The sequence below is a fragment of the Melanotaenia boesemani genome, chromosome 7 (assembly GCF_017639745.1).
Source record: "Melanotaenia boesemani isolate fMelBoe1 chromosome 7, fMelBoe1.pri, whole genome shotgun sequence".
NCBI lineage: Eukaryota > Metazoa > Chordata > Actinopteri > Atheriniformes > Melanotaeniidae > Melanotaenia > Melanotaenia boesemani.
Window position 1 is genome coordinate 31,105,749 of NC_055688.1, and position 111,255 is coordinate 31,217,003.

At 40.6% G+C, this 111,255-nt stretch overlaps 2 protein-coding genes across 5 annotated transcripts; both read right to left on the bottom strand.

Annotated features, from left to right (window-relative positions):
- Nucleotides 1–22,971: 22,971 nt before the first annotated feature.
- Nucleotides 22,972–77,593, bottom strand: ebf1a (EBF transcription factor 1a). Of its 4 annotated transcripts, none has more exons than XM_041990798.1 (17): nucleotides 76,744–77,593; nucleotides 75,756–75,912; nucleotides 74,564–74,627; nucleotides 73,933–73,988; nucleotides 72,570–72,643; nucleotides 71,075–71,143; nucleotides 48,120–48,201; nucleotides 46,286–46,427; nucleotides 43,852–43,982; nucleotides 41,996–42,122; nucleotides 35,016–35,104; nucleotides 31,738–31,803; nucleotides 30,959–31,121; nucleotides 29,659–29,838; nucleotides 27,446–27,643; nucleotides 27,109–27,177; nucleotides 22,972–25,892 (listed from the first exon to the last, which is right to left on the bottom strand). In XM_041990798.1, exons 1-16 carry the CDS (start codon nucleotides 76,875–76,877, stop codon nucleotides 27,110–27,112), a joined length of 1,800 nt encoding a protein of 599 aa, XP_041846732.1. In that variant the 5' UTR covers nucleotides 76,878–77,593; the 3' UTR covers nucleotides 22,972–25,892; nucleotide 27,109. The 4 variants fall into 4 exon arrangements, with proteins under 4 accessions (XP_041846732.1, XP_041846733.1, XP_041846735.1 ...); XM_041990799.1 differs by having other exon boundaries at nucleotides 22,972–25,895; XM_041990801.1 differs by lacking the exon at nucleotides 27,109–27,177.
- A 9,177-nt stretch (nucleotides 77,594–86,770) lies between these two features.
- On the bottom strand, nucleotides 86,771–89,363 carry il12ba (interleukin 12Ba). The gene is made up of 8 exons (XM_041990561.1): nucleotides 89,286–89,363; nucleotides 88,849–88,936; nucleotides 88,467–88,754; nucleotides 88,264–88,369; nucleotides 87,783–88,024; nucleotides 87,519–87,691; nucleotides 87,295–87,410; nucleotides 86,771–87,025 (listed from the first exon to the last, which is right to left on the bottom strand). Exons 1-8 carry the CDS (start codon nucleotides 89,358–89,360, stop codon nucleotides 86,989–86,991), a joined length of 1,125 nt encoding a protein of 374 aa, XP_041846495.1. The 5' UTR covers nucleotides 89,361–89,363; the 3' UTR covers nucleotides 86,771–86,988.
- Nucleotides 89,364–111,255: the final 21,892 nt, after the last annotated feature.

Here is a 111,255-nt window from a genome sequence, read left to right on the forward strand (position 1 = left end):
ATTCTCAGTCTGTTTATAGATCAAGGATGGTTTAAGCGTATGTATGTGATGTGACTGGAATTTTTACCATGACTAATACTAATACTGTAAATATTCATATTTTCTTACACATCAACAGTGGTGTCAATCAAAATCAAATCTGTTGTGGTGCACTACGAACACACTGAAAGCCTATAACTGTTAATGATTGTAGGTCCTGGAAACCCATTGTCATTGGTACTAGAAGGATGTTAGAAACTGCAAAAAGAATTTTGGACAAAGAAAAAGAAATATATATATATATATGTATATATATATATATATATATATATATATATATTCAAAACAAATAAATTAAATAAATAGATTCCTTGGTCTATGTAGAAAGAGAAGGACATTCGTTTGGTTATAAAAGAAAGCAGCATGTTTGTAGGTTAGGTCTGGTGTGTGCATGTGCACAATTTGTGTTTCAAAAAGAGACATAGGACTGTATAGAGGCATTAACAACAGTGTGAAGGCTATTGCAACCTAGATATGTCATGCCTAATTTAGTGGCTAAGAGTACAAGAGAAAAAGGGGGGAAAAAAAACTACAAATTACTGTGAATTTCATGATTTATCTGCAAGCATGAGTACATCTCACTGTCTGCTTTAACATATAAGAAAACTGAGAAGGAAAGAGAGCTTTAGCAACATAAGAAGATAATGAGAGAGGCAAACAGACGGAGCATCAGGTGACAGCAGCTGTTATCAGACCTCACCTCTGATTGCTGTCTATTATAATGAAACAATAGTTTCCTGTGGGTCATGCTAACAACCTGTATGTGTCAGTAACAGGGGAAATTAACCCAAGCTGTACTGTGTTTGCTCTATTCCAGAAGGAAATTTAACAAAAGGAAAGGAAGAGAAAGAAAAATCGTTTACACACCTGTTATTTGATGACATACAACTACCATATGTCCATACCTGCACTGAAAGGGAAATTGTTGTTGAGTTACAGCCACCAACAGAGGGCAGCAGAGGGCTTCAGAGTTGTAATATTCCTCAGAGGTGAGGCCCAGAAGTTCTGCCACAGACTCACAGGATATTACACTGGCTAAATCTCCATATTCCCTAAAAATGTCTGAGCAGCACTCATGTTATGATTAATATAAGTCCATTTAGGTGGTTGCAGTATTTGCAAATAAAATAATAATTACTTTCATTTAAGCTGTCATAGTCAGACACTTGTTTGTGTTTGTCAACTTTTCCCATTTTTTCCAGCTGAAACAAGGTGCGAGTGATGTTTGAACTGCAGGGCACCGGTAATGGCATAGCGAGTGTTCTACAGCACGTCTCAGCAAGAAACTAGCTCGATCTATTCACACTACATGCAGAGCCGTGGCCTCCAGGCTTGAGTTCCTGCTTCAGTAATGACTCTGTTCCCCTGTGGAATGTAGAACATTGTCTTTCCTCAAATGAGGGAAGCACACAATCTCTCTCACACAAACACACATACAAGCATGCACTTCAGTACGCATGAAACACATAAAGTTGTAAACATAAACATATAAAATAGTGCACGCTTGCATGTAATACACCCATACCCACACACACATACACTCTCACCAGTATGTCCCCAGTCTCAGACACATTGATTGGGCCTCTCTCTCAGGTTTGCTTGCCTGTTCCCTGATCAATCAGCGAGTTTATAGACCACAATGTGTGGCAGCCTGCATTGCTCTTTCTCTCTCTTCATTACCGATCAGAGAAAATCCCACTCTAAGCAAGTGCAATGCACATTCATACAATTTTAATGACTCTTAAATTAACCATCATATTTTTTGCTCCACTCCTTCACTGACTAAATCACTTAATATGCATCAGCACTGGCCTCACTTGTGGGTTTCAGTGTGACATTTTTATAATTCCTGTGCATAGGCATTGTGTTTATTTATGAGTATGTAGGCTTTTTTGGCTGATAAATGGCACAATTAAACAGTGCTCAGACACTTGAGCATGCGATTCAGGCTGCCGACAGATTTTTAGTCCTCTTCCTTGGCTAACGATGAAAGTAAATAATGTCTTAACGAGGTTGCTGGAGCAGTTGTTTGAGGATTCATTTTATCTTTTGCTACTACTTTGAGCTGCGGTGGTTACACAGAGCACAAATGCAAAGTTCACAGCCTAGATTTCACACTTTGAGCATAATTTAGCAGCTTATTAACAAATTCCTTTATGATTATTACCAAGGTTGCAAGTGAAAACTGAAATATGTTTGGAAATTTTGTGATTTTGTTTACAGTGAACAGACTAATTATGGAAAACATTTTCCTGAAGATGCAAATGCCGCCTGTGTTGTATTATTAGATTTCTCCTTAACCACTTCTTTCTATTCTTTTTTTTCTGTAATATGACATTAATGCTATTTCAAATGAGACAGAGAACAACAGTGTGTAGCTGGAACATGCATCATGTCACAGAAGTTGGATCCTCCGACTTCCTGGATGCATTATTCAATGGCCCCTATTGGCTGCTGTGAGTTTAGTGATGAAAGCAGCCTGACGCAATACTCAGCAACAGTGTTTTACAGTATTGTTTTACAAACTATTGTAAGGGATGGGTAGAACAAGGAAGAGTATTAGCCAGGCCTTGGGAGGAGGGTAGCTTTATGAGTCCTCTGAGGCTGGCTAGGGAGCGCCTGGGCTCCTGTGCAGTTAAGCAGTCGGCTACGGAGCTACAAGCTGCCCCTACATTTACAGAATGCCCTTGGACGGAGGATGTGTGTGTGTGTGTGTGTGTGTGTGTGTGTGGAAGAAAGTGTGGGGCTTGCATGCTCATGGGCTAATGAGTGCATGTGTTAATGCCTGTGTGTGTTTTTGTGCGTACATGTGAGTGTGCATGGATGAGATGTTGTTGGGTTGAGTCAGTCTCCAGAGGGAAGGAGAAGGACAAATGCTCCTTAAAAATAGCCCCTGGGCAGCTGGTGTACACAGTCTATCAGCAGTCCGTCCCTGGGGCCAAGGAGGGAGGGAGGGGGAGATGGAGAGAAAGACGGGGAGCGAGAAAGAGACAGTGGATGGATATAAGAAAAAGAAATGTGGTAAAAGAGGGTAGAATATGAGTGGAATGCAAAGCAAGAAAGGCGATGGGGCTTGGGGGGGGGGGGGGGGGGGGGGGGGGGGGGGGGGGGGGGGGGGGGGGGGGGGGGGGGGTGATATATCGATGGATAAAAAAAGATAACCCTCCATCCAAGAAAGAGAGAAGATAGTTAAAAAAAATAAAGTCATGATCCAACAGTCAAAAAGAGAAGGAGAACAAACTAGTCAGCAAAAGGGAGAAGATGGAGAGTGCCTCCCAGTCCCAGTTGTGAATGCTCCAGAGGTCACAGCAGAGGGATAGGGTTTTAGAGAGAGCAGATTTGTCCCCAGACGTCTTCAGTTACTAATATACCAGAGTGTGCTTCGCTAAATCGCTCCCAGTCGGCAGGAGTAGAGATCCTTAAGACCCACTGAGACCCTTTATGGAAATAACTCTACCCCATTTGCTCTCAATAACTCGCTGCAACAGTGTGTATCTGTTCTGGGGGGCGGGTGGGTGTCTTGTATATTTGTACTGAAGGTGCTCATTGAGCATTTGTGTGCGTAATTTTAATGGACATGCACATAATGCATAGATGGTTTTTACAACTGCTCAATCTGTTGGGAGCAACAAAGTTATCAAGCTATTAGATATTTATGGTGCTGGAATAGATTTTTAGGGCTGCAGCGTGTGCTTTTTGTGATCCAGGAATGAGCTCAGGTATGGCATTTCCATATAACAAAAAAATTAAATTAAGTCAAAAACATAAGGAAAAAAAAGACTTGCAGAGGGAAGATGTAGAATAGAGCATGTGGTATGCAAGTGGGAGGCTTTGTGGGTGTACTTCAACTTTAAATGAGAAATAAAGAGCTGGAAGTCAAGCTATGGTTGCCTGAAGGATCCCACTCGCTTGCAGCATCATCAACACACCAATTAGAGCCACAGACTGGGAAAGGATCAATGCGTTAGTGAGTGTGTATGTGTGTGGGTGGCGTGTGTGCGCATAGATAGATGTGTTTCGTTAGTTCCTCCACCAAGCTAATTGAGCTGTTTCCCCTCAACAGTTGGGAGCTCTTAGGCTGCGGACAGATGCCCTTGGGCACAAGGTGTGTGTGTGTGTTTGTGAGTTTGTGTGCATTTGTGAATTTGCAGCATTGAGCATGTGTTCAACTCCAACGCTGTGTTTGTGAAAGTTTTTTGGTGCATGCCAAAATCAAAACCTGTTTGTGATCTGTATGTGTGTGAGTATGGCATGCAGGCTGTTGGTCTGTCAGTGGCGTATTTAGTGGTCACCAGGCGTCATTAGTGGTCTGACTGTCACATCGGGCAGTCTGAGTTGAGCTCTTTATAAAGCTTTGTTTAGAATACTCCGGCCACATGTGCGCCACTGCGACTGATGAGCCCTGAGCGGGTGCTGATGGAGTGTGTGCGTGTGTGTGCGTGGAAGTGGGGTGGTGATGGAGCAGAGCCGTCCTGACAGAGATGTTACCCAGCAGCAGGATCCTGTGCCCTACCCCCTTCTTATACACAAACACGCACACAGGCCCACACACTACTATTACCTACTCACAGCCTGGCTCTCAATGTCATCATTGGGGTCATGTTTAACTTGAGAGGTGAGGATATACTTTGTTTATTCCAGGAAAAGAATAGCTGACACTTCCTCGCATACAGGAAATGCAATGTGAATGCATACTGTATGAGACAACAATGGTCACATTACACTGTAGCAAAGTAACTGGAACATTTATGCAAGTATGATGCTCATGTATATTTTGACTTATAAGAACTTTTCATTAGTATTTGAATTTTATATAACTGCCATTTTTATATCTAACTACAAAATAGTGACCATTCTCTGTCAATGCTTTTTTCAGATTGCATATCTAAACAATTAAACAATTGTTTGATTGAGTTAAAGCTCCTGTATGTACGTAAACAGGTACATCCATTTCAAGTGTTATCATACATCCCCCTCCTCATAATTCCATGCATCTTTTACATTGCCATGGTTGTTAAGTCAATTTGTACGCCAGTGGGGAGTGCTGAGTTCAGAGTTCACTCCCTCGATCTGACGTCAGTTTCAGACACCGGCTGTTGGCGGTAATACAGTGCTATAAAGCTGTGTCTAACTGCCCAACATGCCCCAAACACTTGCATATAGCCTTTCTTCAGAAGTTTATGCAAGTTTTACAGTTGTTGTCCTCGTCTTCATTCTTCTGCTTTCTTTTCTTCTTTTTGTTTCTCTTCTTCTTCTCTGGTTTGCTTTTTTTCACTGGTCACATGTCAGCTATCCTGCTCATCACTGCCCCCGTGATTTCTGGTGTTATTACTCCGTTTTCTGCGTCAAGTGATGGATGGTTAAGCTTTGTGAGAACAGACCAAATAATGCAAGTAACCGACACAGGAGATGGATGAAAATGTCCATCCATCTGTGAATATATATTGTGCGTTGAGCATAAATTGGCTTTTAACTGAATTTCTCAAAGGTTTGAATTTCTTTCTCTCTCTCTCTCTCTCTCTCTTTCTCGTGATCTTTTTTTATTTTTTGGCTTCAACACAGTAAAAACAACAAAGACACAAAAACTCCTGTTTTTGAATGTGGTTATTAAACCAGCACTACTGCACTTTGGCATATTTTTGCACTTTGGTAAAGCCCCCTAAAAAAAAAGCTGATTTAACATCCATTTAGCCTCTCATTTACCGTCTCTTCTCTGAGCTCTCTCCAGCCAGTAAAAGTCAGTTCGATGTTGACTCTTATGGGCTCGACACATGGGGGCCGACCAATGAAAAACATTACCACTGTGGTGAAACCCAACACACAGGACACGACAAACAGCAGCAACAGCAGCAGCGTTGAGCATTGTGCTCTCAGATCGCTTGTCTCCAAGAAATTCGATTGGTTATCATATTGGAGAGAATTCTGACATTTTCAAAGCAGCTCATGACAGACAAGGTATGAAGGAAGAAGAGTCAGAAGATTTTGCTTGAATTAACAGAAATCTTTCTGTTGACTTAAAAAGAAAAAGATAAACCTGGGTTCATTATATTTTACAAACAAAGAAACCACATGGTGACTCATCATTTTATGGCGGACCTCAAGGCTGATAAATCCAGGTCCTAAGTTTAGATAAATTCAGACTGGTGCCACTTGACTGTCTTTTATTTTATTTACATTTCAATGATCTTTGCGTGAAGTGTGAGAAAGTCAGACACAGCTAAAATTATATATGTATATATATATATATATATATATATATATATGAATATAATAACAGCTGATGGTAATGATGATGGTCCAGGCTAAGAAAAAAAACTGTGAGGTGCGGTTTCTCCATGCAGCCTTGGAATGCTGTAGGGCAACAATGGCTTCAGGAAGGTCAGAAACTTATGTAGTCTGGCTTTAAATCAGATAGTTTGGCTTTATGTTTTGGAGGCCAATACACTGCATGCTTTTTTCTGTGTCAAGCAGATTGGACTCTTAATTTTGGTATTGGTCTACAGTTTTCTTAAGCTTGTTTACATAGTCTGTGAAAAGCAAGAAGTTTGTTCTTGTTCTCGAGGCCACAAGAACAAGAAAAAAGACTAGGTGTCATTGTTACTTATTTAGCCTTTAACAAGAAACTTTTTAACTTGGCAGGGCCGGGTTGTGCATGCGGTGGCGTCTTTGTCTTGAAATTCCACAAATGTTGTATAAGCTTACATACTTTCTCACCACCTCAATCAGCTATTCATTCAAGCTATCTGTTCAACTTGCATCAGCAGAAATCTGCTTTTCCGCATTACCAATGCCGACCTGAAATGTCCGACCAATCACACAATACTTCTCGGAGGTCCACGAGAGGAAAGTTCTGCTTGACCAATGTATTGAGAACTGTCCTCATTCACACCTGCAAGAGCAAAATGATGTCATTTTCAGGCAACGCCATGACAGCCTTAGGTTCTGTATACGGGGCACTCACCAGATGGGGAGTTTTAGTACTGGACCAAACATTTCTGCTGTACTGAGAACCTTTTACAAATACTTTGTTTTTACCTGTATTTTTACTTGCAAGTTTTTTTTAAAGACAGCGAACCCTTTGACTGACAGATGTAACAGACAGGTCAAATGTGTGAAACATAAAGAGGAGCTGCAATAGTTAGCTGGTGAAATTGTGGGATTCTTGGATACTTTTTAAAGACTTTTCTTATGCCTGTCTGTTTTTGCATTCACTGGAAATCACTTGGTCAATATTTGGTGAGGTGTCCTAAGTACATGCAATTATTTTTCGTAGTTACACTTCACAATTCATCAGTTATAGAGATCCTTTTCAGAAAGTTTAAATTGTTAAAATGTCAACAAACTAATTTTTTGTCATTAATTTTAAAGTAAATCCTATCATTTCAAATAGAATTTCTCCAAATATGCTAAAAAAAAAATTAAAAAAGCAACAAAAAAACAACAACCACAACAAAACATTTTTGTGGGATGCACAGTGATTTTCTAGAGACCTCATTTTGGGCTGCAGGTAGGTGCACTGTATGTGGTACTAGCTCAAAATAAACCTCTGTCTCCATGTTCTTGATAATAAAGAAATATGTCACCCTCTACAACAGCTTTTCTTTTGTGTGTTGTTGATGGTTTTTCACACATCAGTGGAACACTATGGGAAAAAGGAACTAAATTCAGGTGTTATTTTCACAGATCTATGTTTACACTGCAACTTATTATTATTGTTTTTTTAATCAATAAATTACATTACAAGGAAAATATAGGACAGTTAGCCATATTTGAAGCTTCTTACATTGCAACTCTGGAGAATCCATAATAAGTACTTTATTATTGTATTACATACAAACACCCCTGTACTTTCACCTACACATTTTAAATGCAAGACGTGAAGGGGATTCAAAATTGTATTATTGCTTTTAAGTAAAGGATCCGCATTCTTCTGATACTAATAAAATATGCAACAGACATAAGCAGCCATGGAATCAACAAGTAGTCTTCGCTATTTTCAAGAAAACTTCTTGCTGCATCTAGCTGGTGTTAGTTGTCTATCCTCACCACGGCAGCTGCCTGTGATGGTTATCTCTCATTCATTTTCAAATACGCACACACATCTACACACACAAACACACTCACGCACATTTGCACATCCAGTCCTGTAACTCACACACTCCCCCATTTGCACAGTTGTACATGTTCACACACTTGTTCTTTACCCCTCTATCTTTTTTTGCAAATACAACTTCCAGCTTAACTTCTAGCAGAAGTGCACCTATCTCAGCCTTCAGCACAAGTCGATATACTTTGAGCTACTCTGGAATACAGTCTAACTTTCTAGTACAAGACTAGTCATTGAGTTTTTCTCCAGGGACCCCTGCTATATAACTTATACTCACTTTACAGGACGACCATATCAGTGGAAGGCATCTCTCTGAAAGCACTGAGCTAGGAGTTGGGATAAAGCTATTTGATGCTTTGTAGCAAACGCATCTGAGGTAATGGATACTGTGTGAAAGGGTACGGCAACGGGAGCGAAGTGACAAAGTTAGTTTGGGCCTTACAGATCTTTAAATCCCCCCGGATCAGTCAAACTGCCCCCTTCTACACTCACCGCTCCACTGATTGTGTGCGTTTATGTGCATGTGTCAGATGATTGGTACCTGGGCTAACACACAGGAGTCCCTCAGGTCCTTCTGTGGAGGTTCTCGGGTCTGGTCAGTTAACCTCCATCTTTCTCTTTGATCGCTGTGGCTCAGACAACCCTCAGGGAAAACACAGCACACTCAAACCTCGATCAGACCTCTTTCTGCAGATGCATGCACACATATCCATGCTTGTCCACAGCAGACAAATAGAATGAAATGAAAAACACTTTATTTATCCCAAAGGGGATGTTGTAGTATTTTTTTTAATAAAAGCAATAATAATAATTAATTAAAAGAATTTAGTGCTTTGTTCCAGAGAGAGATGGCTGCTGGCAGAAATGATCTCTGGTACCTTTCTGTCTTGTGTTTGACATGATGAAGCCTCGCACTGAACACCTTCTGTTGTTTCTTCAATGTCTTGTTTCTTCACTTTGTTGTGTAGAGGATGTGAAGAATTGCCCATTTTATACAGCAGCTTGTACAGCATTATTTTCTTTTCTGGGCAATCCACTCCAGCAGCTCCAGTGATATCCCCAGCACAGAACCACACTTTTTGATCAGTTTTAGTTTTGTTTTTGTTGTTGTTTTTTAAGCATCTGGCTCTGATGCTGCTGCCCCAACAGATGGCTGAAAAGCTGATTGCACTTTCCACAACCGATTTATAGTAGATACGCAACATCTTGGTGCAGACATTGAATGATCTTAGCTTCTTTAAGAAGTGCTCTGTTCAGTATTGTAGATGCTTTCATGCTGCAATTCCAATCTAGTCTTTTGTTTCGCTGAACTCCAAGGTACTTGTATTCCTTCACCACCTCCACCTCTTCTCCCAGGATCTAAACAGTGCTTTGTTTACCCTTGTTCTTCCTTAAGTCAACAATCATCTCTTTCGTTTGTGTTCAAGATGAGGTGATTGTCTCCTCAACATTTCACACATTTACTGATCAGTTCTCTGTACTCAGCTTCTTGTCCATCACTGATACACTCCACAACTGCAGAGTAATCAGAATATTTCTGCAGATGACAGGATTTAGAGTTGCACTGGAAGTCTGAGGTGTACAGTGGGAAGAGAAATGGTGACAGTACAGTCTCGTGTGGTGCTCCAGTGCTGACCACCATTTTGATGGTTGCTGCTGAACTTTAGGTCTGCAGGTGGAGGTGGGAAGGAACAGATTATGGTCTGATCTTCATAGAGGAGGCAGGGCAGAGGAGCTGTATGCATTTTTAACATTTGTAGAAAATAGTCCAATGTCTTATATTCTTTGGTGGAGCAGTTGACAAAATGATGTCTCTAGAGATCGGAATGAATGAATGAATAAATGGCTGAAAAAGTAAAAAACTTGCAGAACTTGCAAACCCTTTCATCACCCCCCCCCCCCCCCCCCCCCCCCCCCCCCCCCCCCCCCCCCCCCCCCCCCCCCCCACACACACACACACACACACGCACTTTGCCACACAAGGGGTAATGCTATACAGCCAGTGTCAGTGAGAGCAGGGTACTTAAGGTGCTATTACACTCCCATTACCTCTACTCTCATGTGCAATCAGTGAGAGGTGATGGCCTGTATTCTGGCAACACACACCCTGTTTCCCCTTCTGACAGCACTGTGGACAGAAGCCTGAGGCACCGGGCTCCAGGATAGTTAGGTAGCTGAGGTGATAAGATTTAATCTGAAAGGTATGTGTCATACCGTTAAAGTAGATGAGAGGGATAACACAAGTAGGGCTAACATGGATGAAGCTCATCTTCCTGTTTGCAGATGATAATGATGATGGATATGCAGAGTTTCATATGTTTGCGGAGCTATTGTAATGAAAAGCATGAAAAGAAAACATCTTCACCCCCCCCAGCCCCCATTTTCTACCTGTTTTTTGTGCCCTCTCTTTCACACACACACATGCACACACACTTTCTTACTCTCTCAGCTGGCCCCAGATAGTTTTGCTCTTCCCCCAGCTCCTCTGGGACCCCTTCTCTGTGTCGTTAATCAGAGCTCCTCAGCTCAGCTTCTCTTTCTCTCCCCCTTTTTCTTTCTTTCCTACAAACACACACTTGCCCGTGCGCACACACACGCACATAGGCAGCCTTAGAGTCTCTCTCTTTTTCCTCCTCCCCCATGCATCCTCAGCCCCATCCATCATAAAACAGCAGTGGGAAGGTGGGGTTTTGCGTGTGTGTAAGTGCAAGTGTGTAAAAGTATGGTTCTTGTATGTGTGCATATGTGTGTGTATGTGCATGCACATCTATGTGTGTCTGCTCATGTATGTGCGTATATCACATGCACACATCTCTGTGTCTCCTCAGCAAAAATGAATTGAGACTTTACAAGAAGAAAAGCAATTAGGCCAGGGCTTTGCCCTATCATTCACTGGCTAATGTATCAGAGGCAAAGTGAATATTATTAACGGATGGGGAGGGTGAAGCTCTGTGGGTTTAACAGCCAGAAGGTAGGACAAGAAAAGACGAATGATTGTGATGAAGTAACCTGGAGTTGAAGGGTTTTAATCACTTGTAGGCTTTGTGGCTTCACAGTTGACATGCTCTTTATGATAACTGCATAGCTTCCAGCTCTCAGGCTCTGCCATCTACTGAACACCAGTGGGGAAAGAATCAAATGAGCCATTATAGAACATGGTCAAGGATGGCTGAGTACAATGCAACAAGATTACTCATTCATCAGGATGTGAGTGAGAGCCATGGGGCTGAGGGAGCAAAGACAAAATAAATCGGGAGTCAGAAAAAACGGAAAGTACAACCAACAGAGGACAAAGAGACAAATTATGGGAGACGAGGAAGTGAAAGAGGGCACAGAGACAAAAATGCAAAGAGAGAGAGAGGTGCCTGAGGTGGAGCATTGATGGACAGAGTCAAGAGGGAGTGGTTAAAGGAGAAAGGAGGTGAAGGAGCAACGATGGGTCAGTGATGCACAGAGACAAACCATTTGCACCTCAGCAACAACCAAGCAGAGTGCTCTTGACTTCTGCGTGTGCGTGTGAGATGGAGTTTGTGTGTTTGTTACACGGTTCAGATCTACAGCGGGTCACACTGTGATGGTGTTTTTTTTTTAACAGCATTTTTGTTTCACATCTCTACCAGCACTCTGAAATGTCATGCATTTTAAAAAAAGTCGAGACTCTGCAGGTCATACTGACATTGATGTGTGTGCTTTGCTCAAACAGTAACCTTCCTCTTTATGATTTAAAGCAGTGTTTTGTGATCTTCAGTTACATTTGTTGACATCTCTCAGTGCTTAACAGCAAATGTGATATGATAACTCAATCAGTCAAGACGCTAAATATTGAGATAAGCCCTTTGTAACCCTGAAGAAAAATAAAAGGCTAATCGGTTCCAGCCCGTTTCTGTCTTGCACTCACAATTACTGGAGATTACAGCCAAATCACTTCCACATGGGTGCAATGAAAACTTTACAATCTCTCTCACAATACAAGATGAGGTGACTTTGTTTGGCCTAAAACCAAGAGAGGAGAGAGGAATGGAGTAGAAGGAAGTGAAGGGAAGAGAGACTTAAAGCAATGGGGGAAAAGGGAGATTTACACCTTCAAAATCCTGAGATTTTTAAGGTGTAGGTAAGAAAAGAGCTTATTTTTTATCCATCATGCAACCATCGGTTTCTTTGCTAAGAATTCCTTTTCCAAATCTTCCAAATTAAAAACAAATGTTGTGGGTGAGACCGCATGAGAATAGAAAACATTCCTGTTGTTTCCCAATCCACCACCAGAAAAGAGCTGGCTCAGAAGAGAAATAAAAGAATGAGCAAGCAAAGACCAAAATTGAAATCAGCTTCAACATCACAGAAAGAAGAGCAAATGCTCCATGACAGACCTTTGAAGATATATTTGTATTGAGAGAAAAGAGTTTTAATAGGATAGGGTACAAAAATTATAATGGAGGAGGAAACCTTCCAGACATGTGGAAAGTTACATTTTCTCTTTGATGAGGGGGGAGGGTACCATACCTTTTTGGGAAGGTAACATAGAAAATTGTTTTGTGTATATTTGACTATATGCACAGTAAACTTAATAATCTTTTATCAGATAATGTGATTATTTAGTTTAATAAAAGGTCTTTCACTATACTCCTATAACATTTTTAGTGGAAATGGTGTTCTGTCTTGTGTTGAATATTTAGGACTTAGAAGTTTTCCAATCAAAGTCTGGTTTGTTTGGAAAAGTATGAATGCACAAATGAAATCTGATTCAGATCAAAGTGGAAACTCTGGTCTGCCAAAAAATGCAGGCCTCGTTTCAAAACCAGATGCAGGAAGCGGACTACAACCCAAAGGGCATTGTGGGTTCAGCGCAGGGCATTGTGGGTAAACACCACCAAAACATATGTATATGTAGGATGATAGGCGGCTGTGGTTTAGAAATATGGTCAACCCAAGACTGCCAGAATTTAATGCAGCTCCATGTTTTGGTCTTATATGGTGGAAACAGAAGTTTCCCTGCATTAATCAACATATTTTGTTTCTTTGTCACTGCTTGTCCTATCCTGATGCAGCACCACATCAGGAACATGTTATTCACAAGGTCTGAATCCATCCATCCATCCATCCATCCATCCATCCATCCATCCATCCATCCATCCATCCATCCATCCATCCATCCATCCATTATCTTGACCCCTTATTCCATATGGGTCGTGGGTGAGCTGGAGCCTATCCCAGCATTTTAACAGGTGAGAGGCAGGGTACACCCCGGACAGGTCACCAGTCTGTTGCAGGGCCAGGTCTGAATCTTTTTGAAAAATTGCAGAGTTCTCTTAGCAGAGTAAAAGTTCTTATAGAAGAAAAACAGAGTTTTCTTTCTTCAGAAGACCAACTTCCATATATATGTATTACTTATTGTTGTAGGGCAAGACAATTTCAATTAAATTGGCTCTCTCACAGAATCAACCATATTTTTAAAAACAACTTTAGTCCCTAAATATATTAACTGCATAAAAAAGGGGACATGCAGCAACCATTGTGGCTTCGCTTCTTTAAAATTGGCTGAACATTTTGGCCATTTTTGAAAGTTGATAAGGAACCCTATGATTTCCGTGATACAGAAAACACAGATGCCAGATATAAACAATATATATATATCTATATATATAATTTAATCTTTTGTGAAACACTAACAACCTCTAATGCTGAATCTACATTGATGTCTGACATGAAACCAAATTGACAGCACCTGCTATGATGTTGAATAAACTTTGAATGCTCAGCCACAATTATCAGTTTTTCAATATTCATTCAACAATCATCTAAAATGTAATTCTGAGAGTAATTTTAGTTGATTTAATATTTAAATTATATTGGGAATGCCATATTAATTCAGATATAATCTGAAAGACATTTTATCAGTTTTTTTTTAACCCAAATTGAAAATGTTATTTTCAATTACAGTTATTAAGACATATTTCTGTTAACAATAATTAGTTAAAGATGTGTCCAAAGAACCACTTTTAATTTTAAAAGAACATAAAAAAAAACAAACCAAAAAAAACAAAAAAAAACAAACAAACATGGATTTAACACTTGGATTTTTTGGAAATGCAGAAACAGCTAAATTGACAGTGATCTTTTATTACTGATGTTATTATACCATGGAACCAAACACCACCACTTGTTTTTTCTTTTTTTTTATATAAAACGTGCATTCACACTTGGCTGTTTGGTTGGCTTTAAACAAACCCTGGTCCACTTCCATGGGTAGTACAGTTGGTTTGGAGAAGTGAGAAAACAAACAGACCATCCAGTGAACTAAAGAGAAGAAGGGATGCAGAGAGCATCATAGCGTAAAATGCTGGATGGCTCACCACCTCTCCTGCTGCTCATATTGGACACTTTCATATGAGAATCGTAATAGGTCCTAACACCAAAGTAATATCAGAAACCCCAAGACTGCATAAATTTATTGTTATTCCATTGTTTATTTGTAGTGAACGAGCCGGCTAAAGGGGAAGGATTTCCATTTTTGGTCCTGGCCATTTTGTGAGCTGGATTTTTGTTCAGACCAATGTCAGACAATGTCAGACCAAACTGTCCGACATTGTCGAGTCAGTTTGGTGCGCTTAAGTAAAGTGCAGTGTGAAAGTAAACAAAACCAAAGGGAATTAGAGCCGAGTCCCCTAGACCAGGGTTACTCAATCAGATCCCACAAGGTCTGCAGTCCTACAGGTTTTCAATGGGTCCCTGCTCCAACACACCTGAGTCAAATTAAATGGATCCAACAGCCTATGAAATTTTACACAGTGACTCATTAATGTGAGTCAGGCCCTTGTAGGGCTTAATTGAGTAGCCCTTCCCTAGACTATCCTGGTGTGAATGCACCCTAAGTGTTTCTTTGTAAGCCAGGGTAAGCCATTACATTCAATGCTGGGCTACAACTGAAAAAGGCAGGACATAAAGAACATAACAAACAACCATTAAGGTTGGAATTACGAAGACAATAATATACTTATCTGCAAAAAAGGCTCAACTTGAACTGGCACACCTATGTAAGGATAAATATTCATTTATTTGTTTATTTTACCCATTTAACTTCTAATCTTTTTTCAAAGTGGCAATGTATAACAGGTAATTACAGAATATATAATACTTCACAAGCTTAGCTGCTTAGCTCAGGGCACATTTTGCTTTATCTCATGAAGTCATGTTAAAAGAAAATAAAGTGCAAATGGTAGTGACATCAAGTCAGTATTTCTCCTTACTCTTAACTTAATTTAGCTTCTATCACTCAGCGACAATTTGAAGTTGTTCTGGAAAGCTACTAATCCTGTCAAAGTAATTGTATAACACAATTTCTTTTCAAGTTAGGCATTTTCTCACATGAACAGCATATTTAAAAGTAATATAAAATTACTAGTATAACTAACCCTTTTTCTTAGCGACAGCAAGGTGAAGAGTGGTGACCTGATGAGATCATTAATTAATAGTTAGCAGTCTCAATCCAAAAGCACTACAAGGCATTATGTATTATATACACTCATGATAAAAGAATTTGTAAACAGTGTTATATCATGATCCATTGTTGGCAGCGCCAGACAGTTAATGTACCGTTTATAAGAACCTCACCCTTTCATGGTCTCACCTAGTTGAGCAGTTGCATGTACAGCTACACACCTATCAAAACAGTGAGCCTGTTTACATAACAATAAAAATCCAATAATTAGGTGGAATCAAATCATTTTAAGAATCAAATGAAAAGCAAAAACAAAACAGACAAAAACATACTTTTTGATTTGTTGTCATCGAATTTCCTTCAGAGTACGTATACGCAGAAGAGTCAAACTTCCTGTTATTTTAAAACATCTGGTTTTGTTGAAGCAACACCTACAGTTTTAGATTTAGCTGCCTTAATGTGGGAGCTAATAGGCCTGCAAAATAGGCTACATGCTGCAGCTGTCCTTCCTTTATGAGGAGAAAATGACAGTTGGCTTTCATCCGGTAAGCATCTGCCCATGATTTTTTTTTTTTTTTTAAATTGTTAAAACACATTAATGGATGTAAAAGAATGAAATAAATCAGATTTACTGGTATACAGATGAAAGAGTATTAGGGAGACATATAGTTGTGTTGAGCTGATATCTCATAATCAGATAGCTGTCGTCTGATAAAGTTAATCCCATTATGCTGTTTACATGAATAAAGAAATTAAATAAAGATCAGACTTTTTGGTGTGCATGTAAATGGGTTCAGTGGTGATTAAATATTTCAATAATCAAACCTAACAACACTGTTGATTCAAGGATGTGTTTTTAACAATTTACCCGTTTCAACCAGGAATCAAATATTTGGAACTTAACTAATTTAATTTAGAATAAAATAATAAGTACATAAATGAAGAAGTCTTACAAAGAAAGTCTGGGTAAAAGAAATCTGTTCTTCAACCTGAAGGTAAGTAAGAAAAAACTAATACTGAACATCATAACACACACTGTCTGCCTTTGTTGTCTGATATTGTTGTACATTCAAAAATATGATGTTAAATTACGTAAATCCTATTTACACAGCGGTTCAGAGTTTTTTTTTTTTCATTTAAGTTTTTTAAGCAGGTTTGATTTTCTGCCTTGTTTTCATCAACCAAATTCTTTATGAAAACTGTTTGACCCATCAGAACCAAACTGATTCACTTCGTTTCCCTGCCCCAGCACCGTTTGACAATCAATGTGAAGAAAACTGGGTTAATTGGATCACAGAAACTGGTCTTCTTTTTAATATGTGATTCCAGTCTTGCCAGCAGAGTATCATCTGGACAACTGACATACTAAAATACTCCTGGAAATGATCAGGATAATTCTGCAGCTCTTTTATCAGCTTGTGAAACTATCCCCTTCCTCTTGACTCCCTGTTTTTCCTTTTCTTTTTAAAGTGTAAAAGTGAGACTGTATTCTGATTTGCTATGGATTGATTAATAAAGCAAGCAGACTCAGTGGGCAAGCTTTATGTTTAACAATATTTGTCAGACGATGGATTGCAAAGTATGTAATCAATCAGTGTATAAAAAACAGTGTGTGTGTGTGTGTGGGAGGGTGAACGGACCTTTTGAGAGAAAAATTCTGGGCTGAATCCTAAAGTAACCTTTTATTTTGGTTTAATTTTTCTGATCAATATTTTTCTCACTTGCTATGTGTGGCTAACAATGCCAGGTTTTGAAAAAGAATCAAACTTCTCAAAACCTGCATTGTACAATTTAACTGCTGACTGCTCAGCCTGATATTCAACTACAGTAAGCTAGTAGCGGCTAATGTAGCTTGAAGTTGCTAGCTAACCTGTGATCTTTAGCTGATGTTCTCATGTTTTCTGTCAGCTTTCTTTGAAACTACATGTCTCTTTTAGCACAAATGTGCAGCACTTCAAGTCATTTATCCACATTACAATGAGTAAAATCAGTTGAGTTGCCATTTAGCATATTAAGATATTGATTCTGAGACACATTTGTGATTACTGGAAAAAAAGGGGTTATGCCAGTTAGGTAGGAATGATGGGAATAACTTGATATATTTTGCTAAGAAAGTCAAAAAGAAAAATCTAGGAGCAACAAGGGTGGGCCTTGATTTTTTTATAATGTGAAACATAAAGATCACCCCCCTCCTGACTCCGATAATTTCTGAATGGTCCCTAAATCAGTGAAAGGAAAGGGGCAATTGTTATTTCTCATTTCTACTTTTTTCCCTTTTCCTCCATAAAGTGATCTTGTTGAAATGTCCTCTTTGTCCACAGCAGCTCCTTGGTAAAACAATCCACAGTAAAGTCAAAGCATGCGGTCGTTAACTCGGGCTGGCATACCAGGCTTGCTTTTATAGGTGGCAAAAGCTACTAATCCTTCAGTCCAATATTTACTTAGTCCAAGTTATGCTTTCCTGGACCGTAGTTATGCATCTCTCCTGCTTGCTGGTTATGTATTCTTGGCCCTATATGTATTCTTGGCGCAGGAAACAACTTTTAGTGCCCCGCAAGGGCTGAGTGAGAATTGACAGTGTGTGCCAGAGTGAGCGCAAGAGGTAGGGGGCCTGTTTTAGTTCCACTGTGTTTGTAAGGTCACTCAGAGTACATCTGTATGGAGTGGGAACTCGCTCGCTTTCACTGTCACAACCACTCACAACAGCCATCTGTAATGCTGTTATGTGGAGCACTGTGTCCCTTTGTCCCTTACACGCACGCACACACACTATTAAGCCACTCACACCCTCACACGCACAAGTACACACCACCGTGCATGTAGACATGCATTTTGGCGGCGTAACCTTTCACACGACAACAAATGAACCAGCGCAAACACACATTAACATAATGCTAGGTTCTAATTGCAAGAGCATGTGTTTCTAATGAAAAAGTTGTTTTAGGGTTTTATTCCGCTCAGCTGTCAAACAATTCAGCTGTATTTTGAAATATAATTGTGGGGACTGTAAGAGTTTCGAAACCAAACCAAAACATTGCCGCGATCCTGGTTTCTAATGTTTCTAATTTGTTAAAATATGCTGAGTGAATGACAAAAGTAGAAGTCTGACCTGCCAAGAAAAACATATCAGTGGCAGAGCCATGTGGAAATATAGAGACTCTTTTAGAAACATGATCAATGTAACCTTTGTTACAGGAAGGAGGAGAGGCAGCGAGAGGGGAGGGGGAGGAGAGTGGGAGACAACATACAGAGACAGTAGGTTCATGTTTGTGTACATGTTTATTTACCACTGTATCCACAGTGCAGCGCACACAGTAGGTGCAAAGATTAGAAATTTAAGTGGACTTGTGGATGTTTTTTGTGCCTATATATATACCACATACTAATGAACAGGCATTGCTGTGGTGAGTGGATAATTCTCTATCTGCAGAGCAAATGTGTTAGAGGTTCATTTTCACAAACTGTTAAATACCGAGAGGAAGAAAAGAATTTAATTGTTTATAGATGGAAACTATATCTCTTACCTCTCTCTCAGAAAGGACTGAGGAGGATGTGTAACACCCCCCACTACACCCTCATCCCCCACTTCTAACCCAAAACTAACACAGCCTGGAAGTGGGCTGAGGAGTATATGCATAAATGTGTGTGTGTTAGTGAAGGGGGGAAGGCAAAATTCATATGGCTGCAGAGCATTCCCCCCTGCTCCCTACTTCTCTTTCTCTCTGTCTCGCCTTCCCTCCCCACATATCTGTTCCTCCGAAGAATAACATACAAACCCTCTGTGAAAGGATTCATGGTTTATTAAACCAGAGGTCCTTTTCCTGTTTCAACACTGAGAAGAAAAAATAAATACCACAGTTTGTTTTCTCTCCCTCTAGCTTAGTCCTCTATCTATCTCTCTATCTATTTTCATAATGTTTTTTAGCATTTCTTCTCTTTTTCTGCTTCTATCATCCTGCCTCCATCTTTAAACTTTGCATTTAGGATATTTTACTCCAAACTTTTTTTTTTTTACTCTAAAATAATGTCTACTTTGTGTTCGAGGCATTTTCTTTTCAAATCTCTTGGACAACAACCAGCCCATTAAAGCTGAGTGTGTGACCGCTGAATGGGTCCCACTAGTTTACACCCCGTGTCTGTTCAGTCAGTGTGTGTGTTACAATGAGGGCAGGCTAGGATAACTCAGGGTAATGTATTGTCCTGAGCGCGCACCCTGACAGTTCCTTCTGCCGGTGCCTGGTCATTCATTACTACTAATTTGACATGTTTACGGACCCCCTCCTAACATTACATACTTAAGGCAATTGACTGACCTTAAATGGAAACACCTACAGCCATGCGGCATGTCAATACCAGTTGAGGATGTTTGTGTCTGTGTGCTGTGTGTGTGTATGTGTACGTGTTCTCTCATGTGTACCTGCGAATCGGTGCATCAATACCAAGTTAGTGGTTAATCTGGAGGAGCAGGTGAGTTATGTCTGCAGACACGACTTCAGGCGTTATCTGAGTAAGTGTATGTAATGTACCTAAGAGGTGAACAATTCAAGAGATAAAGCAGGAGGTGTGTGTTAGAGAGAGAAAGATTAGACTTTAAAAAGACAAAATCTGTTGTGATTCCAATCACTTAAATTTTCCTCTTCTGTTTGTATTTTTCCATATTCAGCACTTAAATACAGTGTTGTGTCATTAAACGGCCAATCTTGCGTTGTCTCTCACTGATACACAACATTAATCACCAATTAGCTTGTCCTGTGACTGGCCACCTCTGTCATTAGAATATGATAGAATATAATGGTACTTAATGATGCTTAGGAAACATAATTAAATGACTGAGCTGTAGAACATGTGGAAGAGCTGCGGTGCATCAATCAAAGACGACCCTGTCAATCCAGTGCTCATAGAGAGTGTGCAGAGGTGTGTGTGTGCGTATGAAAACAGAGGTGTGTGGGCATGCTGGAACCACTGGCCTCTATTGTGACCTCATTAGGGAGAAATGAAGGGTGGACGTGTCCCCATCACAAGATACCGTTGGTGCTTCAAAGTGTGAATGACATTAATATGTGACTGTCTGTGCTGCTGTGTGACTGTCGGTTGGTCTATCTGGCTGCAGATGAGGAAAAAAAAGGCCATCTCTCTGAGGTATCTGCTTCTAGCTCTAATTAGCAGGTGAATAAATGGAATAAATAATCTATATTATTTATGGATTTGCTTTTATCGTTAATCAACATAACAAAAAGCTTGTCTAATGTGCTCGCTGCAGTCACCACTGTACCATCAGCTGAGGGAAGGATGGAATGGGAGAAAAAGGGAGAGGGAAAGTAGGAGGAGGGTGAGGCTGGGGTGGGGGGCAAATAGCTTATCTTTTTTTGTGTTGTTTTTCATTTTAGTAGAACAATAAAGATAAGTGTTCTACATGCTTGCTTAACACACACAGTTCGCCGACCTCCTCCCCTCTTCCCTCTCTCTGCAGGCAGTGGTGAAATGCATCTCCCTGTCTCTATCTCTCTAACATCCATTACATACGCCAGCCCCTCACTTCCCTACTCATTAGGCCAACGCACAGTAAATTAGCAGCAGCAATTACAGGGAATATAAAGCACAGGCTCTGCTGGGCTCCCTCTGACAGGTACCACACAGATCATAGACAGACACCCACAGTCACTGGGATAATTACTGTGGGAAACGACCACACAAGCGAGAGCGCAAACCTGAATGTTAGTGCATACTCATCCTTGGTATGCCTGTTCTCAGATATGCTCTGTCTTACTGGCAGGCATTTTTGTGCATACAAAGATGCAGAAAGGTGACTTGTGTGCATCTTCTAATGTGCATGAGTGCGGGAAGTAAGGCCAAGTATGCAACCTGCTTCGCATTGCTTGTCTACATCTCTCTATGATGTCCATTGTGACTACTTTCCAACACTGAACATTATTAATATTCATTTCTTCACTTCTTGTGTTTTGCTCACTGTCTAAGTCTGTTTTCATTCTGGATCCCCCCTCCCCTTCTCCCCCCATCATTTCTCCTTTCCATTTCTTTCCTTTCCCTTTTTTTATCCGGGATCCCCATGGGGACTCCTGTTTTTCTTTCAAATATGCCTCTCTGCTCTTCCTCTCCTCATGTGTCCATGCAGGGAGGAGAACGAAAAAAGGAGGTGGAGTAGGAGAGTGAGGAATGTGTGCATTAATATATTTCATTAGGATACCAGCAGCACAGAAGCTCCTTAACAGCCCCCCTCTTGATCTGTGAAGGCTCGGCCGACTGTATCCAGTGTTCTCCAGGAATAGCGCCTTTAATGTTGGGTCTCCAGAGGGCTGAGGTCTGCTGGCTCCATGCTGCCCTCGGCCTCCCACTCCTATTGTCCTCCTCCCACACTGACCAGTCTATCCGGGCCTGAAAACCAGCTGGAAGTAAAGAGCAAAATGGGTTCACCTTTTGTCTCTGTGCATTTATGATTTATGAGTGTGTGCACGTTTAAATGTGTGTGTTGCACTGCAAGTCTGCATTTTGGGAGTCCCTGAAGCAACCTGGTGCAACTCAGCGTTGGTTGGCTAGGCTCACTAATCAAAAACATTAGGCCTTAGGACTCATTTTCCTCAGGACTAAGTGTGCAGCCATAATTCAATAACCCAGCTCTTACTGCTAAACCGTGCACACTACCTCCCACTTTACTGTTTGTCAGCAAACTATCAACTCTGTTATTAGATATAGCGGAAAAAAGCCCTGTGCAGCTACAAAGCTTCAGGCAATTAAGAAGGCAAACACACACACTCACACATGCACGCACAGTGTTTACGAGTCCTTATTTCATCAGTACTTCCAGGTTGTCTCCCTCTCCCCCCATGGCGTTACGGAAGTCTCCAGTTACCGTGGAGACCCTGGAATACTTAGAGGTCAGCAGAATCCTGGGATCTGCTATTTTCACAAGCTAATCCAATCGCAGCTTTCTAAATTAGATATGCAAAAAATAAAAAAGAAATTAATTTTCTGCTGATGACCGGGTATGCAAATGATGACTCAATTATGGTGGGCTGGTGCCTTCGCAATTAATAACCTTGGAATCATCATTAACTAATATGTTTAGGAGGAAACTTGTCAGGCTAACCATGTTCACCATGCCATCAGTAATGCATTAATGAATTAGATTCATTAGAGAAAGGAGCCCAGTGGGGGAGGGGATGCAGGCCTCTTCCTGACCTGTGGAATTACTCGTCTTCTGTTCATGGTTGACTGCCTGTCAGCTGAATAGTCAAGACAATTTCTGTATGAAAATGGAAGAAAATTATTAATCTTAGTGCTCCATGGGTCAAACCAGTCTTGTTTCTGTGTGCTGATCACATTAAATAAATTAGAATGAGACATGTATAAAAAAAACTGACACCTGACAAAGTCACAGACAAGAGGTAACTTTAATTAACATTGTGAGAGTCCAAAAGTTATCGTACAGCTCAATTTTCATCAAAAACAATAACAATCTATACAGTAGAATTTTTTTATTCATTTATATCATAGAGCTGTTCAGTGTATTTGCAGTCAAAGACAAACAGAGGAAAAAATAGACACCAGCTATTTGGTTTGCAACTTTTGTTGTTGTTTTTGTTTGTTACCTAAATACAAAACTTTATCACCCATTACTGATATTCATATTCAGGATGGAACTTTGCTCACAAAGATGCCATTGTATGACAACAGACCTCTGTAGTTCATTTGAAACAGATATGTTGTGGCCCCTCCTGCCCCAGCTCGGACTGGCTCAGGCAGACAAGTGCCTGAAAAACATTTGCCTGTCAGCAGGCGCCTCTGTTAAAACGCTCCTTTTTACCCACTTAACAAAACCAGGCTCTAGAAAAGAAAAGCAGAGAGAAAAGCCCTATTCTCTGTCCAGCAACAGCTTGAAGACACACGGCAGACACAAAGAAAAGACTACAGAAATGGCTGATGGGCCAGGGAGCTTCCCTTTCATGCTTCCTGACATATTCTTGTCCTATTTAGCTTGTAATGAAGCTGCATTGTCCAACAGCTTTTACAGGGAGAGGAATACTGGGGGGATCGACTGTCAGATACTGGAGTCAGACTGATGACTCCATGTGCGAGATTAAAATTGTGCTGTGACAATGTTTGTCTTCACTGTGCGCCCCTCTGTACTACAATTTAAACAGCTTTGTGTTGTCATACTATTGTGATCCTGTGGTTAATAAAAAATGTTACCAGCATGTAGTTGAAATTATTTCATTAATTGAAAAAAGGCTACATAATTGCTAAAAAAAAGTGTTTATGTAAACACTAATGTGCTGTAAGCACAGTGGAGTGAGGCTGCTCTGACTGCCTTTCAAAGCATGCCATTGCTGTAGCATTATAGTACATTGGGGTGTGAGTGTTTGTTGAATTATGGCTCTTTGTATTCTAGTCTGGCTTCAGCACCAAACAGAGTGGGTTTGTGCTTTGTCCCCAAGTTCTCATGAATTCCTCTGTGGCAATAGACAATTGTGGTGAGGGTAGAAAACTGTACACGTGATTGAATGAAGAATGGGTTTGCATTGTTAAGGCATCTAGACTGCTGGTAAAAATTACAGTGATAAAAAAAAGAGTATATAGATACAGCATGTAAGCAGGCATAAATAACACAAGAAAGAAACAGAGAAAGAACAGAGGTGAAAAAGAGGAACACAAAGAAAGAAAAACAGAGCATTTTCTTAGTTCTCTTGGTTTCCACACACACAAAGAAAGAGTCACTCAAGAGAAGAACCCATGCATATTATCAGTTCAGGAACAGTATCATTCTGAAAGCCTCAAAAGGTTCAAACAAAAAGTTATAGATTTACAGTATATATTAATGTGTGTTTATACTCTTAAAAAATCTACTTCAAACCAAATACTCTGAATAAGATGCTACTTTTTGCCATACAATAAACATTTTCATAAGAAAAAAATTTTTTTTTATTAACTTACAAATAATACAAAAATAGACAATGGTATGTTTTGAATCAACAAATGAAAGCATGGCATACCAATGCAAATAAAACAAACAACATAGAAAGAAAAAAAGATTTTAAAAGTCACATTTAAATAGTGAGAGACAACAGTACATAAAACAAAAAAACACCGTGAGATATGTTCACTTACTGTATTAAACGTACACAACACAACAAAACAAGGGTGAGAGTCAATGTACAAATACAAGGGATAAATACATTATTTATAGGATATTTTACAGGAATCCCCTTTTTTGTATCCAAATCCATGTTTCTCATGTTTAGCAGATGAGATATTGACACACAGTAAATCTATCGTCTGTACTGAGAAGCTGCCTTAAGACGTTTAATGTTTACATTTCAAACTATAGCTATTGAATAAAGAAAAGAGATGTCAAATGAAAAATCAACATTTTTTATATACAAAAATATATCACATATATCACGCATTTTACTCTAATTTGATATTTGCTAGGCTCCTTCAGTAACAGTGCTGGCTGGACGCACACATCCTCTGGCTTTTCAAGTCTTCACTAAAATTTCAGACAAAAAAGTCAATTTTGGCTATTCTTTTTTCCTTCACATGACAAGCAGAAAATAATATTGCAAGCAGCTCAATCCTCACAGTTTTGTTCAAATTCAAACAAAGAAACCCAATGATTAAAACAAAGAAAAGAAATGCATGGTTTCTGATGCTGAAAGAGTACAGGGTGATTTTTAAGGGATTGGTTTTAGATCTATGGGATTATTAGCAGCAAAGATTGAGGGTTGTTTTAGTTCTTTTCTTCACATTTTTGTGTTGTTGACCTAAGATGTCTGGCCAGTGTGCTGTTATATGGTTTTATTTTAGTGAACCGGTTATGTTAAGGAGGGAAGTTATTTAAACTTCATGTTCAAACCGACACTTCACTGCTGTTTGTGTGAGTCACGGTTGCAAGACGGCGTGGGGGGCCTCCAGTAATTAAACCTTACAGGCATAAACATAAAGATAAATAAATGCTCTTCTCATGAGGTCAGTGTCACACTGTGGGCAAACGATCAGTCTCTATACACTCCATCCAACGCGACGTCAGAGAAGCTACACTAATTCAACCAAGAGGGAACTAACATCACAAAGGTTCAAACTGTCCGATTCTCCCATATCCCTCCAGATGAAATCCCACTGGAAAGGCCTGAGTTTAACAGAGTCCTGTGCCTTATCTTGACTTCCTTCAGTACAGCTTCGGAGCATAACAGAGACTCGCCAGACTCCTTTACTGTGTATTTTTCGTCTTAACATTCCCAAATCTCCAGCTATCCTCGATCCTCTACATGGGTGGAACGATCATCCCGGGGATCGCTGCTTTGTGGGAAAAGAGCGGGAGGAAGGGGGAAGTACATGGGAGATTGGGGGGTAAGGAAAGACGTGTAGAGAGAGATAGAGAGATGGAGAGAGAGAGAGAGCGAGAGAGAGAGAGAGGGAGAAAGAGAGAGATAGGTCAGTCATGTGATTGCTGGGTTTCATCTGTCATCACAACACTCACATAAGAGAAATGTGCTCCAGCATCTGGCGAACAAAGACGACTCTCCCTCATTATCTCTTCATTCCGAGGCCCCAGAATCAAAACATTTTTCTCTGCTGTGCTGCTAACTTGGCGTACGGTGACAACATTGTTCAACTTTTCACAGGCCTTTTGAGCAGCCTCATGCGAGAGCTGCCTCTGTTAATTGTTAGCAGTTACAGCTTGTAAGCCAAATGTACATCATGGAGCATAATTCAAACACAAAAGTAACGTGGGATGACAGAGGTGATGAAATTAGGCTCAATAGTCAAACATGGTAGTGAAAACTTTAAGTCAGACAACTTTTTCACATTTTTACCCTCTTATATCATTCTTCTGCCTCTTCACCTCATAACAAGCCCCCTCCCCCCATCACCCCTTTCCCATTTCCCGTGTTTTATGCAGAAGCCATCACAGGGAGAAATTTTTCATATAACATATTGGCTCCCTATTGATTTCCTTCCTTCTTTAATCCACTGATTCCCTGGTTATTTCCTAAGTGTCTCCAGCTTGTTGGGATTAACAGAATGTTCTATATATGTGTGTGCATGTCTGTGTGTTCTGTTCTCAGTGGGTATTGGCCCATGGGTCATTGTGGTCAGTGCTCATCAACGCTGCCAGAGGAAGTGAGGAAGTGCTTAGCTTGGGGCTCTGATAAAGATTCCCATCCATCATCTCTCTCTCTTTCAGGATCTCAACACCATATGACATCCTGCCGAGACAGACCCTGTGCTGCATTCGATGGAAATGGGAGAATAGAATGACCCGCAGTGGCATTACAACCCCCCTCTTTCTCTAACTACAGACAGTCACTGGGGCATGGGCAGGAAGCAGGAAGTGAAAACAGGAAATAGAACACATATGGTGTTTCATGCCGTCTCTCTGACAAGTCAAGAGTGACAAATAAAAACAGAAAAGAGAAGGAAGGGTAGGGCAGGATGGTGCAAATGAGTGGTCTGGGATAGTGTGGAGTGCAAAGAAAACATACAGAGAGAAAATGAAAGGATAACGTACTTCAGGAGAAGGCCAGACCCTGCAGAGAGCTGGCTGATGAGTACTTGCTAGAGTCCACAAAAGACTGATCTACAGTGAGGAAGGATAGTGGAAAGGTTCAAGGAGGGAAAGAAAGGAAAATCAGGGGGTGAAGAAGGGAAGAAAAGGAAAATTGGAGGAAGAAGTGGGAGTAAAATTGACAAGTTGTTATAAGAGATGCAGAAGAGCAGGATAAAGTCTTGAGGATGAACAACTCTGTATAAATAGTTATTTTTCAACTGTGACTTTAAATTTGCACCTGAGCTGCAGTTGCAGCAACTTAAACAGATGACAAGTAACTAGATGATTAGCTGCATACCTTGCAGACTGTTAGCGTTAGCGCTGGTGCATGTGGGAGGAGGGGAGTTCTGGGGTCGGACAACGGGGGCAAAGGCGCTCTTCTGCTTGACAGCGGCGGACACCATGTTGGCTGGAGAGAATGAGAATATGCCTGAGGAGCTGCTGCAGTTGGAGGGCAAGCTGGTCGACGACGCCATGGTCGGACTGGACGGGACAACTGAGAGAAGAGAAAAGGGCAGGAAGGGGGGGGGGGGGGGGGGTTTAAGGGTGGATAGCAGGGTGAATGTAAGGGATGAGGGACAGGAAAAAGACATGATAAAGAAAGAGGGTTAGAGAGAGGGCCGAGGACAGAGGACGGGCAGACGGGATGAACAGAAAGGGACTGGTCAATGGATGATGGCAGGAGGGATAACATTTTGGACTCAGATCATCTGGCTCAGACTTAATTGAAAGCCTCTTGGGTTAACGTACAGTAACTTTGCAATTAGATATTCCATAGCTAAGACAAAAATGTTTGTTGAAAACTTTCACCAAAAACAGCCCAAAGCAATTTATCCCTCTGATCAGTCTGTTTTGATGATTCATCTTATGCTGCAGGGGTGCAGTCAGTAGGTAGACATCCCATCATCTACTCAAGATGCTGAACCCATAATTTGTTTTCAGGGCAACTTTCCTGTATCATCCCAACCTGAGATAATCAGGCAAGATATTTCAATGAATAGCCAGAACTGATGTTTTTGGTAAGTTAAAACAAACAAGCTGATGATATCTGCATGACAATATGCATTTCTTTAGTGGTTCTTAATATTTTTACTACCCCAAAAGCATTTTATCAACTTAAATATGCTTTTAATAGATGTGCATAATTTCTACACATCTTTATTTGTTGTCCTTATTGCAGGACTTTATCCTATTATGTAATAACAAACAAATGCAGCCATGGATGAGTCATGTGCATGTGTGTGATCAGGTACTAACTGTCCATTTATTTGTTTTTACATTAAAAGACATCCTCAGGAATGTCTCCTATTTACAGTGGCCCTGACGTGCAAATAACAATGACAAATTAAAAAACACAACGACAACTTAAAATTTACTCCAACTTCACCAGCTTATTACTTTTAATATAAGTCTGACTTATCAAAGATGCAAAGATCAATAGTGTACTTTAGCAATAGCTCAGATTCCTAGGTTAAAGTTTAACAGACTTAAACACTGATCCATTATGTCTGTTATAATTATGTTGTATGAGATTAATTTTGACATGAAATTATCCTGTTTTTAAATGGAGCCAAAGGTCTGTTTCTCAACATCTTATTGCACATCAGTAGAGCTCCAGATTCTGTGAGGATTTCAAATCCAACACAGCACTACAGTATTTTAAAACAAAGCTCCAGTGAACTTGTATGAAATATTCCTGAGATTAAATTGAAGGCTTTTTACACAGCAGCTGTTAGCTGGATTTACTGTGGTTACTATAATCATGACCGCCATACCAAATCAAAATTGAACAGACGGTTATCTTCCCAAGCAAAATCCTGTCTTCCTCTGACATCATTCCATCCATCCATTTTTTTTCGGGTTTGTCTTTTGTCTGCTAATACACTAAGAGCATTTTCCCCCTCAGTGATTTTACAATCAACTGAGTCGTATTTCACCTGCCCTCTGATATCTGCGTCTGCCTTTATTGTTGTTATTATCCAACACTTAGCTTTTATAGCTCTTCCTGACAAATCCTTGCAATAAAGTCATAATCCATTTATGAAGGGGCCTAACTAATCAATTAATGAAAATTGGACCTACAAAGGCAGGCAGAGGGGCCATTGATTGAAAGTGTCTGTGTGGGGCCGATGAGCCTGTTAAAATACTTGTTAACACCCAGGAATCAAAGCGCTGAAATGGAATTGCTTCTCTAGCAATTAGTTTATTGATTTAATCAAGGGTCTTTAATGTAGAGGTTGAATGCGAGCGTGCTGAGGTGGTGGGGTGTGTGTGTTTCCAAGGGGGTGCTAGGTGATCTGCTCCCTTGGCCAATAAAGTGGGGATTTGTGTTTAACTCTGCTCTTGGAGAAACAGATGAGCCAGCTGAACTGCAATACATGTGCATCAATTCTTGATTCCTCTCAGAAACTTATTTTTGGTAGGTACAAAATATCCCGATTTTGCACTCAGTATCTTGATATTATCACTTTTTTTTTGGTTTCAGTTTTAAGATGTGGTGTATTTACTCACTAGCATAGGGCGAGTTGCCTGCAGATCCATTGAGGAAGTTGGGCGAGGTGCCCAGGGTTGCCATGCCAGAGTTAGCATAGCCATTCATGCTAGTGGAGACAGAGCTGTAGCTACTCTGCTGTGGGGTGGAGCTGGGGACATAACCATGAGGGGACACACTGCTTGTACTCCTACTGAAACCTATTGACAGGGAGAGAAACAGAAAAGAAGAGAGATTTGTGTTAAGAGATACAGCAGATGGGAGATAAAACAAAATGAGAAAGCCTACATGCAGCACTGCCAAGTACTCTGTTCCTAACAAGTCTAATGGATGTAGTATTATAAGCCAGAAGAAATTTTTGAAAAATCTTAGATAACATATGGCAAAGCGAGAAAGCAATGAAGGAGGAAGAATGATATTAGAGGGATCCAACTACTGAAACAAGAGGCCTTTTAACCCTCCTGGCTCCTCTCCAAATCTAGATACATTGATAAGGCAATTAACACTAAAAGACCTCTGCAGCTCTATTATAATTTATAAGGAATGAATCTAGTTCCTCTGACAGGAGTTATCCCTCGCTTATAGAAGAGTTGAACACTAGGCGGATAATATGGGAAAAGAAGACGACAAATGTACTCCTCAGGTCCAACATGCTGACGCTGGAGGAAAAGCAGCTGGAACTGAACATCAGAAATTCCAACTCTCTGGTGCAACAAGGACTGCCGTTTTTATCGTCATTTTTCTTCTCCCAATTCTTGTCTTCGGTGAACTGGAAACAACTTATGTGTTACAAGATAAGCAGCTGATCTGTCTGTTTTCCTCACATCTGCAGATGTTTCTAGATGAAGATGAAGGGCAGAGGAAGCTCATCGGAATTATTGAGACACATCCAGAGGCCGGTCCATCCACTCTCCTCTCGTTCCCCTGATACATGTGATGAATCACCACTGACTGCACCCACATCTCTCTCTGTCAGACAGGGGCCGACCCCAGTCTGATATACGCACCCCGAGGACCCACTCATATTTCTCCATCGTACTCCATCCATGGCTCGCTTTTTGTCCATTCTTCACTCTTTCACAGGCGCGCTTTCCTGCTTTCAGGTTTCCCCTGGTTTTTCTTCCCTCTCACCTCCTCCTATCCTCCTTTTTTCAGTTACTCATTTGTCCCGCGCTCTTAAATCAACCCCTCTGAATTTCCCACATGAAAAATAAAATCTCTATCACACTACTCATCTTTGCTATCATTCCGAAAAGAAAAAGTCACTGTCACTTTTCCCATGATAACGGACTTTAATCTCTCTTTGTTGCATTTGCTCACCCTGATTGGCTGTTTGCGCCACCTCTGATCCAGTGAAGGAGTTTACAGCCATCATACCAGCGTGGACTGAGCTGCTGCCGAGACTGGCTAGCTGGTTGTGCCCTCTTGGCACTGTTGTGTAGAGGGCCTCTGCGATATCTGCTGCTCGTTTTAGAATCATCTCCTAACAGAGAAGAAGAACATAACAGCTGTGGTTACCAACAGAAAAGGATGTATTAGTATATATGATTCCCTCCTCAACGCAGGCTTTATCGCCTCACAAGAATGCTAGATCTCCACTTGAGATATTGCATATGTAAAACCAAGAGCGCTGAGTGGATTTTATCAGCGGTCACTGGGAGCAGTGGGATTAGTTCCAGTAAATGGAGGGAAGGCTCATTAACAGACACATCACATCTTTTTCCTGCCTCTTCCCTCCCTGTGTTGTGCTTTTAGTGTTCTCCACCTTCAAAGTCAAGCCTTAATCCCACTTCTCCTCCTTTTCACCATCTACCTCTGCACCTTTCCCTATTCCTCTTTCTACCTCTACAGTTAGCTTTTATTGTAATTCTTTTTCCCTTTCTCTTATGAGCTGATAAAAGCACTGACATATTCCCTTGCGAATGCTCATGAGTCACAGATCTTGGGAAAACACAGCAGGGTGCTGCAGGGCCGGCGGAGACACTGCCTTTGATGCTGGCAGTGGTCTGAGCCACAAACATAATTTTATCTATGAAGAGATGTGGATGTTAGTGTAAAAATATGTGTAAACACTTGTGCTTTTGTGTGTGTATGTTTACCTGGTTATTGTGAGGCATCCCGTACAAGGCCTCTACCAGGTCTGCTGCTCTCTTTAAAATCACCTCCTACAATCCAGCACAGAGAGAGGAAAGGGATTGATCATGATTGTGACGGCTCAAAGAGTTCAGTCACTTTTATTACGTTTCACTTCTTACATTATGCTGTGAATGCAGAACAGAGAGTGTGAGAGAGGAAGGAGGCAGACAGAGGAAGGGAGAAGAAGAGAAATGGGCCTATCCCAGCACTTTGTTACTAGCTGGGCAGTTTGGGAGTAGCAGAAGGAAGATACTGTTATCTGTGAATAAAACATGAGCCTATATCTCTCTATCAGTCAACCAATCTTCTACATCTTCTCCCTCCCTTATGCCACTGATGGATCATGAATCTACGGCACATGATCAGACATCAATCTCATTTAACACAACATATCATCAGGTTGACGGCTATACAACTCGCCTCGTCAGTTGGAATACACCCGTCTCCTGGCCTGTATTAACCCCGGTAATGATCCGAGTGAATGGCCCTGCATCCACTTTGTGTGATAAATGTAGAACATCATTGCTCAGGTGAAAACTGCCGAGTGGAATTTCCCACATCAAACATTTATCCTAACGCAGTGTTACCGCTTCTCCGCGCTCATTTTCCTCCCTTTTTGTGTCTCTATTCTTTTTTACCTCCCTGAGTGTATGAGTGTGTGACTCCAGGCAGTCGTTATATATGTGCGTGTGTGTGATGTAGACACCTACAGCCCTACGAAACCCTTTTTAAAAGTTAATGTGCCGGGGCCAGGATATATGCTGGAGGCGCGACAACCAGAAAATTGCAGCCCCCCCCCCCCAACCTTCTCGTTTCTTTCTCTCCCTCTTTCTCCTCAAACCGGCGCACACACACGCTGTGCGTTATACTCTCCTGAGTGTATCCCTCGCTGCGAACAAGCCCTGGAGCATGTGTGCTCTCTGTTCCGTGACACACCGCCTTTCAATCAGACCTCATATCTCACACACACACGCACACAAGCACAACCGCACACACAGCCACGCACATGTGGAGGCTGTCGAGCACACCCAAGACATGACGAGAGGGTCAGCAAAGCAATAAAGATTGTAGAGCGCTGTCCGAGGTGCTAAATTCACTCAATAATGGGAGCGCTGCCTCTGTGTTAACCTCCCATTACTAGCACTATCTGGGGGAGGCAGAGAGGGAGGCACAAGGAGGAGGGGAAGAGAGGGGAGAACGGAGAGGAGGCCTGCTTGAGGTGATTGAGAGATGTAGCGGCCCTAGGAAGGTAAGTGGTTCTTTAGTATGTATGCGCCGCTTCTCGCTTCCTTCTCTCTGCTTTTCTTCGACGCTGCATGCCTCCCAGGGATTGCTAGATAGGTAGATGGATGGATGAAGGGAAGGAGGAGATGACGGGGAGGAGGAGAAGGGGAAATGAGGAGAGTGTGAGGCATTAGGACACAAACAGATCTGCAGCTGGAGTGTAACGGTGTTCCGAGAGGACACGTAAAAGCTCCTTCACTTACTGTTTGCCTCTCACCAGCCCTTCAGCCCCTTCTCCTGCCTGTTCATCTCCTCTTCTAACATTTCCCCTCTCCTCACCTGTGTCTGGAAAATACTTTCTTTTGTCTCCCTCTTTTTCTTCTCTCAATTAATCATTTTTCTTGTGGTCCTGTGCCCTGTCTGTACCTATCAGCCTCTCGTTAGCGTAGGGATCTGTCCAGTGGCTAAACACGATTAGGCAGCGCTCCAGAGTCATTCTGATAAACAGATAAATGTAGTTAGTGCTGTGCTGCCTCCCTAGCTCTGCTGCTGTAAGGGGAGACCATTTCCTGGGTGCAGGGTCTTTTCCAGTAAAGTCAGGCCCACAGAGACGTCAACAGGAAGAGGAACCTGATCCAGAGCAGAGCCTGGCCTCGTCTGGAAAGTCGGTCACTCATTAGCTGCACACAGACCCCCAGCCACACCACAACCTTTGCTAAACACCCTGCAGTCTAGCTGCACACCACTCCCTTGTCACTCTGAATGGCTGTCTATTAGTTCCAGCACAGTATGAGGGGTTGTTTTCAACTCCCCTATACAGTATTCAGGGATTGAAGATCCATTGGCAAAAGTCCCCCTTTTTTCCTCTTCAGTATGTGTGTGTGGATTTGTTAAGAATCCTAGTCATAAAGGGTGCCATTAGAGTGGAATACATTAAGATCCCAGTCAGTTTCACCTTGTTTTAAAATCGACTGAAGAACAACCACAAAGAAGTTTTTGCCAAAGTAGCAGTGAATGGACATTTGCAGCTCAAGGCATTGCCAGTGTGTGCCCTCCCTCTAATGATTGAGGCCAACAGTTGGGAGAAGTGTGGTCAACAAAGTGTTATTACCTCAATAAAGGCACAAATCAATAGAGCTGAAATGAACAACCGGGCCTGCCAGCTACCACTGTTCATTTAGAGGAGAAAGAGACACCACCAAGCAAGGGAGAATGAGGAGGAGAGGAAAAGAGATGGATGGACACAGGGATATTTAGAGAGATATAGGGGGGTTGATAGGCTAAAGACCAGAACTCACCGGGACAAGTCTCACATACACCAGACATGCAGTGAGGACAAGTGATTTCTCTATCCTTCTTCTGCATCTTCCTGGGCTCTTTATCTCTACCTCATGGTGACTTCTCTCCACCGAGTGTATATGCGTGTGCAACCATGCAGAAGTGTGTGTGCATTTCTACGAGTGTGTACTGCTTTGTGGATGTGTGCTGGAAGTAATAAAGTCCACCCGGGGTTGACTTCGATCCACTGACCCAGCAGGAGGTAAGACTGGACAGCTATGATGGATCACCTAACCTGCTTCTGCCTCTCTCTTCCTCTCTCCCCTCAACCTCCTTTCCTACCTCTATTTCTCTTTTCATCCCTCCATCTATCCCTTTTCTCTCCCACTTTGCCAGTCTTAATGACCTTATACTCAGTGGTAGGATGAATGGAGTAGCCTGTATATTTGTTGCTCAAGTAAAGTGTTTGTTTGAACAGAAAATGACCATGTACACAATTACAAATGTTTATGTGCACACTGGATACTGTCATGTATGGTCTACTGTCTCAGCACTCAGATACCTCTACAATTAAGTAATACTGCCCTTTTCCCACATATAGCTATTAAAGCTATACAACTTAAGAAGTTTTCAATACATCTATGTCTCTTCCAGTGTTACCAGGACAAATCCCCATCAAACAGTTTCCATCTGCAACTAGCAGACGAAGAGACATGTGAGAGGAGCAGAGGCACTGTACCTTCGGTAATCTCTCTTGGTCTCCGGGGTGTCTGGGGATGACCTTCTGTAATCTCTGGAAGCCGTAGTCTATGGTTGGTTCGTTCAGTGCTTAACAGAAAAGGATGGAATGGGCAGACAGAAAAAAACAAAACAAAACAAAACATTTAATTCTTCATTATTAATAATAAAAACAGCTAATGTTCAACTGAGAAATACAGCAGGAGATACTACACAACAAGCTCAGTTTTACATGAATATTTTAACATTGAACCAAAGCAGCTGAAAATGTGGGTGTTCTTTGTTAAGCCTGGTGTGTGTCTTTGTTTGCCTGTGATGTAATGAATCTCTCTCTGTCTCCTGCTTTGGTGGTTAATAAAAAGACTGTCAGGAATCAGGGGGAGTGAATGCGTTTGTGTGTGTGTCCTGTGGTCTTGCGTTGATCAGCGACTAATATAAGCAATTACAGAGCTTGGTTCCAATATAACAAAGGCTTGATCGCTCCAGGGGAAGAGCTAAACACACATGTGTGACAACGCACTTGCATACTCTGACGTGCACACGCAAAAACACACATACAGAGAGTCAGATCATCCTGGCAGCAGGGAGGAAGCACTCTCTCTGCATGCTGTGGTCGCGCTACAGTAATTGAATATGAGAAGATTTACCATGAATATTTAAACATTAGAATAAATACAATGAAGATCTGAGGCTTACAGTGCAAACACTTCAGAGAAGGATTGTTGGATAAGTGCTCTCTCCACATAATTCATTCCTAATGTACTGTCTCTGCCTCTCTGTCTCCTCTGACTTTAACCCTCCTACCTCGGGCACCCTGGGGAGTCAACGTGCAGTCTTGACTACTTTTCTGGGCTACAGCCTTTAAGGTGCTGCTTCTGCACATAGTTTGCAGCCATGTGTGGCTTAAATGTGTTAAAAGAGAAAAGAAAAGGAACCATTATGTGTGAGAATCGTCTGTGTGTGTTTGTGCTGTCCGTCTGTTTCCCCTGTGGGTCGCAGCTTGGATGCTTCCTGAGGGTTGATGCCCCACTCGCCTCACATCTGAGCAGCCAGGCTGACTAGGCGGCCCCCAGAAAAAAGGCCCCTAGAGGCTATGAGTACAAGCTGTCCTGCTGGACCTCTAGTGACTTCACCACGGCTCCTCTTGGGCTGCCCTCTCTCACACACAAACACATGAACCAAAGAGAGAGCACAGAAGCAAGAATAGGTAATGCTGTGTTTTGGCAACACAAACTGGACAGCTCTCCCAGTGGACTGCTCCCAGTAATCCATAAGGGTGAATGAAAGGAAAGGTGAATAGCTGGGAGCAAAGACAGTACAGGAGGGAAAAGTAGGAAACTGGGGTGCTAGAGGCAGGTTCAGCTTCCAAATAATGGAACACATCACAGGCCAGTTGATTCACTAGTGAAATAAAACATAACAATGAAATGATCACATGCAACAAATAAAGTGTAAATTATTGCTGAGGACAAATATTTGACATTACTTCCCTGTTTTCTGATCTCTAAAGCCTAAAGGAGGATTTGCCCTGGATTAGGCCTGCAGTCTGAGGAAGGGATTGTTCCGGCAACATCCTCTGTTTCGTCTCAAAGGCTTTTGTTTTTATGATGAATTTTTTATCAGTTCTGCTCAATGTGCTAAATGAGCCTCGAGTGAACAATAGCATAAAAACCCTAAGACACACAGAGATACCCCTATTACAAATAAAGAGACAATTTTGGTAATTGAGAGAGGAACTGATGTTGTCTCTGCTCGTTTTCAAGGACCATAAACCATAGAAAAAGTATGTGGGGGACAATGCACAGCACTAACCACCTGCCTGTATCTCTTTGGGGATTATCTTGGCTTTTTATGCTCTTATATCCATGTTCAATATCTTATATTTCACACCGGGAATTAGTGCTGGACAAAAATAAATAGATAAATAAATAAATAAAAAACTCCTCTGCCTCAAAAGAGGAATGGTTGGCTACAACACTCCAGGATTCAAAGCACATTCTCCTATACAGGTATATTTATAATCCTTAGCTGTCGCTCTCCAGAAGAGCAAATCAAAGCCAGTAAAACATAACTGCCATAAATAAATGAATAGATGAGCAACAGCCCTGGACTGGAGGGATTCACCTAGCAATCACCCACATCAGATCAGATCAATGCTCATGGAAATTTCATGAAGCCTAGAGTCCACATCGCTTCATATTTCACTATAATAACCCACAGAGCCGCAGGGGGAGTGTGTCTGAATGGGTGAAGGGGTAGGAGAAGGAGGAGAGAAGGCCTGGGTATAGGGGGAGTAAAATGGGGTAGATGTATGGGGTTCAAAGATGAAGAAGGGTGGTGGGAGGGGCTGACGAATAATTGAAAGGTCAGAATAGTGGACTTCTTCTAGAAACAGAAAGGTAGATGGAGAGATGGATAGAGGAGAAGGAAAAGGAGGATAGGAAACTACACTCAATGTCCAGTTGTCCTGTCTCCTTCTCCTCTTGTGTCACAACACTCTGCACGCGAGTGTAGTTGCAGGGTTAGGTAATTGGCTTTGAAGCTTGATGTTAACACCTTAACAGCCCCTCAGACAGCCGGTAAGGAGCTGATCATATCACAACCTTCTGTTTCTCTCTCTTTCTCACCCCCGCCCACCACCACCACCACCACCCCCTGTGCCGTCCTTCCCTCCCCTCTGCAGTCTCCAGTGCTCAGGTGTGATCTCATAAGCGCTGCCTGGCGATCGATGCCGCCAGTGGCAGGGGGTTCAATAGCCCTGAATTACGGCTTCATTTCTGCCTCCCCTCCTCCCTCCTTCTCTCTCCTCACACAGATGAGAGCGGCCCACCTCCACACACACTCACACTCTCACAACACCCCTACCAACTACTCACAATCCAGATCAATACCTTACAATCTAATTTTTATCCATTTTTCCATAAACCCTGAGATTGCGTTTATTTGCAGAATCCGACAAGCTAAATAAAGCATCGCTTGAACATGTCAGGGAGACTAATGCATGGCTGGAAATTCATACAGAGAAAACAGATGAGTAGAGCTTTCTGCTCCTAAAGCAAGGAAGAGGCTGAGCCTGAGAGAGGGGGAAAAGGAGGGAAAGATGGAGGCTCTACAAATCAATGGAGGTAAGGATGCTACTAGGAGGTAAGCTCTAGTTATGTACCGCAAAAAGTGCATGTCACCAGTTAACAATACCTGACAGCACAGATCCTCATGGGTAGAATGTAAATTTGGGAAAAATATTCTAGTTGGAAAGTTTGCGCTTGAATTAAGACACAAGAAAATACAAGAAACCATCCCCTCTAGTGCACACTGCTTATTCAGATGGGTATGAAATAATCTACATTCGAAATTCATTTACATCATCATCATGGAGCAGATGCTCCTGTAATAAGAAGGGAACATGCTAAAGAGGGAAGACAAGCCACATGGTGCAGAAAATTAATCTCAATTTTAGAAAAAAAAGAGCTGTGAATTTCCTTGCAGTTCAGATTGTGCACAGTAAATGTGAATATATGCAGCTACCTCAGCTGGCCTTGTCTCCAGCTGTAGACCAGCCGTTTTAATCAACAGCAGGCACCCACCCAAGCTCAATAAAAGGCGGCATTCACAAAATAGGAGCAAGACAAGTAATTGACCAGCTCGTGGCTGAACCCCATTTTATTGCCAGATGACTCTATGCTGCATTTGTGTGATGTGCAAATGTGCTCATGCATGAATGTAAGTGCATCTCCTGTGTATATATAAATGTATACACCTGCAAGTTTGAGTAAACTTTATGTATGTGTAAAACAAGATCTTGCATACAAGCAATATATTATATATTTAAAAGTGCTGATCCCATCTTTCTCAGTGTGTCATTATAATGCGGAATCTCTCAATCAGAACTTGCACATATCAAAAGTGTATACCACCTTTATGATTACTTAGGTGTCATCTGTGCTTCTCTCCTGTGTGTGCACTGTATAAAATGACAATTGACAGTCCTTCCTCCACTCTTAAAACTAATTTGGAGCACAGAGACAGCTGCACAGACAGAGAGAGATGTCAGCAGCAGCTGGTTTAAATTCTGTTCTTGACTTTTGTCTTTTCCCTCGCTGTCCCCGCTCCTGCTGGCTGCAACTGACTGATGTTTCCTACACACCTAATCTGCACTCATTGCTGAAAAACTACCCCTAATGTTTGTGCGCGTGCGTGTGCGGAAGCGTGTCGGTGCCAGCTTTAATGTGAGCCAGCAGAGGCTTTTAATATCAGCAGAAGCTGTGGTGGAAGCACTAAGCAGACAAGGGTGCATACTGAGGAGGGACAGGGGGGATTGCCTTTTGAACGACATTGGTGATTCATCAACTCCCCCAATCTATGGCCAGTATCCCTGTGTCTCACACACACAAACACAAGCACACACGAAGATGTATACACATGCACCCTGCTGGTGGAGCATTATCACTTTGTGTTACATGGAGAAAAGAAAGGAAGAGCTTCTCTGATGAATGTTGCAACGACCGCAATCCAGTAAAAGGTGATACACAACCAAACATGAAGATGCATTTGTACTGCAGGGAGGAGGGCAGGCAATGACCTGATAATGAGAGAGGGATAGAGAGGAGGAGAGGGAGATTAGGGAGAGCTCTCAGCCCCAGAGGTGGGTAAGGCAAAGGGCAGAGAGTGGAACAGAAGAGGGATAAGGGGATAAAAAGACGGGAAGAGAAGGGGATGAAAAACACATTCTTTTATTCTTATCAGTGGATAGCTTAATTGCCTTTGATGAGTCTAATTGGAGCTTTCTGAAGTCTAATGGCAGAGGAGTCCTCAGAGACAGCAGAAGGTACACTACTGTAATAGCTTCTCAGTGAATCTCATCTGCACCAAAAGTCCCCTACTTTTCTCCTCTGTCCAAAGTTACAGCTGAATTTTTGCCAACGTGGTGGCGGCTGGGTCTGGAATATCAATAATAACGCAGCCTATGGTGTGGGGAATAAACCTACAGACAGGGATATGAGGGTACGTGTGTGTGTGTGTGTGTGTGTGTGTGTGTGTGTGTGTGTGTGTGTGTGTGTGTGTGTGTGTGTGTGTCTTTTGGGTATGTTTGCAAAGCAGCAGTAGCAGCAGTATTGGGTATGTGTTGACTTAATTAGGTCTGTGAGCTGCTCGCTTTCCTCTCCTCAGCAGAAGTTGATTAGCAATGCCAGCTGTCCCCAATGTAATTCAGAGTGTGCATGTGCGTGTGTGATTGCGCATGCACATGTAAAATATGAGTATATGCATGTCTGATAGTGTGGGGTTGTGTTGATGTGTGCTAGCTGCCAGCTGCCACACAGTGCTGCCAATCCTCTATGATTAGTACCCACTGGCAACTGGGCTCAAACTGGTGCCAAACAGACCCAGGAGGGCAACATGGCCCATGGTAATCCTCCATCCCTCTCTCCTCTTTCTCATCCTCCCCTCTTTGTCGTCATTCACATCAGCTGCCTTTTTGCTCCAAATGCTGTGTTCTTTCTTTGCCGTCATCCTCCGCCCCTCATTCAATAGAATGAGGTTCCTCCTCTCTGGTATGGAGGTGAATGATGTGAATGTGAGAGGTACAAATACCTGCTAAGGGTTCATAGTAGTGGCTGAGGTATAGTGTGAGACAAGTAGAGTTCGGATGTCTGCCTCACCACAGCTGACTGCGTAGCTGTGAAGATGCCAGCACTTGGCAAGCGGCATCAGAGAGTATATGCTTAGCAGCAGCAGATAACCTCTTGCTATCTCTCACCTGTTGAGACTTTTCTTATATGTGCCTCTAAGACACAAAGAGAAAATGTAAAAGAGGAGGATGAAATTATTCAAAGGAGCAAGTTTTGAGTAAGTGAATGTGACAAGGTGAAAGGGTAGAGGGTTGGGAAGCGATGAGGTGATTATGTGCACAGTTCCTACATGTCTGGCACATTAAAGGCTGCATACGCACCTGCACACCCCACACGCACACAGTTCCATGAGTTTGGCAGACTGTGGTTTGTTGGAAAGCTCTAGTGTGACCCATCTTCCCTCTATTTTATTGATGCTGTTACTAGTCAACATGCATGTGCGTGCTTGGACTACATTCACACATATGTACAAACAAACAGAAGCATACTTTTGCTGTCTTTTCCATAAGTCCACAAACTGACTCATGGATGGATTTTGTACTTGTACTGTAATAAGGACACACACACAAGAAGCAGAAAAATGCGTGCTGGCGATGTGACTCACATGCACTCTCACAATTGTGATTTTGTCAAATGTTGGCAATTCCAGCCACGGCTTACTGCCTAAGTCTATCAGTGGTTGAGATTACAGACAGATTTATGTGATTCACAATCTCCCAGAGGAACTGTGGCCTCGCATTGGTTAATCACTGCTTCACATTCACTCTCTCTACCATTCTTTCACCGCACGGCTATAACTCTGATGTAACGCTCAAGCTATTCACATCCCTGAACTTGCTGTCAAAAGCTACAGTCACAGCGCAGAACTCTTCCTCTCTGAATCACACCTCAGACGGGGTTAATTCTCAATAATCCCAGTAATCAAAAGGTTAAACCTCCCCCTGACCTTCACCTGCACCATAAAAGAGGGCAAATACTTTTCCCCCTGCTGATCAGCAGGCTTTTACACTGAATTATTGAGTCATGTTATTGAATTCTAAATTGTTTAGCATGCACGTTTTTTTCCAGAAGCAGTGCAGGGTGATGACAGCATATAAAATGTTCGCCTCATCACTTTCAGCAGATATAGCACAAAAAGTGAGACTGAAAAAAGCAGTGTAAAGAATTTTTTATTGATTATAATGTGTTTTCTCCCAATGCTACACTTATGTGTTTTTTTCTTTTATGAAAATGAAAGAATCTGAGATAATATTGTATAAGAAAGGCCAAGCGATTGGTGGATTAAGGCTGCAGTTTCTCCTTAGATTGCACTGCAAATCTATGTTATTAGAAAAGGTTAGTTTTTAGGTTGTACCTGTGTAGATGAAACGTCCAGGTGTGCCTTTGCAGAACTGTTTAGATTTGTAGGACAGCGTGACTTCAACCACCCCAGGGATGTGTCTGGGCGGGGTCTGCACACGGATGGCATGAGGGGTGATCAACTGCAGAGGAGCAGAGGGCAGGCAGATTAATGCAATGAAACTTCATATCTTATCATGTGCCCAGGGGACTTCTCTTGGCTTGTCTCAACCCTCTCTGCCGCAGCTTTGACTTTCTTTCTTTGTATAATACGCCTGAAAATGATTTGTTAGTGCCAAAGCCCTCAGGTGGCCTCATAGCCCAAGGCAATGTCACTGTGAGGCTCAGGATGGTTATCAGTGCTGACACTGAGTCCGTAAAAGGGGTTCAAAAGCAGTTATCTGTTTATGAATAAAACACACTTTTCTCTGCATACATCTATTGAACGCAATAAGTAAATGTATGCTATGCTTGCCTTGGCTGTCCCTTTCTTTGTCTGTCAGCTGAAACTGTCTAGCTGCCATTAGCCACATAAAAGCACCACTGAGTCTTAAACAGACCCACTTAAAGTAGCTGATGAGCCCACTTGTATTGTATGTGTGCATATGCTGAAGAGTCTTTGAAGGAAAAATGGTAACATGACAAAACACAGACAAGACCTCGATGAGTGCTCGTTTCCTGCGCATTATAACTGAACTAGTACTCAAAGCTAGCAGCGCTCAAAAGCTATCAATGCTGCTGCTGGCACTTTGTGTATGAGAATGTGTGCGTGTGTGTTGTTCTAACTGTCCCTTTCATTGCTCACTTAGCTAGGCTTTCATTCCACCATTGTCTGGCCCCACTCACCTCTCAGCAAGATAATATAGGAGCTTTTTATAGAATTATTCCTTTACTAAAGAGAAAGCTGTTTAGCTGCGGCACTAGCTGACCTTCAGTTTCACACATACACTGCATTTACATTTTAGTTGTGGCAGATGCTCCTTACAAAGGGATTCATACTGTTCGATGTGCACAAGAAAGCAGATACAGAGGCAGCCTAATAAAAGACAGGCGGTAGGTAAACAGAGATGTGACAGAAATAAGAGCAACAGCAGAGTGAAATGAGATAGCAGGCTGCAGCTCAGGTTGTAAAATATTTCTGACATACAGAGTTACAATTAATCATTGCTTTCCCTAATAACTATTTATTACAATTTCTTTGTTACAGTCTTAGTCTACAAAATATAAATTAAATTATGAGAAAGTCATCAACTTACTTGTTCTTCAAACGGATTCAGATTTTTTTTTTCTGTTCTTAGCAACGATGATCAGCTAATGTGAATGTATGCAGGGTAATCATTGTGGGAAAGTAAAGCACAGATTTATTTGTACAAAAATGTGTTTAAGATGGTAAAAGTGCTTAAAATGTGCCTTGTAGCTGTTTCTACAAATTATAAGATTATCACATGTACTTTAATGCAAAAGCAACATTTTATTATTTTAGCTTTTAACACAACCAACTTCTAACTAAAGCTGCCTGTTATATGTGGTGATATATAATATATATATATATATATATATATATATATATATATATATAAATTTTCCTTCTGAGATTTGATGAATTAGAACATGGTGTTGAAAAGCAAGACCAATGTAAAGCAGAAATAGATCAAATGCGGACTTAAGAACAGTATGTGTGTACATATTTAGCCAAAACCAAGAAAAAATTATTTAAACTAATCTGCATTTATGCCTACAACATCCTTTAGCACATTGAAACATAAAAGAAAAATAAATAAATGGATTGAATAACTTTAAAGTCTTTAACATATTGAAAAAGTGGTTGGGCTGCCCTCATATGTTCGCCTGCATGACTAGATGATGACTGACCTCACTCCACACTAACATGGTTCCGAAAATGACTTGAAGGCCATCAAAGAAGTTGTCCCCAATGATGATGACTGTTGCGCCCCCTGTGGTCCAGCCTTCACTGGGGCTGATGGCTTTGATGCTGGGGGTTGCTGGAAAAAAATCAGACATAATAGATTAGGTGCTAACTAGCCTAATGACAGCCGAGAAAGGTCTTTGCCAATGACACCATGTACTGTCCCTTCTTCTTTCCATCTCTGTCTTTTACACACAGGCAGACACGCATAGATCACCTCTTGCCTCTCTCCCAGGGGTCGGGGGTGGACGTGGAATACTAATCAGAGTGATTATACGCACCCCGTTATTAAACATCACCCATGCCCTATGTGCGAGGGCAGCAGCGGTGAGCTTGTTTTATGACACGTGGCAAAGCGTGCAGGCGTGTAAATGTCAGGTGTGCTCAGTGTCTGATCAAAGGGCACGCAACCGGGGAACAGAACAGAGCCAACAGTAGCTCTGCCCTCTGAATATGGTGCCTTCATTAACCAAACACTTAGCTCTTGCTCAGCTGTCTGTTTCACATATGTGAGGTAGCCATCCCCAGCTACTGACCATGGAGCCCATGTGTACACTGGCTCATTTAGCATCCTGTTGGGAATATTTCTAAAGTGTTCTTTATTCTGTCAATATTTTTTCTTTGATGCATATTCTTTGCATCAAAGTAAAAAGTACAGGGAGTTAATAACAATACGCTCCATTTTCAATAACTGGTCCACAATGTGCTTTTAGACCTTATCAGTTAATGTTATGGACTTGGAGATTACTGGATGTGATTGAAGAAAAAAACAGCATTGGAAAAATACATGTTTATACAAGCTAAATCTCCTCTCCTTAACAGATATGCAGCTTCTCAGACATGCTGTAATTCTGGAAAGCGGCATAATCCACTTTAGACAAGGATGACTCTTTCCCTGCAGCCTTTCCCTGCTCTTTGCCTGACTCCCTGTTCTGTTGATCTTCCCCAACAAGCTGGAATGATATTTAACCCCCTGATACGCCTGCAGAGATCAGCGTTCACCGAGTAGCAATCTGTGGCCGTAATCATGGCCCTAAGATGCCTGCCTTTCACAGCCGCTGATATTATGTGAGCTCAATGTGCATGTGTGTGTTTATATGTGTGTGTGTGGATTAACCAGATGGTGGAACGTGAATCCATGTGATAGGATTATACTTTGGGGTGTTCCTCGGTGCCATCTGTTCAACTCTATGCACAGCTCATCTATTACCGCTTGAAACGAGCCCCAAAGTTGTGTTTCTCACCACAAATGCAGGAAAGGGGAACAACCAAAAGAAACTTCTGTCTTTTTTATGTCACTTTATATTTTCTTTATGACAAATTTCTACCCTTTCTGAACTTCATGCCTATAACTCTCCTTGTCCCCATCTGATTTGTTCGACAATTTTTACTGTTACTACTTTTAACTTACTGTACCAGGAAAACAGAGAATCAGAGATGAGGAAATTCCCAAACAAATCTCTCTGACACAGACAACATCTTTTAGTGTACAGTGTGTAGTTTACTTTCTATGTAAGATCTGACAAGTCCAATATGTCTCATCTTTGTGAACTTTTCTAATAATCAGTGAGACCAGTCACAGGGGCAAGTGGTCCGTTTTGTCCCTGGAGAACAGTCATTAGCAAGACTTAACCATAACATTCAATCTTAATGCAATCTGCTATAGGCCATCATGTAAATCCCTTCTTAGTTTTTTTTTTTCTTCTTTTTTTATCATTATCATCCCTGAGGTTGACTTTCCTCAAAGAAAAAAAAATATGTTTCTCTTATTCAATGTCTGGGAAATCGAAATGAGAAAATAACTGGATTAGGGACTTGGGAATCAGTGCAGGCTCCTAAATCATGTGCACATGTCATTATGAAGTATTAAAGGTTTGGGTTTGATGGTGCGGGGGTGTCTATGCGTGCGTATAGGCTTTTTAGTGCGTGTCTGGGTGTGTTTGAAAACCTGAGGGATGGGGAGTGATGGAGGGCTAGAGGATAAAAGCAAGTCTCCGAGGAAATAAAGCCAGTGTTGGCTTTAAGCAGAACAGACCTCATAAGACACATAGTGCTTATGTGAGGCACAGTAGAAGGCCCAGAAGCACAGACCTGAGGGGATCACGCCACAGGGGAGAGGCAGGAGACTCACTAGCTACCACTCATTCTTTAGCTCGAGTTAGAAACCCTACAAGAGAAGAGAGGGAGAATTCGAGAGGAAACAGGAGAGAGATAAGAAAAGAAAAAAAAAAAGCATGTTTGAGAGGAATACAGTGGAGACAGAGAGAGGGGTTGGGAGTGAAGCCAGACAGGGGGGGAAAGGGGAGGAAGAGGAGGGGAGAGAATAAAAAGACAAAGGAAGCTACATTACAGAGTTTCTTTTTTTCTTGCTTTTGATACCATGTTCCAGGTAGGAGGGCGTCCCTTCCGACGGGTCCAATCTTCGAGCTCGACGGCCATGTTTAGAGTTGTTGTGCACAAACATGTTGTCGGACACGGCCAGGACATGTCCCTCCACGCTTACTGTAGTCGACACTACCACCTGAGAAAGGAAAAGCGGTAGAAACCAAGGTGATGTTTATGAAATGTGCAGAAGTGTATTGCTGTTGGATGTACTGTGAGCAGGGCTAAATTATATAACAATCAAGTGCACAGTTTTACTTTTAAAAAATGTATTTATTCCTATCAGCCAAAAACTTAATAATTCTGTTGAAATGGACAATCAATTTCTATAATGGAATAACTGAGTGCTTTGCCCTTTAGGAAACTAACTGATTTTTTAATGTTTACCATACAGCTATACACACCCTGCAGTCATGGATCACTCTTGTTTTAGCTCTCTTTTGTTCTCTAAGAGAAATGTCAGAAATGTTATTTAAGGGAGTCTATTTATTCATCTGAAGTGTTAACTTGGCCCTTAAACAAAATGTAAAAAAAAAAAAAATAATTAAAAAACTAAATAAATAAAAACTAATTCTACTTATTCACTGTTTATAAATGTGAGATATATAAACATTTTAGTAGTGCATTTTTGTATTATTATTGTACCAGTGAGCAGGAGACAAGTATCAGATTTTGTACATCAGAGTTTTGAGACAAGTTTTTTACCATAAAATGATGCAAAAGGTCTCAAAAACTGTACATATCAAATATGATACATATGGCATTATGGGGTTAATCCTGAAATCATTTGCTGGTTGCAGCTGAAAACAAAACTATAAAGCTGATCCCTGCAAAATATAAGCTGAAGACCCTAAAGGCTCAGACATCGTTCTCCAGCAGATACACATTCACATGTTATAGTGATTTGCTGTCCCTTGGGGGCATTCCCAGAAAAATGTACAATCTGAGCTGTGGGCTGCTCTTCAGTGTATTGGTACTTTAGATCTGCTGTGGAAAAGACAGAAATCAAAGTGGAAAAAGATCCACTTTGATTTGTCATAAAACCACGTTTTCAAAACTAAAGATTGTCCCTTGCAGCTGTTGTCGGAACTTCTCAATCATGCTACTTTGCTGTATATTTTTTGTTTATTGTACACTTCCTTCTCTTTGTTATGAAATTGGTTGATGCCAGACCCTTAAGCCTCGTTTAAACTTTCAGCCATTCAGCATCTAACTAACACATACTCTCATATGTGGGGGGCTGAAAGCATCGCAGATGGATACCTCTGTAAAAGTGAAACAGCCTTAAATCCTTATGTAGAACTGTTACATGAAGTTTTGATTGGATTATCTGTAGAAAAAGAGTAAAGTGAATCAACCTGCATGGTTAGGTACTCAATAAATTTATTTTTTATAAATGAATTTGCCAAGTGGAAGAATTAATTGTGAAGGCATGTGCAGTTAATCAAACCATTTAACCTGCAAATCTAAGAGGCTTTGTGTTGTGGTAAAAAGATAAGTCATGCAAGAACACCTTAGTGTTCTTTGGCTCTCTAAAACTGCAGTTTTTGACTTTATAAATATTTTGTATTGAAACATTTTGGTATTGATTGATTTAAAGACAATACATTGCTCTCTTTGTTAGTACAAACTGTGCTGACTTTTTTTTTTTTTGGAAAAGCACCTTGTGAAATCCTCAATTTATTTTTTAAGGGGAGGGTGGGTATTGCGGTTCCTTCCAGTAAAATACTCAAAGACCCTTTAAAATACCAAAACTGTGCAGTTTTTGTCAATTGTACACTCAGACTGAGGTCCAATACATACTAAATGCATTTGGACATTTATGCGTCACCTGAAAACGCCTCATGTCTCGAGGGTTCCCTGCATTCTTCAGGCAGTTCTGGTTACACTTCAGGAAGAACTTGAGGAAGAACCTGCATTTGAAAAAAAACAGAGGAGAGAGAGAGAGAGTGAGATGTTGAAAGAAAAGCTGTGAGTAGTTAAAAGTTCAGAGTGAGCCGTTTTTTAATAAAGCACAAAAATACAGATAAAAACAAATCCAACTGCAGTGGCATACAAGCTTCATACTCTATCCAGCTTTCATCCATCAGCTGTTTATGACAATGGCAGTTTTCTATGTAAAAACAGCTCCAAGACAGTGAGTAAGGTGCTACCTTGTATATCCATCTCCAAGCTGCTGTCACGGCTTGCCATAAACTCACCGGGGCAGATGTAGCCCCCCCCCCCCCCCCCCCCCTTCCTCCAGCTGCACAGCCGTGTGACGGAGGTTGTGCTGTAGCTACTCTGCAGCATAGTGTTGCCATTCCTGCCTCTCTCAATCTCAGTGTGAGAGACCACATCAACAGCACCTGCCATGCATTATTAATAGGCTGAGATGGCAAGTATGGCTACCCACATCAATACTTAATGAGAGAGGGAGGAGGAGTAAAGGAGAGAGTTGGGGTTGGTGGGGCTGGAGGTGGGTGGGGGAGGGGGGGGGGCTGGGCTGAAAAGCAAAAAAGGGGATGGCTGACAATTTATTCCCTCGCCCCACCTCAAGGCTTAAGGTGGCCTGACAACTTCTTCTGTAAGTGAAGCTGCAGCATTGTACCTCTCTTCACTTTGCCATCTATACTGTCTGTCTCTCTGGAAAAAAAAAAAAAAAATCAAATGAACCACAAAAATAAACAGCGCTGTGTACAAATAAACAGGAACCCTCAAAAGGGGGAAAATAAAACTACAACATTTCCCGCCCCCACCCCACCCTCCTCCTCTCTTTGAGGTAGCTCAAAGAAGTGCTGACAGCTGAAACTGCTTACAATACAGATCTCCACCAGCCAGAGAGAGAATCACTCCTTTGCTCAGCTTTTCTTTCATATGTCTTATTTTCTCCCCACTGTTCATTTGTTATGGCTACGATTCTGCACTGGGCAGCGCGTTTGGAGCCAACTGCCTTAGATATAAAGACGCACGCGCATCTCAAACACACGCACATTGACATGTCAAGAGGAACACAGTAAGCAGTGGTGCGCCTTGGACAATTGTTTCATCTAGACAGAAAAAAAGGAAAGAATAAAACAAGAAGGCTAAGAAGATAAATGCACAGAGCAAAGTTCTGTCTCATTTCAAGGGCCAGCCTACTGCTGTGTGCATTACAAGCATCTGATGTAACACAAGAACTGGTGGATTTATCTCCAACAGCTTTAAAATGCATGACAGCTGGTTAGTGGTGGATGCTCCTCTTTAAGTGAAGAAGAAAAAGCTTCTTATGATCTCAATAACAGACTGTCTTTTTCTGCTGCTCTGTTTTTTCTTTTCTTTTGGCTTTGTTTGTGCTCTGATTTATGATCTTGTTGGCACAAGAGGCCAAATCTGAATGAGAAAGGGGGTATGGAGGCAGAAAGTGAGAGGAGGTAGACGGTATGTGAAATCTGAAAGGAGATACAGACCTCCTGTATATTTTAGAAGCTGTAGGCCAATATCTCAATAATTCATGAAGCAGAAAGATGGAGGTTTTTTCCAGTGGCTGTTAGACCCCACAGACTGAGGGTCTCCCAACTTTCTTATCTCTTCGAGGTCAGGGAGCAGCCTCACAGACAGCTGTGGACTACATCCACTTGTCCAACATATTCCACCTTCCTCACTGCACCTCCTGTTTAATTCATTGATTCCACTCTTTCTCCAACAGCTCTTCTGCTTCACTGATGGATGGATAATGGATAAGTGGAAGGAGGAAAGTTCAGGTCGTCTGGGTCAGAGATGACCAAATCTGGGGGTTAAATATTAGAGTTTGGAGAAGGAGGGAGGATGAGATGGGGAAAAAGTAACTTCTGAGACAGTGAAAAAGTCAGCAAGCCTCACTACTGTGCTAAAAGTACGCATGTCCTCTGGATCTCCTTCATACGCTGATCATCTGATTCATTATTTACATGACTTAAGGTGTCTGGAGTCAGCCACATGGAAATACTACAAAACTGCAGTGAGTTGATTCCTTTGCGTTCTGTCTCGTCTCCACTGGAGCCAAAATACTGGAATTACCACGACATGCATTTACATGGATCAACAGTGTTAGTGTGTGTTGGAGTGGCAGTAGGATGGATAAAGAGCAATGTGTGTTGATATGTAATAGCAAAGAGATTACAGCACGGATTTATGGATAATCTGATTGACAGCTGACCGCTAAATATGAGCAGATAGCTGACAATAGCCTGTAATTCTATAATTTCTTCTGTTTTGAGCTTGCTGTTTTTGTGTTTTTTGCTTTTTTGACCAATAATTGATTTATATCAGGGAACATCTGCAGCCATGTCACCAGCAGGTCCCTGAGATCTGATGATCAGGGTCTGGTGGTCATGCAGCAAACACGGTTAAAAAAAACAGGCAGTGCTTTTGCAATAGTCTCCTACTCTCTGGAACTCCCTTCCTCTGAGGCTGAGGTCATTAGGTGATCTATTTTATAAAGCAGCAAACAAAAAAGCCACCTTTTAAAACTGGTTTTAGTGTGGCTTTTGTTGTTTTGTCCTATATTTTCTTGTTTATTCTATTTGTGAAGCTCTTTGTAATTTTTATCTTGATAGATGCTATATAAATACAATTTCTCTTTATTTTATAATAAAGAAAATCTTTTCTTAATAATTATTACTCAGGCCTATCGAGCCCTGCGGGGTATAAAGAAAACACAGTACCAAAATGTTCAAATAAGAACCTATTGGTTATGCAAAGCAATAATGGCATGATTTCTTTTTCTAGGTTTGCAGCACCAGACAGATGCACAAATCCAAATCAGTCTGAAACCTCTCAGTTCATTTTCTTACCCCAAAAGGTGTGATCAGCGTATAGAGACCAAAACTACGCTGAATGCAGCTGAACAAACTTATGACTCATCAAAGTAAGGAAACATTCAGCATGGCACTGAGCAGATATAGTTAACAACTGAATGAATAAATAAAACTTGAAAAACATCAGTATTTATTCTTTTATATCTTTTAATTTGTATAATCTCCTCTGAAGACATCCTTTTTCTGTTGTCTGGAGAACTTACAGTCTCCCTGTTTCAATCATTGCTTCCACCCTGCTTGTATTTGAAATTCACTGGTTTAGAGCTCTTATAACTATGCAAGCTCCAAAGCTACAAATAATACTAGTGCAAATTGCTGCTCCGGCCGGATTAAATGAAATAAAACCATTTTGTTCTCACGTAATTACCCCTAAATCCAGAAATGGGTGTGGAAGTGAATTTGTGTAAATAACTGCTTGGCCTCTTTAAGCCTCGTGGTGTTAAAAAAAAAAAAAAACTAAAAACAAAAAAAACAGAACAAATACACACATGCAGCCGGTTGCCTTGGTAATTTAATGATCTCACACTTTCATCATATCATAACGGGCATTATTTGTCACTTTGGAGCAATTAAACAAAATCACCCCCTGACCATAAAAAACAAAACAAGGAAAGCAATTATAACACAACTTTTAAGTAATCCCTGTAGCATCTAAATATGATTACTGCAGTGATAAAGATTGTCTAAGTGATTAGCTAACAACAAGCAAGCCTCCGAGGGACAATTCTGTTATAGTTTCTAATAATTTTCTTGCATTAGCCACAAATGAGGTAAAGTGTTGTTTTTCTTGTCAAATTTAACATGGATAACTTAGAGCTGTATTTTTCTCTCCCTTTGCAGTTTTAGTTTCCTACTTTGTCATTTATCATTCTGCATATATTATTTCATTATTTTTTGCCCCTCCTCTCTCTGCTTTCTCTGTTTTGTTCTGACGCCAATGTGCTGTTTAAAAAAAAGAAAAACTTCGGCTGATGCCGTAACTCAGCCCTCTTTTCCCCCCTCCATCCATTTCAGCTGTACAGATCATCTCCACAAGAAATGCACTGTGTCTGGCTCCTAATATGCTTCATGAGGTGTGTAATTCACTGTGCTCCGGAGGGGAGCCATTTGTCTCGGGGGTTAACTAAGTGACACAACAGCACTTCCCCATGCCTGTTAGCACTGTGGGACATGTTGAACTAATCTAGGCAGGTAGAAGGATGGGAGATCCTGCACTTTGGCAATTAAGCCTAAGATTTGTTCAGGAAATCGATCTTAATGAAGTCACATGCAAGCAAAGATTAAGCGCGAATACTTGTGAGCAAATACAATGCTGCTGCTCAAGAAAGGAATAACAAATAGGCGTCAAAACTGAAGTTGAAGTCTGGCGCTCTCACTGAATCAAGTATCTTCCTCGTCTGTTGCTTTGTGTGTTTTCTTTCCCTCCCCTTGTGTTTCATTTCTCATTTTCTTTCCTTCCTGTGCAACTCTTTCTTTCGCTCTTTCCGCCATGCATCACTGACACTTCAACCAAGAGCCTGACTGGCTTGTTTTTGTGGTGACCTGTCTCCCTGCCTGCAGTATATGTTTAAGCATGGAGGCACACACTTGCACAATCACACATACACACACACTAATTTAGGGAGATTTATGAGGGGGGCCTTACACCAGGAGCCATACAGGCTGACCCCAGGGGTGTAGGGGGGCACTTGGTGGGGGAGGGGGGCTGGCTCCACAGTGGGGGGACATTAATAATCCAGAACCAGGTCTGTCTCTGGGTCTGGCCTCGGACACCAGGCTGTAACAGGCTGCAGTGGCCCAGTTCAGACAGACGAGAAACATCCAGTTCTACAAATCACACTGATAGAGACAGAGATTTGGTTTTACTAAAAAAAAAAAAAAAAAAAACAAGAAAATAACTAATAAGATCTGAAACAAAACGAAGCAAACTAAACACTCAGGAACACTGACGTAGATAGAAAAGGACAAACCCCCTCACACACATACACAAGCTTAACTTCATTCCTTTGGAGTGCTCCTCCTCAGAATAGTGGTGGGCACCTCTATATTGCCTTCATGTCTATCTTAAGTGTCATGATTTATTCAAATAGAACATCTCACTGCGCTGAAAAATTCATTTCCAGCTCACTCCATGCATCGTCCCATCTTCCTCTTTATCTCCTTGATGTGTGTGCATGTCATGTCAGCTGAATTTGCCCCGTCGTTAAATATTTCTCAGAACAAATGGACCCTGGAGGAGGGAGACGGTGGGTCATGGGGGATCCATGCTGTGTCTTTGCCGCTCTGGGAGCGTCCCCGCTTGGGAGAGATCGTTGCTCTCCTCCCCTGTAGCCGAAGCTCCAGTCCCAGCTTGGGGACAGAAGTCCCAGAGACACTTAACCAATTGTGTTTCATCCATTTCATCCAAAAAGGATCATTCAAAATTCAACTGAGAAATTGTCCAGGAAGCATGGAAAGACAGGCGACGAGGTTTTCTTCAGCTTGGGAGGAGTGGTGGATAAAAGGAGTGCTCAGTTCAACAACTTGTCATCTGATAATATTGCTACCTGTGGGATAACTTTAAACTGCAGCAACAGGGGAAAAAAGGCAACCAAATAAACATCTGTGCATGTGTGTGTGTGTATGTGTTCATGCATCAAAGCCATGATGAATAAGAGGCTGTCTGGGTGATGGACAATCTTGGCAGGCGGTGCTGATTGAAACACTTCCTCTGTCGGGCCAGGCCCATTAATCTGATGGAGACAGAGACAAAGAGAGAGAAGGAGAGAGGCTCCAGGCCCCCAGAACACAGGAGTAATGAAGGGTCCTGGTCCCCCTCACCTCAGTGCTGTCCTGCCATGCTGGGACGCTGTGCTACCCTGTCCAGCCCCAAACCTTGCCCTCTTGGGACTGACCAGTGAATAATGGCCCTGTCATCAGCCAGGGTAGACACCGCTGCACAGCCGAAGGGTGTGTGTGACCGCGTGAGTGTGTGTGTCCAGCTGTGTACCTCCCCGCATAGTCCTTTACCCTAACTGTTCTCCTTTCTGCCTTAGTTGAAGACTGATGCATTCATATTGAATAGTGTTGATTTAAGCACACGTTAAACTTAATGCATAATGCATCGACTATATATAGCTTGATAAAGAGCACAGTGTCAACTCGGGACCAGCCCCATACATTGTGTGGATGAATGTGCTGCTTGCAAAAGTTCTTTCTTTTTGTTCCATTTAAGCACCATATTAAATCATAAGTATGACTATGACTGTACACAGGCTCAAGGTTATGTTTCTAAATGCAGCAGGATCAGAAATCAAAAACTTAATTAGTGTGCCATGTTTGTTCCTGGGTGAAAAGTTGCTCCCTTCGATGGGTCTTGAGGGAGGAATATGGAAGCAGAAAGTGGAAAAGACCGAGAAAAATGTGAGACAGAAAGAGTGAGTGTGACGGAGGGAGAGTGATTTTGAGCAAAGACGAAAGGCTTCCCATGGTGAATGCTTGTGTGTTTGTATGTGTACATACATGTGCATGTGTGTGTTTTGGCCTTGCTTCCCTCTGTGTTTATCAAACATATTACAGCTCCTTCTAGATTCCTCACCTGCACACCCCCAGCCTGCTACATATGGCCCACCAATCACAAAATAAGGAATCATGCATACATTAGCATAGCTAATGGCCTACCCTCTCCATTTAATATGCAAATTTCCCGAAACATTACTGAATGCCTTCTGTTCTAAATGAATAAATTTGAATCGCAATTAGAATAATCCTTTATAATTAATGAAAACTGTCAATTTTGGTTCATAAGTAATTTGATTAAAGTGGTGATGGGACACTTATGAAGTTCATTGAGCTGCGAGGAGTGTAAGCACTCACTTACACACATATGCATGTAAACACACACAATCTATAAGACAACCAACAGCGAGGCTGCATTATTGATGACGACGATTAATAAACTTATGAAAGTGGCTGTCACGCAAACCAGACCTTCCTATTTTACTCCAACACAACTTCGTTCTTTTACCACTGTGGAGAAACAACAGATCAATCACGCCTTTCTGCAGCTTGACAGACAGGGAAAAGTGAGGAAGTGATTGAAGAGGTTTCCTGGCCTCGTGGTGCTGTGTCAGTGGCCTGTCTGTCCAGCGGGAGACACTGATGGACTGTCGAAGCAGAGAGAGAACAGCAGGCGCACATGCCAAGTCGTTATAAGGGTCTGAAATGCTGTTGTTTCTCACAGGAGGATGGGGCAGTGATGCTGTTGGTTGCGCTTTATCAGTATATAATAGCATGTTAAGAGGAGCAGGAAGAGGGCGGTGTGTGTCTAACCTCTCATCAACGCCCTCTTCTTTAGCTTCCGCACATGCTGTGCTCTGCTGGTGCTGAAGCTTATGAGGGTGTCACTAGAATTAAGGTCACTCAGCTGTGTGAAATTATTGCAGTGTGCAATGCACGTGCGTCCCTTGCACTTGTGGGGTATGTATTTAACTTTTGTAGCTCCAATGTGTGCATGTGAGTGCATTTGCATCGCTTTAACCCAATAATAATGGTCCAGATAGTGTAGAGCCTTGCAGACTAATTAGCCAAATCACTGAGAAAATAGTCGCTTGCTAATTAATGAGTATTATGGCATTTCAGAAGTCACTGCTCTAATTGGGGGGAACTGAGCCTCAGATTTCCATACTGCAGTAATACTGGCTTTATCCATCCATCTAACTGTTGGTCTGCCTACCCACTTGGCATGCTTGCTTTAAAACACAGTTCATTTGTATGCAGACAAAATAATTATCCCCCAGTTTTTACATGCACACAGGAGTGTACATCATGTTTATACACACCGCCAACTTTCTACACTTAACTCAACTGCACCATCAGTCTCCCTATAACCCCAAGGAGACATAGCACAACACTTTTCACATCTGACCCATTACCTTTCATATTAAACTGATTAAATGCCTTTATATTGCTTGGAGAGGAACAAAACCCTGATGCAAGTGAATTGGCGAGTAATATAATCCATCTGAATAATTCCTTTCTTATTTTCTATGTGTGCGTGTCTCCAACCAGCCCTGTGATACACATGCATACATGCATATCCCCTACAGACTCCTCTTAACCCTATCAGACACTGAGACAATCAAAACAGATTTGCATTCAAATGCCACATGCTCGGTATCAAATATCAAATCAAGCTCAAGTCGCTGAGACAGACAGACAATCGCCTCCTCCCTGCTGCCTCCACCTCCCCTCCAGCACCTCCTCCTCCCTTCTCCCCTCTCAGGGTCCCAGGGACTCCTATTCTCCCCTAGACCAGCTCTGTGGAGGAGTGACAAGCTGTGGCTGGTGCTTGATTGACAGCCTGTTGATGCTTCTTTTACGCACACACTCACGCGCACACATAAAATCGCTTTACATTCGCCCTCCACCACCTCCCCCTGCTGGTGTTCTGGTCTGGATGTCGGTGATAGCCCCTGGGCTAGTGCCCTGCAGGCTGCACACTTCTATACATACAAATCACAGCGCGTCAGCCTCATGAATGGACCCATTTTGACTTTGTCCTTGTAAAGTCAGGCCCCCTTGAAGCAGGCCGTATCTGCATCCTGCCTTTTTCCTTACTTTCCCTCTCATTCTTATATGCATACTGGCAAAGGCAAGATGAAACTCTCCAAGCAGTTGTAGCATACACACACATATGGACAAACACACACACACACACACACACTGGAAAATGGCACATTTAAATGTAGTGCTAATGGGCAGCGCCTCACAGGAGAAGGGTATAAATACATCAACAACAACACAATCACACCGACAATCCACACACATCATAACAGCCAGGAGCAGGGGCCTAATCTCACACACTCAGCTAGTACACCTGGTTAATGTTAAGAGGGCAGTTATAGTCAATTACATTCCCATATAATGCATAAACCTCCACCCTGCCAGAGCAAGGAAAGTAATTGAAAACAGGCGCGGAACACACTGGGGTCCAGGCAAAAAGTCAGCTTCCCACCCTTGACTTTGCTGTGTGTTATATGTGCTGTCTTCCCATGCCATATTCCAGAGTCCTGAGGGCAAAATGTAAGGGGAAAAATGGGTGGGGTTGCCATTTAGATATAAGGCAGCAAAAGAGCAGAGGAGGCTATAGCATCTTATGAGGTGGTGGAAAGGAGGAACAAAAGGAATTGGACGGGGAAGTCGGTGAGGGCTTTGTCTCCCAGGTGAGGTCCGGGGGAGGAAGCAGTTAGGGTCACCCCGAGAGGGTGGCGGATGGTTGGTGGCGGTGGTGATGTTCCATTTGGGAAAGGGTGGGGGAGTCGAGGGGAGACAGCAGTTGTAAGTGGGAGTTTGAGACTGACAGGTGACATTACCCTGCGTCATGGCTGGAGGGACAGAGGGACAGAGGGCGCGATGGTTATCCAAGCAGAGAAATGTCACTGTCCAGACACCACTGTGACACACACACACACCAAAACAAGAGCTGCGAAGACACACACTCACTCACAAGCACACAAAGATCCAGGACAAAGGAGTCTGGAGTCTTTGAGAATGAAAAAGGCTGGCTACAGTGTGCAGAGATGGAAAGATTACATCCTCTCCATTTAAAAAGGAGATTTAGAAAAAAGAGACAAAGAAAGAGAAAAGGCTTAGAATAACTATACTATTACAAGTCAACAACTTTGCATTTATTCATATTACCTGCTTCCTACACATTAGCTCCCTTTTGTTAAGTTGGGTCTTTCTTTGCATATTTTCCCCTCTTCAATCTGTTCTCTGCCGTTTTCATTAAAGCCTTTCCTCATTTTTTGGCAATGCTTATAAAATGTCCATATTGCTGCTCATTCGACCCCATTGATTTAGTGTTTGGTTAAATATTCACGACTGTGGATGCAATTAACATGCTGTTAATGAATAATTGATCGCATCTTAAGCGGCCATAAAACTCATGCATATTAATAATTGAAACAGGAAATATAAAAAAAAAAAACAACCTTCCTTGTTTTGCCTCAATCAACCTTATTTCATTTTTCTTTCTTTTTTTTTTTTTTAAGTCAGAAAGGCATGTTGAGAGTATTTGTGGTGGAAAAGTGCAGCTATGAGTGTGTGTTTGTGTGTATGCATGGCAAGCAGACAGGAACCTGAAAGTGATATGAGTGCTATGCAAATGCCTCCCGTAAACACCGCTTTAACAACTCTTACATGCATTTAAGCTGCCTTTGAGTACATCCATTTCCCTCATACATACATCTCAGTAGTGTGTCTGTGTGTTTGTGTCGGTGTAATGTGGAGTACAGTGCAGGTGAGCGTTGTGTTGACAGCCTCATTGTGACAGAGGCAGTAGCTGCCGGTTATGAGAGGCAAGTGTTTACCACGAGTGAACAGAACAAAAAAACAAATCTAGCGAACACGGGAGGCTTGTCAGCGAGAGACTGGAGATCAGTCAGCCAACAATGAGCTTTCCGCTCCCACTGTGTCTCTACTAGCTCATGGTTATAGGCTGATGTCGCCCCTGGCGCCTCCCTGGATCCTGGTGGGTGGAGAACAATTGTGTAGAGAGGCAGATGGGGGCGGGAATCAGCTTCAATGTGCCTCATATTAATGCGGCGGTGCACCTGTGGTCAGGTAAACAGTCACTTGCCTTCCTTTGCATGAGGGCAAAACTGTATATTTGTGTGTATTTATGCAGTTTTGGGGGTTAAATTCATTATCAGTATCCTCCTCTCCTAAACCACTCTAAAATGCCATGACATGAAAAATACATCCCAGGAGCAGCCGCACACTCCAGGAAAACACCAATTTACATCACTGCTTGTTATTTATTTAGCACACAAAAAGCACTAGAGAACTGTATATGTGTGTGTGTTACCCCCCTCTAACTCCATCTCTGGCACCTAACTAAGTACTTTGCAATGTTGGTGCCTTGGAGCTAAAAGTGACAAGCCGTCAATTGTGTTCCAATATTAACCCCCCCGCCCCCCTTTTTTTTGTGTCTGCATGTGCGTCTTCTTCCCTGTGATGTTGGTTTGATCAAAGAAGCAGAACTTTGGTAAAAATAACCAGAGAGTGAGATGGAGGACACCATGCTGCTTACAGACTGATGAACGACGGCCAGTTTTTCCACAAAACAATGTCTTCCTTTTTCTTTTTTCTCTCTCCTTCTCTGTCTCTCTTCTTTCACTGTCTTAAACAGACAAACATAAAGTGTTGGCTGAACACGTTTGACTGTATCCTATACTGCCTGGCACTAAGCAATAGTTCATGGAGTGTATAGCATACAGTTTTATGGTGCAGGAAGAGGTTCTGTGATTAAGCTTTTTATATGAAGAGGAAGACAGCTCTCGCCAACATTTTTTTTGTATTATTCTAAAGAGTGACTGAAATGAGGCTGGCTAGGGGATAAAAGTGAGAAGCAGACCACCAGAGAGACTGAGTATGAAAGGGTGATGCTCAGAGTGTGTGATTCATCTTATCTTCCCAGGTTCACTTAGCGGTGAAGTTCCTCAAACTACAACTACAAACTGCACCTTCAGTCATCAAAAAGGGCGGCTGCAGGGAACAGGATGGAGTGAGCATGAAGAAGAAAACAGAGGGAGTAAGCACAGACGCATACAGATAGAAAGGAAGAAAGAAAAAAAAATTTGTGGATCTCTCTCTGTGGCTAATTCTCTGGGTGTGGGAAAGCAGAGCACCTAACACAGGTTGGCCTGGTTTCAGTAATGAGTTTGATTCTTCTCTCTGCCTCCTCGGTTTCACTAGGGACCAAGACTGCATAATAACATCCTTCACACACACACACACACACACACACACACACACACATACACAAACAGGTCTATGGGGAGCTAATTATTCTCACCTGTGTTAATTATTGCTGTAAGCCAATCAGTGGACTCTGTGCTAATTAGGCAGTGTTAGGTCTGATTAGTGTTTTGCAGCAGGCCCACTCAAACTGTTATCTACCATACTAGTTCCCTCAGGCAAAAGAGGGGAGAGAAGAACAGGTGGATGCTTGCCCTGTGTATGTATCTCTGTGTGTGTGTGTGTGTGTGTGTGTGTGTTCATCCTTAACGATAAATAACTGAAGGACAGCTCAAATTCAAAATAAAACGAAGTCTTATCAGTTTCTTTTCAAATTAAACTTCTGTTGAACACAACAATGCATGCCATCAGTGCAACTAGTCCCTGCCCTCTCAGTTAATTGGCCCTGGTTTGGGGTCATTTCTTTCATCTGGACAAACTGTCCCCTTGCCCTTTTAGTTAATGAGGGCTGATCCAGGATCAGTTCTGTCACTAATGGCTCTGTTTTTGCCAGGATAACCCCTCAAATTGATCCGCCCATCACACATCACACAACCCCCCTATCCTGACCCAGGAGTGCTACATGTGTGGGCATGTGTGTTTGTGTGTGTGTGTGTGTGTGTGTGTGTGTGTGTGTGTGTGTGTGTGTGTGTGTGTGTGTGTGTGTGTGTAAAAAAAAAAAAAACCCAAAAAAAACAGAGAACTGAAGGGGAGGGGGGGCGGGTATATAAATGGGGGTTCTGTGGATGACCTCCCAGATGAGGAGAATGAAAAAAAAGGAGAAGCAGGGCAAAGATGAGAAGAGGAAGAAGAGGAAGAGGGAAGAAAGAAGGAGCAGGAGGCTGGAGGAAACCTTTCTCTTATGACACCATTGATTTTCCTTCACAGGCCTGAGCCTGTCACTACTGAACACTTGGTCCCCAGTTCTACACACACACACACACACACACACAAAATATATATATATATATATATATATATATATATATATTCAAACTCAGTGCCCTGACCTCCACGTGTGCCTGCTGGTCCATACTGGGTCTAATGACACTGGGGCCTCCCACAGATCAATACTAAGCTGTCACTCAGCTGGCAACCGCACACACTTGCACACACATGCACACACAAAAGCAGTCGGACAGATGCAGACACACATACACCCACATGCAAGGTGGGGTATGCGTTTGCACATTTGTGTATGCTGGAAGCGATGTTTTCTACAACCTCAGCAGATGCCCTCTTCCTCCCCCTCGGCTGACTCTCCCCCACCTACACACACACACACACACTTTGGACCGAAGCCATATTCTCTCCCCACAGCCGTTTTCTCACCCTCCTGCCGCCTCACACTGAGTCCTGATGTAATATTGATGAATGAGGATGAAGGCCCTATTCAAAGTGATAGGCCCTTGTGATTGTAAATTATAAACTGCCATCGATTTCCCACACCTGCCCACATATGCGTGCATGTAAATACAAACATCTCACAATAGATGCACAATTCTGAGCTTTTGCCCTGGAGGGAAGGAAAAGAGTATGTCTCCCTCATCTTGTCTTCTGCCCCATCATTCACCATTTTCCCCTGCTTCTCTTCTTCTTTCCAACCCCCCCTTCATATCCTCTTGCCTGCTCCTCAACAGTCTCAAGCACCCATCCGCCGCTCTCCATACACATCTCAAGTACCACTTAGAAAACCAGACTGGAGCTTGAGCCAAACTCTCCTCTCTCAGAGTTTCTGTGTGTGTGTGTGTGACTTTTGTAGTTTCGAGATCAGCAAATAAAAACATCCTTCGCATCCCTTTAATTCTGGACAAAGAAGATAATTTATGTCCGACTAAAAATCTGTTGACTGTGAAAAGCCCTGGATAAAAACATTTGTTTGTCTCTGTTAAATCACTAATTATAGCCTGGCACAATGCGGGGCAGATGCGGGCTAATTCACCATTAGGCCGTTTGGTGTTTATTAAACTTTTATAATGTGATCACTCTGATAACGGCACAATTGTTTCCCTGGGCGTGTGTGATTATAGTGTTGTACTCCTCTGTCCCCTTGTAATGTCTCCCGTTGAGTGCGCATGCTGGTGGGTATGTGTGTGTATGTGTGTGTGTGTCTTGGAGCTGGCGGAGTAGTGTTTTCCATTTCTCATTAGAGTGGCACAGACTCCTGCTGCAGGGTCAATGGAAGGGGGAGAGGGTGCGTGAATTTGTGTGTGTGTGTGCAAGGTTTTGTGTGTGTATGTGTGTTTGAAGGGGAGTGGGGTGGTAATGAGCACAGGAACATAATACTACGGCGTCCATTAATGCTCTGAGGCAGTGACATTAGGCATACTTAACTAATAGAGCCAGTCTCTGCAATTACCCACTGTTATCTCTGCAGCTTTAGAGGGGAACCGGCTTTAATAAATGTTTGTAGTAATGTGATAAATGCCAGGTTTGCTCATTTGTAATCTACACTGTGGGACAAGGGGAAGCGGGCGGATCTAATTGTTTTCCTCCGGATTGGAGGATGTAGTTGAGTTCACAGAAGTCCTCTGCAGTGAGAGAAAAAAGTCTTTCCTTTTCAGGATGTATTTCTCCAGGTACATCTCCCTCTGTGTTGCCTCTCTTTCTGTCTGCCTCTCTCTCATCTCTCAGTGGGGTACTGTTACAACCATCCTCCTGTCAAACACAGAAAAGCAGTCCATACCCGACGCTCACTATCATGTCTCTGCCTCCTCTTTTTCCTCTCCTCTCATCTTTCTTTCATCCCGGCCCACATCACAGGCGCTGCCGTGATTGTGTGTGTAAACATCTTGTCATGCTAACATGGGCGTCATGACAGAAGAGAGATGCGCTTCATTACCGGCATGCTTGTAAGTTTGTCTTTGTGTTTGAACGTGCCTCTGTGGGCTATATGTCTATTCATGGGTGTGTGCGTACTGAGGTCAATGCAGACTAGATGTACAAACTGGATTTTTGTTTTCTTTTACAAATTTGACACAGTTAAAAAAATAGTCTGTGTTAGAGTCAAGAAAAAGCTTCTTCGAACTCCTCAAACTAATGGAATATCTAACAAGCAAGTAATCACTTGCTACAGAACAATTTTGCTTCTCACACTTCACACACCCTTCATTCTTTTGGCAGTAAATCTTCCCTGTTTGTGCGGAGACAATAGCCAGAGGAAGAGGGAGAGGTGCAGTATGAGAAAAAAGAAGGTACAGGGAGAGAGGCAGAGGAGAAAGCAGCACTGTTAATTGTTTTCCAGAAAAAGGTTGCAAAGGTCTGTGCATTTGAACTGAATGTCACCTCATGTAAATCACAGCTCCCGTGCTGGAGAAGCCAATAACTGGGATAATTAGCGGGACTCTTCCTCGCAGATCGAGGAAGAGCTCGCTGCTGAGGAGGAGGAGTGTTCAAACAAGAGGAAGATTCCAAGCGTGATTAACCAGAGGAACCTTCAGAGTTAAATCTGGAGTTTTGAGTGGGAGGACCAAAGCAAAAGACACATAGACAGAGGGGCCAATAGAGAAAGAAAGATGAATAAGAAGAGAGGCACATGGATGAAAAAAAATCTGAGAAACAAACAGAAAAAGATACAGAAGAAAAGGAAAAGAGTGAACATTCCTCTCAGCGAGGTCAAGCCACTCGGTAAACAAACCAACAACGTTAGCAGCACACACACATAAAGGGGTGAGGCGGTGTAAAACAACAAAGTGTCTGAGTCGATTGCCTACGCCTTACTTTGTCTCCCCTCTTGAGTTACATAAACACAAACAAAGGCCTTTAAATTCAGCTCAGCTTTTTGAAGTGGAACAGTGACATGTGCCTGGGTCTCATTTGTTGATGATTAATGCAAAGCAAAAAGAATATATTAGGAATGTAAGAATATATCATCCCTTTGATGGAACAATGCTGTTGACCATAATTGTCTGCATGCTGACGTCCCTGCTTTACATTTAATTATGGCAGAGATACTCCCTTGAAGATTTCCTTTTGTCTCCTAACTGTGCAGCTCAAATTAGTCAAGCTCAATGTCACATAAATCATAAATAAGAGTAGATATGAAAAAGTTGGTCTTGGAGAGAATGATGGTTTACAAAACAGCCTATCTAAGTTTTTCTTTTCATGTTTTCAAAGACACTTAAAAATCATCCTGGAAAAAAGGGAAACCATACACCAGCTAATCAGTACTGGATTTACTGTTATAACTTTGTTACGAAATCTCTGCACCAGTATCACACAGCACACTTGTCCCCTCCTGTCTCCCCCCATGCCGTGCAGGTTTTCCTTCCATTGTGACATGTGAAACTGAGAACGCCGCTCACAGAGCCTGGCCAGCGATCCATTCTTCCTGGACAGATTGATGGAAAACAATCAACAGAGCATACATCTTGCTCGGGCACAGCGGGTCACAAGCACTCATCCTGGACACCTGGACTTACATCCTGGGCTACAACACAGAAGTAAAACACCAGAGGAGGGGGCTGGAATGGAAAAGAGCTGGTGGGAAGTGAGACACCAGGCTAGGGTGGAGGAGTATGAAGCTGGCATGAAACATACTGTCTGTGTTCTCACCTAGCAGAAATAATCAGTAAACAATGAATCATTGGTGAGAGCTGAGATCCAGGCAGCTTGAGGCTGTACTGCTTCATGACACACGCAGGCTCAGCCTGCAATGAGAGGAGGCCTGAATATCCCTCACTGTGATGGGCTGGCATGTCTTTTCAATTAGGAGGGGCGACACAGGCAGCCATGTAACACATTGGCTGTGAGAGAGAGCACTTAGTGGCCCGTGTGCTAGACTGTCCACACACATCAGAGCAATGAGACAACAAAGCTTTGCTCCTGCCACACACACACACACACACACACATAGCCATGCACATCCAAACGTATAGCATAACACCAAGCAACGCACACTTGTGCTCTTCACGCCTCATTTGAAAAGCAAATTGAGCGCATCTTCTAGGGCGAGTCACGGACTAAATCCTGGAAAACGTTACTCTTTCCTCACTTGCAGTACCACACACACTTACACGTGAGACTTTTCCGATGGTAAATATATCCTCATTCTATTTAACTCCCATTCTATCCTTATCTCTCGCCAGTCTGTAATTTCCAACACCAAAAATGTCTTAAATAGCTCTCAGAGAAGTAGGACGCTACTCATTTGGGTCAGCTCTGGCGAGCCTAACCCCTTCATTCTGGGAGGGAACAAACACGAACACAAAGGCAGAGGGAACGACCAAGGAGAGCGGCCAGGTCAAGCAGGGAATGTCAAGCAGTAATGACAAAGCAGTTTACAGAGAAAATACAGCTACAACAGTGCTACTTACAGCTGCTGCAGCCAAAAAAACTAAAACTCATGTCATGAAACTGAGTACTTTTCAGTGTTATTGCATTTGTAAATTGTGTTTTATTAGTCCTAATAACCTGACTTTTACATGCATTCATCTGGAGAACATTAACTTAACTACCTATAAAGTATGAAGGAGCTCTGTTTAGTTTATTTGGGAATCAGAAGTTAAGCATTAACAAAAAAGAAAAATACTGATTCCCCATGTGTTCCTCACCACGGAATAAAGATAGCTTCTGTTCATTTAACGCATCAAATTGACTTACTCAAAAGCAATCCAGGTATATGCTCTCTTTTTTTTTTTCTTTTTTTTTTTTTGTGAGGTGTTCACAAATGAGAGCAAGCCAGGGGGTGGGTGTGTTGAGAGAGCTGAAGGTTCAGATAAGACAGAGAAAGAGGCAGCACTGTTTCAGAGCCTCCTCGACCTCCAAACTCCCTGCTGTCAATCAGTGCAGCCGTCCATCCCCTAGGGACACGCTTTCCTCCAACGCCGGGGGGGAAGGCAAAGGGGGGGTGGGAAGGTGCAGGCGAGCAAACCACCGCAGGGAAAAAAAATAAGAACACAATCAAACAGATGCAAAAAGCTGCAGGTCAATGTACATCTATGTGTGCATGAATGTGTGAATATGTAGTATATTTTTGCACGCCTGTGGATTCCTATAACTTTGCATGCGTGTGTTTGCATTTGTGTGTGCTGTGTAGGAGTTTATTTGAGAGTGAGAGCTGTCTCTGCGTGTGTGTGCTCTTAAATGTAGTGAGGCAGATTTGTGAGGTAGCTAGCACCTGAGGGAGGGTAGTTCTGTCTGCATATCGATGAGCCAGCAACTCTGACTCTTTGCCCCAGAGCCCTGCACAAACACCCCAACCAGCTCAGGGCCAGTCCTTTTCAAAACCTCCCATAACATCTGATACAGCTGTACCTCTTAAGACTGCACCAAAAGAAACAGCACATCAACAACAACAGAAAAATATCTTCTGAAAAGGGGAAAAGGGGAAAAAGTCTGTTTGTACAATATGCACCCTCCGGCCTTTCTAGGAAAAATATAACACCAAATCAAGTTCAAGTTAACAAATGCAAGTCAACAAAATAAAAACAAAAAAAAAAGTAATAATAAGCTGAGCAGATACTGTAATCCACTTCGGAAAGTGATGTCACCTCCAGGGTTTCATAACACTACTTCAAACTGCTCTTTGTCTTGGAGGGAAATGTCAAGCTGCTGATAGGTGGTCAGCGACACAAGAGAAACCAAAAAAGACATTCTTGGGAATGCGTGAAATAAATCAGACTCAGGATGTGAAGAGGAAAAGCAAATAATGACCTCAACATTCAGGTATCAGCAGACAGTCACAAAAATCTAAGACAGCTGTACTGTAAGTATACATTCCCCTTCTCACTATTACAGTCATGGATATGAAAATTAAACTAAGCTAAAGGGACGGAAAAGGCTGCCAGTAAACCACATTAGCATCAAATGCAAATGAGAAGGGGCTAATGGCTGGACAGGTGCAGACTGGGCCTCTAAATGACACACACATATTTGTAGACACACACGGTCACACACATGCACAGATGAGATGGATGAATTAAACATGGGTGGGCTCTGCTTGGGGGGCTGGCAGGGCTGACATAAAGTCAATGGCATACATTATTCACTAGTGCACGTTAGCCCAGCCAAGGCAACACATGACCTCTCACCCCAGGAAGTACATCCAAACATAGCAACCTAAACAATAAGGGGGATCCTCACAAAAGGCATGCTGTGAAAAATACGTGATCCATTAAACTCTAAATTGTTGTGTTCAAAACATTAATTTTTTTTTTTAGATTCTTCTAGATGCATCAGCTGTTGACCTGAAGCAGCAGAAAGGTGAACCAAAACCTGGTCCACTGGTGTGCAAACTACCCACCGTGAAGCTGAGAGTCAATCTGTTCCACGGGCTCAGAGAACAGGAAACCGTCGGCCATGACATCATCCTCCCCGGGAGGAGCACTTCCTGCCCGACATTCTTCACTCAAGACACTCACACACACTTGTCAGGAAATGGCCTCTATCAACACACACACTCGCTCCTGAGGAAATAACCAACACAAATGCGGATACACAAGCACAGACACGCATGCAAGGAAATAAGCAACATCAACAGTGGACCACAGGAGTGTGTGCAAATCCAAACACATGCAAGCGTACACTTAAAAACAGCAATAAACCTGAAATAACATTGTCTGTGCATGTAAAGTTGATTCCCTCTCACCCCTCCTTGATGGAAAAGGGGATTGTGGGCTCTGCAGGGCTAACCAGTGGATTCTTATCTCTGGTTGCAGAGTGTTTCTATCCCCCCTCCTGAGAGGCTCTCCCTGCCTGGGGGACACCCTGCAGCAGGCCTATGGGAGCTGGATGAGCAGGAAAGGGCCGGGAGACACAGGTGGTTCGAGTCAGGAGAGGACAAATGGCACTGAAGGGAAAGTTATACCCCCAAAGAGAGTAGATTTGCCAGATTTGGAAAATAGTTTGTATTTTAGAATCACATCATGCTAATCTTTTAACCAAAGGCTTGGTGGCTCTACATTTAGATCTATGCTGCGTTATGATAATGTATAAAGCAGTGAGATTAATTCCTAATTTTTTATTTCTAACTAAAAGTACTTTACTGTATGCTTGGCTAATATTTTACCTCATAGGCTTTAAAGGGTACTACTAGTTTACTCTTCATATCTTCCGATTTATATCCTTCAGAGTAGTTCAGGAAGTTAATACAGAGAGGACTTATGCTGCTATCTGTTCCCACAGAATGTTCTTACCCAGGAAAATGGGACTCTTAGATTAACATAATACCACTTTCCTTCCTTATAAAGGCAAAAAGACAAAAAAAAACTAACTAAATAAATAAATAAAATCCAAAATGTTTAATGACTTGGAAGAGGGCTTGAAAAGGGAAGATGCCCTTTAATCGCAAACAAAGCTGATCAGCTGTTTTAAGAATCTAATTATTTTCTAATTTTGTGATGCAGTCTTCAACAGAAAGGCAATAAAAACAATATTTTCGATCTCAGATTTTTTCTGGTTGACAAAAAGTTCAAATTTTGTCCGTCATTGTATAAAGATACCAAGTAAACTGAAATGTTTTATGGGGAAATAAATTTAACGTATGTATTTGCAGAAAGATAACCAAGTTATGCATGAGTAGGAGGGAAATGTGTTTGTGATTTGAGGCCCATCCAGCCACATGATGGACTAATCATATGCAGCGGCTGCATATGATTAACCCCATACTAACCAGGAATGATGGAGAGAAGTGGAAACGGAGGTTGGGGGGTTAAGGACTCGCCTCGTATTATCCTGCCTCTGTAAGAGGCTAAAGTGGACCACACATGTATCCCTGGGGAGAAGAAGCAAAGAAGCCTCTCACCTTTCAGCTGCTTCTTTTGCCCAGTGTCAAGCACAGACATGGCATGTCATGCCAAGGTCTATCTGAATTTCCAAGAACTTGCCCCCTCTGTGGTTAGATGCATAAAATATGGCATGAGTTGTCTTCAGTGCTGACTGATCAGACAGCGGAAAGACATTCAGAGAGGACTTCAGAGGCAACATAATTTCTAAAATTTAGTGCTGCTGCAGTCATCAGTACTGAATTGATTGAATGTTTCTTTTTAGTGAATAATATAAAAGAAGAAAGACTAAATGTTAAAGTTGTTCTTTGCCCTCTAAGCGAATATGATTCATAGCTGAAATCTGAATCACATGGCTCTGTATAAACACTTAAAGCCCAAACAAAATTCCCTTTTTAACAAGAAGCGAGATAAAGAGAGGGTTGAGAGAAATTCTCCCGGTGAGCATGTACAGTACCCAGAGCGCTGCCGATCCACACTATACCAGATTTGTTCTCCTAACAATCAAATAAGTTTCTCATTAGCTGACTTTATTTCTCTTCGTTCCTGCGGTTTTGCTGCAGTGGCCTGTTTCTCCAATCTTAACGAGAGAGAGCTAATTAGGCAATCAGACCCATTACTCTTCCAGAAGAGTTAGAGCTAGCCCAGCTAATTAAGGCTGTAAAATCTAATCATCTCTGCGAAACAGCAGAGGGCTAACGAGCCCTTATTTAACGAACTAAATAACTTCAAGGGTGGAGAGGGGCTGCTGATGGTATTTCTTTATGAATTTGAAGGAGGGAAACTCGTGGTAATTGAGTCAGTTTCAGCCTCACAGTTGTTTGTTTGTTTATGAATCCCTGATTATTACAATTGCCAAGAATATATTGGTGCTAAATGAGCAAACGGATGAGCCCTCCTCCCCCTTATTCCCTTACAATCCCTCCTTTAAAACTAGCTACCACCCCCCCTCCCCAACAGTTCTCTTCTCACCTGACCTATTTTCTTGTCCAGAAAGAGTGCTTGCTGGAGAGGAAAACGGAGATATTGCTGTTGTTTTCCCTCCCCCCCGTTCTAATTTGTTGTTCGTTAATGCTGCCCTCACACCTGAGCCATTGGGCGTCAGGGGAATACTGCCGGAGAGAGACCACAACACATGCTCGGTGTGGGAAAGCTGTTGGAAGGAGTTTGGCCTGCTCCGCCTATAGGGGGTTAAACTGCAAGGGGGAAGGTTTGAGGGCCTATAAAGACTGAGCGACAGAGTGCACAGCAGAGAAATTCAACAAGTATGCACACAGGAAAACAAAAATCAGAAATATGGCAGGGAGTGATGGGCAGGCCTGTTGTTTTGGGCCACGTGGTGGGGTGCAGCTGTCTCAGGGAGCGCTGAGGTGAGGCCTTCTGCTTCACTGGAGCGGAACGAGGGTGGCGCACGCTCACACAAACTTGCACACACTCACACACAAACACAGGTAAAGAGTAGCTTTTGACAGAGTAGCAGTGAGAACAGGACAGCTGCGTTCATCAGATAGCACAGGTCACTGCCTCATTAACACTCACACAAATAAACTCGAATGTGACAAATTCAAATCAGACATAGAACAGCTGACATTGCACTCCACTTTACCTGATAACGCAGGACGTGTTTCAGAACGGAAAATACAAATCAAATCCTGCAACTCGCCTCAGCACATAAGCTCTTTTAGCTGTGTTTAGCCTTAAATCTGCATGCATGAAGTACAAACACACACTTTCCCTTGCAGTTGCATGTCCACACGTGTGCCACACACATACATACAGCAGAGGCCGGACAGTAAATCTACAGAGCTTTTTTCTTTTTTCCTGACTGGCTTTAAATCACACCAGCCCCTGCATCGCTCAGAGGTAGTTTATGACAGCAGGAGAAAGGCATACTCAAGGAAAAGTGTATGTGTGTAAGTGTATGTGTGTGAAAAGCAGCTAACAACCTTCAGCACCAATTCAGGGAGATTTATTCACAGAAAAATACACACACACACACACACACACTTATATATGCTCCAGACTGTAGCTTTAGCCCAAACTGCTCATCAGTTAAGTCATCAGCACAACCACACAAACTCTGTTTGACCACACTTGAAGCAGCCGCTCTGTGATTGCTCCTCCACTTCACACTTATGGCACTAGGATATAATTTACTGCTGTTTTGCACATTTTGCTTACACAGACCGTTATGTTTGCTACAAAACAACCAGTGGCCTCCTTTATGAGGCCTGCAGGTTGCATTTTCTCAGCCAAATCACAAGTCCGAAATTGCTTTCATCTGCCAGCTTTACATGTAAACTCCATAAAATTTTGTCATTCTTTTTATGTTTCTGCAACATTTGCTGTCTGTGTATTTTGGTACACAGTTCTCCTTCCCACACACGGTTGTACACATAGTGTTTGTGTTTGCAATGACAGGGAAGCATCATGTCAGCTGGGTTCAAAGAGCTAAGTTTGCTTACCTGTCGATGATGACGGGGTCTGATGGGGTCTCGTTCCTGTTGCCGCAGCTCTTCTTATCACAGCATCGACTACAGGGAGAGGGGGTGCAGAAACAGGGGAGGCACAGACAAAGGGGAGTTAGTCACCAAAATGTGAACAACAGAGACTGCAAGATAAGACACAGCTCACAGAGGGAGAGGAAGTCAGATGAGCATACAGGAAAGAGAAAATGGGAGTAAAAGGGCGTGAGACTGTTGTAGAGTTCAAGAAGAGACATGACTTGGATTTCTGTTTAGCTTGGCAAGGTAAGACCACAGCTCTTGCACTAGATCAGCAGGACAATTTTAGGCAAACTTTAGAGGAGAAGAACGTAAGCAGCGAGTTTGGATGGGGCTAGATACAAACTTGAATTAGCCTTCAGGGCTCAGGTTAGCTCCATTTCTGTCAGACATCACAGAACCAGACATCTTATGTTCTCTATTTTTCCTCTGTGCTCATCCCCTCCCTCTATCCCGCCTCACTCTTGTGCTCTTTCTCTCTCTCAGAAGTGGGTCACAGAGTGGTCCCACTGGACCTGGAGAGTAGTGCATGCTGGGTAGAAGGGGGTTGCATACTGATGTGACGAGTCCTCTCTGAATCATTTGACTACAGCACGGTGTAGCAGTGTGCTGTGTGCCATCATTTCCTCCCCCCCTTCTTGCCCAAAAAGTATCAGCATGTCTACGTTTTCCTCCATGTCTGAGTGTCTGCATGGACCCAAGTCTAACTACATGTGCGCATCTACTGTATGTCAGAGGGAGGAGATCGAAAAAGACAACAGAGAGATTGACCCTCCCCCTACTTTCTAAAGTCCCTCAGGACAGGAGGCTTTGGAGAGCCAGATCAGATTTCTGATCTCGACTGTTTCCTGCAGCATATGAAAACAAGTGGTCTAAATTGCCTATGTGATAACCAGGAAGTGGCTACACGTTGCCACTAGCCATTTTTCTACATCCAACTCTTCATGTATTTCTAGTTGCTTGCTTTGTGAGAGACAATCACAAGCTGTTTGATGCATTTATTGATTGCAAATGCACACACAGCTTGTGGGAGATTCTCCTGCTTTCGACTTTTAAGTGTATGTGTGTGTGTGTCTGCATTTTACATGAAATTTGAGTATGCCCCCCTCTTTGCACATAGCTCACTGTCAGGACACAGCAAACTGCATGTATTACACAGACTGAGAAGGATGGGTTTGAGTAATGAGCTTTTCCTTGTCCTAATTAGCAGAACATGAGAGGGATGCACACACAGACGCATATACACTGAGACATACACACACAACAGAAATAGGCCAGGGCCCATCTCCCCAACCCACTTTCAGGAAAATGATAAGATTTCTATTGTAATTTAGCAGCGCTCCTCATGTCTTTGCCCCCTCTTTACACCATGCAGACACCTCCAGTGTGTGACAATGATCCGTGCTTTGACACCAAATAGAAAAAGAGATATGTAGCTTAACGTTGTTTGTCTTACCTGCACATGATCTCATGGGTCAACAGGACCCGACACATCTCTGGATTTTTATCCTGGCCCTCATAAACAATTGCCTAAAGAAAAAAAAGAAGAAAAAAATCTGAAAAAATTTAATTATTCTAATTAATATATTTAAGCATGCTGTGGTGAGAGAAGAGAAAAGTCAAATAAAAAGTCATGGCCAAATAAAAACCAGAAAAGTGTGCATCTTTCATCTGGGAGAAGTGTTTGTCTGTCTGGCAAATGTGCGTATCGTGGGAATCCAGCCCTCCTGAACAGGAACGCTCTGTTCTGACAGAGACAGTAAGAGGGGAAAATTGTTTGCGTGAGTGAGTGCTTGTGTGTACTGCTGCATGTGCATATGTGTTTGTGCATGCACGTATGTTTATATGCGGTGTACAGTGAGCAGTTGGACTGCCAGACTGGAGTATAGTGCACCATCTGGTCCATACAGCACGGCGTCCAAAAATCTAGTCTGGTTACCCCTCCAACCCCACTCAACATGCTCTCCAGGGCTTGATCACCCTGCACACACACACACACACACACACACACACACACACACACACACACACACACACACACACACACACACACACACACACACACACACACGTACACACACAGATAAACATACATGCACACACGCTCCCACACAAACAGCATCTCCTCCTACTCTTTTCATTCTAAGACAAACTCTTCGAGCCTAATGGCACTTCAGGCAGAATTGGCAAAACAAAAGACCTGATATCAAAACATTGTTGAGGGGGCTTACTTTCTTCGTTGTCTAATTCATCCTCGCAAAGAATTCCCTCAGTGCACGCCAGCTAACATGCGCTGCTCTGTATTTCTTTGTGTGATTGAATTGGCCATAACACTCTGGGATAGTTTGTTCTGTTTCACATTGAGGAAATGAGGGTCAAGGTCCTCAAAGAGTGAGCTGGCATGCATCACTGTCTCAAACACTAACACACACAACCACTTCTGCACCTCACCCAGATTTTCACACTATATCTCGCACACAGAAACCCGCACACACATTTTTAATACATATTCTGCCTCCTACAAACACACACAGACACACACAATTCTCCCCTACTGACTGCCGTGCAGAGGTAAAGTATGAGGACACATGTCCTCTACTTTTCTGGGCCTCTGTAAATGTATTCCACAGGTAAGACAGGTCGTTTATCAAGCCGGCTGTGTTGTGCTGAAGTTGAGGGTCTCAGACACAGGCATGCAGGGCCAGGAGAGGAGGGGGGGTGCAGGAGGAGGAGAAGGAGGTGGAAGAGGAAAAGGAGGAGGGTGATGGTAGTTGGTTGTGGGGGCAACATTCAAACCAACATAGAGCAGGAACTCTTACCTGTTTAGTCATGGAGTCAATGAGCCGAACATACAAGTCCTGCTCTGTCCGGATCCCTGCAGAGAGACAAAGATGTTAAAATGTAGTTTCACATTACATCTGACTGAAAGATTGACCCACTTGGGAATCTTTGAGATCACACAATGTATTCTGTCTGATTTCCCCTGTGAGGCACTTCATGAAAACTGTGAGTCCCAACTCTGATTAATAACTTTCAGTATTAGTTTGAGGCTCTCAGTTCAGTTAGAATATAGAGAATTTTTAACTTGATGATGAAAATTAGCACGCAGAAAGAATAAATGTTTATTTTAATCTGAATTAATAAAACTAAATCTTCAACTGAGACCCAATGAAAAGAAATAGAAATAAAAAATAAATCAAAGATGATTTTTAATTTATGGTTGTTTATTTAATTATTTTATTTTTGGTATATATATATATATATATATATATATATATATATATATATATATATATATATATAAAATCAAAAAAGTTTAAGCTCTTAAATAAATATCAACGTGCTGACCCTTTTAAATTTTCTTTCCGGAGTTTCCTTACTTTAGTTTAGCGTATCATTTTCTCACTGCTTTTGTTATTGCTCCATAAAAATTATGAAAAACAAACTCACCGTTACTGTAGAGGAGCTGGAGTCTATAATGGATCCCATTGTTGGTCTTTTCCCCTGTCGTTTCCTATGAAAATTAAACCAAACAGAGCCGGTCAGAGCGAGCAAACATCTCCTCCTGGGACCTTTACACTGCGGGTGCACAACGTGGTATTTTTAGAGAGCTAACATTTGAAGTCTTAGACTGTAATCTTATTTTAAATCACTTCGTTTCTGTTGTGAAAACCGTGGAAACAAACATAAAAAGAATTAGCTTGCAAGTTTGCTAAAAGTTACAGACAGATGATGGTTCTGATTTTGTTATTTGACCAGATGTAAAGAGCTATGACAGCCCTTAATCATTTTATTTTTAAAGAAAAAAATATGCTGTGTTTACAACTTTAACAATCTACCTGAACAATTTAAATGTCTCTAACTGAGTGTGACAAATAAAAATATATGTTCAACTAAATTACAATATTGTTCCTTCCAATAAAAGCGCAATATTAATAAAATATGTTATTGCTTGCCAACAGTTAAAAAAAGAGTCAGACATAATAAATAATAAATAAGTCGATCGTAAATGCTACTGAATTAAACAAATACTAACAAGAAAAACACTCACTTTTAAGGCCACTTGCAAACAGTTAAACAAATCAATAAAAAATATATAATATTGACGAATCAAACGTAAATATGGCTTTTTATTTAAGAAAAATAAATGGGAAAAGTAGCAGGTGACGGACAGCAGCTGGAGGAAACACGCTGTGCTCAACTGCCACATTAAAGATATAAGCCAATATCAGAAGCCGCAACTGAGTTCAAAAGTTACCACTCAGGATCAATGAAACCAAAATTCACGAGGGAGGTTTGTAAATAAAAGGAAAAGAAAATTATTCAATAAAAATAACCAGAAGTCTGTGAGTCTTTGAGGAAATCACATCTAAAATCACATCAGGGAAGCCTTAAGAACCACTGATCCCCTGCTGTGTACTTCTGCCTACTCCGTTAATACACGTCTGTAATTTATCACTTTGACTTAACAGATCCGTGTGTTGTGTCCGGCATCAGTCGGTGCTGCGCTCAAACGGAGCCCTTATTTAGTTAATTTGAACAAAAACTCTCATATTATCAAAAGTAGGTTCAATATTTGTATTTTTTTTATTTTATTTAGTCTTTTTGTTTGTTTTTTTTTTTGTAAATTTTCTGAACTTACCTTTTCTTTCTCCACGAAGTCAACAAAGGTGGTTCTCTCTATTTCCACCGGCTGACCCTGTCTGTCGTATAAAGCCAAGACGAAGTGGAAGAAGTTGGACTTGCGGAGGTTGGATGGCGGCTGTTTCTCGAAGTGTGCCCGAGCGAGACCCACTCCGCTGCAGACACAAGCACAAACCAGCAGCAGCCACAACCACCGCAATTAGAAATCCGTTTTATAATAATAATAATAATAATAATAATAATAATAATAATAATAATAATAATAATAATAATAATAATAAAGTGCAAAAAAATTAGACATCTATTTAAACTAAACGCCACTGTCTCTCATGGCTTTAGACATTAGGAACTAAATGCATTTATTTAAAAACATTACAGACACGCACTTAACATTTTATTAAAATAAAATTGAAGAAATAAGTTCAAATACTCAAATTGTTTAATATACTGTTTGATGCAACAGTTATATATTATAGCTGATCTCACAATATCAGGCCTTTCGTTTTTATTTTTATTTGCATTTTAAACTTGTCCAACTTGAATAAAATTAAACAGTTTTCTAATTCAATTTGGCAAGAAATTCTGGCGTGGGGAAAATAAGGCTAAAACAGGCTAACTTTTAAAACAATCTGCTTAGCTTTACCACAACCAAAACACACCGTAAGCTGAAAATGCCCAAGCGTAAAAGTCGCACCCCACTTTTCACACCAAAGTTACTCTAAGCCAACATTTTAAGTCCTGTGGTCAAGCGCTTTGAGTTAGCTGAAATTTCTGAATCCACTTTAGATGGCATCAAGTATTTTAACAAGCCGGACTTGGAGCTTAAAAAAACTTCAAATGCCAGGACCAGAGGTTATCCCACCACTGCGTCCTCTGGGGACGCGTGGTGCCCCAAGTGAATCAGCCGCTCCGTCTTTACCGCTGCAGCTCTTTAACACGCGCTCTTCTCGGTGTCTGCACAGCAGCCGAGGCCGCCTCAGGCTCACCTCTGGGCGGCTGTGTTGGCGTCCATCACTCCGGCGCCCTGCATCCATGTCCGAACCGCGTTCATCCCGGCCACCATGGGCTCCTCTTTCATACTACTCCCACTCCTCTGGATGCTCTCGTGGATGCCAAACATCAAAACGCACCTTCACAATGTCTCTATCTCTCTCCCACTCTCTCCCCTCTGTCTCTATCCTCCTCTCCTTGGTTCCCTCCTTTCCACCCCTCTCCACTGCCTCCCCTCCTCTTGCTTCTGTTTGATCGAACCGTCACAGGAGCAAAGTGGCGTGGTCTATTTCACTAGGTGTTTAGGCGCGCGCGTGCTTCTCAAAGTAAACAAAAGCGACATGTGGAAGGGAAAAAAGGGGAGCTGTCAGCATCCAAGGTTAGCTGCACCTCATGTCAGCGACTCCGCAAGAACAAGAAGGAAGCAGCAGCAGCTATGAAGACAGAACAACGTGAGAGCGATGAAAGGGGGGAGCGCTGGATGGGAGGCTGCGCTGAGTTGGCGACAGTCCCCCGGATCAAGGTGCAGCTGAGAAAACACAAGCAAAGTGTCAGTCGTTTTTGCAACAAACAGTCCGCAGCTAGAAGAAAAAGCCGAGAAGATGAAACACGCTTCTCCCTCCTTCACTGTTTCTTTATTTACAAAGTCTTCCTCCCAGCTCAGATGAATCAAACGGAAGATTACGCGCAATTAAGAGGCAGTCCTCCGCTACACGTCAGCTCCTGCTCGGGTGATTTGCGCTCCTTTTCTTCCCTGAGGAATCACTTTGGACCATCTCAGAGATGCCAAACAGGAGAAAACTAGTAGGTGAAGGAGGCGTGGTTTAAAAGCGAGCAGGAACGCCCTCCAACGCAGTTAATGACACGGGCAATCAGCTGTCCACCAACCCGACCAGCACGCTGCCCGCCCGCCTGCCTGCTGTCCCCGCCTCGTCCCACTCAGCGTCCCGCCCCAGATCATTTAGCCAGGAGCTCTGCGCCCGCGTTAGTGTGTGTGTGTGTGTGCTGTCTTTGAGTTTATGTAGTTGGTAATTAATGTAGTTATTCGAGAAAAACCAACACCAACTAAGATCAGGGCTTATGTTGTGGGGGAGAGAGTGAGGGGAGGACAAGGGGTGTCGAAACATCTAACACTCGAGCTACATCATAATAATAATCTCTTTATAAAAACAAGCGCAAACAGAAACCGCTCAAATGTTTAACTTTGCATCAGATAAAAATGTTTTTTGTCTCTTTATTATGCGAGAAGCACGCACGAGGAGAGGGAGAGGAAACAGAGGTAACTTGTGCGCAGATTTAATGGTGTTTACTTATGAGTGTTGAATTAATTAAAAATCAGCAACCAAAACCACTTTACAGTGAAAAAGAAACTTTATTCAAACGTTTTTAAAGAAACAAAAATGATGTATTTTCCTCACAAAAGCTGAATCAGTGCGGAGCAGTCCAAACGCTCATCCAGCATCAACTCAGTCAGCTTATGAGCTTAAGAAAGTTTCAGCTCACCAAGAAGTCTGGCAGCGGCTGCGCACATTTCCCCTCTTTCTTACAGCCGTTGGTTTGAAATTAGCTTTGATTGGATGCATTACATAAATCTTGCGGGACTGAGTGCTGAATCCAACATAAATATGAGGATTAGTTGCTAAACTGTCCGCGTCCCGCTGTCCAAAAGAAAAGAAAGAAAAAAATTACTCAAAAATAACTAAGCATAGAGACAAACAACAGAAATGTGGAAGAAAGAAAAAATGCATGGTTGCTCACAGAGGCGCGAAACAGCAAGAAAACTGCACAACTAAAGATAGCTTGTAGATCTGTTCTTCATCAGTCCTGGTTGTCTCTTATTACTTAGTCATTTCTAAATTAAATTGAATATTGCTGAGGGGCTATGTTCACTAGATCTTCATCACTACATCGAAGAACTGATTTAATCTATTATTTAGAATTCTTGTTTAAATGTACTACCACTATATATATTTTAATCAGGTTGTTTTCTCTGAGAATAAGTATCAAGCATGGCTGAAACCTCGAAGAGGATCAGGATCAGAAAAAAGTTTCAAATAAAATTACGACTTTGCATTTCTAAAAAAAAAAGTTTAAAAACTAAGTTTCCTTTCATTTCACTAAAAACTAACTTTTTTAAGTGGCAGGAAGCAACTAGCAGACTAACTCTTTGTGGAATCTGATAAAATGTTATAAAAGGCGAAGGCTGGAAAGCCCAGCCATCATCCCATCATTGTCTGAAGCTGTTTATTTTCCTCTCCTGCTGCAGGTCGGGAAACGCGAGCGTTATATCGGTACACTATACAATAAATAGTGATAAATAAAATCGAAGTGAGATTAAAAATGGCCTTCCCACTCCAGCTCCGCTTATGCTGGGTCGGTATTAAGCGCGAGCGCGCGCACACCCACACAGGTCCAGAGCTATCCTTCAGCACATTTGTTTGATTGCGGCCGGGCCTCTCCATGATCTGTCTGCCTGAGTTGGCATGCTGGCCAGCGCGAACACTGGAGGAGGCCTCTGGGGTGGCATATATTTATATCCCTGCACACACACACACACACACACACACACACACACACACACACACACACACACACACACACACACACACACACACACACACACTGTTAGCCCAAATATCACTGTCTCAGAATCCTTAAACGGAGATATCAGATGGGGCCCGATGTTCCAGCCATGTTAATACTGTGATTTACTAACTCAGTGGCATCCAGACATAAGGTGTGCAAAATATCTTTGATCATTAAGCTCTTGTAGAATGCGCACGCAAAGGTGTGTCAGTGTGCGAGTCGTGTTCAAGGGTTCACATATGGGAAGGCTATTAAAATTCCCCTGCGTTAAAACTCTGTCAGGCATTTTTAAAGTAACTGATGAGAAAGGAGTTGGAGGCGCTTCTGTACAACTACCAGATGTTCTCGTAAATCAAAAGGTTGGACTGATAATAATGGCCTGATTGAATTGAAGTTCCATAAAAAATAACTCGTTAAAAATTAGGCATATGCTGATAAGAATAGTCCTTATGTCTAGCGATATGTTCTCTAATCTACATAAAATGAAAGAGAGGTATTTACAATTTGAATCGACAAACTGACTCGAACTACCTCGATTAGTCTGCAACACAATGTAATGTCCCAAAGGGAGGAAATAATAATAAAAAATATTAGTGACAATAAAAACAATTTTCGCCCAAAACAAAGAAAATAAATAAATAGGTGGACATCCTCAAAGCTCATATTAGTTATTTATGATCTAAATATTATTAGTATACATTACGGATGATTTACAGTTTGTACTTCTGGAGGCAACACATTTGACTAATCCCATTTCATTTAGCGCAAACAGTCAAAAATACATTGGAGATGCAATATTGCCATCTAGTGGCAGCAATGTGACATTACAACACCTTATTCATAACAGAAGTTGTACCCTCAAATGAAGCACATGCATGGCAGGTATGTGAATAATTGCCATCTGTGCAAAAGGCCTTTTCCATGTTCGTTAATTAACACAGTCAATAAACAGGGGCAAGGTCAATAAACTGTGGATTCATGAGAAGAAGATCTGAATGTAAGTGATCTTGTTTGGAACTGTTTACACATGATATAAATTTTGTGTTGCTGAGGTACAAAATTCAACAACTAAGCCAAAAACTAAATAACAAGTAAAGTACAACACACCTGACTGAACAATGTCATTTCACATATGTTCTGTCAGCAAAAATGGATTTGTGGTTACTTTATAAAAAAAAGTAATGTTATCTCTGCCTGCACTGGAACGAATAGGTCAGCGGATGGATGATGGATTTCTACCTCTTTTATAAATCAAATTATGTGTTTCCTGCTCACTTAAAGTTTTTTGAAAAGTCGAACTGTGTGAAATTTCATTGTTTATCTGAAACCTTGTCTGGTTTTAATGACTTGATGTGTTTGTTTTACTGTTGGTTTTTGAATTTTTTTTAAACTTCTTTGCATTTCTTCTCTGTTAAAGTGTGTTTTCTGAGATGTTATTTATTCATTATATTGTTGGGATTTGTCAAACTTTCTTTAGTGAAATGAGATCATTTTTATTTTAGTTCTTGTGTTTTTGGTTTTGTTGTCCTTTCATGTTTCTCTTTTTTTCATGTTTCACTGTCCGTAAAGCACAAATCCAGTTTAACCTCCCAAACTGACAAGCAGCACATGTGACAAACACTGAAATCTCTTGTTTGTTCCACAGGGATTTACCAGAACCTTTCAAATTGTCTTGATTTTGTTTTTAATGTTTTGATTGAATAAATGTCTTTGTTTTAGGTTGAGTATTTCAGTTCCCTATGAGAACAAGAAAAGGGTTCAAATAAAACAAATATTTTCACTATGACGTCCCTTTCCAAGAGGTAAATACAGTAAATGCACACAAATATAATGAAAGAGCATACAAACCACATTGAGGTACTGAAAGTGGCAAGTTATTAATATGCTTCTTGTATTTCCATATCATGTTTCTCATTTAGTCTTATGGATCAGCATCCTGACTGGAACCATTTTCCTTAAAGTTCCTATTTTCAAGAGAAAATAGAGGATTTGATGAGAAAATCCCTCTAATATTGTTATGTGCATATCTGTTTATTGAGTTTCTCAAAGCACTGAGTCTCTCAGTTTCCTTGCCAAGTCTTTCTTTGATCTTCATGTTTAGCCATGCTTGTTTGCTCCTGTTTTGTTAAAGCTTCCGTGATTTTATGTTTTCAGTTGGATTCATTGTGTTAGATCATTTCTGGACTTTATTGATTGCACTCTTGTTCTAGTCATCTGCATAACCTCTTATGCTAGCCTGCATGTAGGCCCTAGTTTAAAGTAGCACTTTGTAACTTACTGACCTTAAAAAGATGTGTTTCAGACTCATTTTAATGGCACAGTGACATTCAATATGTACATTTCTGGAGCCGTCATTGCTCTGCAGTGTCCAGAGTTTAAGAAGCTGTACTTCAGAACTTCTTTTCTCCAGGATGCTGTCACTTTGCTGCAGCATTTAGCTTCATGACACTGCTTCATACACTGGCAACTGAATATCAACACATTGGCCATTTTGAATGCACTGTGGCTAATTCAGCAAAGAAACACAAGAAGACATTACTGGAAGAAGCAAAGAAAAGAAAGAGAAAGGGACAGAGCAAGGGATAAGACAAGAGAGAACATGGGACTGACTTTTACTGACTGGAGAATGAAAAAAAGAAAATAGACAGGATGCAATAATGATGCTGAATTATCCTTTATTATAGACACCTTACTGGAAAAAATCTGCTAGATCGATTTGCCTCTTTAAACTACAAATAGGAAATTTCTATGTTGGAAAAATTTGAAGAACATATGTGTTAACATTTTTACATATCAGACTTCCACCTTTCTCCACCTGCACCACCCTTCACGGGAGGAGTACTGTTGATGGAAAATTATATTACTGGTAAAGAATTCCTGGTTTTATCAGAATTTTTCACAATATTGTATTAATGAGCAAAACTTTATTTAACCAGGAAATAAAATTCTTGAGATTTAAAATTTCTTTTCCAAGAGAGCTCTGGTCATACCAGACAGCAGCTCTGTTGAGCAGTAATTTTTAATACAGTAAATCACACGCAGAGGGAATACAAAATAACAAATACCTGCAAATATTGTGAAAAAAACAAAAACTTTTTGAAAAATTAATTTATGTGACATAATTAAAGCATAACTAAATTAAAGGTAAATCAGATACTTTGATCCATGGAGTCAAGTTATGTACAGTAGTTTGCTAAATTTTAGTCACAGTAAACTAGTTATTCTGATATGGGTTGCTTTCAGAAAACATTTCTATCCTGGTCTGTGATGGACTGGCAACCTGCTGGATTCCAGCCTGGCCGCAACCTGAATTGGACCAAGTGGTATGGATGGATGGGATGGATGGATGGATGGATGGATGGATGGATGGATGGATGGATGGATTTCAATCCTGGTGTGAATGTTTTCTTCCAGGAAGCCATTCTGAGCATTTCTCTGCTCATTTGCTAAATCAGTCGCCATCTCTTAGTTTCAGTTGGAACATCTACTGTGTAAAACCCTAAAATAAACACACAGCTTGCTGTTGTTTACATATTTTACTTATTGTATGTATGTGGCTGACTTTGTTTACTGGAAGCTCTAGAGCAGATATTTTAGCATCAAACAAAAAAGAAAAGGAACAAAAGTTTAAGACCTTCATCACTTGATGAGCACGAAGACATCACTGTGGTTCCTTTCCACATAGCAGAAGTCTTTACAGTTGGTATTTGGTAGAATAATCATAGAAATGCTGAGGCCTCTGACAGATGACACCATTCCTTAACCCGTATGGGTCACTCAGTTTAGTTCAATAGAAGACAAAAGTCCTCTCCCAAAAACTACCATAAAAACATTACAGATTGATATTTGATCCCCCTTAAATTTGCTCAGATCTTTCAGTCAACTTCAGTCCTAATTTAACAACAAAATATGTCAGTATTCAAATAATTTTCACCATTTAAAAGCCAATTTACTTACACAATGTCACTGTTAAAAATGTAAAAATAAAATAACATGTTTTGATGCTAGGTGAGTCTAAACTATATTTCAATTTTCTTTTTTGTTGTTGTTGATAAATAAAACTTAAATAAGTGCTATTATTATTATTATTATTATTTAAAAAATCACGTCTATCACATGTTATGTGTAAAATAAATAACTTTGTGTTTTCTTTTTATGGAAACATTTCTATCATGTGATCAAATTGACATTTGAAGAGGCATTTCTTAGGTGTTTTGATTAGAAGTGAGTAAGTGTTTTTAGTGAAAAAAAAAAGTGTCAGGACTCCAAGCATGGATGAGGTGAGGACCCAAATGCAGGCTTACAAAGAAGCAGAAGGCAGACAGAGGCAGAATAAGATTTTAATAAATGAAAACTAACCTTACAAAACAAACCATTACTAAGGCAACACTGTGAAACATGACATGGCATAAAGACAATGATACATGAAGATTACAATGGACTAGCAACATAAAAATTAAACTCAAGGCATATATATACACAGAAGGGCTAATGATGAACAGGTGGTGTGGATGAACAAATCATACCAGATGGCCTAATGCACAGGAAACGGAAAGCAAAACATAATACACAAGGGAATAAACTACAAAAATAAAACTGGAAACTGAACTAAACATGATAAGACCATTAAAACCAAAACCAAAAACCGAGATCATGACACAAAGTCTATAATGTTGTTATAGTAATCTTTGGAAGAGGACTTTTTGCCCTCTAATGAGCCAAAAAGGTAGTAAATTTATTCCCAGTGTCCTGTTGGCCTTTGAAAAAAACTGAAATAGGAATTTTCCTCAAGAGAAACACTGTTTTACAACAAAACTTCCCTTTTAGGGTAACATGACCAAAATGGTGTTCAGAAATCAAAGAAAGACTACCTGAATAGACAAACAGTCCTTTAAACATCGAGCACTAAACCTGATCAATGCACACGGACAGAATGGAAAGAAAAATGTAGCTGCATTTATCAAAAAACCTGTCCCTCTAAAACATGTATGCCATTAAATCATCAAAGGTCAGAAGTGTCTGGTTTAACCGTTTTTTGTCTGCTTGCTTCGAAAGTACTTTTATCACTGAACCTCTTCTGCTTTTTACAACAAGGAAGTGGGGAGAGAGCTCATCACAACCTCCTGACCAAAGACTCATCAATACTGAATTACAGCTCACTGCTTTGTAGGTGGGATGTTGCCTGTCTGGGCTTTTCCTACACGCGATATGGAAAGTTGGTTATCAGTGTGACCAAATTCATGAACAATTAAAATGGAATTTCAGGTTGTGTGGATTTGCTGTTTATTTATAAAAGACAGTTAACTCTTTTCACTAAACAGTACAGCACTGTTCTGTTTTTATAAATGGAAATGTCACAAACAATGTACTAAACAGAAAGCACCAAAACACAGTTTAGTACAGTTTCTCAAATTTTATGGAATCAGTATGAACAGAGCATATGTAAGATGTGTAATTATCTCATCTCATGGTATGTTGTTTATGTTTGTTCATTTTTATTTTTTAAATTTTTTTTTACAGAATTATGTGATATTCTCTAAAATGTAATGGACATATGTAAATTCAATAAAAGGAAACATAATTTATTAATACTGGGGAATGGTAATGCATAACAAATGAATGTGTCAAAGTAGAAAAAAACAATTCTGATGTCTCCTGGAAATGAGTTATTTTATTGCAGGGAAAACAGGTCAAACAGAAACTCTCACACAACCACAAATAACTACCTGGAAATATGTAAAGGACGTCAGAATGAGAACACAGGTAACACATTAAACAACAAATGTCTTCACTCGTGACTTGGTACTGGTGATCAACAGAAAATGATCACGGCCATAATAAAACTTTATAATTGCTGCAGTACTTAAAATAACTCATGACATCAGCACAACGTAATGTTGATGATGATGTTTCACTTCACTACTAAGTGAAAAGGACAAATAAACAATTATAGTACAGTAATCATAGTAAACTACAGTTAACCCTGTCATGCAGTGTCCACTACAGGGCTATTTAAGAGCTTAATTACAATGTTTACCAGAGATAAACAGGAGAAGAAAATTATCCTGCTTTAATTTAATTGGATAGATACATTATTAAATCTAAAAAAGTATATAAAATAATAGAACAAAATTGAGTTAAACTGAATCTTCATTGTCAACCGAAGTGAAAAACTGTTGTCGGCTCACCAACACAAACAACACACTCCTCCACAATACACTATTGCATATGTGCAATAAAAGCACAAATACAAAAGTGACAAAAATACATGTAAAACACATAAAAAGTAAACATTAAGAGGTAAAAGGTAAAAGTACAGCAGTCCAACTCAACGTCTGTGGAATGGTTTCTTTATTGAGTAAGGAATGATAGACATTGAAAGGACCTTTAGCCAGAGGAACTCGCTTTCTTGACTTCAGAAGCTGAAACTGACAGGACAGAGGGTGATCGCTCTCTGCCAGGATTCTCTTAGCTTTCCTCTTTGTCCTTTTAGGACAAATATTCACGAGAGGCAATTGAGTTTTTCTAAAACATTGTCCATCATTGCCACAATATTATTATATGAGTAGGAAATATTATTTCATAAATGTTTACAGAAATAGATAAAAATAAATAAAAAGTAAAATAAGATTAAAATTAAAAAGTATAAGTGTACATGTTAGCAGAAGCAAAAACACCATTTGAAAAACATGAGTCACTATTATATAAAAATATCAGCATCATTGAGCATTAAAATGCTAAAACCACACTTTTTAGGAAGTTTGGTGATGTAGGTCTGCAGTCAGACAACAATGTGAGTGTGAGTCCAGTGATGATCATTTAACCGTTGAAAACACAATAAAAAGTAAACTATGAGTAAGCTTCCTTCACAAAGGGATGTTTGAGGAACTGTGTGTGAGCTCAGTTTTCATATTACTCTCCACTCTTAGGGGCCACATGGTGTCTATTCTGTTATGTTATGGGGCATAAGGGATATGACTTGTGATGCATTTTAAAATTGAAGCTTGCTTGCTGATGTATGTTCTTTGTAATGCTCTAAAAACACTCCAAAATTATGATTTTGTGTTGTATCTGATAAGACGTCCTGCTGCTGATGGGAGGAAACATGGTATGAAACGTTGGAAATATCATCTGCTAACAGTGAAAGCACAACAGATACAGGCATGTGACAAAGTTTGCTAACATCTTTAATATTAGTCATAAAGAGAGGAAGAGAGTTTCTTCCAAAAAGCCACACTCACCTTACAAGCTTGGGATTAAAAAAAAAAAAAAAAAAAAACCTGAATGAACAATAATTTAAATAAGAAACAGCTACTGATATATTACCAAGAGGTGTGCTGTCCTCTATTTCTACATCATGAACCTCATTAAAAATTAAACAGTTTATGCAGAATTCAAAAAAAAAAAAAAAAAAAAAAAAAGTCTTCAGTAGAAATTTCACATTAAATTTCCAGAACAGATTTTAGTTACAGCTTGCAAAAAGAGCAAAATGTATTACTGAGGATAGATCAGCAGAAATCAAGAAAACTGTTTATTTTATTTGTTTATTAATCAATATGTTATTTACTGTGAGTACAGGTTATAAATAAGACATAGAGGAATATGTAGATATGATGTCCAGTGTTGAGATGTTCTTTCCTCTGTTATGGTGGTTCTTAGTTTTTCTTTTTGTTCTTCTTGTTTCTCCCCAATCTGTAAACATGTCCAAATAATTTATTTACACATTTTTTAGCATCATAATGCACAAACCTCTGTTGAAACAAAAAAGTGAACGTAGCACAATGATCCTGTAAAAGATAACAGCTGCAGGGTAGGTGTGTACGCTGTGGCTTACTGGATGTTTCTTCCCCCCATGTCACATGGGGGGAAAAAACACTGACGACTGAACACTGAACTGAACACTGAAGGTACTGGATAGGCACTACAGGGGGAAAAACCACTGAATATCTCATGTGACTGACCTGATGTGGCTCCACTCACTCCACTGGGAGTTGCAGAGAGCATCTTTCGCTCTGACGCACACAGCTTTAGCACTGTGCTTCACTTTATACTGACAAATGTCTGTGAAGTCACTTGTCTAGAAAATAAACACAATATTACATCATTGTTTTATGTATGTATAAATATATATTTATATATTATTGTTCCTGTAAAATCTAACTTATAGTCTGGAAGTTCCTCTTACCTTAGTAGGATTTGAGTCGGTGCACGGGTCATCACACTTTCTGCATCCATGCCTGAGTTGTGCAATCTGGAAGGTGAGGGGGAAGTAAGAGTGGGGCCTGTTCCAGGAGTTCGGGTAGCTCCACTCTACCACTGTAGTGTTGACTTTACCGATTATAACTTTGTCAGGTTTCACTGTTAAGGGGTGAAAGCAAAACATTGGGTGAGGTGAAAACAAACACAAGCAGAAAAAAATATCACTGATACACAAACAAGTAAGACTTACCTATCTCTGACAAGAAGAAGAGTGTGGAGTAGCTTTCCAACAGAAAGTGCTCAGTCCTCACATCGATGGTGATGTGGATCTGTTGAATCTCCTCAGCATAGGGGCAGTGCTGCTCATCCCGGCAGTAGATCCCACGCCCGTTGCTGTCCACAGAACAGCTGAAGTTACTGTGAACTGAGGAGCAAATCCAATGCTGGTTACTGGCGTCCACAGAGCACTGAGTGTTATTTTCATCAGATGCACTGAAAGAGACAAGAATTTATTTCATTTGGATGAAGTAATCACTGAATACCAAGAAGCTGTAACAGCTGAACTATTTTTATGAGATCTTTTCTTTTAAATATGCGGGCTCCTCCAAATGACATAAGATCCACTTTATAAAACCCTTTCATAGGTCGGTGTTCATGGATATTCCTGTGTAATCTTGACTCTGACATGAGTCTGAACACTGTAATTATTGTTCAGCAGTTTGTGAGCTTACCGTCGAACTTTGATAAACGCCACTTTGCCAACACGGCTGCTGTGCCAGGTCCAAGAGCATTGAAAATCTCCGTTATAGTTCTGAGCTGAGCACTTTAAATAATCCTCTAATAAGACAAATTGGAGAACAAGAGAAAGTTGAGCCATGGAAGTAGTTTGAAATGTGCACAGTCCTACCAGCTTTTCCACAAAGGATGTCCCTACCTTCCGCCGTTTTAACTAGAATCCTCCATCTCTTGGTCTCCACCTGCCGGATTAGGACCTCAGTGTAATTAAGGAGCGATCCCTCTGTGTTGTGACAGGTGTAGTTGCCCCCTCCCGAGCTTTCAATCAGTTGCACCAGGTATGAGTTTCCCCTCTCTGCCCTCTCTTTTCCATTTTTCTTCCAATAAATGTTATGGCTCTGGTTGTCTCTTCCCAGAAGCACCTCTGGGAACTCCAGGCAACTCAAGGGTTGCTGGCCCTGAGTGCCATCCACGTCCACAACCAGAACTAAAAGGAAACACATTTACACATACTAGATTGGAAAAGAGGTTGTGGTAAAATTGTTTATGTATTAGTGTATTATCATGAACATCAAACATACTGTTAGGCAGCAGAGTCCAGTAACTCCTGGGATTTGGGGAAATTACTTGCACAAATGAGCAAATGAGGATGAAAAATGACAAATTCATCTGGATGGGAAAGAGGGAGAAAATTACCTCTCCTTGCACAGAAAGCATTAAACATTCTGTGATTAATGAGTACATAAATTAAAGCATCTAAATAACAAGAAAATTGCTCTGAAGATTTTTTTTATAATTTTTTTTTAATTTAGAGATCTATGTTCATGTTACTCTATAAATGTACAAACAGCTGATACAACAATAAGTCATATAATTTGTAATATTTACGCAGAAAAATTAATTATTTTTAACACAAAGTTGCAAAATTTCTAGCTAATTGTAATAACCAATAACTTGTTTTTTATCATTCTAATAAGGAAAGCGAGCTGGTGAACAAACCAGTCGAAAGTCTTCTTACCTTGTTGTCAACTTCCAGGTTTGATAAGACTCCTGCGATTCTAAATGACTTACTTATATACCTCTGACTTTTCATAGAAAAAAAACCCCAGCATCTTCACTTTCCATGCCTTTATACAGGAATGTAGTCCTCTCTTACTCACTTCCACATATGTGTTTTACAGCCGTCATTGTTCTTCATGACATTTGAAACATTGCACAATTAAATCTGATAAATTTCCTTGAACATTTGCAGCCTTTAAGCTTCATGCTGTTTGAAAACCATGTCCTGCATTTACTGTCTGACTGGTAATGTTTTAGTTTCACTTTTGTTTTCTTTATGGTTGGCATAGATAATGTTATTAACCACATATTGGTCTGGATGTTTCATGCCAGGCTTTGTGAAAAATTTTAGAGCCTATTCGAACTGTCCCCAGACACACCTGGGTTTTTTCTTCACATGGAAACAGAAACTTGATGATGATGCAATGCAGCACATTAAAATTAAGAATGTTCTTCCGGTGTGCCACATTAGCGCCGCTACCACCGCATCAGAAAAAAATTACCTATTGCCCACTGATTCTCTATTTGATGTCAGATGCAGGTATCAAACTGGAGTCCCATAAAGGGAACTGTAACTTTTAGTTTCTGTGGTTTGTTTTGTTAGTGCTGTCATGGCTCTGAAAGGGCACAAAAAAGAGAAATAAATACAATAAACATTGACAGAGCCAGACAATGATGTGATCATCCTTTGAAAACCATCCTGCCCATCACAGACAGGAGCATCAAATTAACATTAGTGCCTTTGTCAGAATTTTAATGCACTACTGGTATTAACACACCTGCGGATTCTCCTGCGGCAGCTAACTCAAAAATACTAGTCATTTTTAAGCATGAGATATGAAACATCAGTCTTTTAAAGGGCTTTAATGACATTATTTCTATGATTTCTGGTTAATCTGTGGTGTTAAAACAATGTATTATAAGCTTAACCTTTTAACTGCTTGCTCTACTGGTTGGTTGAGAAAATTTTTCAGTGACTATAAAAAATCTTATTAAGATTTTGTGGAAATTAACCTGCATGAGTCACCTCTGTACTTGGTTTGTGTATTTAATGCCAAAAGCAGATGTTTGTTTTTCCATTACTGTTTCAAGATTTGACCATTTGATTATTTTTTTATATACTGCAATTCACTGTTATCGCAACCAAGCTTTTAAAAACATTGACTCTTTTTATTATTGCCCAAAGAAAAAGGAAAAAAAAAAACAAAAAACAAAGAAACATTTTTTCTTGCTTTTTCTTAGTTTAAACACATGCATGTTTTTTTTTAAGCCATGAAAAGCTATGAGATGATACAAGGCAGAGTTGAGTGCATTCTGACAAGTTAAACAAGAGTTATTCTTTCAGTTGCCTCATATGTTCCCACAAAGACCTTGGCAAATAAAAAGGAGTAATTTTTTCATATCAACTCTTATTTGAAGAAAAATAAAATGTTTGTTTGGCCTTGGACTGAATTTCTGTTATCTAGTCAGATGATCACCTGCTCCAATATTTGGTAAATCTGAGTTGCCCCCAAAGCCTTGTTAGCTTTTTGTTCTGGAGCACACAGAACAGCATTTAACATTATGTTATTGTCTAAGAACTAGTAGGAAAGAAATGAGAAGTCAACAGGAGAAAAATGTCCCTTCTTGATTAATATCCAGAGTTCGGCTCTCCCCTCTGATGTTGCACTGGGACCTCTCCAGTGTCTCACTGATCAGTGTTTCATGGTGGTGCCTATTAATAGAGTATTGACATACCAGTAAAACTGGTAACTCATTCCAGGTTGTGCTCTACTTGATCACTTCAAAGAAACATATCAGGTTTCAAAGCCAATAAACTGACAGCTTCAGACCTTGTTTTAGCAATGAGGAAGGATTCTTTCCCAATAACTTTGTGCTTTGCCTTCTAATTCCAAGATGTCAAACTCACTTTAGTTCAGGGGCCACAGTGCATTTTGATCTCAAGTGGGCCCGGCCAGTAAAAAGATAACATTATAACCAAGAAATAACAAAAACTTCAGAATTTTACTGATGCGTTAGTACAGAGAAGTACAAGTACACTATCAAAATGTTTACATTTAATTTATTATTTTTTAGAAAACACTAAGAACCTGAAATTTCTTTAAAAACACAAGCAAAGGATTGATTTTTACAAACGCTTACAGCCATACTAGGTAGCACAAGCAGCCATAAGTTGTTTCACAGATAATTGGTTAATGGATAACAGGTAGCAGGATTTCTAAATGCCCGCAAGTGTGGAGGACCTCAGTAAGGAATGCTTCTGGTAACACTCACACAGAAGAGAGCAAGAAGGAGCAACAGAGAGAGAGAGAGAGAGAGAGAGAGAGAGAGAGAGAGAGCAAAGATGTTGCAGAAAGAGGCAGATCAAATCAGGAGGACCAGATGACATGACAACAGGTATGTGGAAAAAAAAAAAAAAAAGAAGGTATTTCACATTATAATTAGAGTAACTTTGCAAGAGCTGGAATATATTTTAAATGCAAGTTTCTACTTCAGTGTGGTAATCTCACCACCTGAACTGACTCACCTCATCATACAAACTGAAGTGAGATGTTTTAAGTTATAACAAGTTATCTACCTGCATTGGAAATGTTTATTTTTAAACATTTAAAAAATTAAACCTCATGTATTTACAAATTAGGAATTGCAGTTAATGTTTTCTGTTTTCACATTTACCAAGTGGACTGGATTGGACCAGATTGAACCTGCTGGCAGACCAGTTTTAGCCCCTGGGCCATATGTGATGGTTCCAAACGAGGGGACCCTAACCCCCAAGGAGGCCCCCAAAGAGCACATGAGGATCCCAAGGCTTTGACTGTTCAAAGTCAGTGTGATTAAAGTTAAGGCCATGTCCACACAGAGATGAGTTGAGATGAACCTGCTTACGTTTTTTTTAATATAATTTGGACATTTTGTTAAAATGGAACAAGTGTTTGGGGATCAAAACCTGTTACAGGATATATCCTTAATCAGAAATACAGAAGCTAGAGCCACACCTTAAGCAATCAAATCAGTTTTTATCTATGTTCTGTGTGATTTATTCGGTTAATGAAGCGGTGAAGCTATAGAAGTAAAGTAGTCCATGTCTATCCTAGTGACTCTTATTCTATAAGGCTGTGTGCAATAAATAATATATGGCGTTTTTTGTTCTTTTTTATATATTATTTGAATTTTTCATTGTTGATGCACCACATACTATTTCATTTTTCAGATTGCTGTGTCTCATACTGCTGCCTTGGTCATTTGATGGTTAATGTTAAGCTATTGTCATATGAGTGGAGGGAATACACAAAAAATAAGTTTTTGAATGAACATGAAAAAAACATGGATAGGATTTCCAGTGATTAATTTGTTTTAACTTTATGCAATTCTGTTATCCCAATTGGATGTACTTGCCAACTTAATTAATTAACCATTCATTTATTTATCTGTACCGCTTTATCCATTATGGGTCGAGGGTAAGCTGGAGCCTATCCCAGCATTTTAACAGGTAAGGGGCAGGGAACACCCTGGACAGGTCACCAGTCCATCGCAGGGCCAACACAGAGAGACAAACAACCATTCACCCACACACTCACTCACTGCTAAGAAGAATTTAGAGTGACCCTTTACATAATCACTCACCTAATTAACCACTTGAGCCAATATAATTTACTTTGGTTCAGTTCAAAGGCTGAATAATTAGGATTTTTTTCTGTAAAAATAATTTAAAATGTTCTCGTGTTGGGAGGGTTAAAGGAAGCTTCACTGAACAATCTGTCTCCAACATCAACAATGTCTTTGTCAAGTTTTTCTCTTTTCAAAGTAAGAATTACGTGACGGAATTACTTTCGTGCACTATGTGTTTGAAACACTAGGTGTCAGTGCTACTTATTTTGCCTTTAAAGGTCCCATATTATGCAAAATTCACTTTTTAATGGTTTTGGAACAGTCATACTGGTCCCCCCGCATGTGTAGGAGACCCGTAAGTGTGAAACTCTTTCAGGCGCTCTCTCTCCCCCCTGCTCCACCTCTAGGGAAGTAAGCGCTGAAATGAGCTTGTTTGAAAGCGTGTACGTTATGACGTCATAAGGGACAATAACCACTCCCCACAGAGCGATGGACCCGTCTACCGGCTCTCAAAGCCCGCCCTCTAAAAATCACCTAGCGCCCAGTGTTTTTCCCTCTTCGGCAACCCTCGTTAGCGGACATGGCTAAGCGACAGAAGCACTGTTCTGTTTGTGGCTGCATAAATGAACACGAAAACGTTTTTTTACTTCCACCCACTGAACCCACGAGGACTGAGTGGATTAATTTTATTTTTGGAGGAAATGTACCCGGAAAACTTCCAAAGGTTTTGCATGTCTGTGGCCAGCATTTCAAAGAGGACTGTTTCCACAACATGGGGGCATGGAAAGCAGGCTTCGCCAACCGTTTGAAGCTGAAGCCAGGTTCAATACCAACTGTCCGTGACACAGCTGGAGAGGTAAGAGCTGGCAGTTATTTTATCGTTTCGGCCTTATTAGTCTGATAGCTTGAAAATATATTAACCTGTCAATCACCTCATGACGGGCGATGCGATGGGCGGAGCCAACAGCTGAGCTGCTCCACCAGGGTTCCGCCCACCATAAACGGCACATTTCTGAAGCTGCTAAAAAGAGGGAGGTGAAGAGAAGCCGCTGCACTCAAACTGAGGGTCGATTTGTCCATACCATGGCGGAAATATTTCATTTAGATATTAATGAATGGTCTCAGATTGGGAATAAAGTGTATAATATGGGACCTTTAAATCATTTTAGTTCAAATCAGTTCATTAGCTTTTCTGTTTTTTTTTACATAATGTACTATAATTATTTTATTTTTTCACATAGAGGCTATCCAACAAATTTTATGGTAATACAATTATATTTAAAATGTAGTTAATTCAATTTATGGAAACCAATTTAGTCTGACAAAGCTACTTAATTCTAAAAGAAAGTCATTTAATCATGTATAAACCTTTTCCATGATCAGTCTGTGCTCATTCAAAGCCTCACTTTAAGTGTATAAAATGTTTTCCCACTTTCACGTGCTAGCTGGCAAATAGTCTCCTATCCAGTCCTTGCTACAATCTTTTGAGATTGTTTGAACTCTCACAGTATCACAAGACCTTCTGGCTTGCAAAGCACGTGAAGTTTGAGTAGACTGAATCATATTCTCTCAATATGACTGAATCTAACACGTGTTGAAACAGTACAGCACGGTTCCAGGAACAAAAAAATAAAGTGACATTATTGGAGGAAACAAAAAAAGAGAGAATGTGACACAGCAAGAATCAACATTGGATGGACTTTTTCTGGGTGCAGAAAGCTCAGAGAGCATGGAAGATGGATATTAAATTAAACAAAAAAGAAATTTATTCTTCTTCTCAAGATGGCAAGAACAACAACAAAGTTAGTTGGGGCTCAGTTATTTCATGCTTCACAAAGACAATCACACAAAAACCTCGACAACACACGAGAAAAAACTCCCAAACCAGGGATTACAAAAATTACACAATTTTTTTCTTGCTACCTCAAGAAAGAACAAATTTCTCTGGAGTTCTGGCATAAGTAATGGCGTTTAGACTTTGCTAGGGGGCGCCAAAGTGTGAAACCTGACAAAGGTTTAGCTGTAAGGCTTTAAGTTTTTGATGTTCATGACTGAATTACTTTCACCTTAAAAATATGAATTTAATGAGTTCAAATTACATCTCAAACTCTTGTAAATATAAAATACATAAATATAAATATAAAATACATGTACAACCATCCAGATTGAGAGTAGAAAGGTGTTTAAAGAAGGACATTTGTTAAGTGTTACAATTCATGTATGAACTGAAAAAAAAAATAAAAAAAAACTTAAACAAAGGCAGCTCCATGTTTTGAGCCTTGGTTGGGGGCTTTCCGTTCGGAGTTTGCATGTTCTCCCTGTGCATTCGTGGGTTTTTTCTGGGTACTCTGCTTCCTCCCACAGTCTAAAAACATACATCTTAGGTAAATAAGTCATTGGACTCTTATTCTAGGAGTGAGTGTAAGTAGTTTTTTTTTTTTTTTTTTTAATCTTCTTTATTTCTGTGATAGACAGGCAACCTGTCTGGGGTGAACCCTGCCTCTTGCCGGGTAAGCACCAGCTCCCTGACTTGGATAAAGAGGGTGTAGAAAATGGATGCATGACTAAAATCTGTACTGTGCTTTTACATAGATCTGACAGAACAGCTCTGCATCAGATTTTTTCTTTTATTTTTCTAATGACTACAAATTCTCTCTAAACGTCACAAAAAACAAGTAAATAGCTTTTATTGGAAGAAGTCAAGGGGAAAAGGGCTCTGGCACAGATCCATACTGAAACAGCCGGACCAGAGATAAAATAATTGAGCAAATATATTTATGGAGAGTTAAAAGGAAGCATGAACAGGTCAGAAGTTTAACTATGTATGTAGACAAATCATTAACTGGACTGTGCACCTTTATTCTTTGTGTTGGAAACAATACAAAGAACAGATAAATAAATGCAATGCAAAACATTAATTCAGAATTCAACTGTAACTTTTACCTATCACTACTGTAACAGACTGGATTATATAAACCATGTTTTGAGGCATAATTCATAGTTTCTCCAAGTTCGCTGCACTTCCCTGTGCTGTGTCTTTAATTCCAGCTTTGTTTAGACTCAACACATTATTCATGGCTGGGCTTACAGGACTGTAATTTGGACTGTCATGGGAGCCAGGACAAAACTGCACCATAAAAAGGTCCATACCAAAGACAATATGAGTGAAAAAAAAAACAGTCTACAAAGCTTAGAAACCACTGAAAGTCTGGGAATGTAAGGTGAAGTCTAAGTGGATCAAGTAGTTCCATCATAGGTGTTAGATCTGAATCTGGATGCTCAGAATTATTAGCAATCCAGAGCAGACCCAGATCAGAGCCAGCCAGCCATCTTAATCTGTTTAGTGACTATATCATATCAACAAATAACTTGGATTATGAACTGATGCAAAACCTGTATGTAATGTTTATATCTAACCACTAGATGGCCTCAGAGCATAATAGATCTCTTGAACATGAGGACAATGTCTGAAACTAGAGACTGTTTAACAAGTTGAAGCAACATTCAGTAATGCTATTCATTAAATCTTTGTTGTTTGATCAGTTATCTAGTCAGTGCAATTCAGAAAACATTATTAAATCACTTGTGCTTCGGCAAAAGAGCACTTCTTGTCAGTGTAAATTGAGGTTTAATTGAGTACGTCTGCTGTTCTTGCTCAAGTGTCATAACTCAGTGCTCTGCAGCTGCTGAGAATTACATGGCTGGGCAAGAGAATCTGTATGGGCTTGTGATCAGTGAGCTGTGCACTGGAATGTCTCCCAGATGCCCTCAAACCATAACAGCTGGAATGAAATCAGTGCAATGATCTCATTTTTTAGAGATGGAAAGTAGGGGAACAAAGGAAAAAGAATACAGAGATGATGTCATGTGTATGTGCATGTGTGTATATGTGTGGTAGAGACAGAAGAGGGAACAAGTGGCAGGTCATGTTATATGTGCGCGCAGGTCGTGGGTTTTGCCCCCTGATGTAAAGTCAGTGCTCTTTGCATTTCTGAACAGTCAGCTTTTTAGCTTTTTTAGCTGAATTCAGTTTGTGAAGCCTTTTTAACACTTAAATGGTAAAACCAAAGCTTTTTTTTGGGCTCTAGTCTCTCAATGTTTGAAGGAAGATGATTGTGTGTGAGTAATAAAGTCACACACTGCTCTGTAGTTCAAGCTCTTAAACATTCCTGTCAACAGAGCCACTCATGGATACAGATTTATGTGTTACAAGCCAAACTGTCTACTGAGGAATTACCAGCATTGCAAACTAGTCTAAGAAAAACACAGTAAACTGTTTTTAATTTTGTTTGATTCCCAATCATTCTTCACGTACATTGATCCTAGACTAATATGAAGTGTTCTTTTCTGACACTGCAGGATGTATTTTTGTTTTATGATGTTCACAGTAAAATCAAATGTAGACTATTTTAAAGATCTAGCAGTGAAAACAAAGGTTTACGTCTGCAGTGATATTATAAGGCTGGTGTGAACGTTGACCCAACTATGTGTCCAATAATCCCCAAAACAGCCTTTTAAAACTAAACCGCCTTGTTGAACCAACATAAACAAATCTCTAGTTTTTAGCAGTGAAGTCTGTGCAGTTCTCACCATGACACTATGAACAAAAAGACCAGACACTATGCATTCCTTTCCCTGGCTCAGCTTTCATTCATCCCAATACTGTTCAACTACTTTTCAACTTTATTGCCAGTTGCAGGTGTATCAGGGATTAAGCAGTGAAGCAACAATGACACATAAAGGCATTTCAAAACCTGGTTTTATTGACCCAAAATGAATACAAAAATCCACAAGAATAAACAAACCAGCTGGGCTATAAACTATATATAACAATATTCAAAAGTGTAACTTAACAAACAAATCAAACTCAACTAAGGAAAACTGACGTCACACAATGACACCAGTGTTACCAGATCTTACGAATCAAACAAGCGACCAGCTCAATAAAAACAAGCCCAAAAAAAGCGACTTAGCCCCTCATGTTCTCATGACTCATCTCAAAAAGACCTGGGGTAAAACCCAAAACAAATTAAAACAGTCTTCTCTTCATAGATAAAGGATATTTTTGTGTGTGTGTGTGTGTGTGTGTGTGTGTGTGTGTGTGTGTGCCAGCATGTGGCATGGTGATCACATATTTCACATTTTACACACACTAAAATCATCAGAATGTCACTCTGTCAGGTAAAGTTGTGTGCGCCTGTGTGTATACTGGGTAGAGGTGTTTGGATTGGGGCGGTAACCAAGGAAACGAGGTTGTGGACACTAGTTCCTGGAACAAATGACTGTTGCGTTCACATTTCCCGATCTGCTGAGAGACAGTTGAGAGACAGGGCTTTAAAAGGGAAGCAGGACAAGCCCAAATAAGCAACTATACTTAAGAAAACAAGGCCAAAAACTCGCAGCCCGTGACTGATGATTTTCCAAGCGATTTTACTGAAAATCAAGTTGCTGGTAACATGATCCAGCGTCACATGCCTGATTAACCGACGCCGAAATTTAAGGCTCCTCAGCCCTGCCACGCCTTTCCTCAACCAGGGAAGGATGCTTGCCTCATTGCGGTAATTCAAAACAAGAGGCTTGTTAAAAAACAATACATGACCTTCCATTGTTGATAAATGTTAAATGTGCACTCCAAACCACTAATGTAAGGTAAACATGAAAATTAATAAATAATATTAAGTATTTATAGAGAAATGCATTGTGTGAAACAAATGTGACAAACATTACCGCTGTGGGGCTTGAGCCATCAAAAAGTGATTACAGTAATAACAAAACATCAGATAATAAAAAGCTATTTTATAATTTTTGCACCATCACAGTGACACAAAATTTTGTATGTGACTAAAAATGTACACTACACTTGTTTTTTTAGATTGATGTGTCCAAATACAGCCCTAAATATTCAAAACTGGGGATCCTGTACAAAGAGTGAATAAAAACAGAATGCAACATCTGCGAATCTTATGAACCAAAGCTTTATACATAACAGAACATAGAAAACATATCAGTTGTTGAAAGAGATATTTTCTATTTTCTGATAAATATTAACTAATCCTAAATTTGATAGCTACATCTTAGAAAATATTTTACAGGGACAAACAGCTGGAGAACAATGTCACAACCAATTAGGTCACTTGGCAGCATTTGGCAGCATTTGGTATGAAATATAGCACCATGGAGAAAATGTGGCAGAGGTTCATCAATCTGCAAAAAATACATCTACAAATAGTGGAAAAACTTCAGGATAATGTTCCTTGATTGTAAAGACTGAATATTCTATCATCTACTGTACATAGTATATATTATGTATATATATATATATATATATATATATATATATATATATATATATATATACATATATATATATATATATATATATATATGTATATATATATCCTTGAGGTGAAATAAGTCCATCCCTACTTTGTACCACGGGGATGCAGGCATTTCAGGTATCACCACTGGTTCTTTGCTTTGTTTGCTTCTGTGTTTTTGGCACGTTTCACATTTACTCACCAGTGTCTCAAAGTCTTTGTTTAGTCAAGGCCAGTGCACTGACTCTCTTGCTCTCCTTTTACATTTCTCAATCCCGAGATATCCTTCATGTATCCTGTTTAGTATATCTGGCCTCAGAGCTTCTGGGATGACTATCCATCTTTTTTGTCAATCGACAAAACTGAGATCTCCTTGAACATAGTAGTAGTGAGGGCATAAACCTGCAGGCCATCCGTCATCCATGTTCTGAATAACACGTTGCAGCTCTGTGTCATGTAATGTTGCTTTAGCTATTTGTCTCGACTTCATGTCAGATACCGGCAGAGTAATAAACACCATGTTTATGTGACTTTCAATGTCCTCATCTGTCATATTCACACAGCTTTCAGCAGGAGCACTGGACAGGGCATCTGTGAGTATTAGGTGTTTTCCAGGTGTGTACACCAGTTTGAAGTTGTACCTTTGCATTTTAATCATTAAAAGCTGAATCCGTGGTGACATTTCGTTTAGGTTCTTTTTGAAATTGGAGACTAGTGGGCGGTGGTCAGTTTCCACAATGAAAGACAGCAGTCCATAGATGTACCTGTGAAATCATTCCAACTTGTTGGCAATACCTAAACACTCTTTTTCTATCTGGGCATAATTACATACGGTCTTTGTCATGGCCTCTAGGCGCATAGGCAACTGGTTTCCAGTGCTGACCTCGGCTTGCAGAAGCACTTTTGTTGGTCTGTTGGTCTTTGCAAGTTCAATATTGCCTTTATTTTGTCTTGATCTGGTTGTACTCCTTGAGCTGTAAGTTTGTTCCCAAGGAAGAGGATCTCTTGCACGCCAAACTCACACTTGGCTCTATTGAGTTTCAGTCCATACTGTTGTATGCATATGTTGTATCACTTTATTCAGTCTCTGGTTGTGCTCTTGAAGGGATGAGCCCCATACAACAATGTCATCGATGTAAACGCTGACTCCCTTTAGGCCTTCCATGATCTGTTCCATTGCTTGAAATATTTCTGGCACGAATTTTATTCCAAATGGCAGTCTCAGAAAATAGTATCTCCCGAAAGGTGTATTAAAGGTATGGTACTTATTGCTACTCTCATCCAGTCTAAACTGCCAGAAACCTTGTATCACCCAGTCGTGATTCACAACAGAAAAATTTACTTGGCACACTTTCCCTTTAACTTTGACATTCAGTTTACAGGTATCAAAACATTCTATAGGTTGGCCATTGTAATCTTTCAACCCAGATCTGTTTCTGTGTATTTGTGGTTTTACCTGCATTTCTTTTATATCAGACATGCTAATGCTTTTGCTTTTGCACCAGTGTCCACTCTCATCGTGACTATGGTCCCGTTAATCAGCAGAGGAGTGAGATCCATTTGCCATCATTTGTAATGCTGTTGACGTTTTCCTCCTTCCTTTTCATCGTTAACAAGGCCAACAAAGAAAGTGTCACTTAAATCTGTGTTGTCCACTACATTTCGATTTTTGCTTTTTTGCCTTCCTCCTTTCCTGTGAAGCATTGTTTGGCAAAATGATTCTTTCCGTGGCAGTTGGAACATTCTTTACCAAACGCTGGAAATCACCTTGACTTGTGCTGTGATCCTAGCGCTTGCAGAAAACCGTTCAGTCAGCAGTGCAGTCCTGGTCTGCAGGCGATGTCGCCCACTCTGATACGACACTGCGCAGATATCCGCTCCCTCACTCATGGGTGGTGTGGCACTTGACATGTCGCTGAACGTTTTCATATGTTTGTGGGACAGTTTATCCGCTTGACAATTTTTAATAGCCATATCAAGCGCCAAATCAGACTCGCAAAAAAGGTCCCTCTCAGCTTTTTGTCTCAAATGCCAAAAACTATCTGGTCTCTGACCACCGAGTTCTTTAATGTCCCAAAATTAGTGTCCCAAAAGACTGCACTTTCAGATGTAGGGTGGTCAAAAAAGCATCAAACTTCTCACTTTAAAGCTGCATGCGAGATCTAAACATGTCTTTTTCATATGTCTTTTTCATATGTCTCATTCTTCTCTGGTGTGCAGTGAGCGTCAAACTTAGCAAACACAACACAAAAATCATTTCTTTATCTTCAGCCATATCAAGCACAAGCATATTATGTACTTCAATGGCCTGTGGAGCTGCTAAGGTTAGCAAAAGTGCTACCTTCCTTGTGTCCTGCTTGGTTTCCAGTCCCATGGCCATCACATACAAGTTGAACTATTGCCTGAATGTATGCCAATTTTCGTCAACGTTACCAAACAGTTTCAGGCTTTCTGGCGGCTTCAAATACATTTTGGCTTCTTCAGTGGTCGCTCAACCCAATCAGTTCACTCCTGGTACCATCTTGTGTCCGCGTTTCTTAATGATGGAAGAGGCTTGCCGTTGTAACAGATGAAATTTTATTGATGCAGCCCTTCATTCCATCTCTGTTCCATACACTGACACTTCTTATTTCTCTGCTACATCATCAGCAACCAGAAGTCCAGGAAGTAGCAACAAGATGGTGAGATTGATAGTAAGCAAGTGGAGACTTACTGTGATTGTTTGTCCTTTCAGATTGGATCCAGGTGAGTCCAGATACTAAATGGGGCTGAGAGAAAAGGAAAGGCAGGAACAAGCGGGGTCGAAGCCAGGGAATCAGTCCGGGAATACACGCTGGAGAGGCAGGCATGGAAGCAAAGACAAAGTACAAAGCAAATTATGAGTGAGACAGAACAGGTTATATGGTGACACTGATGAGTTGACCAGTAGGTGGCGCAAGCAGGTGGAAGCGGCTGAGCTGATGAGAAGGAGTGGCTGAGCCAGAGAGAAGGAGGTTACGGCTGAGTGTGACATATTTGGCAAAAGAAAATTAATTTAATGGCATCTTTCGATCTTTGTTATTGGCTAGTTTAATATACACTACCAGTCAAAAATTTAGGCACACTTTCCCATCAGATTTAATGGCAAATTGTGTCCAAACCTTTGATTGTTACAGTACAGAAAATATGTTTATTAAGTTTCTCTTGAATGAAGGCACAATCTAAAGGTTACCATACACACAGATTATGCATGCATGGAAAATTTATTCTAAAATCAACGAATTAGGTAAAATAAATTCATGACAATTTTCTATGCTAATTACGTTTTCTCTTAAATCTTCCTCCAATTAATAAAACTCAAGCAATAGACAACAAATACCTCCCTCCCTCTCATTTTAAATTTGAAGGCTCACAGAGTTCAGTAACTTTAAATGCAAGACTTTGACAACAGATTAAGAGTTTATTAATGAAAACACACTATCGTCCTCTTTCAGTAAGAATGTAGGCTGGCCAAATTTATCGTTCTCTCACAGAAAAACGGGGTCAGTGAGGGGTAGTCTGCTGGAGAGAAGGGGTAGGTGGAGGATTTTACTCACCTTTTATCACCTTTTACCAGACCACCCTAAAGTTTCTCTTCAAACATTGAAGCCAAGTTACTTTGTTTAAGATTTGGAATGATTCTTATGCCAAAGACTTGCTCAAAAAGGAAGTGGCTATCAATTGGCCTGATGGCTGAAAAGCCTTTACATTTGAGACATTTTTTTTTCTTTTCTTTTCTGTGCCTGAATTCTTCAAAAAAAAAAAAAAAAAAAAAAAAATCTCAACAGACAAGCAAAGCTAAAGGGAAAATCAATAACATTTTACAATAAGGGCCACAAAAATGATTCATAAATGATTACATAAGCTTTGCTATTCCATGAGATCGCATAATTTTGGCTAAAGATTGCTAAACGGTTACTTAATGGTCAGTACTACTAAAAGCCTAATCCAGGACTAATTGCTAATTAATCAATAAATAGGTAATGATTAATCAAGGATTCCTTAATGATGTGTATCTTACATCTTTTCCGGTGATTGGTTCAGATTAACTGGCTGGGCAACATTACCAAATCTGTAACAACTCATTTTTACTATTTGCTGTGTTAGCTGTAGTCATGAGATGAATATAATGGGTGCCACACAGAAACAGGTGGAGCTACATGAAGGATAATTGCACCATAATTGCAGATATTAGAACATGCTAAATTAGTTGCAGGGTATCACACAGGGCCATTTTTTAAAAACTCTTAATGCCCTTTAATTCCATACAGGGAAGACAGACTTTCCTTTTTAAGAGTCTGTGGTAAATGGGATGGAGCGTTAGTCTTTTTCTTTCATTATTCTGTGGGTGGTACTCAACTATAAAAAGGAGCTGGTTCATGCACAAGATGTTGTTGTTTTTGTCTGATGACTTCATCAGACTGTCTCATGAGGTCGGTGAATGTTGACTGTGTTAGTGTGTATGCATAAAATGTCTGCATTTAAAGTCAATGAGGACAAATAACCTAAGTGACTCACTACTGATTTCCGTTAAAGAGTTATTTCCAGTTATTTTGTACATGGACTTCGACTATCCAAATGGAGATGTTGAATCTACTTTGAACAACTCAACCTTTGGCCTGGTTGCTATCTCCAAATGTTAGGCTTGGTGCCAACTCACACATGAATGTCGCTTTCCTGTTTTGAATATCCTTTCTTTCTGTAATAAATGCATGGTGTTCGGAGAGTGATAGAGGACAAAAATCTGAACTCTCTTCAAGGAACAAGGCACTCTGCCTGGGAGCCTTTTTTTTGTTAGCCAAAAGGTATAACCAGAAAATTCAGGGACATAATGGGATAATCCATCCTGGTTTGTTCAGTGGAGTACATCACAACCTTACAAAAGCAACGTCAAATCATTGTTGCATGCACAGTCATTATGATGAAATAACAAGAGAGAGAGACAAAGAAGCCTTGAAGGTCCTGTCTGTTCCATGAAGACAGCTACACTTTTTCAATTGACAGCTTAAAGCAGGGCTGTTGTTTCTTTAAAGGAAATCTTATCTGCAGCTTGACATGAGGATGTACGTAGACACAGACAAAAATCTTTTGTCAAGTTTTATGCCGCCCCTCCATTTTTTTCTCTTTGTACATGATGTTCACATGCAGTCCAGACCTTCTGCAAGATATATGTTGTGAAATCCAAAAATATTACATGCATTTGTTTTGGTAATGTGCAGATGTTTTTTTTTTTTTTTTTTAGCCATTGTTGAAAGAATGAACATAATTGACAAAGTGACCATTTGGCAAACTAAATTTGGGCATTTTCATACCAACTAAGATAAGTCTGAGCCCATATATGTCCTTAAAGCTACAAACTGACTAATATAGGCTTATACGATACCCGTCAGTGTGAGAATGCAAGACACTGCTTATCATCTGATTGCAAAAAGTCTTAGAAATATAGATAGGAATGGTTAAGGAGTGAGATGATCAAGCTACTTGAACCTTCAGAAACACATTGTAATGTTGTCATTATCCTGAGATTAAGATTATGTAAACAGGCACAAGCTAAAACAATCCTCTGTGAACTGCTGCGTGTTATTCTTGTCAGTTAGACCTGTTGAGTGATGCTGAGCAGCCTGGTTGCATTTCTCCAGAGAGAAAATTTATCTTGAATAACACAACAGAAAGTAAGGGGACTCTGTATGTACATTTGATGAAAGGTAGTGATTCATATCTTGGATGCATTCAGGTGTAATCTTGGATCTCATAGAGTGAGTAATTAGTGGCAGTATGCACAACACAATCAATGCAATAGAGACTATTTTTGGTCTGGTCAGAGTATTATCTGAGCTGAACCAGCTGATATGTGGACAAGTAGATGTGTGATGCTGCGCCAGTGGTATGTAAAATGTCCAGTGAGGCTGCCCCTTCAAAGGCAGAATTGTTTTCTCGTTCTTCAGCTGATGAATACTTTTTAAACAAGTAACTGCACCAGCGACGAAGTTGACCAGACATTTCTACATGTACAGTGTGTTTTGGTTTTATTTTTTCTGTGGATGTTTTTATTTATTTATTTTTTATTTTTGTACTTTCTGGAACATCTTCAGTATTAAAATGATGTATTAACACCTTAAATATTGCCCAAAACTAAAAAAAAAAAAAAGGTTTTTGTTCTGCAAAAGGAACTCTTTTTTTAGTAATATTGGATGAGACACTTTGGTGTCTTTGGTCATACACAATTTAGTATTTAAGCAGTGCTAGTGCATTGAAATGTGTGCACACAAGAGCTACAGCATGCACAGCAATTATTGTTAAAGTGGATGTTTTTGTGCCGCCACCCCTTCCCTGAGCACAGCACTTTGCTTTTATTTCGAAGACTTGGCATTGGCAATCTCAGATGTGTGGATAAAGTTTGCTTTTCCTGGCCAGCAACAGAATCGTGAAAATGTTTGGATCAGTTTATCCTACATATTGCTTTCTTTGCAGGGAGACTTCAGCTAAAAGTTGAAGCTGTGATAAAATAAAATATTTATAACAAAGAAGGATGAAATTCTCAGGATTTCTTTCGGCAGGATCAATTTCAAAGCTGTGTGACCCTGTCCTTTTTCTGAACAAAGAGGGAACAATGTCTGATGAATTTTCATTATAGTTATCAGGTGTGTTTCCCTGAAATAACAGACAAAAAGCAGAATCTCAGCACTTCTAGATTGTGAAGGAAACTCTTTTATTTATTTATTTATTTATTTATTTTTGCTATAAAAAGAAATATGTTTTGGTCTTCACTCTTCCCATAGAAAATGTGAAATGAGTGGAGTGGGCAACATAAGGAAATAATTTTAACATGTGCTTCTTTCCACATATGGAGAGAGCAGAGATTTGGTGGTGCTAGAGGAAGAAAAGACAACACAGAGAACCAGATTACATGAGCAGTGGACTTTGAAAAAACTGTGTTAACTCATGATAAAATAATTAGTTCTTCACTGGGAAACAAAGTATCCATTTGTTGGCTTTAAACATGGAGTTACTCATGCAAGCAATTTTGTTTCATTTACCTATCCCCACACACATTACACATTGTGTGCAAGCAGAATCCATTTGCAATTTAGCTTTGAGGAACAAAAGAAGATTGTGTAAAGGGGAAAGCAGATGTTTTCTTCCTCACTTGGCATTTTACCACAGCTGCAAGTACAGCACTTGAGGTGATGGGTGATGGGTGTCATGTTAAAAATGTGGTGTATTTTTCAAAACTATTCCTTGTTTTTAAGCTATAGTAACTCCCTAACCACCAGCTGTCACCATCACCTTTTGCCCAGGACCTCAGCAAGCCTCCAGGACTTTGACCAATCAGAATTCACTTAAGCCAAATTTAGTTGTTTCCAAGAATATGGTTCAGCAAGGAGAAGGCTCGTCCTCTTTCTGAAATAATTACAATTTATCTGGAGTTATTGTGGTTATAAAGCTAATGTAGAGGAATCCAAGATAAAAAAAAATGAACAATTACCATGCCATATGGTCCTGAAATTTTAAATAATTTGCTCTCTGCTGTTATATGTCTATGATAGGTTTAAATACTTTGAAAGAGCAAATATGTTAGAAGAAAAACTCATCATAGTCTGTATAAAGTCTGATCAAGATATTTCCAGCAAGAGACAGCAAGAGAGAAAAAAATAAGTGTATTTTTCTGTTTTAACTAGCCAAAAAAAATCTAAAGATTTGAAATAAATGAATGTGCCCAGGGTTGATTCTTATAGTTCTTTTGCACTGGGAGTCAGGACAGTCCATGCAATCACAGATTTCAGGGTCTCATGGACATTCAGTCTGCATCAATGCTTGCAGCTAAACAGATGATTGCAAGTCCCATGAACAAGTAGTGAGTTGCTCTCTGAAAACACACACACACACACACACACACACGCACACACACACTCACACACACACACACACACACACACACACACACACGCATGCTCAACAAACAGAATGACAGTCAATTTTAGAAAAATTTGGACATTGAGAAACTAAATATTTCACAGAAACACCACAAAAATGACATTAATTTCCCATAATTAACAAGTTAATGTCAAAAGACAGCAAATAAAAATGTTCCCATGGTCATAACTCACGCAAGTTCTAGTGAACTTATTTTATTCCATTACATAACTCTGTTTGCTGTTTCAGCTGATTTCCATGTCAGTATTTATTTTTTCTTTAGCCATTTTTTAACCTTTTTATATCTGTTTTCTGCTCATTCATCGGGCAAGTTTGCTCAGTTATATGCAATGCCACTCAAATGTTTGGAAACATCTACTCATTGAATGGGTGGTTGTCTCCAAACCTTTGACTGAATTTTTATTTATATGTTTAATATGTTGAAAGAGCTGCTTTTTAAACTGCATTCACCAATTGATTTCTGGAGCAGGGCTTGGTCTCAGCTCAGCACACATCCCTAATCAGGTTTTAACATCCCTTACAGAAGAGCTGCATTTTCCCTCCAGGGCACAACACACACATGCTCCAAGAATTACGTGTTGGCCACAGATGTAATGTCAAACATGAAGCTATTGTATTCTCTGGCTTCATGTCAGAACATAAGGTATGTTTTAAAATGTGTATTTATTTTTCTCCTCAAGGCTAAAATCAGTCTCCAACATTTAACAAGCTACACATTTTTTCCCTTCTTTTTAAAAAAAAAAAAAATGTGCAACAGGTGCTTGCACCCATGCTGGTAAAAGAATAGTTGGGAGTTGCATGACCTTTTTCTCAGGATTGTAGCTGCACATAATATGTACTCATCTTGAATTATTTGGTTCATGATGTTCAGTATGATATTCTGTGGGCCTATAAAATCTTGTCAGAATAATATTGTTTTGTCTTTCATGACTGGAAATTTCAGTCCCACCACTAAAATGATTTAAAGCCATTGTCTGATGAAATGAAAAAATACTTTATTAATTCCAGAAGGAAATTGCAAATGCTGATAAAGATAATTATTTCTATAGTGTATACATGCAGAGCAATATTGTAAGCCAAATAAAGGCCATATACAGGGTAAGTAATCATAGAATTAAGCTATTGCTTTTTGGATCATTATCTAGATATACATACACCTTAACATGACTGTTATGTCCTTTTAAAGTTTTCTCTGTCCCTTGTGATACAAACTGCTGTTTAACTTCTACTTATGAGTGAGTATTTCTAAAGAACAGTTGCTTTTTTTGGGCTAGTTTTTTATAGATCAGGTTGTTTGTTGTCATAAGATCTGGTAACGTAGGCACTGGCTGAGTTCACTGCAGAACAGGAAGGCTGTAACATCAAGACAGACTTATGAAGTGCAGGAGAAACCCAAGTAACTAAAATCACAGGGATTTTAAGAACACAGATTACATGAAAGCTTTGGATGGGCACAAAAATCACAGTCGCATAGGGGATTTGTACTATGCTCTTTAATCTGTAAAGAGGAATAAGAAAAAGAAGTGTTTACTTCTTCCTACTCCTTTTGAACAAGGACATTTATGTTTGACTATTTTTTGGTTAATTTTCAATCAGTCAACATTTTATCTGCAACTCATGTTTATGTCTTGAATGGCATATCTAACCATTATGGCATTATTATCATTAGCTACCATTTTAGGATGTTTTACAGCTGCTATGTGGCAGAACATCAAAACACACTGTATATTTATTTATGAATTTAATGGAGTTAATGATTAAAAATACAAATAGAAGTTTTTGTTGTCTGGGAAAATAAATTGATGAGGCGTTGCAGTAAGTTAATCGCCTGTTTTTCCCTTTTTTGCTCTACTTCGCTAAGTGGAGATATTATCTGAGCTGTACTCATTTATGTCTGAGAAGTCCAGTTAAGCAAGCGTGGTTTGAGATCCAAGCAAGCTTTTAATCTCACTTTATTTAAAGATCTCCAAGAGAACACGGCTACATCTAAATCAGTCACATCTTATTAAAACTTGCTGCTTCTTTTTATTATATATAGCTGAATTCAAAGGTGAGAACAAGAGACTTTATTTCTAAGCCTAAAATGCTTATACCTTTCAACCATCATATTATCTGCTGCAGTGTGTCTCATCATTCAGTTAACCAACTTTTGTTTTTGAAGCATCCTAATAAATGTGGCATAGTCTGCTTTTCTTCGTGTTCAGTTAATTTGGTTGTACAGGTGTGTGCTTTTTGTGCTTTTTAGCAATTTTCCTTTATACAAAATCTTCAATGGCACATCTGTGAGCTTGCTGCTATAGCAACTGCTGTCAGGGATGAGGTTTGTATCCAGGATAATTTGTGCTTCAAAAACAAAACATAAAAAGACATCAGACAGAATCAGCTGTAATTTATCATGATATTTGCAGCAGCCAAACTCAACACTTACAATATTTTATTCTGTGTCCATTACTTGCAGGATAAAGTACAATCTAAGTAATAAAAAACACCCTCCAAGTCCTGGGATATTTACATGCGGGGAATTTTAAATTCAAATTCGAAGCTTGGCTCAGGACTTTTTATTAAACCAGTTAAAACCAGCCTTTTAAGCAGTTGTAATTAGAAGTCTTTTAGGAGCAAAGAGATGAAGAGCCCAAGAAAGGAAAAGAAAGAAAAACAGCATGCAGCATGCAACACTCTGCCTCTGTTGCTCCCAGGTTCTTTGGGATTCAGTTTTTGTTCTTGCTAAATATTCCCATTTAAATGCAGGTGAGTAAGCTGGCTGTTGTCAGTCTATTATCCTTTTGATTTTTATTTCGTAAACAATACGTCAGAGATGATGTGGATATGGGGAGCAATCACATTCTATAATTAAATTCGATCTCTACTGGAACACAGCGGTAATATTAGAGATTCTGCTAATGCGTCTTTCAGTGTATTAGTGAATTAAAATACTGCATTATTCATCACTCGCAATCTTGGCAAAATCTTGATGGAAAAACTGAAGGCTATCATGCATCACTTAATGCAAGCCATTTGTCTGAACTGAAGTGGGCCGAATGCCTCCCTTTTGAACGTGATACTAAAAATTTATGGTTTTAAGACTTATAAAGCATAGATGCAACATTTCCAATAAAAAAATAAAACCATCAAAATGTTTTAGACACTAAATTTAAATAATCTGTTTTGATTAATTTGAAGTTAACTGAATAAATAAAACTAAATGTTATTATGGAAGCCATCTTTTCATGCCAGTCACAAGAATACTACACAGTATTAAAGAATTAGCTAAAAGTTGGGGAAGTGATTTGATAACACTTCCTCCTTGTTCTGTGTTCATACCTGTAATTACCTTTGACCTTTTCAATTTGTGGCTAAGTTATGGCTGAAAACAAGTTTTTAATGGTCAATTCTTATCCTGTTTTTATTTCTTTCTTCCTTTTTTTTTTCTTGTGCTAGCATGGTGCATTCAGGGATTTAATGTGAAGTTTCATCTTGTTAGTGCAAAGATCTGTCGAGCTGCTGCTGGATTGAATCGATGCTCTATGGACTTTTATCATGTGTTCCTTTCATCTCATGAAATCTAGGTGATTTTCAGACTGTGATGAAAAGGTGTAAATTGTCTATCAGCATAGGATATTAATAACATTTGGCCTATAAGTCACCTTTGTTGCTGGATCTAAATGGTGATCTGTTATATGGTGATATGTTGTCTAGACCTCTCCCTTTGGAGCACTGCCAGTGTGCTCTGGTGTAACAATGGCGAGTACTCTTGCATCAATAAAGAAATATTGCTGTTATGACCCAGTACAGGGGTATGATGGACATAAAAGAATGAGAATTGTGGACAGATGTAAAACCAGGAGATAACAGAATTTATTGATACAAGTGGGAATGAGGATAAATCCAAAGACAACTGGTGGTGAATCAAGTGCTGGGGTTAGCGAAGCTGCTTAAATCAAGAAATCAATTTAAGAACTATTTTCTAAAGTTAACACAAAACAAGCCAGTAAAAACAAAGCTGATAACCAAAGAAAAAGGTGAACAACACCTGACCAAGTAATCTATATA

Bases quoted from the DNA above. Each gene is read 5' to 3' on its own strand.
- ebf1a (XM_041990798.1), bottom strand. From the start codon at position 76,877: ATGTTTGGCATCCACGAGAGCATCCAGAGGAGTGGGAGTAGTATGAAA. The intron at 75,913-76,743 runs GTGAGCCTGAGG...TTGTGTCTGCAG, and splicing joins GCCAACACAGCCGCCCAGAG to CGGAGTGGGTCTCGCTCGGG. The intron at 31,804-35,015 runs GTACAGTGCCTC...GCTGGATTGTAG, and splicing joins ACCAAGAGAGATTACCGAAG to GAGGTGATTTTAAAGAGAGC.
- il12ba (XM_041990561.1), bottom strand. From the start codon at position 89,360: ATGAAAAGTCAGAGGTATATAAGTAAGTCATTTAGAATCGCAGGAGTC. The intron at 87,692-87,782 runs GTAAGTCTTACT...ACCCCTTAACAG, and splicing joins CTTCTTCTTGTCAGAGATAG to TGAAACCTGACAAAGTTATA. The intron at 87,411-87,518 runs GTAAGAGGAACT...TTTATTTTCTAG, and splicing joins CCGACTCAAATCCTACTAAG to ACAAGTGACTTCACAGACAT.